Below are 144179 nucleotides of genomic sequence, written 5' to 3'. Positions count from 1 at the left end.
AGATGGAATAGATTATGCTGTTACGTGACAATGCTGATATAATCATTAATGGTAACAGGGTCCGCAGAACATCTTTTAACGAGCAAAGTTGGTGGGTAAAACATATCTTAATTGTGGACACCCACCAACATTCATTTTAGTTTCAGCATACATTTACAGGTCCTTCTCAAAATATTAGCATATTGTGATAAAGTTCATTATTTTCCATAATGTCATGATGAAAATTTAACATTCATATATTTTAGATTCATTGCACACTAACTGAAATATTTCAGGTCTTTTATTGTCTTAATACGGATGATTTTGGCATACAGCTCATGAAAACCCAAAATTCCTATCTCACAAAATTAGCATATTTCATCCGACCAATAAAAGAAAAGTGTTTTTAATACAAAAAACGTCAACCTTCAAATAATCATGTACAGTTATGCACTCAATACTTGGTCGGGAATCCTTTTGCAGAAATGACTGCTTCAATGCGGCGTGGCATGGAGGCAATCAGCCTGTGGCACTGCTGAGGTCTTATGGAGGCCCAGGATGCTTCGATAGCGGCCTTTAGCTCATCCAGAGTGTTGGGTCTTGAGTCTCTCAACGTTCTCTTCACAATATCCCACAGATTCTCTATGGGGTTCAGGTCAGGAGAGTTGGCAGGCCAATTGAGCACAGTGATACCATGGTCAGTAAACCATTTACCAGTGGTTTTGGCACTGTGAGCAGGTGCCAGGTCGTGCTGAAAAATGAAATCTTCATCTCCATAAAGCTTTTCAGCAGATGGAAGCATGAAGTGCTCCAAAATCTCCTGATAGCTAGCTGCATTGACCCTGCCCTTGATAAAACACAGTGGACCAACACCAGCAGCTGACACGGCACCCCAGACCATCACTGACTGTGGGTACTTGACACTGGACTTCTGGCATTTTGGCATTTCCTTCTCCCCAGTCTTCCTCCAGACTCTGGCACCTTGATTTCCGAATGACATGCAGAATTTGCTTTCATCCGAAAAAAGTACTTTGGACCACTGAGCAACAGTCCAGTGCTGCTTCTCTGTAGCCCAGGTCAGGCGCTTCTGCTGCTGTTTCTGGTTCAAAAGTAGCTTGACCTGGGGAATGCGGCACCTGTAGCCCATTTCCTGCACACGCCTGTGCACGGTGGCTCTGGATGTTTCTACTCCAGACTCAGTCCACTGCTTCCGCAGGTCCCCCAAGGTCTGGAATCGGCCCTTCTCCACAATCTTCCTCAGGGTCCGGTCACCTCTTCTCGTTGTGCAGCGTTTTCTGCCACACTTTTTCCTTCCCACAGACTTCCCACTGAGGTGCCTTGATACAGCACTCTGGGAACAGCCTATTTGTTCAGAAATGTCTTTCTGTGTCTTACCCTCTTGCTTGAGGGTGTCAATAGTGGCCTTCTGGACAGCAGTCAGGTCGGCAGTCTTACCCATGATTGGGGTTTTGAGTGATGAACCAGGCTGGGAGTTTTAAAGGCCTCAGGAATCTTTTGCAGGTGTTTAGAGTTAACTCGTTGATTCAGATGATTAGGTTCATAGCTCGTTTAGAGACCCTTTTAATGATATGCTAATTTTGTGAGATAGGAATTTTGGGTTTTCATGAGCTGTATGCCAAAATCATCTGTATTAAGACAATAAAAGACCTGAAATATTTCAGTTAGTGTGCAATGAATCTAAAATATATGAATGTTAAATTTTCATCATGACATTATGGAAAATAATGAACTTTATCACAATATGCTAATATTTTGAGAAGGACCTGTAGTTAATACAGAAATACTACCATGCAGACTAAATAACACACAAACTCACCACTGCTTTCCTACTGTGAAAGGGCCGTAGTCACCTGTGGTGCTGGACTCAATAACTCATCCAATGTCACCAACATCTCTGGTCGCCTGGAGGACTAAAAGTTCACTTTCCACATTTTCTATGAAACAAAACAAAAATCTCTTATTTTTTCAGTTTAAGTAAAAGCTTTACAGGAAACAAAGTCGTCAGCGGTTTGCAGCATGGAAACAGTTGCATGCATTGATTGACATGACTATGAGCCAGTATATTTCAGCAAAGTGACTTGCTGATTTTGACTGGCTGTTTATACAAACTGATGCATTCATTGGCAAAGGGTTGCTATGGACACATCACAGACACACTAACACAACTAATATTTCTGTCTGCATGTTCAGCAATAAATATTCCTGATGATTGTTATTCTGTAGGCTTCTGTCGGTGGTTTTAAGTGATGAACGAACCCAGTTCTGGTTTTTAAAGGCTGTAACAAACTTTTTTGCTTGTGTCGCAGATATTTGGCCTTGGCTACAAAACGTTTCGCTTTTCTGGCTCCGTCGCTGCGATCTGAACAGTGAACATACAACCCTGTCGACTGTGACTTCTTCAAGTTTCCTCTCCATCTACATTAAGCGGTCATTTGTTCTAGTCCAATAATACATGTTTGGCTGTTTCTGATCGACTGATACATAAACACAACTCAGCTGGAAGAAAATGATCGATCTGTAAACAAAACCGGACCATTCAGGCCACCGTACAGGTAACATACCTGTAGGTTCTGATCTGATCTGGGTTTTCCAGCTGATATCCAGCAGTCTGAGCTGATGATCGATCTCTTCCTCCTAATGAACGATGTTTCTGAATATTTCTCCAGCAGCAGCAGTTAGTCGCTCTCTGATCAATTCTCTCAGATGATGAACCGAAGATGTTGTTACTGCAGACTCTGAAATATTCAGCTCACACAGCAAAAACCGACGATAAACAGAAGAAAACCTGGAAGCTAACGATGCTAGCGCCTTGTTGTTTACTTCCGCCGGAAGTCTCACACAAACGTCGCATCAGAAACTGGGATCCACGCTTAAGTTCCGCCTCCAGTAACAAGCATTGAAACATAGTAACACCAAACCTACAGAGTATTTCTATCGTTTAGAGGAGGTTTCTGACAAAGGAACAAATGTTTCTAATATTTTCTAAGCTGATCAAAGGTTTAACTTTTATTATAAGTTTACTGGTTTCACAGCCTGGAGTTATGAGCTTTAACACCTGAGGAAACAGGAGGAAGAATTCAGGAAAGGAAAGAAGGAAATCAATGTTTCTGAACCACCTTTCTGGATGTGGGTGACACCGGCTGGCCCAGTGGTGTGGTTATTCTGGACTATATACCGTGAGGTTTGTTGTGTTCTGAAAAATATTAAAACTCCCAAAAAAAATCTAACTTTGTTTCACCAATATCTGTTGTTTCTCTTACTTCTCGTAGAAATGAGATGTGGACAGGTTCTGATTGTTTTCGCCTGAATAAATCCTGTCACTCATGTAAAAATTGTTGATTCCAAGCTACAGTTGACAAAGAAAATATTAACAGGTTTCAGTTAGGTTGTGAGTTTAATTATTATCTGAATGTAATATTATGCCATGATCATATATGATTTTTGTTACGCTTGGTGTATAGGTGGGTGTGCTTTTGTAAGTAAGTAAAGTTTATTTAAGCCCCTTTCACTGACAAAACTATCAGAGCACTGAACAAAAAAACCTGTAAAATAGCTATTAAAATGAAGTGCTGTAATAGCTCATATAAATATAAAATAACAGAATGAAAATAAACATTTAATAGAAATCCTGTTTAAACAGCAAAGTTTTTATCTGCTGATGGAAGAAAAGATGCAGGACGCGTTTTCATCTACCCTAAATACATTCCTATTGTGCCGATGTATCCATCCATCCATGTTTCAAAGCTCATCAGCTGATTCTACCTGAAGAAAGCAAGGCAGTGGTTCTAAACTCAGATGCATGTTTTTTCTCGATTTAAACAAAGTTCTGTCATTTTCCTTCAGAAAAATTGTTGGCCGGATTTAAAGCAAGCTTCAGAGCGTTGCTATCAGAGGGAACATCAGTACTTACAGGTCCTTCTCAAAATATTAGCATATTGTGATAAAGTTCATTATTTTCCATAATGTCATGATGAAAATTTAACATTCATATATTATAGATTCATTGCACACTAACTGAAATATTTCAGGTCTTTTATTGTCTTAATACGGATGATTTTGACATACAGCTCATGAAAACCCAAAATTCCTATCTCACAAAATTAGCATATTTCATCCGACCAATAAAAGAAAAGTGTTTTTAATACAAAAAACATCAACCTTCAAATAATCATGTACAGTTATGCACTCAATACTTGGTTGGGAATCCTTTGGCAGAAATGACTGCTTCAATGCGGCGTGGCATGGAGGCAATCAGCCTGTGGCACTGCTGAGGTCTTATGGAGGCCCAGGATGCTTCGATAGCGGCCTTTAGCTCATCCAGAGTGTTGGGTCTTGAGTCTCTCAACGTTCTCTTCACAATATCCCACAGATTCTCTATGGGGTTCAGGTCAGGAGAGTTGGCAGGCCAATTGAGCACAGTGATACCATGGTCAGTAAACCATTTACCAGTGGTTTTGGCACTGTGAGCAGGTGCCAGGTCGTGCTGAAAAGTGAAATCTTCATCTCCATAAAGCTTTTCAGCAGATGGAAGCATGAAGTGCTCCAAAATCTCCTGATAGCTAGCTGCATTGACCCTGCCCTTGATAAAACACAGTGGACCAACACCAGCAGCTGACACGGCACCCCAGACCATCACTGACTGTGGGTACTTGACACTGGACTTCTGGCATTTTGGCATTTCCTTCTCCCCAGTCTTCCTCCAGACTCTGGCACCTTGATTTCCGAATGACATGCAGAATTTGCTTTCATCCGAAAAAAGTACTTTGGACCACTGAGCAACAGTCCAGTGCTGCTTCTCTGTAGCCCAGGTCAGGCGCTTCTGCCGCTGTTTCTGGTTCAAAAGTGGCTTGACCTGGGGAATGCGGCACCTGTAGCCCATTTCCTGCACACGCCTGTGCACGGTGGTTCTGGATGTTTCTACTCCAGACTCAGTCCACTGCTTCCGCAGGTCCCCCAAGGTCTGGAATCGGCCCTTCTCCACAATCTTCCTCAGGGTCCGGTCACCTCTTCTCGTTGTGCAGCGTTTTCTGCCACACTTTTTCCTTCCCACAGACTTCCCACTGAGGTGCCTTGATACAGCACTCTGGGAACAGCCTATTCGTTCAGAAATGTCTTTCTGTGTCTTACCCTCTTGCTTGAGGGTGTCAATAGTGGCCTTCTGGACAGCAGTCAGGTCGGCAGTCTTACCCATGATTGGGGTTTTGAGTGATGAACCAGGCTGGGAGTTTTAAAGGCCTCAGGAATCTTTTGCAGGTGTTTAGAGTTAACTCGTTGATTCAGATGATTAGGTTCATAGCTCGTTTAGAGACCCTTTTAATGATATGCTAATTTTGTGAGATAGGAATTTTGGGTTTTCATGAGCTGTATGCCAAAATCATCCGTATTAAGACAATAAAAGACCTGAAATATTTCAGTTAGTGTGCAATGAATCTAAAATATATGAATGTTAAATTTTCATCATGACATTATGGAAAATAATGAACTTTATCACAATATGCTAATATTTTGAGAAGGACCTGTATAATAACAGAACCACCTCTCTTGCCTTATATGAAGGTGAGTTTTGGCAGCAGCAGCAGGTCTTTCTGCTCAAGGTCACACATAAAAAGAAAAGCGGTCCAGGTCTGTCCTGGTACTGGCTTTGGGAATATCTGGAAGCTCCTCAGTTTGGATTTGAAGCAAAGAAAAAACAAAACAAAAAAAACTTTGCAGGATCTTTTTACAACAATTAGAGGAAAGTGACAAAGAACAGAATATAAAACAACCCATAAAAATGCATCCTAAACCGAGTCTGAGAACTTAATCTTCCAGGTTTGGATTGTTCCAGTAGGACAGGTCTGATGGCAATGATGACTATTCATTTTAAAAACATAATTTTACTTTTTGAATTGGTTTTAAGAGCTTATGTAGGATTGTTTTTTATTTATTGAAAAACAAAATCTAAATACATTTATTTTATACTAACGAAAAGGTATTCTGTTTACCTACATTCAATACAAGCATTTTTTATGTAAATATAATACAATTATTTTCCTTAGAGATGTGACCTTTTCAGTTAAATTTAATTGATGTCAGGTGACAAAATGTGATTTAAATTATTCCCATTTTAGTCTAACTACTATAAAATTACATTAAAATCTGCTGTGAACATCAACACTGTTTGGCAGTCAAAATATAGGAAAATGTAAATCATCTTTAACAGGACACTTGTAATGCTGAGGATAAAAATCTCATTAATTCAAACAAAATGCTGAAACACTTTGATCACGTTACATGAATCTATGAAACATTAAAAGATTCAGACATGAAATACAAAAATGCAGGCTCTTTATCTGTGGTTCAAAACATTTCAAACATTTTCCATCCTAACATCCAAAGCTTCTTAATTAAACATGAAAGTCGTCCTGGTTTTTAGCTACTACTGACTGTTTGTTCTGTTCACCATCATCAATGTAATGACACCGTTTTTATTACACAGCTTAACCTATAAATGCTGCACTCCAAATGCAGCCTGAAAAACTGGATGCAACTCCTTCATCTGAGCAGGGGCACAGTTTGGAGGTGTGTACGCACCTAATTAAACATGCACTATTCTACAAACGGGGCACATTAATACCAAAAATAATGGTGCGTCTATGAAGATCGAACCAGAAGTTTATGGACAAAAACGGGAATAAAACAACTTGGTAGATAGAAAGGTAAGACCAGGCCATCTCAGACGCAGTAAGGCACCTAGCGGCCAGACAGGCCAATAGCCAGCTATTCTTAAGACAAAGGGTAATAAAACTCTGAGGTGGGGCCCAGTGGAAAAACGGTGAGACAATGGAGATGAGCACGAGGCTCAGATTGCAGCCTTAGTCTACTTAAGAGTACACTTTAACTCAAACTGAGTCAGCACTCAGTTGACCAAAAACACGGTGAACACACCGACATTCAGACTTTGCTGCGCAGCCGTGCTTCAGAAGTCAACAGTATTCAAACAGTTTAGAATGAACTTCAAATTATATTGCATGCAACGAGTTAATACCTTGGATCAACTGATGGTGATCCTAAATCACCTTAATCTACGTCTCACCTTATGAAACCTATCCGGTTAATAGAATGAAAGAATGAAATAACTTTGATGTCGGCTTCTTTCTCTTCAGCAGCCTGAAGATGGGTTGTAGGTCTGAAGAAAAAAAAGGAGGGAGTCATCACGCCTCCGTGAACAACTCAAAACGGTCAGCTTCTCCTCCGTGGTCCAATCGGGAAAAAAAAAAAAAGGATGAAACCATGGCAGTCGACTGAACAAAAAAAGGAGGAAACTCGTCAATGTGGATTTTTACCTGCCCCTTGGACAGCGGCTGACGGTCTTCCATCGGGATTTGAATGTCCTGATCTACTTATATGAGACAGATTTCCAGCTTTGTCAAGTTCTTCTGGGAATAGTTTATATGGAGACCCGCTTCTATTTCTCCAGAAACTCCTCGAGCAGTATCGACAGGACACTATGGCTGGAAATGGCGCCAAGTATTGGCTTTAGCTGCTATTTATCATTTCTGGCGGTGACGTTTGAGCTGCAGTGCATGCTGGGAATCACGTCAGTTTAGGTGGGATGCTGAAAAATAAATCACTTAAAGCCCTATTCATGTAAACCCTCAGAAAACTTTATATGAACACTTCAGTAAACCTTTAACACAATGAAGGAAGGGTTTTAATACCTAAATTACAAAGTTCTTTACATGAACCACAAGGAACAAAACTACAACCAAGATAAAATATAGCAGGGAACAAGACGACATGCAGGGGAAGTTTAGTTGTATTGCACCACTCATACACAAAGACATCTCAAGTCCTTTAACGACATCAAAATAACAAAAACTTTTAAGCTTGGTTCAAAAAGAGGGATCAAAGTTTTAAATATTAAAGTATGAACGTTGGAGTCATTCATCAGTTGTCAGGCTAACAGTTCATTACTGATAGAAAGCTGAATGCTGCCTTGCCTTGTTTAGTTCTGGTCCTGGAAACACAGAGTAAGCAGAACTATGACGATCTCAGGGGTCTCCATGCTTAACAAAAAACTCAGAAATGTATTTTGACCCAAAACCAATCAGTGCTTTATAGACCAGCAGAAGAATATTAAAATCTGTTCTTTCATAAACAGGTAGTACAGTGATTTAAGAACTGGTTCTGATATGCTCTATTTTCCTGGTGTTGGTCAGAACTCTGGCTGCAGTTGCCTGGTTGATTGTTAAACATAGAAAATAAAATCAAAGAGCGGTAAAGACACCATTACAATAATCTGACCTGCTTAAGATAAAAGCATACACCAGTTTCTTCTGTAGAAACATTCATCCTGGCAATGTTTTTAAGAGGATAGCCAGCTGGTTTAAAAACACTGGTTTTAAATTTAGGTCCAAGTCCAAAAATGACACAAATGCTTCTTGCAAAATAGTAATTCAACAGCATAAAAACCACTAAATCTAACAAACTTTGTCTTCATGTAGGACTTAAAACATTTGAGAGTTTTCTTCATTCTAACATCAAGAATGGTTGACGGACTAAATTTAAATAGTGTTTCTCTAGCCACATTCACCCAGTCGTACTTACAAACATACACACATTCATACACGGATACACAGATCGATAGGCAACTAGGGTTAAGTGCCTTACCCAGGGGAACGCCGACACTCAGGATGGTGCGTTGGGAGTCATTTGTTGTAATTTTGGTCACTGTGTGACCGTGTGCATTTGACCCTTTTGTAGGTAAGGAGAGACATTTATGTTCCGGGGTGTCTTTATATTTTATGAAGGTCATTAGTAATTAAATCAATAATTTCTATTTACCATTACATGCTTCAGTTACCAACCTGTATGGAGTATCCTGGAGGGGGCATCACAGGGGTGGCATTTACAGTGTCCTCCTAAACTCTCCCCGTAATAACTACAAATCTAAGATTTGATCAGATGGCCCAGTGGCTTTAAAAAGACATTCGAATTCTCCTTTAATACTAAAACCGATCTGATTTTTGCTCCTTACTTTGTAAATAAGAATGACCCTTTTGTTAGTCAATTTAAATCAGACTGAGAATGATGGCTTCTTACCCATATGAGTTCTCATGTGCACTGTCAGATTAGACTGCTGGATGAAACCTTTTCCACAGGTCAGACATGAGAAAGGCTTCTCACCTGTGTGGGTTCTAAGGTGGCGAGTCAAACCACTGGGCTGGATGAACGATTTATCACAGAGCTCACAATAATATGGCTTCTCACCTGTATGAGTTCTCATGTGCACCGTCAAGTTTGACTGTTGGGTGAAATCTTTTCCACAAGTCATACATGAGAAAGGCTTCTCACCTGTGTGAGTTCTTAAGTGATGAGCCAAGTGATTGGGTTGTGTGAAACATTTATCACACAGTTCACAAGGATAAGGCTTTACACCTGTGTGGGTTCTGGTGTGTCTGGCTCTAGTACTATGGTCAATAAAAGATTTACCACAAAAAGTACAAGGATATGGCTTCTCGCCTGTGTGAGTTCGCATGTGGACAGTCACGTACTTACGCTTAGCAAAGCCTTTGCCACATACTTCACAGCAAGGCAAATTTGTTTTATGTCTTTTTAATTCTGAATTGTCCATATTGACTCTGTGATTTCTGGTGTCCTGATGTCTCTTCTCTGGCTCAAGGTCTTTATCTCTACTTGATCCTGAGGCTTTCTGGTTGCTTCCTTGCTGATGTTGGTTCTTGTCTTCAAGGCGATTTGTAGAGAGGTTTTGGTTGTTTGTTTCCTGGTCATGGCTGTCTTTTCGATCACAACCAGGAGTCCTCATAAAGATGCCAGCTTCCTGGTTAATGACAAAGTGCTCTCCATCCTCATTGTTACAGAGATCCCCCTCTTCCTCTTTATTTTCTATAAGTTCAGGTTCCTCGTGTTCGTCTTTAATCTCTACAGGTTCTGGTTCGTCCTTTCTCTCGACCATCTGCTGCTGTTCTGGTTCACTGTTGAATATTTCCTCATCAGCAGTCGCCATAGGGCTGTTGGTCTCCTGCTTCACTAAAAGCTGTCCTTCATCCTGAAAGATCAACAGTTCAACCTGCTCTTCTTTAATTGGTTGAGGTTCTGGTTCCTCTTTTATTTTTATACTGTTTTGTATCTTGTGGTCAACAAAGGAGTTCCTCTCTTCAGTTATGAGAAAACGATCATCAAGAACCTTCCAGGTAGTAACAGACATGATGTTGTGGAAGACCTGGTGGAGTTGAGAATAGTGAAGGATTAATGAGAACATTTTGTAAAATACATTTTAGACGATCTTCAAAAATTGTTGACATGGAAATTATTTTAATTTATTTTTACCAGAAAATTAAGTACACTTTAATAATTATTTTAAGTATCAGGGGCTTTTGGGTAGCGCAGATATGGAGCAAAGTTGTTTGCTTGGATCTCCATTTTATTTTTTACAGTATTCGTTACCTTAAGATTTTCCACTTGTTACAAGCTTATAAAGAACAATACAAAGACAAACAGGAGGCAGCAGCGGATCAGAACCTGAACTCCACCAAGATACTAACAGGATAGAAAGACAGGAGGTCCAAGAGAGCAAGACCGGCGTGCATAGCAGGAGTTAACAGAAATGACAGCAAACTTAAACAGCAAATTGCATCATATTTTAGAGCCATAAAAACTACAAATATTCAGAGAATAAAACATAAATAAATCATTACTGGACTATCCAAGCAGATAAATATTGAAACCATTTTTGGCAACGAAACTGTTTATGACCATGACTGTCTTAAAAACAGTGTTTGTATCATTATACATATAATATTAATAATACCTCCCGAAGGAGGCGTCCAGAACAGATCCCCAAGCCACCTCAATTGACTCATCTCATTGTGGAGGAGCAGCGGCTCCACTCGGAGCCCCCCCAGATGGCCAAGCTCCTCACCCTATCTCTAAGGGAGTGCCACCCTGCTAAGGAAGCTCATTTCACCCGCTTGTACTCGGGATCTCGTTCTTTCGGTCACGAGCCAAATTTATTTTCACCACAATGGACCAACTCAGCGTCCTCATTACTGCGGCAGTCGCACTGACCTGTCTTGGTCTATTCTCCCCACACTCGTGAACAAGACCAGACCCCCTTCTGCCCTTGACTGCGCCTAGAAATCCTGTCCATGAAAGTTATTGACTTAATGCTGGAAATGCGGACCAAACTCCTAGTCTGCTTGTACAGAGACTGGATGGCCTCTAATAAGGGGCCCCCGATTTTGTACTCCTGGAGCGTCCCTCACGGGGACACGGTCGAATGCCTTCTCCAGGTTCATAAAAACACACGTGGGCCGGTTGGGCAAACTCCCATGAACCTTAACCTTTCTCTTAAGTTGTTGCTTCCAGGCACTATGTGATAATTTCCCAGTCATTGAAAGACTTTTTGTGTTTTCCTATAATCCACGGTACTCACAGTTAACACTCGTATCCTCACTGCTGTGCGGTAAGAGACCGTATGCTTCGGTCCATTCATCTTTAAATGCATGATTTTCATAGTCCACTTCATGTATTTTTGATGAAGCCATCTTCTTTTACTCATCTGTGCACCAAGTCATTGAACTATCAGCAAGCTGAGCTCCCAAGCTAGTAACTTAGCAATCCGCGTTCATGGACCCGCAGAGCTTCTTCTTCGTCGTTTTCTGTTGGTTGGCAAACAACGATGTGGTGCATTACTGCCACCAGCTGGCTTGGAGTGTGGACCAGAATGTTGCTGACCCACATAGCTGCCTGTTGCGCCTGTTCAAAAGTCAGACGCGGCAGCTGGCAGGAATAAAATGTTTATATCTACATAGTAAATGAGAAAATGCTTCGCGGTTAGGCTAGCAGCAGCAGCCCTGACTGAAGCAGCTCATTGCCTGACTTGCATCACATGCAGCCCAGGGCCGGATGCTCCCCAGGGCTACACCATATTAACACATAAGACACTGTTGGACAACATGCAGTAATACAGGTCCTTCTCAAAATATTAGCATATTGTGATAAAGTTCATTATTTTCCATAATGTCATGATGAAAATTTAACATTCATATATTTTAGATTCATTGCACACTAACTGAAATATTTCAGGTCTTTTATTGTCTTATTACGGATGATTTTGGCAAACAGCTCATGAAAACCCAAAATTCCTATCTCACAAAATTAGCATATCATTAAAAGGGTCTCTAAACGAGCTATGAACCTAATCATCTGAATCAACGAGTTAACTCTAAACACCTGCAAAAGATTCCTGAGGCCTTTAAAACTCCCAGCCTGGTTCATCACTCAAAACCCCAATCATGGGTAAGACTGCCGACCTTACTGCTGTCCAGAAGGCCACTATTGACACCCTCAAGCAAGAGGGTAAGACACAGAAAGACATTTCTGAACGAATAGGCTGTTCCCAGAGTGCTGTATCAAGGCACCTCAGTGGGAAGTCTGTGGGAAGGAAAAAGTGTGGCAGAAAACGCTGCACAACGAGAAGAGGTGACCGGACCCTGAGGAAGATTGTGGAGAAGGGCCGATTCCAGACCTTGGGGGACCTGCGGAAGCAGTGGACTGAGTCTGGAGTAGAAACATCCAGAGCCACCGTGCACAGGCGTGTGCAGGAAATTGGCTACAGGTGCCGCATTCCCCAGACCTGGGCTACAGAGAAGCAGCACTGGACTGTTGCTCAGTGGTCCAAAGTACTTTTTTTGAATGAAAGCAAATTCTGCATGTCATTCGGAAATCAAGGTGCCAGAGTCTGGAGGAAGACTGGGGAGAAGGAAAAGCCAAAATGCCGGAAGTCCAGTGCCAAGTACCCACAGTCAGTGATGGTCTGGGGTGCCGTGTCAGCTGCTGGTGTTGGTCCACTGTGTTTTATCAAGGGCAGGGTCAATGCAGCTAGCTATCAGGAGATTTTGGAGCACTTCATGCTTCCATCTGCTGAAAAGCTTTATGGAGATGAAGATTTCATTTTTCAGCACGACCTGGCACCTGCTCACAGTGCCAAAACCACTGGTAAATGGTTTACTGACCATGGTATCACTGTGCTCAATTGGCCTGCCAACTCTCCTGACCTGAACCCCATAGAGAATCTGTGGGATATTGTGAAGAGAACGTTGAGAGACTCAAGACCCAACACTCTGGATGAGCTAAAGGCTGCTATCGAAGCATCCTGGGCCTCCATAAGACCTCAGCAGTGCCACAGGCTGATTGCCTCCATGCCACGCCGCATTGAAGCAGTCATTTCTGCAAAAGGATTCCCGACCAAGTATTGAGTGCATAACTGTACATGATTATTTGAAGGTTGACGTTTTTTGTATTAAAAACACTTTTCTTTTATTGGTCGGATGAAATATGCTAATTTTGTGAGATAGGAATTTTGGGTTTTCATGAGCTGTATGCCAAAATCATCCGTATTAAGACAATAAAAGACCTGAAATATTTCAGTTAGTGTGCAATGAATCTAAAATATATGAATGTTAAATTTTCATCATGACATTATGGAAAATAATGAACTTTATCACAATATGCTAATATTTTGAGAAGGACCTGTATGTAAATGTTTAAAATCAGGCTGGGTCTGGATCCGAACTCTGGTCCGCTAATCCATGAGCTCTGCTGTAGAGGGTGTAAAGCTGGTCCAGTGTTCCACGGCCGGGACAAAAACCATAACATGACAACTCATTTCATTGATGCTCTCCTGAGGAGCCTACAATCAACATATTTATGGTTTAACCACAGTTATTAGTTGGCTCTAGAGTATAACCAGTAATGAAGAAAAATAAGATGAGAACGAAAATAAAACATTTGCAGAAAGGATCTCATTGTTGAAAGGGCTCATCAAGAGGAAGCTGCTAAATGTTTCCAGTGTAATAAACAGTATATACTGCAGAACAGTGTAGTCATTAAGACGTGGTGAACATATGAAACAACAGTGAGTGCAAATGTACAGGTTAACTCTGCAAATAACAGATGTTATATTTCTTAAACTTAGTTTCTCTATAGCATTTATTCCATATGAGACTCAATAAAGACTTTTAGTTCTACAATCTTGTATTTAAACAAAGCTTAATTAGTCTTTGTTTTAGTCATTGGTTTACTCCAGGGGTCCCCAGACCCTGGACTCCGGTCCAAATCTGGACCCAGTTAGCGTTTTGTCCGGACCGAAAAGTATTTTCTCATTTACTATGTAGATAGATTAGACATTTTATTCCTGCTGGCTGCCTTAGTGTTACTGTTAATAGTTACTGTAAATAATAAAAGTTACTAGCTTGGTATCTCACTCTTGCTCACAGTACAATGACTTGGTGGTGCACAGATGAGTGAGTAAAAGAAGAAGAGTTTGTCAAAAATACGTAAAGTGGACTATGAAAATCACACATTTTAAGATTAATGGAGAGAAGCATACGCTTTCCTTTTACCTTCTTCTCCTCTTCTATTGTTAATTAGCGGTTAACAAAAAACTGAAAGTGTGCTTTACCGCCATCAACTGGTATGGAGTGTGGTTCATCATGGATAATTATATATATTGTATACTCAAATTCTATTCAATCAATTTGTTTTTTAATCGTATATTTGTATGTTTCCTCCATAGCCTCCTTTGCAATGTGTCTAGTATCCTAAAACCTTCCTTTAAGCCTTTAGAATTCTCATATATTTTCGTTCTTGCTGATATTTCCTTTCCCATACCTGTAGGTTCTGATCTGATCTGGGTTTTCCAGCTGATATCCAGCAGTCTGAGCTGATGATCGATCTCTTCCTCCTAATGAACGATGTTTCTGAATATTTCTCCAGCAGCAGCAGTTAGTCGCTCTCTGATCAATTCTCTCAGATGATGAACCGAAGATGTTGTTACTGCAGACTCTGAAATATTCAGCTCACACAGCAAAAACCGACGATAAACAGAAGAAAACCTGGAAGCTAACGATGCTAGCGCCTTGTTGTTTACTTCCGCCGGAAGTCTCTCATGGAAATTTTCAACTGTAACAGTTACGACCCTTTAGGTTCCGCCTTCAGCTGTAAACATTTGTTTTTCTCCAGATATTTTAGTTCCTGTACCACACATAATTTGTGTCTGAATGATCTCAGTAGAATCTAAAATAAGAAATAATAAAACTGTTAGAAAGAGATAAATATGTAAAACAATATAGTCTCAAATTTTTTAAAATGCAGTAGCGGGCTGCTAATAACTGCTGATGATAAAAATCATTGATATGATAATTTTCCAGATTTTTTGATACATGACTATATCTGTAGAAAGAAAAAGAACCATACAAGAAAACAAACAGACAACGCAATAAAGACATTCAAAGCTGAACTTGGATTTGTAAACTGTAATGGAGTGTATAAAGAAAAGGATGTAGACTGAGGTTTTAAAACAAATTACAACACATTTACATCTTTATAAAACAAACTGCCCAATAATTTAGTACAACAACAGAAAACAGTAAGAGAATAAGCCATGGATCACAAATGATTACCAATGCTTCTAAGAAAAAAACATTTTTAGACAAGCAGAACAGAAATATAAAAGACACAAAAATAAATTGACACTGTTATGAGGATATAAAAGAGAAATTATTATACCAGCATTTTAGAAAAGAATAAACACAATATTAAATGTATATGGAAAAAACTCATATAATTAGAAAGAATTCATCCAAAATAGATTATCTTGAATATGTTGTTGATAATGATATAATCCAATTAGGATTTAAAACAACATAAATGATGTGATTAAATAATTTTATGTATTTTTTGAAGGTGTAGGACCAAAAATAGCAGGAACAATTTATAACTTGCAACAAAATGAGAGTGAACAGCTTGATAAGTTTACAATAAGAAACTCTAATTCAATATATTTGAAGCCTGTACAAATTCCATATTAGAAATACAGGGGTTGGACAATGAAACACCTGGTTTTAGACCACAATAATTTATTAGTATGGTGTAGGGCCTCCTTTTGCAGCCAATACAACATCAATTCGTCTTGGGAATGACATATACAAGTCCTGCACAGTGGTCAGAGGGATTTTAAGCCATTCTTCTTGCAGGATAGTGTCCAGGTCACTACGTGATACTGGTGGAGGAAAATGTTTCCTGACTCGATCCTCCAAAACACCCTAAAGTGGCTCAATAATATTTAGATCTGGTGACTGTGCAGGCCATGGGAGATGTTCAACTTCACTTTCATGTTCATCAAACCAATCTTTCACCGGTCTTGCTGTGTGTATTGGTGCATTGTCATCCTGATACACGGCACCACCTTCAGGATACAATGTTTGAACCATTGGATGCACATGGTCCTCAAGAATGGTTCGGTAGTCCTTGGCAGTGACGCGCCCATCTAGCACAAGTATTGTGCCAAGGGAATGCCATGATATGGCAGCCCAAACCATCACTGATCCACCCCCATGCTTCACTCTGGGCATGCAACAGTCTGGGTGGTACGCTTCTTTGGGGCTTCTCCACACCGTAACTCTCCCGGATGTGGGGAAAACAGTAAAGGTGGACTCATCAGAGAACAATACATGTTTCACATTGTCCACAGCCCAAGATCTGCGCTCCTTGCACCATTGAATCCGACGTTTGGCATTGGCATGAGTGACCAAAGGTTTGTCTATAGCAGCCCGGCCGTGTATATTGACCCTGTGGAGCTCCAGACGGACAGTTCTGGTGGAAACAGGAGAGTTGAGGTGCACATTTAATTCTGCCGTGATTTGGGCAGCCGTGGTTTTATGTTTTTTGGATACAATCTGGGTTAGCACCAGAACATCTCTTTCAGACAGCTTCCTCTTGCGTCCACAGTTAATCCTGTTGGATGTGGTTCGTCCTTCTTGGAGGTATGCTGACATTACCATGGATACCGTGGCTCTTGATACATCTCAAAGACTTGTTGTCTTGGTCACAGATGCGCCAGCAAGACGTGCACCAACAATTTGTCCTCTTTTGAACTCTGGTATGTCACCCATAATGTTGTGTTCATTTCAATATTTTGAGCAAAACTGTGCTCTTACCCTGTTAATTGAACCTTCACACTCTGCTCTTACTGGTGCAATGTGCAATCAATGAAGACTGGCTACCAGGCTGGTCCAATTTAGCCATGAAACCATATCAATGATTTTTATCATCAGCAGTTATTAGCAGCCCGCTACTGCATTTTAAAAAATTTGAGACTATATTGTTTTACATATTTATCTCTTTCTAACAGTTTTATTATTTCTTATTTTAGATTCTACTGAGATCATTCAGACACAAATTATGTGTGGTACAGGAACTAAAATATCTGGAGAAAAACAAATGTTTACAGCTGAAGGCGGAACCTAAAGGGTCGTAACTGTTACAGTTGAAAATTTCCATGAGAGACTTCCGGCGGAAGTAAACAACAAGGCGCTAGCATCGTTAGCTTCCAGGTTTTCTTCTGTTTATCGTCGGTTTTTGCTGTGTGAGCTGAATATTTCAGAGTCTGCAGTAACAACATCTTCGGTTCATCATCTGAGAGAATTGATCAGAGAGCGACTAACTGCTGCTGCTGGAGAAATATTCAGAAACATCGTTCATTAGGAGGAAGAGATCGATCATCAGCTCAGACTGCTGGATATCAGCTGGAAAACCCAGATCAGATCAGAACCTACAGGTATGTTACCTGTACGGTGGCCTGAATGAACTAACACTGGAACACAGAGAATATGATCAGGGGACTAGTTGATGCCGCGGAGGAAGCAGGACGTGTCTGTCGATGTTTTTGTGTCTTTTCTTTGTGTTTGTGCGAAACTGCGAACTGTAAACGACCAGATCAAGGAATAGAAAGTCAGACTTTAAAACAGAAACAGTTTATCTAAACGCCTCTAAAGAATATTTTAGTTTAAATGTCTTTGTTAAGAGGGGAGCGCACAGCAGCTTAAGAAGTAGATCCAAATGACTGCGTTGATTTGGTTAAATAATCTTAGAGACCGAAACATTCTCATTAATTTATTTCGTATTTTGTCCCAGTAATGATTTCTGCACAGGGATTGTTTTATGAGAATGAAAATGAACGGTTCTGAACGTCGTGGTGTTTCTTAGTACTTCTGCTTTATCTGTTATCACATTTCTGGAACCACTGACATTGAACGCTCAGAGTATATTTGTGTAATGGCAGTTACATTTTGGATCTGGTTGATTGGGTTTACCGAACTGTAGACTAATAACAGCCTCACCTGAGTTCTCTGACGCACCCAGAACCAATTCATCTTCATCCTTATCATATGTGACCTCTTCCTGTCTGCCTTTTACTTTAATTTATTTCAGTTTTCCTTACTCCTGGTCATATCCTCACATAAACCCTGATCAAAACATTTTAAATGAAATTAGGGTTGAATGTTATATAGACCTACATGCACGCCTGACACAGACCTTGGATAATCTGTACTTACTTATGCTAACATGTCCACGACAAACATGTCAAACAACATTTAGGCTTCAAGGCATACGACCTTTAAGGTGACTGTGTTGCTCTTCATGATAAGGGCGGGCTCCCAATGCAGGGGAACCTGATTCTTTTGAGGAAAACTACCTTTGCACGACACCTGTCTGAACCATCGAACGTTCACCTCAGAGCCGTTGTTTCCTTATGAATAAACAAACACATCAAGTCTCACTCAAAGCTGACGTCATGTTTCCAGAAATAACAGGAGTGGGAGGGAGGCAGGCAGCTTTAGTGCTAACCCTTCTTCCAAAGGGTTTAATGCCTCTGGTTCTGAATAAATATATACATCAAAAATGAAAACAACGTAAGATAGCCTTTTGTTTTCTCTTATTATTTCTAAAAATATGATTAGGTCATTAGTGTGTTTGTGGGGAGGACAAAAAATGTCAAGACTCCATATGTATTTATGTATTTTTAACTTTAATTTTATCAAGTTAGTGGTGGAACAAACAACTCGTACTGAAAAAGATCAGAGTTTCTACTGTTGCTACTGATAGGGAATGTTCAGCATAATAATGCAAGTAACTACACCCTCTTGAAAATCATTAAACTTCAATTTCTAAAGAACATTTAATACTGAAACTGGAAGACATTTTAAATATCTAAAATAAATAACCCAAAACAATAAATAAAATAGATTATGAAATCTAATAAGTAAACAAAATAGCCCTTCAAGGTTAGGTTCAGGCAGGGAAAACAGATAAAGCTGCCAGTTTTATAAACAAAATGTGCAAACTAACAACAAAAGCACTCCCTTTAAATAAGAGCAGATGCCTCAACAGACCATATGGGAATCTGTAGCTACTTTAGTCAGTTAAACGCTCCAGTGATTGTTGAGTGTCGGGAAGACAAAGACAGCCCGGTTGTAGTTTTTTTTTTTCCCAGCTGGTAAAACTGCATTGGATGATTTTGTTTAAGGTGCCGATGCAGGTTAGTTGCGTTGCCGTGTGTAGTTTTGCGACTGTTTTACTACAAATGCGATCCACAGTAATTCAATTTGAATCCAAAGTGCTCCCACACTGCAGCTCTCGCTTTTGGCTTTGAAAGCAATTCCATCTCCTCACGAGACTCTCGTGCTACAGTCTGAGGTACATAACGAGACCATGCGCCTGTCAAGTACCTGACGCAAGAGTTCCCTCCTGCCTACGCTAAGGAAACGAGAAGGAAGGGGTCACCCAGTCTCTTTATTAGAAAGCGAGGGAGACACAAGGACAACAAAAAGGCCTGCAAACAGAAATTATCGAGCTCATTTTAATTTATTATGCGATTCATTTAATTTATGCGATTAATTGAGTTATTGCTTATTGGCCTATCTGTCTTAATAATCCTAGTAATGTTTAAATCAGATCTGAGCTGGGCATTGTTCATATAAATGTTAAAAGCTTACTCCCTGAACTGCGTCTGGTGAAAATCTGGGTTAAGCGTCTTACCCTGTAATTCTTGTGATTTCTGAAACATGACTTAAGAAATCAGTTTCTGAAAAGGAAATTGCCATTAATGGCTACAAGGTTTTCTGCTGTGACCATCCAAAGAAAGTTGACAAATTTAACTCTTTGATATTAGCATCAGTCTCCCAAACTAAGCACTTTAATTTCCTCGCATTGGCTTATTGCTTTAGACCTCTGAATAAAGCAAGATTCCATTACTTTAAATGCCCTTGATAAATATCAACAAATGTCTAAAAAACAAGAAGTATATACAAAATCATTGCACCAACAATGTGCTACATTTACTAACGCATGAGAAGAACAGCACTAAAACTAATATTGTAGCAGTAAGCTATCAAATCCAACAAACAACAGCGATGGTTGATTAACAGGTTTTGCTGAGCTGCAATCATCTAAATCAGGTGCTTTAAAGCAGGGAAATGTCAGAAACCTCGCCGGGACGGACTTTGAACACCCCTGCCCTAGTAGCCTACATGAAAAATGTAAATTCTTAAACAATAGCAAAAAAAGTTTAGGAGCGCACAGTAGTAACAAAAGCTGTAATTCCATTACTACAGTTACTGACAATATTTTTACACAAACTATATGTAAGATACCTTTTAAAATGTTAATGGTACCACAAATTGAGCACAACTTTTAAACAAGACCCAAACATAGTTAACGAGTTAGCTAACGCTAGCATCACGAACATCACTGAATGCATTTGGATCACGTGAAATGTTTGTGTGACTAAACAGCTTTTTTTATGTGTGATCAGCTGTTTTAGGATGTTATTAAATGTAGCGCCACCTACCTACATGTAATCCATAAAGCTGATTTGTCCTTTTTAATTTTCTTTCAACCTTCAAGCATGGTTTATGGTTTGTAAATAATACAATTATATTTCGGTATGACCCGCTCCAGCCATTGTGGTCCTTAATTTTATTGCATTCGCTCTTGAGTTTTATACGGTAATGTTTTATAACAACGTTACCTCTTGGAAAACCTTCTCAATTCTCCTGGTCTCATGGCCAATTAGTAAACAGCAGTATGTTTACGTCACATGTAGTCTCACATATACTCATCCCCATCATACCTGATCAGGAGCAAGGACCAAAAAAGTAGGTTGACAAATGGCAGATATGAGCATAACATCTGATGGCTTTGATAACAACGTTTCATTTGAATTAAAATTTAAAATAAACTCCTCAGGAGAAATAACCAAATTTTACCAGAAGGAAACATTTATTTTAACCGCATGCTACGTGCAAAGGTTCAGTAATGAAATCCTATTTTAGAATATGATTTTTAATACAGAATTAATCTCCCCATTAATGGGGTGTAAGCCATAGTGAGATATTAGCCCCATCCATTCACTACATTAATGTTGTTCTACTGTTCTTCATTCCCCAGGCCTTCCACAGCATCATGTCTGTTACTACTTGGGAGGTTCTTGAGGACCACCTTCTCAAAACTGAAGAGAGGAACTCTGTTCTTGACCACAAGATGCCAAACGTTGCAGAAATAAAAGAGGAACAGGAGGAAGCAGAAACACAGCAGTTGTGTGTGCCAAAAATGGAACCAGAACATCAAGCAGTTCGAGAAGAACATATTGAACTGCGGATCTTTGAGGATGAAGGTCAGCTTTTAGTGAAGCAAGAGGCCAGCACCTCTATGGTGACTCCTGCCTATCAGGAAATATTCAACCATATACCAGAACTGCAGCAGATCACTGAGATAAAGGAGGAACTAGAACCTTTACAAAATAAAGAGAAACAAGAACCAGAACCTTTGGAGATTAAAAAGGAACCAGAGGATCATTGCAGTAATCAGGATGAAGACCAGCTTGCAGTGAAGCAGGAGACTGATAGCTTTATGGTGACTCCTACTAATAAGCAAGAAGACAACAGTGAACCAGAACCAAACAAGAACCTGCTCCTTTCTGCAAACTGCCCTGAAGATGAGAACCTACATCAACAGAGAAGGAACCAGAAAGACTCAGGATCTAGTAGAGATAAGGACCTTCAGCCAGAGAAGAGACACCAGGACACCAGAAATCACAGGGACAATGTGGACAAGTCAAAACCAAAAAGACATAAAAAAAACACGGCTTCTTGTGAAATATGTGGTAAATGTTTCAGAACACGTAACTATTTACCTGTGCACATGAGAATCCACACAGGTGAGAAGCTGTATCCTTGTGAAGTGTGTGGTACATCTTTCAGACACATAGATTATTTGAATAAACACAAAAGAACTCACACAGGTGAGAATCCTTATTCTTGTGAGTTTTGTGATAAACCATTTAAAAATGGCAGTAATTTGGCTCGTCACCTTAGAACTCATACAGGTGAGAAGCCTTATTCTTGTAAGTTTTGTGACAAATCTTTTCGACAAAGTCAACATTTGGCTCGTCACCTTGGAACCCATGAAGAAGAAAAGCCTTTCTCATGTGTGACATGTGGAAAAGGTTTCATCTGGAAATCTGCTTTAACTTCGCACATGAGAACTCACACAGGTGAGAAACCATTTCCTTGTGAAGTGTGTGAAAAATCTTTCAAAGCACATAGCAGTTTGGCTCGTCACCTGACAACACACGAAGAGGAGAAGCCTTTTTCATGTCTGACCTGTGGAAAAGGTTTCATCTGGAAATCCGCTTTAAGTTTGCACATGAGAACTCACACAGGTGAGAAACCATTTCCTTGTGAAGTTTGTGGTAAACATTTTGTACAAAGTCACGATTTGACTCGTCACCTTAGAACTCACACAGGTGACAAGCCTTATTCTTGTGACTTGTGTGATAAATCTTTTCGACAAAGTCACAGTTTGACTCGTCACCTTAGAACTCACACAGGTGAAAAGCCTTATTCTTGTGACTTGTGTGATAAATCTTTTAGAACGAGGGCAATTCTGGTACGTCACTGTAGAACTCACACAGATGAGAAGCCTTATTCTTGTGACTTGTGTGATAAATCTTTTAGAGACCTTCGTAATCTGGCATGTCACAAAAGAACTCACACAGGTGAAAAGCCTTATTCTTGTAGGTTGTGTGATAAATCTTTTCGAGAAAATCACAATTTGACTCGTCACCTTAGAACCCACACAGGTGACGAGCCTTAGTTTTATAAGATGGGTCACAAATCTTTCAAAATGAGGGCTGGTCTGGCACTTCACTATAGAATACACAGCTGAGAAGCCTTATTCTTGTGACTTATGTGAGCAAATCTACCTGATTTATTAAGAAATTTTATAATCAAATCAGTCCTATCAAATTCCCATTTAGTTGCATTAGTTCCAATGTAATCTTAGTTATATTACAGAGCAGCCGAACGTTGTTTATGCCAATTTGTAAAAGGTTTTCAATTGAAGGATTTCCAGCTGATTGCATTGAGTAGGTCACTGACTTTGCAGCAATCCTGCATACTGAGCAATCATGTAACGACAGTGGAAAGTAAATACTTCCTTTTAACAGTTCATCATACCCCGTTAGCAGCCATGACGGTGACTAGGTTAAACACAGAAAGGTGGGTCAAGTGTATCATGTATAAAGGGAGAACAGGAAGGTTTGGCAGCGAGAGCTTAGCTGGTGGCCACAGCAGATCACAGAAAATATTGACCTGGTGAAACTTCTGCAAGTGAATAAACAGAGAGAGCATAAAGTTAATGACACGCAGTTTCTTGTAGCAAATTTGGTTCTGAGGAGAAACTTGGGGTCCAGGAGGGAAGAGATGATTGGGAGGGGAATCCTTGATAGGGGCTAGATGACTTCGTTTAGTGTAATTACTTTGTAATGGCCTTACAGGAGGAACAGGTTTTTAATATTTAGCTTGTCCGAATCACCATTTCATCAGAAGGGTTTTGGAGTGGAGCTTGAAGTTGGTGGCTCTACTAAGGGTCCTCCAGAAATGAGTTTTTCAGTACAGGGATCTGTGTGGATGACTGTTTCTTCTGTCAGTTGTAAAAGAAGCTGGACACTAGGAAGTTGCATTTAAAACTATCCAACGCTATGTCTCTTTATGTCATGTACAGGTCCTTCTCAAAATATTAGCATATTGTGATAAAGTTCATTATTTTCCATAATGTCATGATGAAAATTTAACATTCATATATTTTAGATTCATTGCACACTAACTGAAATATTTCAGGTCTTTTATTGTCTTAATACGGATGATTTTGGCATACAGCTCATGAAAACCCAAAATTCCTATCTCACAAAATTAGCATATCATTAAAAGGGTCTCTAAACGAGCTATGAACCTAATCATCTGAATCAACGAGTTAACTCTAAACACCTGCAAAAGATTCCTGAGGCCTTTAAAACTCCCAGCCTGGTTCATCACTCAAAACCCCAATCATGGGTAAGACTGCCGACCTGACTGTTGTCCAGAAGGCCACTATTGACACCCTCAAGCAAGAGGGTAAGACACAGAAAGAAATTTCTGAACAAATAGGCTGTTCCCAGAGTGCTGTATCAAGGCACCTCAGTGGGAAGTCTGTGGGAAGGAAAAAGTGTGGCAGAAAACGCTGCACAACGAGAAGAGGTGACCGGACCCTGAGGAAGATTGTGGAGAATGGCCGATTCCAGACCTTGGGGGACCTGCGGAAGCAGTGGACTGAGTCTGGAGTAGAAACATCCAGAGCCACCGTGCACAGGCGTGTGCAGGAAATGGGCTACAGGTGCCGCATTCCCCAGATCAAGCCACTTTTGAACCAGAAACAGCGGCAGAAGCGCCTGACCTGGGCTACAGAGAAGCAGCACTGGACTGTTGCTCAGTGGTCCAAAGTACTTTTTTCAGATGAAAGCAAATTCTGCATGTCATTCGGAAATCAAGGTGCCAGAGTCTGGAGGAAGACTGGGGAGAAGGAAATGCCAAAATGCCAGAGGTCCAGTGTCAAGTACCCACAGTCAGTGATGGTCTGGGGTGCCGTGTCAGCTGCTGGTGTTGGTCCACTGTGTTTTATCAAGGGCAGGGTCAATGCAGCTAGCTATCAGGAGATTTTGGAGCACTTCATGCTTCCATCTGCTGAAAAGCTTTATGGAGATGAAGATTTCATTTTTCAGCACGATCTGGCACCTGCTCACAGTGCCAAAACCACTGGTAAATGGTTTACTGACCATGGTATCACTGTGCTCAATTGGCCTGCCAACTCTCCTGACCTGAACCCCATAGAGAATCTGTGGGATATTGTGAAGAGAACGTTGAGAGACTCAAGACCCAACACTCTGGATGAGCTAAAGGCCGCTATCGAAGCATCCTGGGCCTCCATAAGACCTCAGCAGTGCCACAGGCTGATTGCCTCCATGCCACGCCGCATTGAAGCAGTCATTTCTGCAAGAGGATTCCTGACCAAGTATTGAGTGCATAACTGTACATGATTATTTGAAGGTTGACGTTTTTTGTATTAAAAACACTTTTCTTTTATTGGTCGGATGAAATATGCTAATTTTGTGAGATAGGAATTTTGGGTTTTCATGAGCTGTATGCCAAAATCATCCGTATTAAGACAATAAAAGACCTGAAATATTTCAGTTAGTGTGCAATGAATCTAAAATATATGAATGTTAAATTTTCATCATGACATTATAGAAAATAATGAACTTTATCACAATATGCTAATTTTTTGAGAAGGACCTGTATACTCCTTCAGCAGTTTAAGCTCCCAGTATTTTGAACTAGAAAATGCTCACTCTGTTTGCACTGATCAGTTTAATAATTATAACATCTTCCACCTTGTTAAGAAGCGATATGTATCCAGGGTCTCACATCAGTCATTTCCTATGTTTGTACACTCATTTTAGACCACTAATATCCTCTGACCAAGGTCTTCCCAGTGAGCATTTTTCAGTTGAAAGAATCTCTCCCAAATGTCTAAATTGTACGTAGACACCTGGCTTAGGTTATCCTGAGAAATCTCTGCTGCTTTAGGCTCAGACTGCTGGATGACATAAGGCCGCTGCAGCTGCATTTCTGCTCCATTCACACTATAAATTGGTGAATTATCTTCAGTCCGGTGCAGTTGTCAGAGCACAGCCTGAATGTACATCCACACCTTTGATGACAATGTGTTTCCATCTGCCCATACAGTACAGATGTGTAAATATGTCTGAATACTTTCAGAAAAGGTTTATGTGAGATTTCTGTATAAAACATCCTTTTTTTTTTTTAAGTATGGACGTTTTCTGGGAAAATTGAATTATAGGTTTTCATTATGTCTATGCAGTAATTATGAAAATTAACTGATATACAAGTACTTTAAATACATAGGTTTCACTTTTTGAATTTAGTTAAGTAAATAAATTTGTTGACAAGATCTACCTGCAGCCTCAATAGTGACCTTTGACTAAATCAGGTCTCCATCCAGCCTCAACATTGAAGTCAAGTTTGTTGCTCAGTGGGTTGTTGTTGCTCCCACTCTGGAATAACAAGCTGTGGGGATTGTACATCTCAGTGCTGTGAAACAGTCTTCCTCTGGAGCGTAGGATGCAAAACTCTACGGAATGGTTTAAATCACACTTGAAGACTCTGATTTTTTAAACTAATAATATTTTTATTTATTTTGTTTTTACTGTTCAATTCTCCTACTGATGTTGTATTTTGTTCTGAGTTCTATTTTTTTAAAGCATTTTGCCATGTCCTCTATAAATAAAGCATTACTTACACATTAAGTGATCTGTGTTCTTTTGTTTTAAGATGAGGTAACTCTAATGTCAATCACCTTTATAAGATTGAGGTTTGTCTTTGACTTCTTGCAAAATGCACCCATAAAACAACAAAAGATTAAAACCACAGTTGTTAAACAAATATAGAATGTAAAACAATATCTTAATTGATGTGCTCTTTTGCATTCAATATGTCATATTTGAAATGACTTGAGTCTATTAAACTTTTACATTTGTTTCTAAATAAACTCTTCTTTTTGTGGCAGAGGCAAAAACTCTGGCCTGGGAGGTCTTAAGTGAGGCCACGGAGAAGGACTACTGGTCGACCTCAAAGTGATTTTGGCAAACCGTCCGAAACCTCAGGAGAGGGAAGTGGTGCTTTGCCTACACTGTTCATAGTGGGAGTGGGGAGCTGCTGACCTCAACTGGGGACATTATCGTGCGGTGGAAGGAGTACTTTTAGGATCTCCTCAATCCTGCCGTCATGCATTCCCTGGTGGAAGCAGATGCTGGGGACTCGGGGTTGGACTCGTTCATCACCCAGGCTGAAGTCACCGAGGTGGTTAAAAAGCTCCACCCGCTTCAGGGGTGGATGAGATTCGCCCTGAGTACCTCAAGTCTCTGGGTGTTGTGTGGCTGTCATGGTAGACACGCCCCTTCAACATTGCATGGTGGTCGGCGAAGTGAAATTAGAAGGGAGACCAGAGGGTGTGTTCCAATTACAGGGGGGATCACACACCTCAGCCTCCCTAGTAAGGCCTATGTCAGGGTATTGGAGAGGAAAGTTCAGCCAATAATCGAACTTCGGCTTCAGGGAGAACAATGTAGTTTTCACCCCAGCCGTGGAACACTGGACCAGTTCTACACCATCTGCAGGGTGCTGGATGGTTAATGGGAGTCCGCCCAATCGGTCCACATGGGTTTTGTGGACCTGGAAGGAATCTGACCGTTGCCCTAGTGGTGCCCTGTAGGGGGCACTCTAAGAATCTGGGGCCCTTTATCAGGGGCCATTCGATCTCTGTACAAGCGGAACAGGAGTTTGGTCTGCATTGCCGGCACTAAGTCGGACTTGTTCCCGGTGCATGTTGGACTCCGGCAGGGCTGCCCTTTTTCACTGGTCCTGTCCATAACTTTCATGGACAGGACTTCTAGGCGCAGCCAAGGGCAGGAGGGGATCTAGTTTAGGGACCAGTGGATATCATCTCGTCTTTTTGCAGATGATGTGGTCTTGCTGGCCCCTTCTAGGCAAGACCTACAGCATGTAATGGGGCATTTCACAGCTGAGTGTGAAGCGGCTGAGATGAGTATCAGCTCCTTCAATCCTGAGGCCATGGTTCTCGACCGGAAAAGTGTGGCTTGCCTTCTTCAGGTTGAAGGGGAGTTCCTGCCTCAGGTGAAGGAGTTCATGTATCTCGCGGTCTTGGTCACGGGTGAGGGGAGAATGATGTGGGAGGTAGACGGCTCCGTGCAGCCGCCGCAGTAGTGAGGAAGCTGTGCCGGTCCATTGTGGTGAAGGTAGAGCTGAGCCGAAAAGTGTAGCTCTCGATTTACCGGTGGGTATACTTTCTTAACCTCATCTATGTGCATGAACTTTGGGTCATGACCAAAAGAACGAGATCCCAGATACAGATAGCAAAAATGAGCTTCCTCCACAGGGTGGCCAGGCACTCCCTTAAAGATAGGGTGAGGAGCTCGGCCATCCGGGAGGAGCTCGGAGCAGAGCCGCTGTTCCTCCACAGAATGGAGTTGAGGTGGCTCCGGCATCTGTATTGGACATTTCCTGGATGCCTCCCCCGGTGTTCCAGGCACGTCCTACCAGGAAGAGGCCCAGGGAACAGCCCAGGACATGTCTCTTGGCTGGACTAGGAACGCCTTGGGCTTCCCCCAGAGGAGCTAGAGCAGGTGTCTGGGGAGAAGGAAGTCTGGGCGTCTCCACTAAGTCTGTTGCCCCTGCGACCTGGTCCCGGATAAAGTAGAGGACGACAATGAAACGCTTCTTCTTTGTGTTGTCTTATTTTCCCAGATAGGTTTCAAAGTTACTGAAAGACTGAGAAATCTTGCTTTGACTGAAAGCTAATTCTTAATGATTGACTGTCTTTACCGTTTGGAGTCCTTGACAAACTTATGTTATTATTTTTGCATAATTATTGTTTTCCAAAAGTGTTCCAATCACAAGTCACAACGCTGATAGGTGCCTTTGATACATTTTTACATGCAAATGTGTCTTAGGACAAGTCCAGAGTAGGATCATACTGGTTCATATTCACTTTTTCATCTTAAGACTCACTATTTTTTCATTTAATATTTAAAGTAATTATATTTTGGTAACATTTGCTGCACCCAGAAGTCTCTTTGTTTTTTGCATACATTGGGCCACATTGTAACAATTCCAGTAATAATAAATATAAAATGATCACAGATTGGTGGGGTGTGCAATGCAGCTGTGGAGCATGTCTTGTGCCTGCACTGGGGCGGATGGTGGGTTGTGCTCGGCCTGGAGCGGCTGGTGTGCTTTGGGGTGTGCTGGCTCACTCCCGATAGCTGCTTGCCAGGGCCGGGATTCCTGGGCTCTGTCGGGCCTCTGCTTGGGGAGTGATGTGTCTCAGGTCTCTGGGTCCATGGCTGGATCTGCTCAGGTGTAGACAGCTGCCGGCGGGGCCTGTGGGCGCTTGTTGCTGCTCCTTGGGGCTTCTGCACTGTGGCTGCTATGTGGTTCCCCTGGGACTCTCCCCTGCTCTTGTCTGGGGGGGTTGCGGTAGATGGTTCTCCTGGGGTTCCTGTGCTCTGGGGGGCCTTTGGATGTCTATAGATCAGATCTCCTGCCATATGTCGATATGCCCCTGGGCAAGGCACTTGACCTCAAGTTGCCTACCGATCTGCATATCGGTGTATGAATGTGTGAGCGCTAGTGAGTGTGATTGGGTGAATGTGGCTCTAGTGTAAAGCGATCTGAGCGGTGTGTGTGACTGGAAAAGCGCTATATAAGTTCAGTCCATTTACCATTTATTTCCTCCGTATATGTCCCAGGTCCAGCGGGGCAGGTCTGTGTCTCCTCACACTTGCCCTTGGGACTCTCCCCTGCTGTTCTCTGAGGGGGTTGCGGTACTACCGGAGGTGGTTCTCCTGGGGTTCTTGTGCTCTGGGGGGCCTTTTGGATGGCTCGGATGTCCTCCGTATCTGTCCCAGGTCCAGGGGGGCAGGTCTATGGCTCCTCACACTTGCTATTGCATAATTTTATAGAGAAACCTTGTATACATAAACGCGCTCACACTCAGACCCACAGGTGAATAGATTCAGGTGTTAACAGAAACACAAAATAGTCAGTAATCAGTCAGTCATTTTCAACCACTTATGGATACACAAAATATTGAGCCGCATTTACCACTAATTACATACCGTGTACCTTTTGGTAAAAAAGCTGTTATTATGTATGTTTCTGCAGGTGTAGAAGCAAGCAGGGTGTTATCTTGTAACCTTTTCATCCTTCTTTCTCTCCTCCATCTCTCCCTTTTTCCTTTTTGCCCCACCTCTCTCTCTTTCGTGCTTCTTATTTTTTCCTTTTCATTTCTATCTCCATGTCTGTAACAATTGAAATAATCCCAAAGCAGTTTCTAATAAAGTTTCTTTTATAAATATCAGGCAGAGCATTAAAGCGTTTTCTTATATTAGATTATACTAAGTTCATTCACACACTAAAATTATTTGTTGAACAGGAACTCAAACACCGGGAGCAACACAGTAGCTGGAGGCGGAACTTAAGAGGCCATAACAATTTCTGGTGTAAATCTCCATGTGAGACTTCCAGTGGAAGTAAAGTGCTAGCAGTGTTAGCCTTCAGGTTTCTTTTTGTTTATCTTTGTTTAGAAGACTGCTTGGTGAGCTGAAACGTTCAGTGTCTGCAGTAAAAACCTTAACAGTACCACAGAAAACGTCTAAAACCAAATCTAACACAAAGACGGATGATGCCAGTTCACAAGAAACTTAACAAAAAAATGCCATGTTGTTTAGTAGCTCCTTTGTTAGGCTGCCGATCTCTTCTTAAATGTATGTTGGCAGGTTACCTAGTAACAGCAATCCTAGACATGGGGTTGGGGGTAGGTCTTGTAGACCATGCATGGCTAAATAAGTACTTACTTGGGCAAGATTGAAAGACCTATAGTAGGCTTTAATATGACCATGAGTTCATTATAGACAATGGAGGGAACTACAAACGTATTGAGCTTATAGGTTGAGCAAGGTAGATTTACCTTACTGCTGTAAGTGCCTTGTTAGGGTTTATCCAGACACAAAAGCATCCTGTAGATGAGTCAGCTACTGTAAAGTGAGCTTTAAAGGTGTAATGGTCTACCAAGTGTCTTACATTAAGTGCTGGGTCCCTGAGAGTATTAGCTCTACAGGGTCCCTTGTTTTGTTTAAGCACGTGCTAAATAATGTCCACATTGAACGACAGATAGAAAAGACAGACAAGGCCATTAAAATACTTAAAATACTTGTGTCAAACTACTGTGACCATTGCCAAAATAGTTGAGACAGACAATCCTAAAGAGACTTGTGAAACAATAGCAGTCTCCATCCGCACTGTTGACTCTGTGCCCAAGTCCAGTCAGGACCAGGAGCCATTAAACACAGCTAACCTGGTACCCCTCAGTGGACTTTAGTCACCTAATTCCAAAGCAACAAAGTGAAGTAAAACAAATGAGGAATTGAGGAATCAAATGCTTTTGCTCGAGATGATGGTTACATTGGAAATATTCCAACTTTAGCTATGACTATCAATCTTAAAGAGGACATTCCAGTCCAGTGCATTCAGGACTTACTCGCCAAAGGCTGAATAGTAAAGTCAACGACACCCTTTGCTGCACCGTATGTGTGAGGAAATATGATGGCAAGCTAAGACTTTGTATGTGCCAGACCAGCACCCACTGCCACGTAGTCAGGACCTCCTAGGCACACTGGCTGGCCACAGCAGGTTCAGCATTTCCGACCAAGGTAAAGCTTACCATCAGAGGTACAAACGCCCCTGGGTTCTGCCATATGACAACCTTCAACTCAGGCTAGGAACTGTATGAGTGGGTAAAGATTCCCTTTGACCTCAGTAACGCACCTGCTGCTTTCCACCGCAGTATGGAAGAGATGCTTAACTCCCTGCAGGATGATTGTTGTATGCCATACCTGGATGATATCCCTTGTTGATCAAAAAGTTTTGCTAAAAGCTCTGAGTCGTTGCACAAAGTCCTCAGAGCTTGAATTGTTCCAGAGCTGACCTTCCCTCCATCCAGGACTCATACAGGTCTAGGGTCAAGAAAAGAGCTGCCAAAATCTCTGCAGACCCCACACACCCTGCACATAAACTGTTTAGAGTTTTACCTTCAGGTGGCGCTACAGAGCACTGTTCACTAAAACCAGCCGCCACAGAGACAGTTTCTTCCCCCAGGCTGTTTCTCTGATGAACATTTAATAGAGTACAAAACAACAACATACAGATGTTGCAAATGCACCTTTTTTATTAGATATGTGTATATTGTACATTGTAAATTGTAAATTTGTATATTCTGTAATGCAAAAACAGAACAAAAGAGCAAAGTGTACCAGAGGCAAATTCTTTGTTTGTATGTACGAACTTGGCAATAAAGCTAATTCTGATTCTGATTCTGAAAAGAAATTGAAGCTCTCAAGTCACTCAGTCAAAGGAAACCAACAAATGTGAGACAGTTAAGGAAATTGCTTGGATTCCTAAGTTATCATGTCTATATTCCAGATTTTCCCAGGATCACTAAACCTTTGTATGGCCTTCTACAAGTCAAAGGAAGCCCTGAAAACACAGATCAATTCAAAGACAGGGAAAGGTGCTCAGTTGCCCTCATAGACTCCTATCCACTGGACAGGTGAACACAACCACACCCTAAAGCGGCTCATTGACATTCTTTCCGATGCACCTGTGCTCGCATACCCCAACTTTGAACTGCAATTTGTCCTGCACAGTGGTGCCTGCAAGAAAAGGTCAGAGAGAAAGTGAAAAACTGAAGGTCATTGCACACGGCTCAAGAACTCTGACTCCAGCTGAAAAAAAACTATTGTCTGCATTCTGGCAAATTAGAGTTCTTGGTCCTTAAATGGGCCATATGTGAAAAGTTCAGGGATTACAGGTCCTACTCAAAATATTAGCATATTGTGATAAAGTTCATTATTTTCCATAATGTCATGATGAAAATTTAACATTCATATATTTTAGATTCATTGTACACTAACTGAAATATTTCAGGTCTTTTATTGTCTTAATACGGATGATTTTGGCGTACAGCTCATGAAAACCCAAAATTCCTATCTCACAAAATTAGCATATCATTAAAAGGGTCTCTAAACGAGCTATGAACCTAATCATCTGAATCAACGAGTTAACTCTAAACACCTGCAAAAGATTCCTGAGGCCTTTAAAACTCCCAGCCTGGTTCATCACTCAAAACCCCAATCATGGGTAAGACTGCCGACCTGACTGCTGTCCAGAAGGCCACTATTGACACCCTCAAGCAAAAGGGTAAGACACAGAAAGACATTTCTGAACGAATAGGCTGTTCCCAGAGTGCTGTATCAAGGCACCTGAGTGGGAAGTCTGTGGGAAGGAAAAAGTGTGGCAGAAAACGCTGCACAATGAGAAGAGGTGACCGGACCCTGAGGAAGATTGTGGAGAAGGGCCGATTCCAGACCTTAGGGGACCTGCGGAAGCAGTGGACTGAGTCTGGAGTAGAAACCTCCAGAGCCACCGTGCACAGGCGTGTGCAGGAAATGGGCTACAGGTGCCGCATTCCCCAGGTCAAGCCACTTTTGAACCAGAAACAGCGGCAGAAGCGCCTGACCTGGGCTACAGAGAAGCAGCATTGGACTGTTGCTCAGTGGTCCAAAGTACTTTTTTCGGATGAAAGCAAATTCTGCATGTCATTTGGAAATCAAGGTGCCAGAGTCTGGAGGAAGACTGGGGAGAAGAAAATGCCAAAATGCCAGAAGTCCAGTGTCAAGAACCCACAGTCAGTGATGGTCTGGGTTGCCGTGTCAGATGCTGATGTTGGTCCACTGTGTTTTATCAAGGGCAGGGTCAATGCAGCTAGCTATCAGGAGATTTTGGAGCACTTCATGCTTCCATCTGCTGAAAAGCTTTATGGAGATGAAGATTTCATTTTTCAGCACAACCTGGCACCTGCTCACAGTGCCAAAACCACTGGTAAATGGTTTACTGACCATGGTATCACTGTGCTCAATTGGCCTGCCAACTCTCCTGACCTGAACCCCATAGAGAATCTGTGGGATATTGTGAAGAGAACGTTGAGAGACTCAAGACCCAACACTCTGGATGAGCTAAAGGCCGCTATCGAAGCATCCTGGGCCTCCGTAAGACCTCAGCAGTGCCTCAGGCTGATTGCCTCCATGCCACGCCGCATTGAAGCAGTCATTTCTGCCAAAGGATTCCTGACCAAGTATTGAGTGCATAACTGTACATGATTATTTGAAGGTTGACGTTTTTTGTATTAAAAACACTTTTCTTTTATTGGTCGGATGAAATATGCTAATTTTTTTAGATAGGAATTTTGGGTTTTCATGAGCTGTATGTCAAAATCATCCGTATTAAGACAATAAAAGACCTGAAATATTTCAGTTAGTGTGCAATGAATCTAAAATATATGAATGTTAAATTTTCATCATTACATTATGGAAAATAATGAACTTTATCACAATATGCTAATATTTTGAGAAGGACCTGTACTTGTTTTATACCCAGGATTTCACAGTGTATAGTGTCAATAATCCCCTGACACATGTAATGAGCACTGTGAAGTTGAATGCCACGGGGCATAGAGGGGTGGGAGAGCTTGCAGATTTTAAATTTAGCATCAAATACAGGCCTGATGTAGATGCTGACACTGTCAGGAGAGTGTACAGATTAGCTGAGGCATTGTTTGTGCAACATGGAAAGGTAGCGAGGCAGCAAAATGAAGTGGCATTGTCAATGTAGCTGCCTTAAACCTCTCTCAAGACCCTAAAGCAGACAAATCAGCCTTATGTAGCATCAGCCACGAAAAGTTAGTGAGAGCACAAAGACAAGATCCGACAATGAAATAACTACTCAAGCTAAAAGAGGCAAAAACAACACTAACTGGCAGAGACAGGAAAATGCAGATGGGTTGGTAAAAAGACTCATTTGTGAGTTGGGAAGATTGAGAGGGATTTACTGTACAGGGAGGCTGGGGGTAGACAACAGCTAGTACTACCTGCAGAGTACTTGACCCTAGTGCAAAACACACCTGCATAATGACATGGGCCACCTCAGTGACAAATGAGTTATCAGCCTAGCCCGAGAGCAGTTCTATGGGGCTTTCATGAAAGAGGACATTGAGACCTATGTAACTAGAAAGTGTCCCTGTATAAAAAAAGAAACCTACAAATGTGAAGGCACCCATGAGTAGCAATAGTACCAGTACGCACATGGAGCTAGTATTAATTGATTACATGTATTTAGAAAAGGGCTGAGGTGGTTATGAATATATACTTGTCGCAGCTGATCACTTTACATGCTTCACTCAGCATGGCCAAGGAGAAATAAGTCCACATAAACTGCTGCAGGAGACAATACAGTTATTTTTTCCCTCGATTTGGTTACCCTGCCAGGCTACACCATGACTAAGACCGAGAGTTCGAGAATGCACTGTTTAGAGGTCTACAGCAACTGTCAGGTGTCAGCCACTCTCGTGCAATGCCATATCACCTGCAGGGAATACCTGTTGAGCGATTTAATCGCACTCCACTGCAAATGTTGAGAAAACTCAAGGAGAAGGAAAAAACAACTAGAAAGACTTTTTACCCTAAGTTGTTCATGCATTTAAGTGCACAAAACATGATGTCACAGACCTTTGTTTGCATTTCTTAATGTTTGGGCGCCACCCCCGCCTCCCTGTGGATCAGTTGTTCAGACTCGAAACTGAGAAAGTGGGTGAAACACCACACGGATGCAGGTAAAAGTACCTAAGGAGAATGAAAGAGGCTTATCATATTGCCATCAACAACAGCCAGCAATCAAGTGATCATGGAAATAAATATTATGACCAACATGTGAGAGGAGTTTTCTTGGTTCCTGGTGATAGACTGTTGGTCCGTCACTTAGGTGAATATGGAGGACCAAGGAAACTTGGGTTATATTGGGAGCAAACAGTGTACATTGTCTAAGAACAAGTTAATGAGTCCCATTTAGTAGTATACCCCGAGAACATTGCGCAGAAAACCAGGGTGCTCCACAGAAACCCCCTCCTCCAAGTGAATGACTTACCTATAACTATATGTCAGGAAAAAGATCAAATACTTACTGACAACAGAGTCAAAAGGCACAGGGCCTATCAAAGCCAACGTGACAGAGACAGTGACATATAATATTCTGAAAGTTACTCAAGGACACGTTATTGGCTCAGAGTCCCATTAACGACTTGACCACAGAAACAAGTCACTCAAACGTATCCAGCATCAGATCACGTGTTCAGGTCCACAGAACAAGGGAGACATTCACCACCAAACACGACAAATAGAAATGTTTTAACAGAGCATCAATACCCAAATGAAAATGAACTTGTCCAAAACCCTGAAAATGACGAACAGAGAACTTAGAGGAGCTACTGAACAAGTTGAACTTGAAATGGGATCAGAACAGGAAGAACAAGTGGAACAGGCTTTTGAAAGCATGGTTCTATACAAATTTGCCTGAGTAATTGCACTTCACGGGTCTTACTTTCATGGGTATGAGGTCCTGGTCTGGGGGTGGGACTTTCCAAATTTCCCCAGGATTATTAAAGGGATTGTTTGCAGCGAGGCATGGCACCACCAGCTGCAGTAATGGCAGAGGTTAGAGTACAAGTTTATCGTTTTTATACAATAAATTTGTCACAAAAAGTAGTTTTAAGATGTTTTTAAGCGAGAAAGTAAACTTCATTTGTGCAGTTATTTCATCAACAATGAGCCTACTTTAAAATGTTCTTTCAGAGTTTTCAGCGCAGCAGAGTTCCGCATACATGCTGGTCTGGCTGCTAAACTCAGCTTACCGGGCGGTTGGATTGGGACTTCCCACTTACCACTGCCTGATCTCAACCCGGCAGTCTCTGATTTTCCGCTACCTGTTATCTGACAGTGAATGTAAAATGCTTAGTAGGTATGTGGTGAGTAACTGCAGGTACCAGAAAATAAAATTTTATATTTTTAACAAGATGTGTCCTCCTGTGTTCTCTCATCCTGCAGAGAAGGAGAGACCACAGTTCCAGGTTTGGATGCAGTTTCCCAGAAGCTCCCATTGATCCTCTTCACCCTGGTGTCCTGGCATTGTCTACTGCACTGTCTACACATCTTCTACTTTATATAAATATGTGCTTATGATTAGAAAGTCAGGGTATCAATTCCCTGTACTGGACTGATTATTTGTTTTTTTCATTCTAATAAATATAATTTTTACTAGGAACATTTTTCTATTTGTGCTGTAGACATCTGACATGAGTTTACCTGATGATAATAAAAAAGAAATTAACCATAGCCCCTTGTCCAGTGCCTGTACAAAGCCCCAGGCTTTGTAAAGACAAGGTCATGTTACAATACAACCTTCCCCAGCTAATTTCACTTTCCTAGGGCTTTATTTTCAAAGGTAAATGGCCCTGGTCTGGAGTAGCTGGTCTTTTTAGCTTTCCCTGGGATTTGTTGACCTCAACACTTGATCTGTGGAATCAGTTCATCAACCTGAGCCTACTTTTAAATGTTTTTTCAGAATTTTTGGAGCAGCGGAGCTCCGCTTACAGGCTGGTCAGGCTGCTAAGCCAACCAGGCGGCTGGACGAGGTCTTTCCCACTAACCTCTGCCTGATCTCAGCCTGGCACTCTGGGATTTCCCGCTATCTGTTATCTGTTTGTGGTGACTGAAAGTGAATATAAAGCATTTAGTTGGTATGTGGTGAATAACCGCAAGTATCAGAAAATACAACGGAATATTTTTCGCCGGAAATATGTGCATTTTAAGTTATTGCTGGCATTAACTATTAACTGTTTTGTCACAGTTCTGTAAGACAAATGTTTTAATGCAGTGCTGATGATCAGAGCACTAATCCGAAGACTGATTATCAGTTTTTTTATTCTAATACATAAAATGTTTACTAAAAACATGTTATGTAGGTATCTAATATGAGTTTACCTGATGATAATAAAAGAAAAATAAGTTAGTTAATAAGTGTTTAGAAGTTATTGTAAATGAACCATGCAGTTGTAAAGCAACAGTTTTGGCCTGATGCAGGTTGGTAAAAAATTAAATGTAAAATACTGATTTGAAATTTTCCTGCTTATGGACCCAGAGCAACTTAAGAAATATTGAAAGGAATTAATGAACTGCATAACTCTAAAGCTGCTCATCTATTATTTGTCAGTTGCAGAGTTTCCACTTCATGTACAGGTCCTTCTCAAAATATTAGCATATTGTGATAAAGTTCATTATTTTCCATAATGTCATGATGAAAATTTAACATTCATATATTTTAGATTCATTGCACACTAACTGAAATATTTCAGGTCTTTTATTGTCTTAATACGGATGATTTTGGCATACAGCTCATGAAAACCCAAAATTCCTATCTCACAAAATTAGCATATCATTAAAAGGGTCTCTAAACGAGCTATGAACCTAATCATCTGAATCAACGAGTTAACTCTAAACACCTGCAAAAGATTCCTGAGGCCTTTAAAACTCCCAGCCTGGTTCATCACTCAAAACCCCAATCATGGGTAAGACTGCCGACCTGACTGCTGTCCAGAAGGCCACTATTGACACCCTCAAGCAAGAGGGTAAGACACAGAAAGAAATTTCTGAAGGAATAGGCTGTTCCCAGAGTGCTGTATCAAGGCACCTCAGTGGGAAGTCTGTGGGAAGGAAAAAGTGTGGCAGAAAACGCTGCACAACGAGAAGAGGTGACCGGACCCTGAGGAAGATTGTGGAGAAGGGCCGATTCCAGACCTTGAGGGACCTGCGGAAGCAGTGGACTGAGTCTGGAGTAGAAACATCCAGAGCCACCGTGCACAGGCGTGTGCAGGAAATGGGCTACAGGTGCCGCATTCCCCAGGTCAAGCCACTTTTGAACCAGAAACAGCGGCAGAAGCGCCTGACCTGGGCTACAGAGAAGCAGCACTGGACTGTTGCTCAGTGGTCCAAAGTACTTTTTTCGGATGAAAGCAAATTCTGCATGTCATTCAGAAATCAAGGTGCCAGAGTCTGGAGGAAGACTGGGGAGAAGGAAATGCCAAAATGCCAGAAGTCCAGTGTCAAGTACCCACAGTCAGTGATGGTCTGGGGTGCCGTGTCAGCTGCTGGTGTTGGTCCACTGTGTTTTATCAAGGGCAGGGTCAATGCAGCTAGCTATCAGGAGATTTTGGAGCACTTCATGCTTCCATCTGCTGAAAAGCTTTATGGAGATGAAGATTTCATTTTTCAGCACGACCTGGCACCTGCTCACAGTGCCAAAACCACTGGTAAATGGTTTACTGACCATGGTATCACTGTGCTCAATTGGCCTGCCAACTCTCCTGACCTGAACCCCATAGAGAATCTGTGGGATATTGTGAAGAGAACGTTGAGAGACTCTAGACCCAACACTCTGGATGAGCTAAAGGCCGCTATTGAAGCATCCTGGGTCTCCGTAAGACCTCAGCAGTGCCACAGGCTGATTGCCTCCATGCCACGCCGCATTGAAGCAGTCATTTCTGCCAAAGGATTCCCGACCAAGTATTGAGTGCATAACTGTACATGATTATTTGAAGGTTGACGTTTTTTGTATTAAAAACACTTTTCTTTTATTGGTCGGATGAAATATGCTAATTTTGTGAGATAGGAATTTTGGGTTTTCATGAGCTGTATGCCAAAATCATCCGTATTAAGACAATAAAAGACCTGAAATATTTCAGTTAGTGTGCAATGAATCTAAAATATATGAATGTTAAATTTTCATCATGACATTATGGAAAATAATGAACTTTATCACAATATGCTAATTTTTTGAGAAGGACCTGTAATTGATCCGGCACAGCCAAGCAAACTATAACAGCAGAGTTCCCATGATGCCTGTATAAGAGCACCCCCTTTCCAATGGGGGGATCTCTTCCACCCGGGACTCCGCTGATATATACTATATATATATATATATATATATATACTATATATATATATATACTATATATATATAGTATATATATATAGTATATATATATATATAGTCAGTCAGTCAGTCAGTCAGTGACTGATTATATATATACAGGGGTTGGACAATGAAACTGAAACACCTGGTTTTAGACCACAATAATTCATTAGTATGGTGTAGGGCCTCCTTTTTCGGCCAATACAGCATCAATTCGTCTTGGGAATGACATATACAAGTCCTGCACAGTGGTCAGAGGGATTTTAAGCCATTCTTCTTGCAGGATAGTGGCCAGGTCACTACGTGATACTGGTGGAGGAAAACGTTTCCTGACTCGCTCCTCCAAAACACCCCAAAGTGGCTCAATAATATTTAGATATGGTGACTGTGCAGGCCATGGGAGATGTTCAACTTCACTTTCATGTTCATCAAACCAATCTTTCACCAGTCTTGCTGTGTGTATTGGTGCATTGTCATCCTGATACACGGCACCGCCTTCAGGATACAATGTTTGAACCATTGGATGCACATGGTCCTCAAGAATGGTTCGGTAGTCCTTGGCAGTGATGCGCCCATCTAGCACAAGTATTGGGCCAAGGGAATGCCATGATATGGCAGCCCAAACCATCACTGATCCACCCCCATGCTTCACTCTGGGCATGCAACAGTCTGGGTGGTACGCTTCTTTGGGGCTTCTCCACACCGTAACTCTCCTGGATGTGGGGAAAACAGTAAAGGTGGACTCATCAGAGAACAATACATGTTTCACATTGTCCACAGCCCAAGATTTGCGCTCCTTGCACCATTGAAACCAACGTTTGGCATTGGCATGAGTGACCAAAGGTTTGGCTATAGCAGCCCGGCCGTGTATATTGACCCTGTGGAGCTCCCAACGGACAGTTCTGGTGGAAACAGGAGAGTTGAGGTGCACATTTAATTCTGCTGTGATTTGGGCAGCCGTGGTTTTATGTTTTTTGGATACAATCCGGGTTAGCACCCGAACTTCCCTTTCAGACAGCTTCCTCTTGCATCCACAGTTAATCCTGTTGGATGTGGTTCGTCCTTCTTGGAGGTATGCTGACATTACCCTGGATACCGTGGCTCTTGATACATCACAAAGACTTGCTGTCTTGGTCACAGATGCGCCAGCAAGACGTGCACCAACAATTTGTCCTCTTTTGAACTCTGGTATGTCAGCATCTTGCAGCATGCTGCTGCAAGATGCTGTGGTAGCCATGCTGGTTCAGTATGCCTTCAATTTTGAATAAATCCCCAACAGTGTCACCAGCAAAGCAACCCCAAACCATCACACCTCCTCCTCCATGCTTCACGGTGGGAACGAGGCATGTAGAGTCCATCCGTTCACCTCTTCTGCGCCGCACAAAGACACGGTGGTTGGAACCAAAGATCTCAAACTTGGACTCATCAGACCAAAGCACAGATTTCCACTGGTCTAATGTCCATTCCTTGTGTTCTTTAGTCCAAACATGTCTCTTCTGCTTGTTGCCTGTCCTCAGCAGTGGTTTCCTAGCAGCTATTTTACCATGAAGGCCTGATTCACACAGTCTCCTCTTAACAGTTGTTCTAGAGATGTGTCTGCTGCTAGAACTCTGTGTGGCATTGACCTGTTCTCTAATCTGAGCTGCTGTTAACCTGCGATTTCTAAGGCTGGTGACTCGGATGAACTTATCGTCCGCAGCAGAGGTGACTCTTGGGGCGGTCCTCGTGTGAGCCAGTTTCTTTGTAGCGCTTGATGGTTTTTGCGACTGCACTTGGGGACACTTTCAAAGTTTTCCCAATTGTTCGGACTGACTGACCTTCATTTCTTAAAGTAATGATGCCACTCGTTTTTCTTTACTTAGCTGCTTTTTTCTTGCCATAATACAAATTATAACAGTCTATTCAGTAGGACTATCAGCTGTGTACTGTATCCACCTCCTGCACAACACAACTGATGGTTCCAACCCCATTTATAAGGCTTGAAATCCCACTTATTAAACCTGACAGGGCACACCTGTGAAGTGAAAACCATTTCAGGTGACTACCTCTTGAAGCTCATCAACAGAATGCCAAGAGTGTGTGGAGCAGTAATTAAAGCAAAAGGTGGCTACTTTGAAGAACCTAGAATATAAGACATATTTTCAGTTGATTCACACTTTTTTGTTCAGTATATAATTCCACATGTGTTCATTCATAGTTTTGATGCTTTCAGTGTGAAGCTACAATATTCATTGTCATGAAAATAAAGACAACTCTTTGAATGAGAAGGTGTGTCCAACCTTTTGGTCTGTACTGTGTATATATATATATATATATATATATATATGTATACATATACATACAGATGGAGGAAGAGGGAGGCAAAAGAATTGAGGGCATAGTCCCTCTAGCGTGTCCTGGGCCGTCCCCTGGGCCTCCTGCCGGTGGGATGTGCCTGGAACACCTCCCGAGGAAGGCGTCCAGGAGGCATCCGGTATAGATGCCCGAGCCACCTCAACTGGCTCCTCTCGATGTGGAGGAGCAGCGGCTCTACTCCGAGCCCCTCCTGGATGGCCGAACTCCTCACCCTATCTCTAAGGGAGTGCTCGGCCACCCTACGGAGGAAGCTCATTTCAGCCGCTTGTATCCGGGATCTCGTCTATTATGTCTTTTTTTTAAATTTTGGAACTACAAGTATTCAGACATATTTACACATATATACTGGCAGATGGAAACACATTTTTATCATCAAAGGTGGGGATGTATATTCAGGCTGTGCTCTGACAACTGCACTGGATAGATGATAATTGACCAATTTATCATTTGAAAAGAGCTGAATGAAGAGCCTATATGTCTTTAACTTTGTGTGCTTTTCTTTCCCTTTATTGAAACACTGGGCCCAGTCTTTCTGTGATTTAGTGCAGCCATCAACTAGGCTCTTGCTGCCAAACCTCTCTGTTCTCCCTTTATACATGGCATACTTGCCTCCACCCCTTTCTTTGTTTAACCTTGTGTCGAAGTAGGAAAACTTCACTGGCCGTCCATAAAGTCTTACATTACTCCTCACCTCTCATCGACTCTTTTTATTTGGCACCCCAAAGGACAATCCTCAGTCAGAGATCAGTTGTAGTTTCCACAAGTTTATTAAAACCAGTCTGAATTCAGAGAGGGTGACACACACTTACACTGCTACCTGGAAACGTCTGTGTGTTGTCTGACTGGGGGCTGCTCTCCACTCCGTCATATACCCCAAGTTGCTGTCCAGCACCTTTTTTTCAGTTACATACACAATCATTCTATCTGTGGATGTCTCCCCTGCAACAGTATCAAAGAAACAGAGATACATTTCATTATTTAATTAAATAATTGTTTCTCACGTCTTCGGAAAGCTTCAGGGTAGAATAGTTATCAGACGTTCCGACCCACACAGAGAGGAGTACCATGCCTCCCCAATACACTGCTGGCTCCTCACGATACAGACAGAAAACACCTGCAAGTTTTAACCTTGAATATTGAATACTCATTGTGTTATAATACTAGAGGCTACTGTTAAGGTTTTTTCCTAACTATCAAAAGCATAACTAAAACTCCTAATAAAAATCAAACTATAAGCAGCAGAGTCCCAAATATATCTTAGTCGTAGCTACTAATAATAAGGCATTTATATTTCCACACTTGTCAGCATCATTGCTGCTAACAGGGACCTAATTAACTGTTAAAAGAAAGTATGAGGGATTGCTTCAAAATCAATGACCTACAATCAGGTGGACTTCCTTTAATAGAATACTTTGTACAAACTGGCATACACTAAATTTGACTGCTCTGCATTATAACTAAGACTGAATTGGAACAAATGCAACTGAATGGGAATCTATTTGATAGGACTGGTTTGATTATTGATTTCCATATAAAATCAGAAAGATGTAGTTTGTATAGCACCTTAAGGTAAGGTAAGGTAAGTTTATTTATATAGCGCTTTACAGTAACAAGACATTCAAAGCGCTGTACATGAGAAAGAACAATTACAATAAAATCACAAAGAAAATAAACACAGAAGGTAGATAACATTAATAATCCTTTGAGTTTTACTGGTAAGAGCTGGTTCTAAACCAGTCTTTCTAAAGAGGTTATTATATCATTAAGTCCTCTATGTAAGGGAAAGCATCTTGTGCTAAGAGACAATAATCCTTGGGTTAGCTGGTATAATGCAGTTGTAGTCCCATAATCATTTGCATCAATTGAAATTTAACTAAGCAATCACTTAATTCTGACTAAGGAAGCTGAGTCACTGGTATAAAAACAGCTTTTTGTTCAATTTCTTTTAAAACTAGTAATATTTTCTTTTCACTGGTAATCTTCCTGAAAAATCTAAAAATCTATTAAAATTAGAAGAAATTAAATCCACATTTAGGTAAAAGATGAGGGGAAAAAAATCATATTTCACATTTTATCTCTAGCAGGATACAGTTTGAGACATTGAGAAAAAAGAAAAACATTGAGAAAAAAAAACCTCAGCATGGGAAAGCAACACACATAAGCAAAGATTTTGCAGGGGCATGGTTGAGTTGTGAGGGTGCAAATATTTAAGTATGAGCGTGTGTGCAAAGAATTAGACTGTCAACATTGATGATGGTGCCATTGTCTCTTGAAAAAAAAAAAAAAGAGATGGAAGTTTTATCAAACGGCCATACAGTTCAGTTCACAGAGGAGGGGGATTGCTGGGGCAGAGTGTCGTATTTAGAGAACATCCAGGAGAAATGTTTTGATAAGAAGCCTGTGAAGGCCATATCGGGGCGCCTGAATTAGACAAACAATAAATGTTTTGGTTCAGGCCGGCTGTGATTTTCCGCCTGCCTTCAAAGTCTTACTGGCATTCTCAATTTCAAATCCAAACAGCCAAATTTCTGGTACTTTCAGTAGATCTTGAGCATACAATTTTCTCCAAGATTAAATCATATCACCTTTGAGTCTGGGAAACGTAGCCAGCCTGCGATTCTGTTCAAGGATCACGTCCAGCTTGCGATTCTGCTCTCTTAACATTTCAGTCTGAGTGTTGAGAGCTCTAAAGATCCCTTCAAACATCCCAGGCAGCTTTGGAGTGCTTTGAAGATTACATCTGCAAGGAATTGCTGCCTTATAAACTAAATTCAACTACATTACGGTTTCTCGTGCATGTGAGTTTTTCTGTGACGAGCCAAATTACAGCTGTCTCTAAAAAAGCTGTCACACATCTCACAAGAATAAGGCTTCTCACCTGTGTGAATTCTGAGGTGACGAGTCAAATAAGTTCTTCGTACGAAAGATTTATCGCACAACTTGCAAGGATATGGCCACTTATCTTGGTGAGTTATTTTGTGACATGCCAAAGTACTGCTGTCTCCAAAAGATTTCTCACACAAGTCACAAGAATAAGGCTTCTCACCTGTGTGAGTTCTATAGTGACAAGCCAGAATAGCCCTAGTTCTAAAAGATTTCTCACACATGTCACAAGAATAAGGCTTCTCACCTGTGTGAATTCTGAGGTGACGAGTCAAATCGGTATTTCGTACGAAAGATTTCTCGCAAAATTTACAAGGATATGGCCACTTATCTTTGTGAGTTATTTTGTGACATGCCAAAGTACTGCTGTCTCCAAAGGATTTCTCACACAAGTCACAGGAATAAGGCTTCTCACCTGTGTGAGTTCTATAGTGACAAGCCAGATTAGCCCTCCTTCCAAAAGATTTGCCACACATGTCACAAGAATAAGGCTTTTCACCTGTGTGAGTTCTAAGGTGAGAAGTCAAATGTTGGCTTTGTCTAAAAGATTTAGCACACAATTTGCAGGAATAAGGCTTCTCACCCGTGTGAGTTCTCATGTGATCAGGCAAGTAGTTCCGTGTACTGAAACCTTTACCACATATTTCACAAAAAGCTGAATCTGTTTTATGTCTTTTTGGTATTAACTTGTCCACTTTGTCCTTATGATTTTTGTTGTCCTGATGTCTCTTGTCTGGCTGAAGGTCTTTATCACTACTTGATTCTGAGTGGTTCTGTTTGCTTCCTTGCTGATGTTTGTTCTCATCTTCAGTGAGGAGCTGGGTCTTCTTTGGTTCTGATTCACTGTTGTCTTCTTGTTCATTAGTAGGAGTCACCATAAAACTGTAAGTCTCCTGCTTCACTGCAAGCTGGTCTTCATCCTGATTACAACAAAGGGCGTCCTGTTCCTCTTTAATCTTTACAGGTTCTGGCTCATTTTTAATCTCGACAGTTTCTGTATCTTCTTGTTCCTCTTTATTTTGAGCTGGTTCTGGTTCCCCCTTTATCTCTATGATCTGATGCAGCTCTGGTACATTGTGGAACATTCCCTCATAACCAGGAGTCACTGTAGAGGTGTTTATTTCCTGCTTCACTAAAACCAGCTCTTCATCCTGAAAGATCCACTGTTTGATATGTTCTTTCCTAATGGGTTGAGGTTCTGGTTCCTCTTTTGGTTCACTCATCTGCTGTGATTCTGGTTCTTCCTGTTCCTCTTTTATTTCAGTAGCGTTTGGCATCTTGTGGTCCAGAATGGAGTTCCTCTCTTCTGTTACGAGAAGGTGGTCCACGAGAACGTCCCAAGTAGCTGTGCAAGGGCTGGAGGAATGAAAAACAGTAGAACATCATTAATGGTATAAAAGGATGGGGTTAATATCTCCCTAAGGCCTAAACTCCATTAATAGGGAGATTCAGTTTGTATTAAAAATCATATTGTAAAACAAGATTTCATAACTTAACCTTTGCCCGTAGCATGGGGTTAAAATCAATGTGACACCTCAGGAGGTTACCTTAAATTTAAATTTAAATTAAATGTAGTCATGATTATCTTTTTTTTAATTATGTTTAAAGAATAGCTTTTAAAAAGGGGACATATCATGTTTTCAAATCCTTCCTTTTCATATCTAAATCATTCAGTTGTGGTCTATATAAAGTGAGACTTCAATGCTTTGGTCTGAACTGCAAGTTATTGTAGCTCCACAGGCCCCTCTTTTACCCTGTTATGTGGTGCGTCTGAGAGGAACTTGTTTTGGTGTTGTCTATTTAAATACTACTGAGCCACTTCATGCCCCGCCCCCCTTTCGGATCAAATAGTGATCCACTTGATGACCCATTTGGTCATTTTTGTAGTTTGATGATAGAGATACAATTATCTAGCAGCGTAGAACCCTTGTATTACCAAACTGATTAAAAGATGTCAATGGAAGACTTGTCCATCTAGTCTTACATATTCGAGCCTAGACCCAAAGAGAGAGCAAAAGGCAGAATACTACTGCTGTCAAATGAATGGAAGGTCCTGGTCGGAAGAAGACGGCTCTTTGTGGAATTAACCGGAGACAAAGATAGGGAAAACGCACAGGCACACTCGTCAAGCTACACCAGCGGGGACTGTGGAACAGTCTGTAACCAGGCGGAAACACCGAATTGTCCGAACTACCGCACCCTGTTGGCGGTTAGACCCTTCGGAGTCCCCAGGCCCTTTTTCCCCAGAAGTGACACCACTATTTACAACACTTTCTCTTAAAGGAATGACTCTCATACGTTTAACAATTTTAATATAAATAAGGCAGAGGAATAACAGAGACCCGTTCAGTGATCAAAGCAACAAAGCAGCCCCCAAAGAAGATCACACGTAGTTTAATATCTGGCACTTCCAATGCAAAGGATGTACACTCACTCAGTGTTTATCAGTAGACCATGTGTCACCATACTGGTGTCTGTATGATAGGGTGTGTAATAGCAGGTGTCCAACCATCAATCTAAGTGTTGCTGCAGCATTCTAATAAACCCGGTTACAAATCGTTCCACAATCAAACCCAATGTACTAAACCTTATGTATAAACTGTAGGTCATTTGTCCTTGTAATGTACGTCAATGAGGATTCTTATGCATATCCTAACAAAAGTGAAAACATTAGAATTTATACTTTATAATTATGGTGTGTGTGAAAACTCATCTATAAGTAATAATAAGAAAGGTTATTCTATGGAACTAAATTGGGGCCATAAAGTTTGTTCAAACAAAAAAAACATTTAGACCTGAAAGTTTTTCAAAAGAAAACAATTTGAACCTAAAAAATCAAAGTTTGTTCAAAGAAAAACATTTGAACCTGAAAAATTATTTTGAACCTCCAAAAAAATTTGAAAAGTGGAAAAAAAGTTTTGCAACTGAAAAAAAAACCAGATGTGAAACTGGAAAAAAAAAAGTTCAAAACTGCTTTTCAGATTCAAGTTTTTTTTGTCCCTGGTGGACCGCTGGCTTAGGCATTTCTTATTTTGTGAATGTTTAGTTTTTAATAACCGCCTTTCACAGACGCAGGGCGCTGGGCCGGTGTTTCACTTCAGCCCATGAATCACCGGCCCACCACCCTGCACAGACGCAGGGCGAGCACGACATCAAGTACGCAAGAGGCAACAGTTTGTGGGGCGCTGATATTTTTCTGGACCATTGTGCCCTAAACTATGCCATATCAACCTGTTAAGGATAACCTTTATTTATATGACTCATAGCAGCTTTTCCCATTTATACCATAATGATATAAAGTATAAGTTCTAATGTTTCCCTTTTGTTAGAATAGGACACGAATGCTCATCGACACACATTGCAAGGATAGATGGCCAAAGGTTTATCATGAATGACCTGTGGCTGGGGCAATGGGTTTGATGGTGGAGCAGGCTGTAACTGGTTTGATTAGAAACTTACAGCACACTTAGATTAAGTATGGACACCCGCTACTACACAATCTACCAGATAGACACCACAATGGTGACACATAGTCTACTGATAATCACTGAGGGAGGAAACATCCATTGCATTGGAGTCCCAGATATAAAACTATATGTGACCTTCTATCGGGGCTGTTCGTCATCCATTCACAGACGCAAAGGTCCGAGACGAGCCTCGGCGCTGATCTCTAATCATTCCTCTGCCTAATTTATATTAAAGGAGTTGAAAGTTAGAAACTGTTTGAGAGTCGTTCCTTTAAGAGTCTTTAGATAGAGTCTGATCGCTTCTGGGGACCAAGGATCAGAGAAACTCCGAGAGGTCTGACTGCCAACAGGGTGCGGTAGCTCGGACAAACCTCTCCTCTGGTCCAATCAGGCAGATCAGCTCTGCTGTGCGCTGGCAGTCCATGTGAAAACAAGTCCAGGCTTAATTATGCAAAGATATTCGGAAAATACCGGCTCATTTTACATCTGGTTTCATACCTGCCGCTTAGTCTGGCGGTTCTTTTGCTTGATGTTGAGAGGATGGGAAATCTTCAACACGGACTTAAAATGCTGTGCAAATCTGTCAAGATCATATTTTCTCCTCTGAGATGCGCGTCGTGTTTTCACATAAGCTGCTTCTATCGGTGAAGCACGTTATCTTTCAAAACCAATCACATATATATAGAATATCGATGATGTATTACAGATATTTCCAGTTCCCACGGTCCCTGAACGTAACAGCTGGGAATATGTTGTTCAGCCGCTGTGTTGAGCTGTCAGTCATGTGATCTGAGGCCCCGCCCCGCAAGCCTAAACAGGGCCAAAGTTTGAAGCCGGAAAAAAAAATCTGCAAGTTCGGAAAAAAAAACTTGAATCTGAAAAGTAGTTTTGAACTTTTTTTTTCCAGTTTCAGATCTGTTTTTTTTTTTCAGTTGCAAAACTTTTGTTTTTCAGTTTTCACATTTTTTTGGGGGGGAGGTTCAAAAGAATTTTTCAGGTTCAAATGGTTTTTTTTTTTGAACAAACTTTTAATTTCAGGTTCAATTTTTTTTTGTTTGAACAAACTTTATGGCCCCAATTTACCTCCATATTATTCCTAACATCTTGTTTAGTATCTGTTTTACTATGTGTGTCCTAGTGTTTACCCAAGAGAAGATACTGCTCTTCTCACCGGGGCTTCACATCATGTTGACCTCCATTTAGATATCCGATGTTCAAGCACTGTTTTATCTCCTTGTCTCCTTTGTATGTGAATTATATTCTCAGCATAGAACTATAAAAGGTCTGTGTGCTTCTGTCTGCAGCGGGGCGGGCAGACTGAGACACTGGGTTGATTGTATCCTCTGTCCGTTCTCAATTCTTGCAAGAATTAATAAAAGTGCCACTTTGATTCTCACTGTTCTCCTTAAGTGGATTTATGAAGGTGCTTTTTGCTTTTTCCATTAACACACCTCATTACACAAAATAAGGTCAGGTTTAATGCCATTCTCAACAGACATTGTGCCCACACCAAGTAGACGTCTCGCCCTTCACACACGGTTGCCTTTAAATCGCACACGCATCATCGTTTTCCCCCCACATTGCACACATATGACCTTTGCCAACCTACAAACAGCTCTATTGGGTTAGGCTGCTGCTTCTACCGACCGCTTAGGCCAACGTGCAGCACGCCCTACGGTCGCCATACTGCAAGGGCCTACAGTGCTGCTAGCAGCTTTAATTTATTATTGTTTCTATTGTTTATTTATCCTTCACAATATTATTTTACAAGAGGTTGACCTTTAACCTGTCCTGCCACTGAAACTATTTAATTTCCAACTAGGGAGATGATAAAGTTTATCTTATCTCAATATTAATAATTCTTTGATTGTTATAGATGTTTATTTGCTCATTTACTCAACTATTAGGGGCTGAATCCCTGCACCATGGAGCTGTCAGAATTTTATTAGTTTGCTGTACGGAGAATATCTCTCCTTTCTCTCTGACTTTCTGCCATCTTGCCTGCTTAACCCTTTATGACCTACCATATAACAAGTTCGCCAGAGCATATTTTTACATTTGTACATCCTGTAGAGCCATTTTTTGGAGCATTTTAATTTGCTATACATCAATACAACCCTTACATCCTAAATTTTAATAGTTTGTATATAATAATTCCATATTATGTAAGTAAATTGCAAAAAAGTGCAATGAACCACCAGAAAAATTAAGAGTTTTTTTTTTTTGCACATATTTTTCTAAATACAGAAATATCATAGCTGTATCCCTAAAATATTTCAATATAAAAAAGTTGCACAAAACCCTTTCAAACCCCTGGAAATTTATTTGGAGTGTTTTCATAACTTCATTTTTGAAATACACTCATTTCAGAGACAAAAACGAACATAAAATATACATTGTGAACAGTTTGAGAAAAGATAATATGTACATCAAAATAAACTATTTACAGAGGTGCAATTAAATATCTAAGTGTGCCAGATACCTATGAGCACACATATATGTTCATAAGACCATCTTCAAACAATAAAAATGCAAAAAACAACAAAAATGAAAGTGAAAGTGCGAGCGAAGTTTACCACGAAAAAACTACAACTACTGGGAAAAAAAAGACCGCTCCCGGGAAAATTCGCCAAAGAAATGACATCACTTCTGGTTGTTGCGGGCATTGGTGTGAAAGAAAACCATGTGATAGTTCATCCACCAATGTCATCACGCATATTCCGATGTAGGAAGTACACTTTGGTCTGGATTTTAATGTTTGTTTTTTGCGATTTTTTACTGGATTTCTGCATCCGTTTCTGGAAAATAAAAACTGTGCTCTGGGACATGTGGTTAGTAGAATATTTAAGTTGAACTCTTCGGTTTCATTTGCAAAAAAAAAGTATTGTTCTAGCTTATTTGGTCACAATTCTACAGGCGTTTAAAAATAGATATGCAAATGGAAGCGCCGGCACTCCTGCCGGTCATAAAGAGTTAATACACTCGTATGGTGCGTTCACACTGAACGCAGAGCGGCCGATTTACATGTTATCCCTATGTAGAGGCGCGTTCAGGAGCGGAGAGGCGCGAGGCGGTGTGAAGGAGACGCGGTACGGAAGGCGCACCGAGCGAAGTGTAAGTGGAGCGAGAGCGATGGACGAGTTGAAAAATCTGAAATATTTTCTAAATTCGCGTCGCGTCAACCAATCAGGGACTGGATGTGGCTGTGACGTAGGGTGAAGAACCGCAGCGGAGAAGAAGCAGTTGTCAGTGAAGATGGAGGACCAGATCATAGTGGCGGTGTGCGGCAAACCAGAGTCGTATGACTCAACTAATTACTTTTACCGAGACAAGTACAGAAAGGACCTGGCCTGGTAATCTTTAGGCACCAATATCTTATATTTAGGGGATGTGGACATTAAAAATCGGCTGTTTTTTTATTGAGCTGATATTTATTTACTCATCGAAGACAGATGGACAGGCGTTCAGCAGCGGGGATACAGTGCCGGTAGTTGGTGTCCCGGAGGCCGATTCGTCTCCCAACGCGGGACAGCAGATCTTCGAACTGGGTCCTGGATAGACGGAAGTACCGCTGAAATCGACCGTCATCCAGACGCAGCTCCTGGAGTAGGTGGTGGTAATCTTCGAACTGTTCCCGTCCCCTGAAGAATCTGGTGAACCCAGCGTAAAATACCGTAATTAGGTCCGTGAAATCCATTTCTGTCATGTTCAGTTGAAACCAGCAAGCAGCAGGTGGAAGCTCCTCCTATTTGATGATGCGGCGAAGCGTTGCCGTTTGTTGTCATTTGGCAACGCGGAGTTCATGCAGAATGTGAAGCGAGCAACAGCACACAAATGATGCGAAATATTCGCAGAATCCCGGTTCGGTGTGAATGCACCATTAGACTCACTAAGAGTCCACCTCACTACTCTTAGCATCTCCTCATGTTAGGCGCTCTCTGAAGGCTTCAGATGCTTCGTGAATAACTTTCATCTTACCAAGGGCCAATTCTGACAAAAATCTCAGAATTCGAGAAATTCTAAGACTTTCGTCACTAGGAGCTACTGTTAGTCTTAGGATTCTTTGTGAATACGGGACATGGAGTGCATATCCAGTCTGATACGTTATTTTTATAGCTTTTAAAAACAGATGTAAATCACACATTTATCAAGTCTGACACTCCAAGAGCAGGAAGCCACTTTCAGTCTGAAAATTCAATATTGTTCTTTGGGCAAATCTTAATATTCCACATATTTTAATATTATGTCTTCAGTGCAGATAATTGTTTTAAATGTGCCTTCCATTTTTTCCAATATTTTCCACTTTTGTTGGTAGCATATTTCAGACAGAAAGTCATAATCAGTTGGAGATTCATCTTGTAACCATATTTAGTGTTGACCATTCTACAAACTGTAAGAAGTATTTGTAACAAAAGTGTCCTGCCTTTTCAGCCCCGCTGGTAAGTTTCCTAAATACCCAATACTGAAAAGTGAACTTCTAGACTGACAGCTAGACTTTCTTAAAATAACCAATTCATTTTGGAACATTCCCAAAATATATGAAAATGATCTGATGATACTCCACCACATTTTCTCCAACATTGCCCATGTTTAAGGTCATTACTTTGTGATTCTTTAATCTTTTTAGGTTATAAAAAACCCAATCATATTTTATCAGGTGAGAGGTTTAAACTTCAGGAGGGCGACTGTACTTTACAGATGTTTAACCAGTTAGTTTTATATTAGCATAATCTCCCCCCCCCCCCATCTCAATTTTACATTCATCGTGGAAAGGTTCCTTTTTAGCTGCCAGAAGGAAAACATTAGAGAATTTGTCGATTAACATTACCTTTAAGTGCCTCTTGAAAAATGTTACTTAGATGCATTTGTTCCCTACCTATTTGTTTAATGTTTTTACTGAAAATAACTCTTACGTAAAGATATCTGCAAAAATATTGATGTATCAAGTGATAAGTCTCTTTGAGCTGTTAAAAGCTCTTTAAACATTTACCAAAGGATATTACATAGAATGTAGAAATAACTATTTATCCATTGTTTAAATCTATTATTTAGTTTGGCTGGTGGAAAGTTTATGTCAAATATCACCCACCATAACATATTTACATTACTTGAAAATGTGTGATTTTTAAATTCCTTTGTCTTTAAATGTCAAAACAGTCAACCTAGCTTTAAGGATTTTGAGACATCCTAAACTTATATCTTACAAGCACAATTGTAATCAGGGATATAGTAATATATAATTTCTACTAGTAATAATGTCATTGGTAATATCTTTAATATAAATCTTGACTAGTAAGAAGACTATTTTGATAAATTAGATAACAGTTATCTAAAATAGGAACTACAGATAGGTGAGGTTGATGAATAAATGTTAAACGGGTGGCCATAGGGCGTTTATTTAGCTTCTGCTTTAAAAGATGATGATCTATTCGATGTTCTGATAATTTATGTTCCATTTTCTCCTAGTTAAATATGTTTTAAATAAAACACAAACACCGACAAACAAAGCAAAACATTACGCTGTGAACTAAACACGTCCTGCTTCCTCCGCGGCATCAACTAGTCCCCTGATCATATTCTCTGTGTTCCAGTGTTAGTTCATTCAGGCCACCGTACAGGTAACATACCTGTAGGTTCTGATCTGATCTGGGTTTTCCAGCTGATATCCAGCAGTCTGAGCTGATGATCGATCTCTTCCTCCTAATGAACGATGTTTCTGAATATTTCTCCAGCAGCAGCAGTTAGTCGCTCTCTGATCAATTCTCTCAGATGATGAACCGAAGATGTTGTTACTGCAGACTCTGAAATATTCAGCTCACACAGCAAAAACCGACGATAAACAGAAGAAAACCTGGAAGCTAACGATGCTAGCGCCTTGTTGTTTACTTCCGCCGGAAGTTTCTCATGGAAACAGTGACCGCCCCTTTAAGTTCCGCCACAGCTACAAACATTTTTGTTCAGGTGTTTTAGCTCCTGTTCCACATATGATTTTACTGTCTAGATAAACTCAGTATAAGATAAAATGAGAAATTTTAGAATCGTGGTGACAAACAGATAAATGTGAAACATCTCAATGTTAGAGTATCTATAGAGTTATATAGAAAACTAATGTTTGTGTAATAAATTATATTTATTATATTAGAGATAGATTTTCATTATTAAAATCGTTACAATATGGCTTAATGTGTACCACAAACAAGAGGAGACAACAGGGGGCTTTAAATGCTTTCAAAATATAATTACTTGAAATGATAAAAGAAATTACATAACCAATCAGCCTTAAGAAAATAAAGAATTTAATATGATCCAGTATGATCTGCACTTAGCTCATCAAACCTATCAGCATTGTGACTTGTGATTGGATGTTTTTTGGAAAACAATAATCTTTCAAGAGTAATGATTTAGATTTTCTAAAGGACTCCATACAGTAAACAAGCTGCATCATTAAGAATTAGCCTTCAGTCAAGGCAAGATTTCTTAATCTTTCAGTAACTTTGAGACATATTTGGGAAAATAACACAGAGGTTTATTTATACGTTTTTTTTATTTTTTAACAATGTAATTAAAATTTTTTAATAGACTCAAGTCATCTTAAACATGACACATCGAATGCAAGAGGGCATCAATTAAAAAAAATATTTAAAACAAAAGATTAACAAGTTACTACATGTGAACAAAGTAAAGCTTTATTTAGAACACTGAAAATTGCCGATGCCTTATAGAAATATATGAAACAAATAACTCAGAAAAAAATACAACATCAGTAGGAGAATCCAACATTAAAAACTAAATTATACAAAATAAAAGTAGTTAAAAAAAAGTCTTCAGGTGTTATTTTAACTATTCAGGAGTTTTACATCCCAACATCCTGAGGAAGACTGGTTCACAGACTGGGATCCAGCACTGAGATGTACAATCCCCACAGCTTTTTATTCAGGAGTGGGAACAACAACAACCCGCTGAGCAACAAACTTGACTTCAATGTTGAAGCTGGATGTAGACCTGATTTAGTCATAAGTCAATTAAGACTACAGGTAGATCTTAGTTAAAAGAAACATTATCAAACAGTACATTTATTTCATTAACACAATTCAAAAAGTGAAACTCGATATGCATTTCAATAATTTATTTCAGTTAATTTTTTATCATTACAGCATGAACATAAAGAAAACCCAAAATTCAATTTCCCTGAAAACTTTCATTTCTATTTGATAGGACTGATTTCATTATAGATTTCTTTATAAATCATAGATTTGCAGGGCATTGGTGCTTTATAAACTAAACTAAATTATGCTAAGGCTTTTTAACTGAAACATTATTTTTAGTCTGTAGTCCAACTTTTCTTTACTTACGTTTTGTTGTGCATGAGCCATGGATGAAACAAGAACTTGAACAGTACACAGAGAACTACAGACTAGTAAAAAAAAAATCCTCTGAAACCAATACTGCACAGCATTAACCTATTTTTTAGGCCAGCCTCAAGAAGGAGGAGTCACAGTGGGAATCTCTGTGATGTCATGGGGATCCCTGAACAAAACACACTGCCAGTCACACCTCTTTCTCCATCATCCTGTCCAGCAGCATAAGGAGAGGCAACATGCATTGTCTGAATGACTTTGAAACTTGCTGGCGAGTAAGACTCCACTACTTCAAAGAATCCTTGGATCCAAAGTTGATGTTAGTGTATCCATCAATCGAAGGACAATCAAAAGTTAAGTAATGATCTGCCATTAGTGAATCCAGCTTTCATGCTAAGGGGTAATTAAGACAAGCTGTCTTAAAGGGGACATATAATGCATTTAAACTCTTCCTTTTCACACTTAAATCATTCAGTTGTTGTCTATATAAAGTGGAACTGCAATGCTTTGGACAGAGTTCCTTGTTATTGTAGCTCCACAGGCTTCTCTCTTACCCGTTCTGAGGTGCATCTGAAAGCAACACGTTTTGGTGCTGTCTCTTTAAATGCTGTCGAGTCACTTCACACCTCGCCCCTGTCTAGGTCAAGGAGCGCTCCACCTTAAACCGTTCAGCCATTTTTGTAGATTGATAACAATTATCTAGCGGCGCAGAATCATGACAAAAACTGCAAAAACAATGTAAAACTGTTTATGTAATAATACTATTAAAAACAAGCAGTGTGGTTCTGTCCTCAAGGAGCTAAAGCCAGCACACAGTGCTAACATAAGCAGAAGGCACGATGCTATCATATCAACACATAATGAATTCATGTCTAAAATAAAGTCTGTTGTCAAAATAGGAATTTCCCCACTGATGTGGGAACGTTTCCATGAATAATAAAATTGAACCAGGCACTTCGAAGATGTTCTGACAATGGGGGATGGTGTAATGAATTATGAGGGTTTACACACCCAACAACCGAACCATCTGTATTCGGAAGTCGGAATTTCCAACCTCTGAGTAGGAAATTTCAACTGGAATGCCTGCAAAAGTCGAATTTACAAGTCGGAAAGTCAGGGCAACATGACCATACCCGACTTCTGCATTAAAGATGAAGAAGAAAGAAAAGAATAAATAATCATCTTTATTGGTCATTGCACATGTACATTACAATGAAATGTGTCCTCTGCATTTAACCCATTCCTTATAGGGAGCAGTGGGCTGCCATTGTGCGGCGCCTGGGGAGCATTCTGGGGCTAAGGGTCAGGGACCCAGAGTGGCAATCAGTGGGATACAAACCTGGCCCCTTGTGTCCCCTCTGGAACACAAACCTCCTGTTCTAACCACTAGGCCACCACTCCCCCAGATAGTTGCTACTCGCATCAATAGTAGTAAAATGTTCTTACTTTGACTGTCTTTTAGCAGTTATTTATAAAATATTTAGTTCGTCATACACTTACTACTTTTCAGTGTTTATAAGACGTCATGTTTTAACGCTGTTTATATGAATGAAATGCTGCGTAGCGTTTACTGTAAACAGTGTTTATTGCCATTGTTATAAGACTGCTGTTACAGTTTATGGCAACACGAACAAAAACTGGAATGCTACAACTTGGAGTTGACGTAAACTCCGAGGTTAATGAAACGCTGCATTATCCTCTTGAAGAATAGACATACTTGAGATTGGACTACAAAATCGCGGCAACAAATCAAAATGGCGGATACGCGAGATCGATCAGTCGGAGGTTCATGACCTTATTTAGCTGTTCTGCAGCAAATACTGTGATGTAAATGTAATAGATGATTGAGAAAACTGAACGCACTGAAAAATATAACTCAAACGGAATATAAAGATATCTCTGCAACACCTGGAAAAACTAAATTCACCACTTCTACAGACTCCAAGTACACAACAAAAAGTATTTAAGGGCTAAAAAAGTGGATTTTTTATTTTTAAACATGTCCTGTCCGGCAGAGTAGCGCTTAGAATTGTTGTCTGAGTGCCAAGAAAAAGCCCAACAGATTTACTTTCACAAGTGGAGCATTACAGCTAATGCTTTAAAGCTCCGCTTAACATTTATAAAAGATACTTAATTAGAAACTGCTTTGGGATTAATTCAATTGTTACGGACACGGAGACAGAAACTAAAAGGAAAAAAATAAGAAGCACATAAGAGAAAGGAGGGCAAAAAGGAAAAGGGGAGAGAATGAGAAAAAAATGGAGAGAAAAAAGGATGAAGACAATACAAGATAGCACCCTGTTTGCTTCTACACCTGCAGAAACATTCATATTAACTGCTTTTTTACCCAAAGGTGCACGGCACTTATGAATGAAAGATGTATTTAGTGGTAACTTCGGATCAATAAATAACATTTGTGTATCTGTTAACGCCTGAATCTAAACACCTGAGGGTCTGAGTGTGACCGCGCTTGTGTATACAAGGTTTCTCCATAAAAATATGCAATAGCAAGTGTGAGGAGACACAGACCTGCCACGCTGGACCTGGGACAGATACAGAGGAGATCGGAGCTATAGACATCCAAATACCCCCCAGAGCACAGGAACCCCAGGAGAACCATCTAACGCAACCCCCCCAGACAAGAGCAGGGGAGAGTCCCAGGGGAACCACATAGCAGCCACAGTGCAGAAGCCCCAGGGAGCTGCAGCGACGAGCCCACAGGCCTCGTCGGCAGCAGTCTACACCTGAGCAGATCCAGCCATGGACCCAGAGACCCGAGACCTCAGGACAAATCGCTCCCCAAGCAGAGGTCTGACAGAGCACAGGGGTCCAGGCCTCGGCAAGCAGCCACCGGGAGTGAGCCAACACACATCAAAGCACCCAGCCCCGGATACCGAGAACCACAAGTACACCAGCGGGCAGAGACGCCAACCACCGGCATCCTGATCCTGGAGAGGGAGCTGTCCAAGACCCAACCTGAGACAAAAAACAGGCTCACACTCACAATCACACATTCCCACCCTCATGCGTACACATAAAACACTCACACCCACGCACCCAATGTAAAGACGAACAACAATGGAATTGTATACTCACTCACACTCTCCATACATACTCTACACTCCCAGGTCCAGATGCCAATACCCCATAGGAGCAACATGCCCCTGGACACGGGAGGTGGTCCCCTTCCCTGCAACGGTGGAGACAGGCAGACTGCCCAGCACCTGAACCTGGGCTAGCCTGTGCTGATGCCTGAACCTGGGTGACCCCGTCCCGGACACCGACCCCAGTCCCCAACTGCTTGCCGGGGCCTGGACCCCTGGGCTCTGTCATGTACAAAAAAGGGGTCTACATGGTCCAAACTAGCCTGCCAACCAGAGTCGCCATAGGATGAAACAGTCCCAACCCCCCAATTAATCCTAACCCCATGAGCTCCCCACCCCCAATGAACCCCAACATGAATTTTCCCACAGGGCCACCCCTAACCAGGACACAGATATCGAACACATGTTCCCAAACCCAAATGCCATGAATCCTCTTCCCACAGCACAGGGGCACACCCCCACAGGTGAGCTTCATCTCTGAAAAGCCGACGAAGCCACAACCACACAGCACAAGCTCCACACATTTTTTTTCTTTTTACACACTGAGCGCAACGTGTTTGTCTTGACTATATCCTTCTGTATTTTTACATTTTTTTTTGGCCATCATTACTTTAAGAAATGAAGGTCAGTCAGTCCAAACAATTGGGAAAACTTTGAAAGTGTCCCCAAGTGCAGTCACAAAAACCATCAAGCGCTACAAAGAAACTGGCTCACATGAAGACCGCCCCAGGAAAGGAAGACCAAGAGTCACCTCTGCTGCGGACGATAAGTTCATCCGAGTCACCAGCCTCAGAAATCGCAGGTTAACAGTAGCTCAGATTAGAGAACAGGTCAATGCCACACAGAGTTCTAGCAGCAGACACATCTCTAGAACAACTGTTAAGAGGAGACTGTGTGAATCAGGCCTTCATGGTAAAATAGCTGCTAGGAAACCACTGCTGAGGACAGGCAACAAGCAGAAGAGACTTGTTTGGGCTAAAGAACACAAGGAATGGACATTAGACCAGTGGAAATCTGTGCTTTGGTCTGATGAGCCCAAGTTTGAGATCTTTGGTTCCAACCACCGTGTCTTTGTGCGGCGCAGAAGAGGTGAATGGATGGACTCTACATGCCTGGTTCCCACCGTGAAGCATGGAGGAGGAGGTGTGATGGTGTGGGGTTGCTTTGCTGGTGACACTGTTGAGGATTTATTCAAAATTGAAGGCATACTGAACCAGTATGGCTACCACAGCATCTTGCAGCAGCTTGCTATTCCATCCGGTTTGCGTTTAGTTGAACCATCATTTATTTTTCAACAGGACAATGACCCCAAACACACCTCCAGGCTGTGTAAGGGCTATTTGACCAAGAAGGAGAGTGATGGGGTGCTGCGCCAGATGACCTGGCCTCCACAGTCACCGGACCTGAACCCAATCGAGATGGTTTGGGGTGAGCTGGACCGCAAAGTGAAGGCAAAAGGGCCAACAAGTGCTAAGCATCTCTGGGAACTCCTTCAAGACTGTTGGAAAACAATTTCAGGTGACTCCCTCTTGAAGCTCATCAACAGAATGCCAAGAGTGTGTGGAGCAGTAATCAAAGCAAAAGGTGGCTACTTTGAAGAACCTAGAATATAAGACATATTTTCAGCTGTTTCACACTTTTTTGTTCAGTATATAATTCCACATGTGTTCATTCATAGTTTTGATGCCTTCAGTGTGAAGCTACAATATTCATAGTCATGAAAATAAAGAAAACTCTTTGAATGAGAAGGTGTGTCCAAACTTTTCGTCTGTACTGTATATACAGGGGTTGGACAATGAAACTGAAACACCTGTCATTTTAGTGTGGGAGGTTTCATGGCTAAATTGGACCAGCCTGGTAACCAGTCTTCATTGATTGCACATTGCACCAGTAAGAGCAGAGTGTGAAGGTTCAATTAGCAGGGTAAGAGCACAGTTTTGCTCAAAATATTGAAATGTACACAACATTATGGGTGACATACCAGAGTTCAAAAGAGGACAAATTGTTGGTGCACGTCTTACTGGCGCATCTGTGACCAAGACAGCAAGTCTTTGTGATGTATCAAGAGCAACGGTATCCAGGGTAATGTCAGCATACCTCCAAGAAGGACGAACCACATCCAACAGGATTAACTGTGGACGCAAGAGGAAGCTGTCTGAAAGGGATGTTCTGGTGCTAACCCGGATTGTATCCAAAAAACATAAAACCACGGCTGCCCAAATAACGGCAGAATTAAACGTGCACCTCAACTCTCCTGTTTCCACCAGAACTGTCCGTCAGGAGCTCCACAGGGTCAATATACACGGCCGGGCTGCTATAGCCAAAGCTTTGGTCACTCATGCCAATGCCAAACGTAGGTTTCAATGGTGCAAGGAGCTCAAATCTTGGGCTGTGGACAATGTGAAACATGTATTGTTCTCTGATGAGTCCACCTTTACTGTTTTCTCCACATCCAGGAGTTACTGTGTGGAGAAGCCCCAAAGAAGCGTACCACCCAGACTGTTGCATGCCCAGAGTGAAGCATGGGGGTGGATCAGTGATGGTTTGGGCTGCCATATCATGGCATTCCCTTGGCCCAATACTTGTGCTAGATGGGCGCGTCACTGCCAAGGACTACCGAACCATTCTTGAGGACCATGTGCATCCAATGGTTCAAACATTATATCCTGAAGGCGGTGCCGTGTATCAGGATGACAATGCACCAATACACACAGCAAGACTGGTGAAAGATTGGTTTGATGAACATGAAAGTGAAGTTGAACATCTCCCATGGCCTGCACAGTCACCAGATCTAAATATTATTGAGCCACTTTGGGGTGTTTTGGAGGAGCGAGTCAGGAAACGTTTTCCTCCACCAGTATCACGTAGTGACCTGGCCACTATCCTGCAAGAAGAATGGCTTAAAATCCCTCTGACCACTGTGCAGGACTTGTATATGTCATTCCCAAGACGAATTGACGCTTTATTGGCCTCAAAAGGAGGCCCTACACCATACTAATAAATTATTGTGGTCTAAAACTTCACTTTCATTGTCCAACTCCTGTATATATATATATGTATATATATATATGTATATATATGTGTATATGTATATATATATGTATGTATGTATGTATGTATGTATGTATATATATATGTGTGTGTATGTGTATGTATATATGTATGTATGTATGTATGTGTATATGTGTATGTATATATATATGTATATATGTATGTATGTATGTATATGTATGTATGTATGTGTATATGTGTTTGTATATATATATGTAGAGCAGAAGTTCAGAGGTGGGGGAGATCAGAGTCTGCGGCGTTAGTCAGCGCTAACCAATAGGGAAACGTCTTACAGCGTTCGTCTTTAGGCTCCGCCCAGGATGTTCATGTTTCCAGCACTCAAAATTATTTGAGTTCAACCAAAAACAGAAACCAAAAGAGCGAGAGTCGTAACCAAAGATTTTTGACATGCGCAAATAAAAATGTATGTTTTGCAAACAAAAAAATGAGTCATTTTAATAAAAAAACTTTTTATCAAACAATTTTATTTCTCCCCAAAATAAAATATTCCATAAAAAATAAAAAAAATCGTTACAACTGTGAAAGTTTTGACCACAATTTATATTTTTGATTGGGATTAGTTTTTTTGTTTGATTGAATAATACTGAGACAAATTTACCTCCATACAAATCGAAATATTCCCACACGCTTCCTAGATGGTTGCTCAATGACAGAATAATCCACCAACGAAAGCTTTTTGAAACATATAAAACGTGTAGAACAGGGACGTGAACCGGGGCTTGAGAGCATCTTAAATACACTGAATCACACCAGATGTTTGAAACTCCACCAGTCAACTCGAAGCAGTCAGCTGACTCGGTCTGAATGAAGCAGTGAAGTAGGACTACCCTGTCATGTTTGAAGCCTGCTTTGAAGCTTCGGTGTTAGAGGTAACATCGCTATCATATATCATATATTTAATTTCCCCTTGGGATTAATAAAGTATTTTTGAATTGAATTGAATCAAAATCACTCCAAATCATTTTTTTAATCAGCAAATGTCTGCAGTCTTTTTCTTTTTTTTTTTATCTGAAAACAAGCACCATTTTCAAGTGGTTTTATTGTAGAATTATTTTATTTATCAACACAATTAAGCAAACCCACATACAGTTATACGGTCATATTCAGTAAATCAGAATCTGCGTTCTGATGAGGTCAGATTAAAAGCACCTTTTGAAAATGAGCTCTAAGCAGGAGTTTCACATACAATTCATTAAGTCCACATTTCTGGATTAAGAACAGTTTTTATTGGTGTTAGGTTAAATATCAGAAAACCACAATTAATAGAAATATAAGGCTTGAAAACATCAATCTGTATGTAATTAATCTATATAATTACACTTAGTGAATTAAGTTACTAAAATAAAAGTTTTTGTTAATATTTTAATCTATTGAGTGGGTCTGTATATCAGCCACTTTTTGAAATGCTAGAACATAAATAAAATTAAATATTGTCAGAAAATGTAAACTCTTTATTCAGTGTTGTACAGAATAAAAATATTTACACATTTCAATTTGTTTCTGTTGATTAAAACATTTTTTTGAAAAATCTGAGGCTCTGAGGAGCAAAAATAAAAAGAGGGGCTTTAATCTGACAAATTTGGGAAGAAAAATAATCTTCTCCAAAGAATCACAAATAGATTTCCAAATCTCTCCCTCTATAGAGCAGAATATCATTAAATGATTCAACAGCACATTTCATTAAACAGGTCAGGAGAACTTTTTTCCTAAAAGGACAGTTTGTTTACAGCCACCCAGTTCAGTCTAAGGGACAGAAAGACATAGATAAAATACACATACAATAATTAGAAATATAAGAATAAGGTGCCAGCATAGTTACAACCAAACATGCAGCATTGTAGTATACAAAACACATTTATGATTTAAAAAAAGCAATAAAACAGGAGTAAATACAATAAAATAAAGGAGCTGCTGCAGGGTTATGTAGGACCAGCTTTCAAAGGCCTTAGCACAGATGTGCTAAAAGATTTAGAATAACTATTTGTTTTTGTTTGGGAATTAAGATACCACCAATCTGAAGGCATCAGAATTAAGCACAAGGATAAAACATGTCGTGGCTTTTGATTAAAAATGCTCTCAGCCTTCCTCCTGACTCGTCTCTGCGATAATGAGGACACGTCCCTCTGTTTGGTACCAATAACTTTAGCTATGTGGTTGAGACTGATTGTTTAGCGAGCAATCAAAGGTCAATACGATTCTGTCTTTTGACATCAAGACTTTAACCTCCACAATATTTTATTCTGTCTTGACTTTTTCTGAAAATTGCTTCTGTGTTTTTATCTAATTTTAGGTGGTCATCAAAGGCTGTTCTCAAATATTTGTATTGGTCGACTATACTTCCTCACCATGTCTGATACTGGGTTTTGGCTTGGTTTTGGACCAGGACTAACCTCCTCACCATGAAGGAGAGAGAGAACAGCAGTGTCCTCTCTTTGTAGGACTTCTGCAGGTGTTTGTGTGAAAAATAAAAAGCAGTGAAGACGGGACACAGCCCTGAGGGGTTCCTGTGCTTGACACCACAGCATCACACATGTTCACCAGGACACAGTGCTTCCTGTTAGTGAGGACGTCTAAAATAATAGAGCTGATCAGAGAGGCTAAAATGCGATGAAAGTCTGCTGATTAAGCAAACATCCAGCTGAGTTATGTTCATATTGCTGAACAATACATTCATTATTGGAGAAATATTAGATACAACATGGAAATTATACATTTAAAAAGACTGAAGATGAAAAAAATGGATGGTTCTTTAAATAATTAGATAAGACACTTTATAGATAACAAATGAAGTCCATGTCACACAGAACTTCAACATTTTACATCTAGGCATGTACCATGATAGTAAGATTTATTTTTAATATTTTATCAAGTTAAAAAATGTGAAGGCCAGGCAGGCTGTTGCAGAAAATTGGCAAAAGAAAGTAATGATGGCAAAGTCTCCAAACTCAATGTGAGCCCATACCATAGAACCCATACCACAGTAGAAAGTAGCAGAAGATAATGATGAAAATTATGGAACAAATGGCCAAACCTGATGGAAGTACTGACAGCAGTTTCCAGCTCAAATATGAGTTCATAACTCACAATGTTTCCAGTTAGAACAAGGAAAAGAGTTAGAGGCAGGCAGCTTGGAGATCTAACAAACCAGTGCCCTGCCCAGGGAACTGAGAGTGCTCAGTGTCAAGTCTAGCCTTCTTGTTTTGGCTGTAATGTTGAATGGCCGCCCATGATAAGAACTGTACTGACATGACGAGAACCATCAAATACTTCAAATTGTGCGAGTCTGTCTTCAGTTTGTTTTCTCATCAGATGTCCTTAAAAAGTCACTTTGGACCAGTGGTGATTGCTCTAAGACTGCAAGGGAAGCTCAGCTTCCCCTAAAATGTCAAAAAATAAGTGATCAAATATAAACTGTTGTGTGTTCATGTCATTGAATAAATATGCGCTACAACGCGCTATACTTTTGTTCAGAATCGGCTTCTTATCACTGGTAACGACGCGGCTTTCTTCTCAGCTTTAAACAGTGAGTTCAATAGTGAAGCAAAAATACTGGGTTTCGTCCCGCCCATCGGACGCTCAGCGTCTCTGGGGGTCTATGGGGCAGTGGGCTGGTCTCGGCTGGCCCGGAAGCTCAGCTTCTGCATGATGATTGGATGATCTGTCTGAGGCTGAATCCCTTTTTGATTGACAGCGAAATGAGCAAATCAGCGATCTTGAAATGTAGCTTCCCCTCCTTGAAAGACCAGCACCACCACTGCTTTGGGCTAATGTTAAAACAACACATAATTAAAACTTCTCTGCTTTAAATAAAAGGAGGAAAGGCCCGGTTGTGATACATTTATGTTTTCAGGATCTGCAAGTTTTGCTGTGACAACAAACAATAATAGAAAGCACACTTTTAACAATGTTCACACACGCATTTTTTTATGGGTTAATTTTTTAGCATATGACAGACATTGATTATACACATGTTGAAAAGAAGGATTTACTATGGAATTCCCAGGATATGCCTTCTCACCTGTGGGAGTTCTCACCTGTGTGAGTTCTCATGTGAATACTCAAGTTACCTTTCTGGGTAAAGCTTTTACCACAGATTGGACATGAAAAAGGTTTCTCACCAGTGTGGGTTCTCATATGACAAGCCAAATGATTACTGTTTCTAAAGGATTTACCACATACTTCACAAGTATACGGTTTCTCACCTGTGTGGGTTCTCATATGTTGAGCTATACTACTGCAGTCTGTAAAAGATTTACCACACAGCTTGCAATCGTACGGCTTCTCACCTGTGTGAGTTCTCAGGTGATTGGTCAAATGGCTTTTGTTGACAAAAGATTTGCCACACACTTCACAAGGATACGGCTTCTCACCTGTGTGACTTCTTATGTGATCAGTCAAGTTACCTTGTTTGGTGAAACTCTTTCCACAGGTCAGGCACGAAAAAGGCTTCTCACATGTGTGAGTTCTCATATGATTTGTCAAATGACTTTTGTTGATAAAAGATTTGCCACACACTTCACAAGGATACGGCTTCTCACCTGTGTGACATCTTATGTGAACGGTCAAGTTACACTGCTTGGTAAAACTTTTTCCACAAGTCTGACAGCAAAAAGGCTTCTCACCTGTGTGGATTTTCATGTGGACAGTCAAATAATTTTGCTTGGAGAAACGTTTTCCACACGCCACACACAGGAAAGGCTTCTCACCTGTGTGACTTCTCATATGAGTAGCCAACTGACAACCAAAGCTGAAAGATTTGCTGCACAGCTCACAAGGAAACAGTTTCTCGCCCGTGTGGGTTTTCATGTGAATGTGCAGGTTACTTTTCTGAGCAAAATCTTTTCCACAAGTTGGGCAAGAGAAAGGCTTCTCACCTGTGTGGGTCGCCATGTGAACGCTCAAGTTACCTTTCTGGGTAAAACCTTTTCCACAAGTGGGACATGAGAAAGGCTTCTCGCCTGTGTGCGTTCTAATGTGGACAGCCAGGTTATTTTGTTTGGTAAAAGCTTTTCCACAAGACAGACACTGGAAAGATTTTTCACTTGAGTGACTTCTTGTGTGATCAGCCAAACAACTGCGGTTTTCAAAGGATTTCCTGCAAATTTTGCAAGTAAACAGCTGCTCACTTTGGTTGCTTTCTTGCTGATGGTGATTCTCATCTTCAGATGAATTTGTAGAGAGAAGTTGAATCTGCATTGCTTTTTTATTGTCTTTGTTATTTGTCTTGTTAACGTCTTTTCCTTTAATTTCCTGCGTCAGAAGCTGCTCTTCATCATGATTACTCCAAAGATCCACCTGTTCCTCTTTAATCTCTACAGGTTCCAGTTCCTCCTTCGCCTGTATCATCTGCTGAAGTTCTGGTTTTCTGTGAAGTAGTACCTCATAAGTGGGTGCCATTAAGGTGTCAGCTTCCTGCTTTACTACAAGCTGCTTTTCATTGTGAGATATGCTCAGTTCAACCTGCTCTTCCTTGACTTGTTGAGGTTCCTTAACTGTCCATGAATCCAGTTCAGTGTTGTCATTTTCCTGATGAGAAGAAGTCACCGTAAAGGTGTCCACCTCCTGTTTCACCACAATCTGCTCTGCATCACGAAACAGTTCTACCTGTTTGTCTCCTTCCTCTTTTATCTCTAACATCATCCGCGGTTCTGGTAACCCTTCTTCTTTTCTCTCTCTGTCATCTGGTACCTTCTGGTTAGGAAGGAAGTTTCCCTCTTTGTTAATGAGAAAGTGATCATCAACAACCTCCCAAGTAAATGTTGACATGATGCTGTGGAAGGAATGAAGAACAAGAAAACTTTAATAAGGTTAAAAACACATTTTCTTCATCACTGTTAACCAAACATAACTAAGTTCATGTTACAATAATTAGTAAATTAATTGAAAGATTGTAAGTAGCTGGGCCTTTTAGGTAAAATAGATATGAAGTAAAATTGTTTGAGAAAAATCCCTCCCTTCCTTCCTTCATTCCTTGATCAGGTTGAGGAGGGAACAGGTCCAGGAGGAAATCCCAAACATCTCTCTCCCAGGCAACGTTCTTCAGCCTGTCCTGGGGGATCCTAAGGTGTTCCCAGGCCAGATGGGATATAGTCCCTCCAGCAAGTTCTTGGCTCTTCTCCATGCTGGAAAACCTCTAAAGGGAGGCACCCAGAAGGGATCCTGATAAGATGTCTGAACCATCTCAACTGACTCCTTTCGATGCAGAGAAGCAGGGCTCTACTTCTAGCTACCCCCAGATGACTGAGCTCCTCACCCTATATATAAGGCTGAGTCCAGCCACCCTCTGAAGGAAGCTCATTTTAACTGTCTGCATCTGGGTTATTGTTCTTTCAGTGTTAATCCATATCTCATGACCGTGGGTAAGGTTTAAAATGTAAACCTTACAGGCAAAATGAGAGCTTTGCTTTTTGGGTCACCTCTTTGTTGACCACAGCAGGCAGGAGCAGCACCAGTATTACTGCAAACGAAGTCCCATTGTGTCCGTCCATCTCCAGTTCACTCATAAACAAGACACCAAGATATTTCAACTCCTTGTTGGGAGCAGTCCGCCTCTTTCTGGTTGAGAACCATGGGCTTGGACTTAGAGAAGCTGACTCCCATCCTGGCTGCTTCACATTCAGCAGCTAATTGAGAAAATATTTATCTCATATACAGTTGTTTACCTTACGAGTCCCTACTTGTGAAAAGATTTAATAAATGACCAAAATATGAATATGTGCGCACACCCTTAAACAAATACCTCAGAACAAGAGCCTTTTGAATCATTTTCAGCATTTTCTTGAGTTCACATCTGCTATCATGTTTAGTAAATCTGATTAACTGGCCAGCTCAGCTGTCTTAGATGGATTTCCCTGACATTTCTCCAGTAAATCAGAAAGATCTCATTGTAGAAAAAGCATCAGTCATAAATGGAGTACATCAGTTTTCACTGCATTACTTACACTATGGGACAACGGGGACAGTGATCAGTAAATGGGGAAAATGTGAGACAACAATGAAATTACAAAAAGATTTTTGAGGAAAAACCTGTCAGGAAGGCTGCCAATATGCCAACAGCAACACTGAGGGAGCTGCAGGTACATCCAACAAGGCTTGTTTCTGTTCAAGATGTGAAAACAATCTCCTGTACTCTCCATATGTCTGGGCAAAGAAGAAGAGTTGAAAAACTGATTTATTTCTTAACAAAAACATCCAGGCCAGGCTAAAATCAACCAACCCCCTTTGTGGGAGAATGTCTTATAGCCTGATGGAACTAAACTTAAAATTTCAAAATACTAAAATTATTCTTCCCCCTGGTGAATTTAAGTAATCTTTTGGCAGTGACCTGGCAGTAATTTCATTTTTTAAAGTGTTACAGGCTGACTTGAATCTGATATTTGGGTGATGACAACGAGGCCTTTCAACCACAAAGACCTGGAGCTCATCACCATAGAAAAATCTATTATTTTGCGTTTTATTGTTCTAAGTCCCAAGTTTTAACCACAGTACGTCGGAGAGGGTACGAAATAGATTTAGCTCACGCAAATAAACTATTACATTTAAGAAATATAAATAAGCTGTAGGGACATTTAAAGCTTAAACTACTTTTAATGCGGTTAAGATATCTAAAACGACTGTTTATTTGTTCATTGTAAGGAGGTAGTGGCCGCTGTTTCCTCTCCCAATATGGCGGAAGCGCTGACGCGTCGCTACATCTAATGCAGAAAGCTAGCTTGTAATTGTTGGCACAGTTGGTCAAGAATGGTTCTCTTACCGGACTATCTTGAACTTCTTGGTAATAGAATGTGCTGGAAACGGTGCAGCACTCAATAAATGTCCAGTATTCTCCGAGTAAACTCCTGCTGTCCTTTTCTCCAAAAGCAAACAGGTTGCATGTTGTATTCGGGAGTTAGCTTCCCAGTTAGCTCGGATGCTAACAGGTCGCTCTCCGGCTGTTGTTGCATCTAAAACAGAGAAATTGCTTGGCTGCAAATTCTATAAGTGCTTACAAGGACATACGACGTTAGGGAATATCCAATAAAGACCAAAAGAGCACAAACTTTTTACTTGTTCTTCTTCCTTTTTTCTCTTCTTCTTGGCAAGGTTCCTGCAGGTGCACGCATTGCCGCCACCTGTTGGACTAGAATGTAGAACGGCTGAGAGCTTTCTTTTTTCTTTTTTACCAAAAAACCAAGAACCCAGGGTCAGGTCAGACCTAGCAGGTCAGAGGAAGACCAGGAACAGGTCACATGGTCAGAGAGTGACCAGCAACAGCAGACTCAGAGCAGCACAGACCAGGACTCATCAGGGCACACTGATTAGTGCCCTAACAATTCCTTGAAGATGATACATACTGCACTATGTGGCTTTATTGACAGGCAGGGAGAGCCTGGAAGCAAGCAGATGGGATATTCTTTCAAAGCAAGTTAAACTGTTTAGAAATGCTAGTGTTCACATTTATGCTCTGCAGATAACACTAGCTTTTTACACATTTCCTGTTTGGAGAGAATAATTCATTTTCTGTGGCTGTGTTTAACCACAAGTTACTTAGACTGTTTTAATAAGAAAGTTGCAGTGTGTAAGTTATATTATTTCAGTTACAACAGGGTGTGCATAGGCTTGTGCTTTTATACCATGTAATTAGAATTGTAAACCAAAATAAAGGAGTTGGTGAAATGTAAATGTGGCTGAAAGTAATTAAATATTGTCCTGTGTTTTTAGATAAAGCCAATGAAACTGAAGGCGAATGTGTTAAAGACAGCGAGCCTCGGCCATCTGACCCAACCAGTACCCTTCCTGCTGGACCCAATGTATGTTCCGAGTTCCATTAGAGTACAGAATAATATTTTGTTAACCTATATTTTCAGACTCTGTTACTGGCAATGCCCATAACTCGAGTAACTATTCATTCATTCATTCATTCATTCATTCATTCATTCATTTATTCTCTGCTGATGCAAATAATGTGGTCATTAGCAGTTCATAGTGAATTGGATCCTCTTTTTTTATTAGTTTTTTAGAGTGGTCATGTGATTTTTAAAATTTTGTTTCTTTTTAGAGACATCTCACAGTCCAAAGCAGACAGCCCCGTCCAGCCAAGACTGTATGCCACACATCTCCTCAGACACTACAAGGAGCAAGGATGAGATCATTTAGTGACACTTGGTCACTCATGCAAATCAGTCATGCAAATGGTTGGAATATTCAGCGAGCCAAGATTCATGTTTTTGTTATGCGTCTCAAATGTCTCTCAATCTGTCTTTACCTCCATGTCTGGTTTCCACAGTTGGAAAAAAGCCTTTTTCAAAGATGCAGGCTTAAAGCTTCATTGAAAGTCCAAGGAACATACCTGTGCTATGTATGCATGGATGGAACATACACGTGTTATGGAAATCATTTCATTCATGTTGCATACAATGAATAAAGATAGATAAAAGAAAATATAGGAGAACCGGAAATGCATTAAAACTATTGCAGATGTACTGTTGCTAAATGTCACTCAAAATATTGCACAGATGGACCACAGCAATGGGCCAAGTGCAGTTTCAGCAGTGTTTTCGGCAATATACCAGGAAATACTAAAACATGATCCACAAATATAGAAATGCATGAATGCAAGAGGTAGGTGGTGGAGGTGGAGGTAGACGTCACTTCCTGTTTTTGCTGTTGCACTCGGTGAATTGTTTGGTGTGTGAAGCTCTCTCGTTTGATCTGATTTTTCTCTACTGTGATACCTCTTACTTGTTCTAATACATAAGCACATTAAAACACTTACTTTCTGTTGCTGTATTTAACATTTGGGGACTCTCCGTGTTTTACACGGTTTTTTCTTGTAGTGGTAAAGGGTCGCTAGCTTAGCTTTAGCTTTAGTTCCACCATGGCTACCCGTTCTGCTGTTTCTCTCTCTGAGTCTCCTCCTCTCTCCTGCTCTCTGTGTCAGATGTTCAATTACTCCTCTGCCTCCTTTAGTGATAATGGGACGTGTAATAAATGTAGCATTTTTGTAGCTTTGGAGGCGAGGGTGTTGGAATTGGAGGCCCGGCTCCGCGCTGTTGAAAAACCAGCAGATAGTCAAGGCCCCTTAGCCAGCATGGAGCCACCGAGGGTAGCTCCCCATAGCAGTCCTTCAGCAGAGCCCACGCAGCCGGGGCCTCAGGCCGGCTGGGTGACGGTACGTAGAAAGCATAGTCCTAGATCCCAGCCCACAGGTCACCACAGGTCTGCATTTCTAACAGATTTTCCCCACTCAGCGACACACCCGCTGAGAAGCCAACCCTGGTAATTGGCAGCTCCATAGTCAGAAACGTGGCACTAGAGACACCAGCGACCATAGTCAAATGTCTGCCAGGGGCCATAACGGGCGACATCAAATCATACCTGAAACTGCTGGCTAAGGATCAGCATAAATACAGTAAGATTGTTATTCACGCTGGCGGTAATGACTCCTGGTTACTTCAATCGGAGGTCACCAAAGTTAGTGTTGCTTCGGTGTGTAAGTTTGCCAAAACAATGTCGGACTCTGTCATTTTCTCTGGTCCCCTGCCCGATCTGACCAGTGACGACATGTTTAGCCGCATGCTGTCATTCAACCGCTGGCTGTCTAGGTGGTGTCCAGAAAACGATGTGGGCTACATTGATAATTGGCGAACATTTTGGGGAAAACCTCGTCTGATCCGGAGAGACGGCATCCATCCCACTTTGGATGGAGCAGCTCTTCTTTCTAGGAATCTGGCCGAATTTATTAGTTCTCCAGAACTCTGACAACCCAGGGTTCAGACCAGGAAGCAGGGTCATAGTTTAACACTCCTCTCTGCAGCTTCTGTACTGCTACCCACCCATTACCCTATTAAGACAGTGTCTCGCCCACGGCCAAAATTGAATAGATTAAAAAATAATCTTGTTGGACCACTTGTTGCTGAATATTGGACTACTTGCACAGACACCAGGCCTCCTGCTGCTTTCGGCCATTTTGTATCCAGGACATGGCGGCTGATATGACACGCCCCAAGTCTGACGTCACAAGACGCTATATAGGAAGGCGGACATTTTTAAAACTCGCTTTCAGCTGGCAATCTTGACGGGGTTGCCACGCAACTGGAGCGTCCTTGGAAGTAAAAGAGATCCCACGTGGAGTCTTCAGTTATTTCTCTCTCTCGTTGGCCAACGAACAATTCATATCTGAGGTTTCTAGACTAGGAAGGCCATAAATTTCACTTTGCCGATCGAAGACGTGAGTTTAACACATAACTAAAAACACGGAGTTCGAGGAACGAACCGCCATCGTGTTTCACCCCTAGTCGACTGCTGAGGGTCAGATCCTATTTTTCCTTTTCGTCAAGAAGACAAAAGGACGGGACTGACTGTTCTCTTGGAGTGTAACTGCGGACGCGCACAACGCTTCAAACCCCCCTTTTTCCTCTCACTCGCTGCCCCAGAAGGAAACTTCACCAAGTAAAACCCATCTTTTATTTAATCTTTTATTTCTTTATTAGAAGGCCTGGGCAGGGTCAGAGGTTGTAGAAGCGATCAGAATCGCTGGTTAGAATCTCATGTGTTCTGAATAATATGTGCATGTAACCTTGCTTATTGAAACTTTGATGTGTTATTTTGATATAGGGATCCGTCGCGGTCCTAGAGCTGCTTGTGTTTCACCATCTGAGAGTCAACGCGGGTGCGTTGTAAGACTGGACTGTTAAAACGACCTCATGGTAAAATTCTCCATTTCCCTTTTGTCTTCAACCTCACTGTGCTAGCTTGCCGCCAAAAGTTAGAATCCTTTGTGCTCAGGAGTTGGGGGGAAGTTTTATGATCAGGAGATCACTGAGTACAGTCGGAGCTGCTAAGGTTAACATTCCACACGTTTCGACAGAAACGGTCGATTAAACAGTGGCATCTCCGGCAATAGTTATTAATTATTACGGAGTATTTAACGGTTGTAATTGTCAAAGGCGTTGAGCCACAATTACAACACCAGAAACATCTCTGGTCTCGATTCATAAATGAGGATTTTGGTTAAGAAGTTGATTTTGTCAGATTATGATTTGTAATTATAATTATTGATCAAGATTGATCAATCAATAATCATAAACCCAACAATCTAAAAGGAGGAAATCATGAAAATCTCATTAAAATAAACCCAACTCAGACTAAAAAGAAAAATAAAACAATTAAATGTGGCTTACTGAACATAAGATCTCTCTCTTCAAAGACTTTGCTAGTTAATGACCTGATTTGTGACAATCAGATTGATTTATTTTGCCTCACAGAAACCTGGCTGCAGCAAGAGGATTATGTTACTATAAATGAGTCAACTCCTACTAATTATTTAAATTTTCTCATTTCTCGAAATACTGGGTGAGGAGGAGGAGTAGCAACCATCTTTCAGTCTGATTTATTGATTAGTCCCAGACCAATCAATAGCTACAACTCTTTTGAATATTTAATCCTTAGTTTTTCTCATCCAAATTGCAAAGCACTAAAACCACTTCTGTTTGTTGTTTTGTACCGTCCACCAGGCCCTTACTCTCAATTTTTAGATCAGTTTTCAGACCTTTTATCTGATTTAGTGTTAAATACAGATAAAGTTATTATAGTGGGGGATTTTAACATTCATGTAGACGCTGAAAGTGATAGCCTAAAGAGTTTAATGCTATCTTAGACTCAAGTGGCTTTGCACAAAACATTAACAAACCTACCCACCTTTGTCTTCATTCTCTGGACCTTGTGCTGACATATGGCATTGAGTGTAAAGACATAACAATATTTTCTCATAACCCTGTCCTGTCTGACCATTTCTTAATAACCTTTGAGTTTAATTTAACCTAGTACTCCACACCTGAAAGAAAATTTCATTATAGTAGATCATTATCAGACAATGCTGTAACAACCTTTAAAGAATCTGTTCCACTTTTAATTTCCTCATTATCACTGAAAAACACAGTGGAGGGCAATAATTCTGTTTCTGCCCCTTCACAAATTGATTCTCTTGTTCATAGTGTTTCTTCATCATTGCGTGATGCATTAGACAATGCAGCCCCCTTGAAAAAGAAGGTAATTATTCATAGGAGGCTAGCTCCTTGGTTTAATTCAGAGCTGGGTACTTTAAAGCACAATGTTAGAAAATTGGAGAGAAAATGGCGCTCTACACACCTAGAGGATTCTTACTTAATCTGGAAAAATAGCCTACTGTTGTATAAAAAGACACTTTGCCAAGCTAGAACAGCTTATTTCTCATCATTAATAGAAGAGAACAAGAATAATCCTAGGTTTCTCTTTAGTATAGTTGCTAAACTTACACAGAGTCATAGCTCTGTTGAGCCATCCATTCCCTTAGCTCTTAGCAGCCATGACTTTATGGGATTCTTCTTAAATAAAATTGATTATATTAAAAATAAAATCTTTGACATACTCCTGAAGATGATTACTTAATCCTCAGCAAGTGAGACAACATTGGAAATAACTGTAGAACCTGATTTGTGTTTGGACTGTTCTGATCCTGTGGAGCTTCCTGAGTTATCAGAAATATTAGCTTCATCTAAACCTTCAACTTGTATGTTAGACCCAATCCCAACCAAATTATTTAAGGAAGTGTTCCCTCTGATTACCAGCCCCATTTTAGATATGATTAATCTATCCTTAGTAAATGGATCAGAACCACAGGTTTTTAAGTTAGCTGTAATTAAACCTTTACTTAAGAAACCTTCACGTGATCAAAATGACTTGATAAATTATAGACCTATATCCAATCTTCCATTCTTTTCTAAAATTCTTGAGAAAATAGTTTCTAATCAAATGTGTGAACATTTATACAGCAATGACCTGTTTGAAGAGTTTCAGTCAGGTTTCAGAGCTCATCATAGCACTGAAACAGCTCTGCTGAAAGTCATTAATGATATTCTTATGGCCTCAGATAATGGACTTGTGTCTGTTCTGGTTCTGTTAGATCTCAGTGCTGCATTTGATCCAGTCGACCATAATATTCTCTTAAAAAGGCTGGAATATGTTGTAGGGATCAGGGGAACAGTGCTAGGCTGGTTTAAATCTTATCTGTCTGACAGATTCCAGTTTGTTCATGTAAATGATAAATCATCTTTAAACTCCAGGGTTAATTGTGGAGTACCACAGGGTTCAGTACTTGGGCCAATTCTCTTTACTATATATATGCTTCCAATAGGTCAAATTATCAGGCAGCATGGGATAAATTTTCACTGTTACGCTGATGATACTCAGCTTTACTTATCCATAAATCCTGATGAACCCAACCAGTTAGATAGACTACAAGCATGTCTTGAAGATATAAAACTTGGATGACTTTAAATTTTTTGCTTCTAAATTCAGACAAGACAGAAGTTGTCGTCTTTGGACCGGAATCTTTAAAAAAGAAACTGCTTAGTCAATCACTTAACCTGGATGGCATTAAATTGACCTCCGGTAATAAAGTTATTTTTGACCAGGACATGTCATTTAAATCCCATATTAAACAGGTTTCTAGGATTTCCTTCTTTCATCTCCGGAACATTGCCAAAATTAGAAATATCCTGTCCAGGAGTGACGCTGAAAAACTAGTTCATGCATTTGTTACTTCAAGGCTGGACTATTGTAATTCTTTACTATCAGGATGTCCACAAAATGCAGTTAAAAGCCTTCAGCTGATTCAAAATGCTGCAGCAAGAGTTCTGATGAAAATTAAAAAGAGAGATCATATTTCTCCTATTTTAGCTTCCCTTCATTGGCTCCCTGTTAAATCCAGAATAGAATTTAAAATTCTCCTCCTCACATATAAAGCCATTAATGATCTAGCTCCATCATACATCAGAGATCTGATTGTTCCATATGTTCCTAACAGAGCACTTTGTTCTCAGACTGCAGGTTTACTGGTGGTTCCTAGAGTCTCTAGAAGTAGAATGGGAGGCAGATCCTTTAGTTATCAGGCTCCTCTCCTGTGGAACCAGCTCCCAGTTTTAGTCCATGAGGCAGACACCCTGTCTACTTTTAAGGCTAGGCTTAAAACTTTCCTTTTTCATAAAGCTTATAGTTAGAGTGGCTTAGTTTATCCTGAGCTATCTCTGTAGTTATGCTGCTATAGGCTCAGGCTGCTGAAGGACATAATGACCACTTTCACCCTCTTCGCTACATTCTCACACTACTCTCCAATTTAGCATTATTTGCTGTTATTTCAGCTTTTAACTTTGTTCTCTCTCTTTTCTCTTCCTAGAAGCTACACCTGGCCTGGCTCTGTGTCTACCGGTGACACCTTTCTGGAGTGGGGTGCCTTGAAACGACCTTGTCGTAAATAAGCGCTATATAAATAAATAAACAAACTGAAACTATCTCTGTACTTATGCTGCTACAGGCTTAGTTGCTGGAGGACATAATGACCACTTTCACTCTCTTCGCTACATTCTCACACTATTCTCCAATTTTGCATTATTTGCTGTTATTTCAGTTTTTAACTTTATGTTCTCCTTCTTTTCTCTTCCTAGAAGCTACACCTGGCCTGACTGTGTCTACCTGTGACACCTTTCTGGAGAGGGGCATCGTCCGAGCTTCTGCTGGCAACAACTTAATGTTCACCTTCTACAGATGATCCACATGGCCCTGTCTTTCAGTGTTTAACCCTTTCTCTCTCCTAGACATGGCTACTGACTGAGCTTCTACTGTAACTAACTCTATGTGCTCTCTTTCAGACACTAACCTTGAAAACTGGCTCAGAGTTTATCTGTTCTTTCTTTCTAGATGAAACGACTAAAGGAGCTACATCCATTAACATTTACTTTTCCTTCCCATAGAAAGTACTCCTGGATCAGTGCTTCTTTTTTCTCTTTGTGTCTCTGCTCTGTTCTCTCAAACCTCCAGTCGGTCGTGGCAGATGGCCACTCACACTGAGCCTGGTTCTGGTTCTGCTGGAGGTTTCTTCCTGTTAAAAGGGAGTTTTTCCTCTCCACTGTCGCTACATGCATGCTCAGTATGAGGGATTGCTGCAAAGTCAACGCCAGTGACTGTCCACTGTCTCTACATGCTCATCCAGGAGGAGTGAATGCTGCAAGTCACTGACTGGATGCAATCTGCTGGGTTTCCTTAGATAGAAAAACTTTTTATCCAATTTGAATAAATAACTGAATCTGACTGAACTGTTCAATGATTAGGATTAATTAGAATCTATGTACCTGACTTTTGTGAAGAACCTTGAGACGACATGTGTTGTGAATTGGCGCTATATAAATAAACTGAACTGAATTGAATTGCAATGCCAAATACACGAGCAAGAACATTCAGAATGAAGTTCTTGATTGTTTGGCAGACATGATATGCAGTGACATCATCAAAGAAGTGAGAGAAAGGCAGGTCTTCAGGTTACTTGCTGATTAAACCAAAGATCTTAGCAAAAAGGAACAGCTGTCCTTTGTTTTAAAATATTATTACGATGGAGCTGCCCACAGGAAATTTTATTTTTCCAGAAAGCTGATAAATTAGATGGAGCAAGCCTGACCACCATTATCATCTCTAGCTTTGAGAAGTATGGTCTGGAATACAGATCCCATCTAGTGGGGCAAGGCTATGACGAGGGGCATCCATCATGAGTGGCAAGCACTCGGGTGTCTCTGCCAGACTTAAAGAGGAAGCAAAGTATGCCTTTTTTGTGCACTGCAGTGCACATGGTTTAAATCCAGTCCTTGCAGACACGATGAAATCTGTGCCAGAGGCTGAAAATGTTTTTGCTGTTTTTCAGCGGCTGTATGTCTTCATTTCTGGCTCATATGTAGACCATAGGTGGACAGAAGTTCAGAAGCCAATGTGTGAGGGCCAGCCTAGAGAACTTTGTCTCAGTGACACACGGTGGGCATGTAGTCAGTCTGCTTGCCGAAACTTGATTGACACACTTCCTGCTGTTATTCGTCTTCTTGAGGATATCATAAATAAGAGCTGTGGGGACAGGGCAATTGACGCACAATGTCTTCTTGCACAAATTGATGTGTCATTCATAGCACTTTTGGTAATATTTCACAAGATACTTATGAGATATAAGATATTTTAAACAGTGAAGCAAAACTGGCAAGAGTGCTCAATATAGATGACTGTTAAACAGTTTGCCAGTCAACATGCAAATCGTCGAATTATGCTGTTTTAAGATAGGAATGTTGCTCTACATGAGTAACAGACTTACAATGTCATTATTTGGCAGACTTCAAACTGCAACAGACATGGACATTAAAAGATCAAGTCCCTTCAAAAACTTGTTTACAGGATAGAGTAAGCTGTCTGGCAGAGCCCTTGGCCAGGGATGTATTCACCTTTCACCCCAGGGAGAGCTTTAACCAGATTCTGGGAGGGGTTGGAGACATAGAATCCAAGTGGACCATGTTCTCCGCCTCTATTGTCGATGCTGCTGCCCGGAGCTGTGGCTGTAAGGTCTGTGGTGCCTGCTGCGGCGGCAATCCCTGAACTCTATTGCGGACTCCGGGGGTAAGGGATGCCGTCAAGCTAAAGAAAGAGTCCTATCGGCTGTGGTTGGCTTGTGGGACTCCTGAGTTGGCTGACGGGTACCATAAGACCAAGCTCTTTTGTTTTTTTGAGTGTAGTTCAAGTCTTTTTTTTTTTGGATTGTTGGATGGACCCAACAACCCCATTAGCAACAAACAAGCGGCGTTTGTCCTTTAACCTGTGGATTGACGGTTCAAACGCTGCTCTGTTCGTCTCACTCGTGTCCTTGTCCCCTGGCCATGGCAGTTGTGGCTACAATGTAGTCTACCACTGTCAGTGACTGTAGTATAAAGTGCTTTTAGCAGGCCGCTTCATTTCATAGCCAAAAAAGTAATTAATGAATCCACCAAAAACTAGAGTAGCACAAAGTGGCAAGGGGTGAAATGATTTGCACACTGATGACACTTCCTCAAAGGTTTGAAAAACAGAATCCACTTTGTTCCTGTCTCTACAGGATTTGTTTTCGGACTAGACTGCAAGATGGAAGCAAACTGCTGCTGCCAGTAAACGAACCAACTGGTCTTCTGCTGCTGGTTTTATCCACTCCACCATGTTGTACCGCTGTAGCTTTTGGTCATGATGTACCTGACCTTTTGGGTTTATAACAGGCACCTTCTATTAATCATTTATTAGTTACTAGTTATCGCCAGGGGATCGTTTTGTACCTGCTTTGACAACCAACAATTTTTTTTCAACAATATTTTTATTGCTTTTTTTTCACATACACATACACACTTCAGAGATATTTACTGAATTAGTAACACATATGGGTGAGAAAAGAATGAACAAAGAAAAAAGCCAGACCATAATTCCTGGTGGTATTGGCAATCTATTTTACATTTAATTGTGCTTTGGAAACAGCAACATGTCATACTTACGAAATAGGAATATAGAAGTTAACTATAGATCTCTTTTAATATCTAATAAGGCCAATTGTTAAGAGTAATTAAACAAGGGTCCAGAACCTTTATTTATTTTACACTGCCAGACACAGTGAAACAACGTGCCTTTGCATTCCATACATTTTGTACATATATCCAGAATATTACTTTCATCTGTTCAGTCCCACTGGCGTCACATCTACCCTCAAAAACAATTTGTATTGTATTCATTTTAATCGTATGTTTATGGTCTTAAGAATGAGCATCGACACAAGCCCTTTCCCAGTTGTAGTCGTATATTTTACTCTGTAGATCCTATTTCCAAGTCGGTTATTTAAATGATGAGCTGTCATATGATTTAGATATCAAAAAACTATAAAGCTCAGCAATCATCCCGTCACCATATCTTCCAGTAAAGATTTTGGTGGTTTTCTGACTACGTTACTTTGGTTCCTTTGAATAAAACTTCTAAGTTTGAGATACTTAAAACATTTATTTTGTGAAGAATAAATTTTACTTTTAATTCTTCAAAGGACATCAATGTATCAGAACCACGTGAGATCTTGGATCTTTTTTAGTCCCTTATAATAACCATAACCCAAGATCTGCTCTTCCTCATTCAAAATTCTGATTGCCCCATATTGGCTGTACTGAGATAATGAATCTGTCTTAAGTATTTTTTATTTCATATCATATTTTTATAATTTGCTTTACTATGGGAGATTTTTTCAAAGCTGAATATAAGTTTAGAGGAAGAGGTAATTCTAATTCATCGGTTTCCATTTCGGTCCAATGACGAAGATTTGCATTTGAAAAATAAAACGTGATGGTCCTCAGCTGAGCAGCCCAGTAATACAGCTTTAAATCAGAACATTTTAAACCTCTCGGGAAAATTTTGAAACAAATAGAGAAGTTTGGGTAAAATATTAATTTTCAAGATATTTATTCTCCCTATTGTTATTTGTTGTGGCATCTAACAATTAGTTAACACCATTATTTCAGTAATTACAGATTCATAACTGCAGTAGCAATGTGCTCTTACTTGGGCAAGATCCATATCCCCAAATATTTAAATTGATCTACTAAATTATACTGACTTGTATCAGAGATTTGGTTTGGTCTTTCATTTGCACTGAATGACCAAACCAGCATTTAATCTTTCCATTAAATGCTGCAGACCAGGGGTTGATTCTTTTAATTTTGACATCATTAGAATCACATCGTCAGCATACAAAGCTATTCTGTGTTCTGTTGGGCCCACCTTTATTTCCCTGAACTAAGGATGTAGATGCGTTGCTATTGTGATCACCAAAGGCGGCAAAGGGCACCCTTGTCTACAAACTTTACTGATTCATTACACATTTCTGTTGGTTATATTTCTGGTGACAAATTCCTACATATCACACACTTTCTGCCATGTCGTCATCGAATGGGGAGGCAGAGCTAATTTGCCGTGTAGTTTGGAAAAACAAAAAGAAAAGAAGGTGGTGTTAAAGCCCATTAAACCACACTAAGGACAAAGAACAGGAATTCACCTGGCAGTGCGAGAGGCCATGACACTGCGTGTACTCACGACCGGCTGCTCGTAGCAGTGTGTCACATATAAAACAGTTTGATGTGGAAACGTTTTCTCACCGAGGAATTTATTGTGTGACACCACATACATGTACGCAGTCGTAAAAATTGAGATTTGTGCAGACATGCCTGGAGAATGTCCGGTTGTGTCATCGCTGAGTTTGAAGTGTCAAGTATGTTCTATGGTAAAGAAATGTAGCTAGATTACTTTGATACATTTTATCAGGGGTCATAGTTTGTCAAAAGGCCTAAACAGTTTAGAAATCAAATGGGAAAAAATAAAGTAAACAGGTTTCAGATGAAATCTTACCATCTAATTAATTCATTTATGAGATATGAGCATCTGTGATGGACTGGCAAGCTGTCCAAGATGTAACCACCCCCCTACCCATCCTAATGACCATTTATTGGTCTTTAGTCACCACCAGGGGATTGTTATGTGCCTGTGTTGACATTTGACACTTTAAAGTAAGTTTCTTTTTTACTTTTTACGCCCATTTATCTCCATATTTGATGAAAAACCCATGAGCGCAATTAAAACAACAATCTGCCCCAGTTCCAGCACAAGAGCAAATGACTTGTTCACAGGTAAAGTAACAAAAAAACAAAACAAGTAGAAAAGGACGAAATATTGTTACTTAAATAAACGTAACAATATAATCGTAACATTCCCTCTGGTTGTCAAACAAAGAAAGATCTTTCTGTAAAGTTTTTGAACATCCTAAGGTTTTTTACTACACACATGTGTAGTCAGTTTACATCTGGTGGTGAATGACTTACCACACAGTTCACAGGAATATAACTTGTCGCCTGTATGAATTCGAATGTGCATTGTCAAATTATATGGTTTGGAGAATTTCTTTCCACAGGTCAGACATGAGAAAGGCTTCTCGCCTGTGTGAGTTCTAATGTGACTAATCAAACTACTGCTGTTAATGAAAGATTTATCACACATTTTACAAGCAAAAGGCTTCTCACCTGTATGAGTTCTCATGTGACAAATTAAGTAACTACGGTCTCGATAAGATTTTTCACAGAACTCACAACAATACGGCTTCTCACCTGTGTGACTTCTTATGTGTGCAGTCAGGTCCGGTTTTCTAAGGTAACTTTTTCCACAGGTTAAACATGAGAAAGGCTTCTCACCTGTGTGAGTTCTCATGTGACAATTCAAATTACTACTGTTAATGTAAGATTTACCACACACTTTACAAAAATAGGGCTTTTCACCTGTATGAGTTCTCAAGTGACAAGACAAATGACTAAGTTCTCTATAAGATTTATCACACAATTCACAAGAATACGGCTTTTCACCTGTGTGAGTTCTCATATGAGCAGTCAGCGAAGGTTTCACAGTGAAACCTTTTCCACAGGTCACACATGAGAAAGGCTTCTCACCCGTATGAGTTCTCATGTGACAAATCAAATGACTACGATTTCGATATGATTTTTCACACAACTCACAAGAATACGGCTTCTCTCCTGTGTGAGTTCTCATATGTGCCGTCAGGGAAGATTTCCTTGTGAAACCCTTTCCACAGGTCTCACATGAGAAAGGCTTCTCACCTGTATGAGTACTCATGTGTACGGCTAAGATATGTCGAGTAGTGAAACATTTGCCACATACTTTACATAAGGGTAATTTCTTTTTATGCCCTATTAGTTTTGAGTTGTCCACATTATCACTTTGTTTTCTGGGTTTTTTGCGTCTTCTCTCTGGCTTTAGATCTTTCACTGTATTTGATCCAGAGTCTTGCTGAGTGTTTCCTTGTTGATGTTGGTTTTTATCTTCAGGGCGGGTTGAACAAAGCAGATGATTCTTGATAGTTTCTGGTTCACTGGAGTCTTTTTGATCAGTAGGAGTCAGAATAAAGGAATCAGTCTCCTGCTTCACTAAAAGTTGCTCTTCATCCTGAAAGATGCAGAGTTGAACTTGTTCTTCTTTAATTGGCCAAGGTTCTGGTTCCTCTTTTGTCTCAATCATCTGCTGTGGTTCAGGTTCCTTCTGTTCCTCTTTAATAGGTACAGGATTTGGTTCCTCCTTTGTCTCAATCATCTGCTGCAGTTCTGGTCCATTGTAGAATATTTCCTCATAATCAATGGTCACCATAGAGGTGTTGGTTTCCTGCTTCACTAAAAGCTGCCTGTCGTCCTCAAAGATGCACAGTTCAACCCGTTTCTCATTAATTGGTTGAGGTTCTGGTTCCTCTTTTGTCTCAATCATCGGCTGTGGTTCTGGTTCCTCCTGTTCCTCTTTTAATTCCCCAATGTCTGATATATTTTGATCCAGAACAGAGTTCCTCTCTTTGGTTATGAGATATTGACCAGCAGCAACCTCCCATGTAGTAACAGACATGATGCTGTAGAAGACCTGAGGGAATGAAGAACAGTAGAACAATGTTAACAGTTTTGTAAAAACTATTTTTAGAGATAACGAGACTCTAGGAACCACCAGTAAACCTGCAGTCTGAGAACAAAGTGCTCTGTTAGGAACATATGGACCAATCAGATCTCTGATGTATGATGGAGCTAGATCATTAAGGGCTTTATATGTGAGGAGGAGAATTTTAAATTATATTCTGGATTTAACAGGGAGCCAATGAAGGGAAGCTAAAATAGGAGAAATATGATCTCTCTTTTTAATTTTCATCAGAACTCTTGCTGCAGCATTTTGAATCAGCTTAAGGCTTTTAACCTTTTTTAATATATCTATATATTTATATATAAATTTATCTACACACGTGGACAACATTGTTGGTACCCCTCGGTTCATGAAAGAAAAACCCACAATGGTCACAGAAATAACTTGAATCTGACAAAGGTAATAATGCATAAAACATCTATGAAAATGAACAAATGAAAGTCAGACATTGTTTTTCAAACATGTTTCAACAGAATTATTATAAAAAATAAATTCATGAAACAGGCCTGGACAAAAATGATGGTACCCTGAAAATAATGTGACCAAAGGGTTAAATGTTAAATTAAGGTGTGTCCATTAATTAGCATCACAGGTGTCTACATTCTTGTAATCAGTCAGTGGGCCTATACAATGTCTGACTTTCATTTGTTCATTTTCATAGAATTTTTATTCATTATTACCTTTGTCAGATTCAAGTTATTTCTGTGACCATTGTGGGTTTTTCTTTCATGAACCGAGGGGTACCAACAATTTTGTCCACGTGTGTGTGTGTCATTTTGCAGGGCTCTGGCAGTGCTCCTCCTGTTCCTCCTTGCACAAAGGTGGAGGTAGTGGTCCTGCTGCTGGGTTGTTGCCCTCCTACGGCCTCCTCCACGTCTCCTGGTGTACTGGCCTGTCTCCTGGTAGCGTCTCCAGGTTCTGGACACTACGCTGACAGACACAGCAAACCTTCTTGTCACAGCTCGCATTGATGTGCCATCCTGGATGAGCTGCACTACCTGAGCCACTTGTGTGGGTTGTAGAGTCCGTCTCATGCTACCACGAGTGTGAAAGCACCACCAATATTCAAAAGTGACCAAAACATCAGCCAGAAAGCATCGGTACTGAGAAGTGGTCTGTGGTCCCCACCTGCAGAACCACTCCTTTATCGAGTGTCTTGATAATCACCAAAGATTTCCTCCTGTTGTCTTTTCCATATATATAATATATATATATATATATACAGGGGTTGGACAATGAAACTGAAACACCTGTCATTTTAGTGTGGGAGGTTTCATGGCTAAATTGGACCAGCCTGGTAGCCAGTCTTCATTGATTGCACATTGCACCAGTAAGAGCAGAGTGTGAAGGTTCAATTATCAGGGTAAGAGCACAGTTTTGCTCAAAATATTGAAATGCACACAACATTATGGGTGACATACCAGAGTTCAAAAGAGGACAAATTGTTGGTGCACGTCTTGCTGGCGCATCTGTGACCAAGACAGCAAGTCTTTGTTATGTATCAAGAGCCACGGTATCCAGGGTAATGTCAGCATACCACCAAGAAGGACGAACCACATCCAACAGGATTAACTGGACGCAAGAGGAAGCTGTCTGAAAGGGATGTTCTGGTGCTAACCCGGATTGTATCCAAAAAACATAAAACCACAGCTGCCCAAATCACGGCAGAATTAAATGTGCACCTCAACTCTCCTGTTTCCACCAGAACTGTCCGTCAGGAGCTCCACAGGGTCAATATACACGGCCGGGCTGCTATAGCCAAACCTTTGGTCACTCATGCCAATGCCAAACGTCGGTTTCAATGGTGCAAGGAGCGCAAATCTTGGGCTGTGGACAATGTGAAACATGTATTGTTCTCTGATGAGTCCACCTTTACTGTTTTCCCCACATCCAGGAGAGTTACGGTGTAGAGAAGCCCCAAAGAAGCATACCACCCAGACTGTTGCATGCCCAGAGTGAAGCATGGGGGTGGATCAGTGATGGTTTGGGCTGCCATATCATGGCATTCCCTTGGCCCAATACTTGTGCTAGATGGGCGCGTCACTGCCAAGGACTACCGAACCATTCTAGAGGACCATGTGTATCCAATGGTTCAAACATTGTATCCTGAAGGCGGTGCCGTGTATCAGGATGACAATGCACCAATACACACAGCAAGACTGGTGAAAGATTGGTTTGATGAACATGAAAGTGAAGTTGAACATCTCCCATGGCCTGCACAGTCACCAGATCTAAATATTATTGAGCCACTTTGGGGTGTTTTGGAGGAGCAAGTCAGGAAACGTTTTCCTCCACCAGTATCACGTAGTGACCTGGCCACTATCCTGCAAGAAGAATGGCTTAAAATCCCTCTGACCACTGTGCAGGACTTGTATATGTCATTCCCAAGATGAATTGACGTATATATATATATACACGCACACACACAGACACAATGCTCAAAAAAAAATTAAGGGAACACTCAAACAACACAATATAACTCCAAGTAAATCAACTTCTGTGAAATCAAACATTCACTTAGGATGCGACACTGATTGACAATCAATTTCACATGCTGTTGTGCAAATGGATGCAGCACTGAGATCTAACAGAACCAGAACAGACACAAGTCCGTTATCTGAGGCTAGGAAAATATCAATAGGTACTTTCAGCAGAGCTGTTTCAGTGCTATGATGAGGTCTGAAACTGAAACTCTGCAAACTGATCATTATTGTATAAATGTTCACACACTTGATTAGCAACTATTTTCTTAAGAATTATAGATACGAACGAAAGATTGGATATAGGTCTGTAATTTATTACATCATCTTTGATCAAGCAAAGGTTTCTTAAGTAAAGGTTTAATTACAACTAACTTAATCGCTTTGGGTCTAACATACAAGTTGAAGGTTTAGATGAAGCTAATATTTTTGATAATCGGGAGCTCCAATCGATCAAAACAGTCCAAACACAGATCAGGTTCTACAGTTACTTCCAATGTTATCTCACTTAAAGCACAACAAAATGTAGGTTTTGAAGTAGCCTAGTCAAAGCCCAGATTTAAATCTAGCTGGGATGCTGAAGTCTGACCTTAAACAGGCCTTTCATGCTCAAAGACCCTCCAATATGGTCAAAAAGGATTCTTCAAAGATTCCTTGTCTGTGATGGAAAGACTCAATTACACCTATAATTAAGATTTAATAATAGTTGTTTCTGTCAAGGATGGCACAAACAGTTATTAGGTTTTGGGCAGGGATATTATTTTTACTACTTTTTCTCTTAATACAATAAATCAGCTGAAAATTATTTTTATTTATTCGGGTTATCTCTGTGTGTAACTCTGTGAAAGAAAATCTGTAAGGAAGTAAATACTTCACCTTCATACTAGCTAAAATCCCTCCCAGGTTTTAGCATGCACATAATTAGCTAAAAACACAAAACTAGCAATTATTTAGAAAATAGTGTTAGGGTGAACGCATAGTAGAACGTAGAGCGTACAGTAGACATACTGTTTCAGTTTTATATATAGACGAATTGAGCGCATAAATCGCGACAAACTGCTCACCCGGCTTAAAAACAGGACAGACTGTCATCAACAGTTAAAAGTTTCAACATCAGTAATATTGACGCTTCTGTTTTGTGAAACAATATTTATAAAATCTGTAGGATCATCCACCCCAACAAAATAATCGAGCTGTGAACAAAACACGGACACGTCCTCTTTCCTCCGCGGCATCAACTAGTCCCCTGATCATATTCTCTGTGTTCCAGTGTTAGTTCATTCAGGCCACCGTACAGGTAACATACCTGTAGGTTCTGATCTGATCTGGGTTTTCCAGCTGATATCCAGCAGTCTGAGCTGATGATCGATCTCTTCCTCCTAATGAACGATGTTTCTGAATATTTCTCCAGCAGCAGCAGTTAGTCGCTCTCTGATCAATTCTCTCAGATGATGAACCGAAGATGTTGTTACTGCAGACTCTGAAATATTCAGCTCACACAGCAAAAACCGACGATAAACAGAAGAAAACCTGGAAGCTAACGATGCTAGCGCCTTGTTGTTTACTTCCGCCGGAAGTCTCACACGGTAATTTACACCAGAAACATGACCGACCCTTACGTTCCGCTCCCAGGTCCAAGCATTTGTTTTTCTTCAGATTGCTTTTATGTAGTTTTGAGTCCTGCTGTACGTATATATTTTCTGTATCTGATAAAACATAAAAGAAAAGATCTAAACAGTAAATGTATTATATCATGCAGCATAAAACTAGTAAAAAACCTGTCTGAGTAAATTGGTCTTCAAGTGCTTCTTAAATAATACAACAGAATGAAGACAGTGCAAAGATGGAGGCCAATCTAGCAGCCTTGGCTCTTCTTGGTCTTAAAATGTGTTCATGAGACCATTAACAGCCTTTGACTGGAAGATATTGGACTGCAAGAAGTGGTATTGGGCTTCAGCAGGTCAGTGGTATAAGCTCGGGTCTTTACCACATAGGGTTCTAAAAGTAGGGACCAACATTTCAAAATGGATCCTAAAATGCCAATGTAGCCAATGTATAGATTGAAACTGAAGAAATGTGTTCTCTCTATTCTTTGTTGGTTGAAAGCCTTGCAGCAGCATTGTGAACTGACTGGAGGCTGTAAAAAACATTTAATTTAATCCAACATTTTTATGTTTGCATTGCATGAATCTGAAAAACTAAACCTAGCAGCTTTTATTTTATATTCCACAAAACTGTGAAGCATAAGAAATATAAAAATGTATTATAACCAGATCAATAAATTAAAACATTTTGAAAATAGCATAATAATAATAATAGTTGGAAAGGCAATGCAGGTTTATGTGCTACAACAACATTTCTTTTCCCTTAGGGTTGAACATAGTATTTCTGAATTATTATTATTGAATTAATATTTTTGAAAGTTTATTGTGCAGTAAATTTTAGGAGCAAGGCAATTCAAAGTGCTTTACATGATTAAAAAAAAGGACACAGCAGTGGCTTGATACAGGAAAGTAAAGGAAAGTTATACTGCAGGCTAAAATTAAGTTTAAATACAACAGTCAAAAGCATCAAGAGTTTTAACATTGATTCAAAGGAACTCAGGGTTTCAGCATTTCTGCAGGTTAATGGAAGTTTGTTCCAGATTAGTGGATCATAAGAAATTAATACTGCTTCTCTATGTTTGGTTCTGATTCAGGGGATGCAGAGTAGACTTAAACCCTCAGACCCGATTGGTCTGGAAGGTTGATACAACGGCAATAAATCTTTATATATTTTGGTGCTAGGCCATTCAGTGACTTATAAACTAACATATGTATTTTGAACTCTGTTCTCTGAGATAGAGGGAGTCAGTGGAAGGACTTTAGAACTGGGGTGATGTTCTCTACTTTGTTAGTTTTAGTGTGGATGCAGGCAGCAGCTTTCTGGATCCGTTGCGGCTGTTATGATTGACTTTTTAGGCAGACCTGTGAAGACACTGTTGCAGTAATTAATTTGACTGAAGGTCATAGAAGGCCAACGTGATGATTATCTTTATGTCTCTCTATAGGTTCAAGTCTGAATCCATGACTACACCCAGATTGTTGGCCTGATCACTGTTTTTTTTAGTTGCAGCAACTGAAGCTGTGTGCTGACTCTTGATCGTTCTTCCTTTGCTCCCAAAATAATGACATCAGTTTTGTTTTTATTCAGCTGATGAAAATTATGGCGCATCCACACATTGATTTGTCCTATGCATCTAGCCAATGCTGAGTAGATTCATGGTCACCTGGTGACATTGTAATGTAGAGCTGCTTATCATCTGCATAGTTATGGTATGCATGTGATTTTTGCCAACTCTGATGTAGGGTTACCTGCTGACATAAAGAAGTCCCTGTCCTCCAAGCAAGACTTAAACCAGTCAAGTGTTGTACCAGAAAGACCGACCCAGTTCTCCAGTTGTTCCAGTAATATACTGTGATCAACAAGGTTAAATGCTGCACAGAGATCCAATAATACTAAGACTGTGGTTCTTCCACAGTCTGCGTCAAAGCACCTGGTCATTGTTTAGAAGGTATTTAACAGTTGACACACTCAATAACCTTACTGATGAATGGAACATTTGAGGAGGACCAGTAATTTTGCAATATCAATATGTCCAGATTTTACTTTTTCAACATATTTCCAAGAACCAAATTCAATTCAATTCAATTCACAACACATGTCGTCTCAAGGTTCTTCACAAAGTCAGGTTCATTCATTCCAATTAATCCCAACCATTGAACAGTTCAGTCAGATTCAGTTATTTATTCAAATTGGATAAAAAGTTTTTCTATCTAAGGAAACCCAGCAGATTGCATCCAGTCAGTGACTTGCAGCATTCACTCCTCCTGGATGAGCATGTAGAGACAGTGGACAGTCACTGGTGTTGACTTTGCAGCAATCCCTCATACTGAGCATGCATGTAGCGACAGTGGAGAGGAAAAACTCCCTTTTAACAGGAAGAAACCTCCAGCAGAACCAGAACCAGGCTCAGTGTGAGCGGCCATCTGCCACGACCGACTGGAGGTTTGAGATAACAGGGCAGAAACACAAAAGGAACACAGAAGGATTGATCGGAATACTTTCTATGGGAAGGAAAAGTAAATGTTAGTGGATGTAGCTCCTTTAGTCGTTTCATAAACGTCATATTCACTACACAGTATTAAATAATTAAGTATACAGCCGCTAAGTATAATAAATCAGGGTCTCTATGCTTGTAAATATTTATTGATCCATGTTGTTTAATACAGCCTAAAAAGCTGTAGAAGGTACATAGGTGGTCAACTCACTAGGAAACTATAACTAAACTGTTTCACTGCCAATCAGCAGAGATGAGCCAGAAGTAACTTTTTCAATTAAATCCTGTTGTTGTGGTTTTGATTGGATAGCATTTTACCTCCTCTGTGACTTTTTATATCTGCATGGAGAGGAATCCAGAGGAAAGTCATAATCAAACTATTAATTTGAAGAGCAAGGTTTTTCCTTTTCTTGTAAAATATTTTACCAACAGTATGGTGGCTCAGGTGCTAGGGGTTCATCCTGTCACCGGCGAGTTGCCAGTTTCAACCCCGCTCTGTCCATCTCAGTCATTGTGTTCCAAGGCAAGACACTTCATCTGCCTTGCCTCCTGATGGTGGTCAAAGGGCTCATTGACACAGATTGTATGGCAGCCCTACTTTAGTCAGTCTGCCCAGGGCAGCTGTGGCTACAATGTAAGTCTACCACTATCATGGTGCATTCAGACCGACTGTGATTCTAGCAAATTTTTCACCTCATTCGCGTGCGGTTGCTTGCCTGACATTTCGCTCACCTGACATTTCGCTCACCTGACATTTCGCTCACCTGACATTTCGCTAGCAATTCGCATGGCCAACGTGCAACAAAGCTCCACTCGCTTCACCGCGTCATCAAATAGGAGGAGATTCTATCTGCTGCTTACCAGGTTCAACTCAACATGGAGCGAGTGACAGTGCTTTATTTATGGAATGCCGAACAATGCTGCCGGTGTCAACATCCTTGGGTTCACCAGATTCTCCAGAGACTGAACCAGTTTAGAAAGTACTACCACCTACTCCCGGAGCTGTGCATGTATGACAGTTGCTTTCAGCAATAGGCGGGGGACGTCCGGGGGGGACGGATGGGAGGTGTACCCCCCAATAATCATTGGAAATACAAAAACATTTTTTAAATGATAATATAGTAATATTTAATAAAAGCACAGCTAAAGTGATCCAAGTTAGATAGTACGTAAAAAAGTTTCCTAATTATTAAAAGATCACGACACCCCTATCCCACAAAGTGGTTTGGTCCACATGCTGTTTCCAACTGGAGGGGCTACCGGCTGCTGCACTTGGCAGCTTGGTTTTCAGTTGATGAGGAAACTGCACCAATGTGTAAAAGCCAGTTAGTCATTTATCACATCACTCGTTCAAAGAGTGCAAGGTTATAACATAAAAAGTGATATTTCTCCCGCTTTGTCCAAAACCAGCCTCTACCGTCAGCTGCTAGCTAAGCTAATAGCCTAGCGTATGATGGTTAACAAGCTGAATGTTAGTAGCAGCACTGATGGGACACATGAGAAGAGAGCGAGGAGGGAAAAGAGATCACTTAGGACAGAGGACAGATTTTTCAAAAACCTCTGTCAGGATGTTATTGTCAGATATAAATCTAATTCACTAAAGTGTAAATTAGAGCAGAATGCAAATAAATTCTGTTAGATGTAATCATAAAGATGGACCATTGCTACCTTTCACCTATTACCATTGTTGACATTGCTGGTTGAACATAAAAAACGTGTATAGGGGTAAAATATGGACTAATAAAGAGCAATGCTATAACTACAAATATTTTTCAATAACATAATTTTAACATGCTGAAAATTTTCCAAGGAGCAGGAAAGAGAGAGGGAGGGAGCTTTTTTTTCCATGTCCCCCCAAGAATTACTCTCTGAAATTTTTCTGTTTAGTGTCCCCCCAAAAATATAATGGGATTTTCGCCCCTGCTTTCAGCGGTACTTCCATCTGTCCAGGATCCAGTTTGAGGACCTGCTGTCCCTCGTGGGGATGAATCAGCCTTCAGGACACCAACTACAGGCGCTGTCTCCCCGCTGCAGAACACCTTTTCATCTGTCTTTGGTGAGTAAATAAATCTCAGCTCAACAGATAAACAGTCAAATTGTACTGTCCACATCTTCTAAATATAATAAACATTTTTGTGCCTAAACATATGGACGAGGAACGCCAAAATACACCAGGCAAGAGCTGATAGGACTACAGAATGTACCATGGTAGCCAAGTATTGAATAATTACGTAGTTTAAATAACGGCTGATCGGCGACCAAGAAATCAGGCTTGCTGACATATGCATCTGAAAATGAAATACTTATGAATAAAATATAATTTCCTACGTGAACATAGATATACCCTGAGCAACTGCTGGAAGTTTCATACCTGTATGACAGCTGTTGTGCTGAACAGAGGGCTATAGACACCATGTGAATTGACAGAAAAGTTCAGATTTTTTAACTCCAGTGAAATTCCCTTCGCTCTCACTACGCTCTCGTACTCGTACTCGTTGTCTTCCACTTTATCCAGGACCGGGTCGAGGGGGCAGCAGACTCAGCAGAGACGCCCAGACGTCCCTCTCCCCAGACACCTCCTCCAGCTCCTCCAGGGGGAGCCCAAGGCGTTCCCAGGCCAGCCGAGAGACATAGTCCCTCCAGCGTGTCCTGGGCCGTCCCCTGGACCTCCTCCCGGTGGGACGTGCCTGGAACACCTCCCGAGGAAGGCGTCCAGGAGGCATCCGGTATAGATGCCCAAGCCACCTCAACTGGCTCCTCTCGATGTGGAGGACCAGCGGCTCTACTCCGAGCCCCTCCCGGATGGCCGAGCTCCTCACCCTATCTCTAAGGGAGTGCCCGGCCACCCTACGGAGGAAGCTCATTTCAGCCGCTTGTATCCGGGATCTCGTTCTTTCGGTCATGACCCAAAGTTCATGGCCATAGGTGAGGGTAGGAACGTAGACCGAACGGTAAATCGAGAGCTTCGCTTTTTGGCTCAGCTCTCTCTTCACCACAACGGACCGGCACAGCGCCCCCTTTACTGTGGCAGCCGCACCAATCCGTCTGTTGATCTCCCGCTCCATTCTTCCCTCACTCGTGAACAAGACCCCGAGATACTTAAACTCCTCCACTTGAGGCAGGAACTCCCCTCCAACCTGAAGAGGACAAGCCACCCTTTTCCGGTCGAGAACCATGGCCTCGGACTTGGAGGAGCTGATCTTCATCCCAGCCGCTTCACACTCGGCTGCGAACCGCCACAGTGCATGCTGTAGGTCTTGGCTAGAGGGGGCCAGCAGGACCACGTCATCTGAAAAAAGAACAGACGAAATCCTCTGGTCCCCAAACCAGACCCCCTCCGGCCCTTGGCTGCGCCTAGAAATCCTGTCCATGAAAGTTATGAACAGGACCGGTGACAAAGGGCAGTCCTGCCGGAGTCCAACATGCACCGGGAACAGTGCCGGCAATGCGAACCAAACTCCTGCTCTGCTTGTACAGAGACCGGATGGCCCCAAGTAAAGAGCCACCGATTCCATACTCCAGGAGCACCCCCCACAGGGGATCACGAGGGACACAGTCGAATGCTTTCTCCAGGTCCACAAAACACATGTGGACCGGTTGGGCAAACTCCCATGAACCCTCGAGTACCCTGTAGAGGGTATAGAGCTGGTCCAGTGTCCCACGGCCGGGAAGAAAACCACACTGTTCCTCCTGAAGCCGGGGTTCGACTATCGTCTGGACTCTCCTCTCCAATACCCTGGCGTAGGCCTTATCAGGGAGGCTGAGGAGTGTGATCCCCCAATTGACACTGTGGAATCTTTCCGCTTCCTGGGAACCATCATCTCCCAGGATCTCAAGTGGGAGCCAAACATCAGCTCCCTCATCAAGCTCCTGCGGCAGCTGAAGAAATTCAACCTGCCAAAGACTATGATGGTGCACTTCTACACAGCCATCATTGAGTCCATCCTCACCTCCTCCATCACCATCTGGTATGCCGCTGCTACAGCCAAGGATAAGGGCAGGCTGCAGCGTGTCATTCGGTCTGCTGAGAAGGTGATTGGCTGCAGTCTACTGTCGCTCCAGGAACTGTACACCTCCAGGACCCTGAAGCGGGCAGGGAAGATTCTGGCTGATGCCTCCCACCCCGGTCACAGACTCTTTGAGACTCTCCCCTCTGGCAGGAGGCTGCGGTCCATCCGGAACAAAACCTCACGCCACAAGAACAGTTTTTTCCCATCTGCCACCAGCCTTGTTAACAAAGCCCACACCCCCCCTTTTTTTTGCTGACAGGACACTTGTAACCTGTAACTCTATGCGTTACATTAACGTTCAGCATGGACTCCTGCTTTACTTGCACAATGATCACCTGCACTGTTGTATTGCTCTTGCATCTTATACTGCTCTATATTTACTCTCACTCACTTAAAACTGTGCACATATATTTATATTATATTGTAGATATGTTTATACTGTTTAATTTGTACTGTATTGCACCGACTACGCCAAAACAAATTCCTTGTATGTCCAAAAACGTACTTGGCAATAAAGCTTTTCTGATTTCTTCTTTCTTCTGTAGTTGGAACACACCCTCCGGTCACCCTTCTTATGAAGGGGGACCACCACCCCAGTCTGCCAATCCAAAGGCACTGTCCCCGTCCGCCATGCAATGTTGAAGAAGCGTGTTAACCATGACAGGCCCACAACATCCAAAGACTTGAGGTACTCAGGGCGGATCTCATCCAACCCCAAAGCCTTGCCACCGCGGAGCTTTTTAACCACCTCGGTGACTTCAGCCTGGGTGATGAAAGAGTCCAAACCCGAGTCCCCAGCCTCTGTTTCCACCAGGGAATGCGTGATGGCAGGATTGAGGAGATCCTCGAAGTACTCCTTCCACCGGCCGATAATGTCCCCAGTCGAGGTCAGCAGCTCCCCACCCCCACTGTAAACAGTGTTGGCGAAGCACTGCTTCCCCATCCTGAGGCGCCGGACGGTTTGCCAGAATCGCTTCGGGGCCAACTGGTAGTCCTTCTCCATGGCCTCACCGAACTCCTCCCAGGTCCAAGTTTTTGCCTCTGCCACTGCCCGGGCCGCAACACGCTTGGCCCCATGGTACCCGTCAGCCGCCTCAGGAGTCCCACAAGCCAACCACAGCCGATAGGACTCCCCCTTCAGCCTGACAGCGTCCCCCACTGCCGGTGTCCACTACCGGGTTCGGGGACCGCCGCTGCGACAGGCACCGCAGACCCTACGGCCGCAGCCACGGGCAGCAGCATCGACAATAGATGTGGAGAACATGGTCCATTCGGACTCTATAGAAATATACACATATATAAATAAAAAGATGCATTTGCAACATCTGTATGCTGTTGTTTTGTACTCTATTGAATGTTCATCAGAGAAACAGCCTGGGGGAAGAAACTGTCTCTGTGGCGGCTGGTTTTAGCGAACAGTGCTCTGTAGCAGCAGCATGAAGGTAAAGCTCTGAACAGTTTATGTGCAGGGTGTGTGGGGTCTGCAGAGATTTTTGCAGCTCTTTTTCTGACCCTAGACCAGTATAAGTCCTGGATGGAGGGAAGGTCAGCCCTGATTATTCCACTGCTTGTAGAAAGCCCCATTTTTTGGAATGCCCGATACAAATTTACCAGAGCAATTTCACTTTCCTGGGGCTTTACTTTCACAGGTAATTGGTCCTGGTCCGGAGGTAGGATTTTTCAGATTTCCCCAGCATTGGTAAAGGGACAGGGTTGTGTGCACAGAGGCATGGCACCACCAGCTGTAGTAATAGAGGAGGTTATGGCACACGTTTGTCATTTTTAAAGTAGTAATTTGCCACAAAAGTAGTTTTAAGATGTTTTCAAACAAGAAAGTAGACCTCAAAACTTCATCAGTCAGTTCATCAAGAATGAGAATGTGCTTTATGAGTTTTTGGAGCTCTGCTTGCAGGCTGATCTGGCTGCTAAGCAAAGTACACTGGGCGGTTGGACTGGGACTACCCCACTAACCGCTGTCTGATTTGCCCGGCACTCTGAGATTTGCTTTTATTTGTTTTCTGTTTATGGTGACTGAAAGTGAATATAGGGCATTTAGTAGTTATGTGGTGAATTACTGCAAGTACCGGAATATAACTGATTTAGCTCCATCATACATCAAAGATCTGATTGGTCCATATGTTCCTAACAGAGCACTTCGTTCTCAGACTGCAGGTTTACTGGTGGTTCCTAGTCTCTAGAAGTAGAATGGGAGGCAGATCCTTTATCAAGCTCCTCTCCTGTGGAACCAGCTCCCAGTTTTAGTCCGTGAGGCAGACATCCTGTCTACTTTTAAGGCTAGGCTTAAAACTTTCCTTTTTGATAAAGCTATAGTTAGAGTGGCTTAGGTTATCCTGAGCTATCTGTGTAGTTATGCTGCTATAGGCTTAGACTGCTGGAGGACATACTGACCACTTTCACCCTCTCTGTTACATTCTCATACTACTCTCCAATTTTGCATTATTTGCTGTTATTTCAGTTTTTAACTTTGTTCTCTCTTTTCTCTTCCTAGAAGCTACACCTGGCCTGACTCTGTGTCTACCTGTGACACCTTTCTGGAGAGGGGCATCGTCTGAGCTTCTGCTGGCAACAACTTAATGCTCACCTTCTACAGATGATCCACATGGCCCTGTCTTTCAGTGTTTAACCCTTTCTCTCTCCTAGACATAGCTACTGACTGAGCTTCTACTGTGACTAACTCTATGTGCTCTCTTTCAGACTCTAACCTTGAAAACTGGCTCAGAGTTTATCTGTTCTTTCTTTCTAGATGAAACAACTAAAGGAGCTACATCCATTAACATTTACTTTTCCTTCCCATAGAAAGTACTCCTGGATCAGTGCTTCTTTGTTCTCTTTGTGTCTCTGCTCTGTTCTCTCTAACCCCCAGTCAGTCGTGGCAGATGGCCGCTCACACTGAGCCTGGTTCTGGTTCTGCTGGAGGTTTCTTCCTGTTAAAAGGGAGTTTTTCCTCTCCACTGTCGCTACATGCATGCTCAGTATGAGGGATTGCTGCAAAGTCAACACCAGTGACTGTCCACTGTCTCTACATGCTCATCCAGGAGGAGTGAATGCTGCAAGTCACTGACTGGATGCAATCTGCTGGGTTTCCTTAGATAGAAAAACTTTTTATCCAATTTGAATAAAAAACTGAATCTGACTGAACTGTTCAATGGTTACGATTAATTGGAATGTATGAACCTGACTGTTGTGAAGAACCTTGAGACGACATGTGTTGTGAATTGGCGCTATATAAATAAACTGAATTGAATTGAATTGACTTGGAAGAGTCAACACCAGGACCAAGCCAAACCAAAATAAAAGTGGAGTCCGAAAAAAGTAGTTGTTATCGATGCACTGATACAATTCAGTTGCTTACATGAGTAAAAATGTAACTTACTGCAAATACTGTAAATTGTAATGGTAATATTTTGGTTGTGCAGGACATGGAATGCGCTAGAAAGCTACTCCATTGACGCCAAACCTTGCGGAGTATCAGCATCAGGATGAAACTGATCGAGACAGACATGGCTGGACCCCATTAGACTATTTTGAACAGTACATAGATAGAGATATGACAACACTGATTTCAGAATGCTCTGTTATGTCACTGTCTAAGAGTGGGGACCCACTCAACATGACAGTAGATGAATGGTTTGAATGTTTTGTATTTTGATACATGCATACAATGCCATCCTGGAACGGTTTGCTGGTTGCTTTTAGTTTCAAAAATATGCATGTTTGTGTTGTTAATACATGCAAAACAGTCAGGAAAAAGTGCTGTGTTCAAGGTTGAAATAAAGAGTTTTTCACTCTATTTCACACAGGGGACTGTATTGTGTTTTGTGGAAATTTGGAACCGGAATCCATATGTGGATTGTGTTTTTCTCCAAAAGTACGTAATATCAAAAGATGATGCTTAGTTTTTATTCTACTTAGGTTCTAATAAGCCCAGAATAGCAAAGATAAATAAAAAATGCACGTCAAAAAACACCTTGGGCCTTAGAAGTTTAAACACCTGACCCTCATGCATAAATTCTCTCAGAAGATCAGAGGAAAGGTTCAAGAGTTTATTGTGAAATAATGATATTGATTGTGCAGGAGATCTCGGTCCAGGAACTTCCTGGGGGGAAAACAGCTCAGCAGAGTCACTAGGGGAGAGAGGTAGAGGTAAGCGGGACAAATAATGCAGGGAGGAATGTTGATGGAAATGGAGGAGGCTTACTGGTATGAGTGAAAAATGAATGCCAATGCTTTTTGATAAAGCTTATAGTTAGAGTGGCTTAGATTAGGGTTAGGGTTAGTTATCTCTGTAATTATGCTGCTATAGGCTTAGGCTGCTGGAGGACATAATTACCACTTTCACCCTCTTCGCTACATTCTCACACTACTGTCCAATTTTGCATTATTTGCTGTTATTTCAGTTTTTAACTTTATGTTCTCTCTTTTCTCTTCCTAGAAGCTACACCTGGCCTGACTCTGCCCCAGTCAGTCATGGCAGATGGCTGCTCACACTGAGCCTGGTTCTGCTGGAGGTTTCTTCCTGTTAAAAGGGAGTTTTTCCTCTCCACTGTCGCTACATGCATGCTCAGTATGAGGGATTGCTGCAAAGTCAACGCCAGTGACTGTCCACTGTCTCTACATGCTCATCCAGGAGGAGTGAATGCTGCAAGTCACTGACTGGATGCAATCTGCTGGGTTTCCTTAGATAGAAAAACTTTTTATCCAATTTGAATAAATAACTGAATCTGACTGAACTGTTCAATGGTTACGATTAATTGGAATGTATGTACCTGACTTTTGTGAAGTACCTTGAGACAACATGTATTGTGAATTGGCGCTATATAAATAAACTGAATTGAGAGTGAGAGTGAGTAGGAATCCAGGGAGAGAGGTCCGTGTGGTGTTTTGTATCAGAAGGTTGGAGGGCAATGGTGTAAAGAGCAGTGGTGGAGAAGATGAGAGCAACAGAGGGTGGACAGGTTGTACTGGGGAGTTATTTGATGAGGTTCCTTGGGTCGCCCACTGTGCAATAAAGATCAAAAGTTTATACTTAGTTGCAGGCATCGTGGTGTATTCAGATCCAAGAACATACAGAGAGGAAGAACTTGGTCTGAACTTGAAGGTTGCCTTGGAAAGGGGAAACTCACGGGAGCTTTAGCGTAGGAAACAACACAGAGAATAACATGAGAGCTCAGAGGGCTTGTATGCAGACAGTGGAGAACAAAGATTCCAGAAACACAAATCCAACCATACAGACACAAACACCCCAGATTCCTTACATCAGTTACCACCTTGTTCCCGAATTACCTTGGCAACCTCACGAATGACACCTTGTCCCGGGAAACTCCTTCGTCTATGGCCATCCACTACAGCTACTTATTTTCACTCCAGCCTTTGCCTGCCCGCTCTCCTACTCTCAAGAGGATATACCAGCCCAGACTCCCATTCTCCACCCTGATTCAGAGCACTCCTTCCAACCCAGAACAGTAAGCTACATTTTCATCTCAACTCATTCAACTTAAGACCTGTATCATTCAAAACCCCCACTAACTGCTCCTCTACCTTTTAGAAGCCTCAAGCCTCATGAGCCCAGAATCCAGTCCATTCCAGTACTGAGTGCTTTTGTGGTTTTTCGTGTGGGTCAGGAAGTTACCTCAGAATATGATGCGGGGGTTCTCTTAAGCAGGGGGCAAATCTTTGATTTGTTCAATGGTTCAGTTAATGCAGTGGTAGTGTTGGACCAGATCTTCTTGCATCAACGGATGTGGTGTTGGACAGAGGCAACAGAGATTTCCTTTTCATTGGCAGGGAACAATGGAGAGGTAGCCTAGGGAGACTTCAAAGGGAGAAACACCAGTAGCAGAAGAAACATTGGAATTGTGTTGTGAGCATATTCATTTTAAGGTCAGAACTAAGACCAATCAGATGGGTTGGTGGAAGTCACATATCTGAGGGAGGTTTCGAGTTCTTCATTCATTCGTTCAGTTTGGCCATTGAATTGTAGATCAAAACCAGAAGTAAGACTGACCTTAGCAGCCAGGGCGGTGCAAAACTATTTCCATACACAAGAAATGAACTGGTGACCACAGTCAGTGAGGATCTTCTAGGGAATACCTTGAAGATGGTAAATGTATTTGATGAGGAGTTGAGCAGTTTGAAAGGATGTCGCAAGTTTTCTGCGGGGGCAAACTATCATTAACAGTGAGAATCGTGGTCAAACCTTTGGAAATGGGCAATTTGTGACAAAATCAATGGCGATATGTGACCAAGGTCTAGTGGGTATGGTGAGTGGTTGGAGCAGTCCAGGGAGGTTTATTTCCAGTCTTGTTTCTTTGTGTAGGTTAGGCCACCAGAATCTTCTATTAATGAGTGCTATGGTTTGACTGTTTCCGGGGTGGCAGGAGAATTTAGTGGTGTGGATCCAGTAAATAAGACGTGGTTTGACTAATGATGGTACATAGATGCAGTTAACTGGACCTGTCCTATGGTCGGGTTCAGACTGTTGGGCCTGTTTGATGATCTCCTCGATCTCCCAGGATAGGGATCCGATAACACAACGGAAACAAAGAAGAGGAACCGGGGATTTGTCTTTTTTAGATGTTGGGTGGTAAGAGACAAATAATTTTTATGGTTAGGAGCTCGTGGTTCCCCACATTTAGGGATGGGTACCGAATTTGGTACTTTTATAGGTACGCACCGAATTCTGTCGGTACTACCAAGTACCAATTCACATAAAATCAAATGGTACCATGTTTCAGTGGTGCGCAGAGGTATTTACGTTGCAGAGAGATGAAAATAAGTGAGTCTGTGAGTTTCTTCAGCCTCTATCAGGCATATTTATTGAAGAACTTTAACAAAGTTACATGTAAGCCCTTTTGCTTACAGCGCCATCCTCTTCAGCAAAGGTAAAACGTAAAATCATGACATAATGACGTCGCACATGCGCACACCAGGAGTAACATACATGACAACAACAACAGGTGGCAGTATTGAAACATGTTGAGTAAGAGCGTTTACAATAGTAAAGTTTAACACCCCCACTCGCTCATAACTCACTGAGCTATCTTGAAAACATATCCCTGCACATTTATGTGCCAAATATCTCCTGGGAAAACTTTTTCAGTTTTAATTTAGTAGCAGGTTTTGTCATTAAATCTGCAAGCATTTGATCAGTAGGACAATATTGCAGCACTACCTGTCCAGTGTTTACTACTTCCCTAATAAAATGGTACTTAATATCAATATGTTTACATCTCTGTCGGTTCACTGGGTTCTTAGCCAGTGCAATAGTGCCTTGGTTGTCTTCATAAACTTTTGTTTGTGAATACTGGTAACTATCTATGCCCTTCAGAAGTTGTTCCAGAAAAGACATTCTTGTATTGCAGATGCTAATGATATGTACTCTGCCTCGCAGGTAGACAGTGCCACTGTTGGTTGCTTCTTCGTCTTCCAAGAGATCAAAGAACTTTCATCATTTAACCTAGCACAATACCCAGTTATGCTCCTCCTATTAGTTGTATCTGATGCCCAATCAGCATCACAGAAAATGTTTAGTCCGAGGTTTTGTGAGTTAATTGTTTTAAAACTTAACTCTTTTTCTGCTGTACCTTTTAGATGTCGGAGAACGTGTTTCACTGTATTCCAGTGCTCTACTGTTGGTTCAGTGAGGTGTTGCGCCAGTTTACTGACCACAAAACTTATGTCTGGTCGTGTACATGTGGACAAATATATTAAACTCCCCACTGCTTCTCTGTACTTTCTTGGATTTTCCATTCTGTCTGCATTATCTGAATACTCTAGCTTTGGTTCACATGGAGTCTCTCTTGGTTTGCAATCCTCCATTCCAAATCTCTTTAATATTTTGGTGACATATTTCTTCTGTGACATTTTAACTTGTTCTTCTGTTTGATCAAAATCTATTCCTAGAAAATGTTTCAGTCTTCCTAGGTCTTTCATTTTGAACTTTTCATTTAGCATCTTCTTAGCTTCTTTCAAAACCTCCTCACTGTTGGCTGCAATGATAAGGTCATCCACCCATACCAGTAAGATGATCTTTTCACCATTTTTCTCTCTACTATACAAACATTGGTCACTAGGGTTTTGTTTGTAACCATTTTCACTCAAGTAAACATGCAGTAAATCATTCTAATTTCTGCCTGATTGTTTTAGACCATAGAGAGACTTTTGTAGCTTGCAAACAAGTTTTTCTCCTGTTTTAGACTTTTTCTCAAAACCTTCTGGTTGGTCTATGTAAATTACGTGGTCAATAGGTGCATGCAAATATGCGGATTTAACATCCATCTGATGTAATATTAGATGTTCTTGTGCTGCTTTTTGCATAACCACTCTTACACTTGTCATGTCAGCTGTTGGTGAAAATGTCTCTTCATAGTCGATGCCTTGTTTTTGATTGTAACCTTTCGCCACATACCTTGCCTTAAATCTTTCAGTTCCATCAACCTCATTTTTTAGTGCAAAAACCCATTTTCCCCCCACTGTCTTTTTGCCGTGTGGTAGCTGGGTGAGTATGAAAGTCTCATTTTCTTTCAGAGACTGTATTTCCTCTCTCATAGCTTCTTTCCATTGCCTTGAATTAGGCGATGCAATAGCTTCCATATAAGTTTGAGGAATATTGCAAACTGCTCTGTAACAAGAGTCTACACTCATTTGTAGTTTATCTACTGCATCCTCAGTCTCAAAATCCTGTAGGTGCTCTGGTTTCTTTCTGTTTCTTGGTGGGTTCCTTCTAGTTACAGTCTGTTCTGGTGCAACCTCAGAAATATATCTTTTATCAGGTTCATTTTCAACACTTCCATCATCTTTTTCAAGAGTTCTTGTGTACAGATCCTCTTGAACATATTCTATGGTAGGCTCAGTTTGTGACTCTTCTTCTCTTGTTGTTTTAGTTGTGAATCTTACCAGTCTATGTTTCTGTATCTTTTCAGTGTTAGGATAATACACTAGATACGCCGGGCTGTTTTTGTCATAACCGATAGATACCTTGCTCACTTCTTGAGTCAAACTTGCTCTTCTCCTGCTTGTAAGCATAACACTGTGACCCATATTTCTGCAACTTTGACACATTTGGTTGTTTTCCCGAGATCATTTCATAAGGTGTCTTATCTGTTCGTCTGTTGTAGCATCTGTTTCTCACATATGCTGCGGCTTGTATAGCATAGTTCCAAAACTTATCTGGTAACTTACTTTCTAGTAACAGACATCTGGACATGTCATTGAGGGTTCTCCAAGCTCTCTCTGCTGTTCCATTGTGGTGTGGTGAATAAGGTGCCGAAGTCTCATGCCTGATCTTATTCTTGGTTAACATAGCTCTATACTCTTTGTTTGTAAACTTGGTACCATTATCTGAGCGGATACACTTCACTTCCCCATAAGGTGCCATGTCTGCCAAATATTTCTCAGTGGCTTGAAGAGTATCAGTCTTGGACTTCAAAAAATAAACTATGATAATGCCAGAAAAATCGTTTGTAAATGACTGTGCATATCTGTAACCTTCTATGCTGGGTGTTGACATGGGGCCTGTTAGATCAGTGTGAACTAGTTGTAAAGGTCTGTCAGCCTTTTTGTCTGGCTCTCTGTTTCTAGTCTGGGTGAATTTCCCTTTTGTACACACCTCACATAACTGCCCTGGTTTAGTTTTGCTTCCTTTTATCTCCATACCTTTAACTACAGGTCCTTCTCAAAATATTAGCATATTGTGATAAAGTTCATTATTTTCCATAATGTAATGATGAAAATTTAACATTCATATATTTTAGATTCATTGCACACTAACTGAAATATTTCAGGTCTTTTATTGTCTTAATACGGATGATTTTGGCATACAGCTCATGAAAACCCAAAATTCCTATCTCACAAAATTAGCATATTTTATCCGACCAATAAAAGAAAAGTGTTTTTAATACAAAAAACGTCAACCTTCAAATAATCATGTACAGTTATGCACTCAATACTTGGTCGGGAATCCTTTTGCAGAAATGACTGCTTCAATGCGGCGTGGCATGGAGGCAATCAGCCTGTGGCACTGCTGAGGTCTTATGGAGGCCCAGGATGCTTCGATAGCGGCCTTTAGTTCATCCAGAGTGTTGGGTCTTGAGTCTCTCAACGTTCTCTTCACAATATCCCACAGATTCTCTATGGGGTTCAGGTCAGGAGAGTTGGCAGGCCAATTGAGCACAGTGATACCATGGTCAGTAAACCATTTACCAGTGGTTTTGGCACTGTGAGCAGGTGCCAGGTCGTGCTGAAAAATGAAATCTTCATCTCCATAAAGCTTTTCAGCAGATGGAAGCATGAAGTGCTCCAAAATCTCCTGATAGCTAGCTGCATTGACCCTGCCCTTGATAAAACACAGTGGACCAACACCAGCAGCTGACACGGCACCCCAGACCATCACTGACTGTGGGTACTTGACACTGGACTTCTGGCATTTCGGCATTTCCTTCTCCCCAGTCTTCCTCCAGACTCTGGCACCTTGATTTCTAAATGACATGCAGAATTTGCTTTCATCCGAAAAAAGTACTTTGGGCCACTGAGCAACAGTCCAGTGCTGCTTCTCTGTAGCCCAGGTCAGGCGCTTCTGCCGCTGTTTCTGGTTCAAAAGTGGCTTGACCTGGGGAATGCGGCACCTGTAGCCCATTTCCTGCACACGCCTGTGCACGGTGGCTCTGGATGTTTCTACTCCAGACTCAGTCCACTGCTTCCGCAGGTCCCCCAAGGTCTGGAATCGGCCCTTCTCCACAATCTTCCTCAGGGTCCGGTCACCTCTTCTCGTTGTGCAGCGTTTTCTGCCACACTTTTTCCTTCCCACAGACTTCCCACTGAGGTGCCTTGATACAGCACTCTGGGAACAGCCTATTCGTTCAGAAATGTCTTTCTGTGTCTTACCCTCTTGCTTGAGGGTGTCAATAGTGGCCTTCTGGACAGCAGTCAGGTCGGCAGTCTTACCCATGATTGGGGTTTTGAGTGATGAACCAGGCTGGGAATTTTAAAGGCCTCAGGAATCTTTTGCAGGTGTTTAGAGTTAACTCGTTGATTCAGATGATTAGGTTCATAGCTCGTTTAGAGACCCTTTTAATGATATGCTAATTTTGTGAGATAGGAATTTTGGGTTTTCATGAGCTGTTTGCCAAAATCATCCGTATTAAGACAATAAAAGACCTGAAATATTTCAGTTAGTGTGCAATGAATCTAAAATATATGAATGTTACATTTTCATAATGACATTATGGAAAATAATAAACTTTATCACAATATGCTAATATTTTGAGAAGGACCTGTATGTGTATATTGTAAATTGTAAATTTATATATTCTGTAATACAAAAACAAAACCAAAGAGCAAAGTGTACCGGAGTCAAATTCCTGGTTTGTATGTACGAACTTGGCAATAAAGCTGATTCTGATTAATTAAAATGGTTGTTTCTCCTTGTCTAATTTGCCATGCTAGTACTATACCTGATTTTACCTTCATTGACAACAGACAATTTAAAGTAAGTTTTCTTTTAATGGTCATTTATCTCCATAATTCATGAAAGACCAACAGAACCAAGACAGGTAAAATTTTCTCAGGTTACAGCACAAGAGTATGTAATGGCTTGTTCACAGGTAAAAAAGCAGAAAATTAGGAAATACTCTTAGGTAGATAAATCATAATGGTTATGGTTCACATTCCCCCTGCTTGTCAAACAAAAATAGATCTTTCGGTTAAAGTTTGTTGATTATCCTAAGGACTTTTACTACAAACATTTGTAGTCAGTTTACATCTGGTGGTGATTGATTTACCACACAGCTCACAGGAATATAGCTTGTCGCCTGTATGGATTCTGATGCACATGGTCAAATTATATGGTTTGGAGAATTTCTTCCACAGGTCTGACATGAGAAAGGCTTCTCATGTGTCTACTATAAGTACTACGATCTCTGAAAGATTTTTCACACAAATCACAAGGATACGGCTTCTCACCTGTGTGAGTTGTCATGTGTGAAGTCAGGGAAGATTTCCTAGTGAAACCCTTTCCACAGGTCAGACATGAGAAAGGCTTCTCACCTGTATGTGTTCTCATGTGACTAATCAAACTACTACTGTTAATGAAAGATTTATCACACATTTTGCAACCAAATGGCTTTTCTCCTGTGTGAGTTCTCATGTGTACAGTCAGCGAGGGTTTCACAGTGAAGCTTTTTCCACAAATCAAACATGAAAAAGGCTTCTCACCTGTGTGAGTTCTTATGTGACAAATCAATTCACTACTAGTAATGTAAGATTTATCACACATTTCACAAAAATAGGGCTTCTCACCTGTGTGAGTTCTCATGTGATATTTCAAATAACTTGGATGTCGATAAGATTTTTCACATAACCCACACGAATATGGCTTTTCACCTGTGTGAGTTCTCATGTGTGCAGTCAAGGCAGGTCTCATAGGGAAACCTTTTCCACAGGTCAGACATGAGAAAGGCTTCTCACCTGTGTGAATTCTAATGTGTGCAGTCAGGGCAGATTTCCTATAGAAACCTTTTCCACAGGTCACACATGAGAAAGGCTTCTCATCTCTATGAGTTCTAATGTGATAACTCAAATTAGTACTATTAACAAAAGACTTATCACACATCTTGCAAGCAAAGGGCTTCTCTCCTGTGTGAGTTCTCATGTGCCAAATCAAATTATTACGGTCTCGATACGATTTTTCACACAACTCACAAGAATACGGCTTCTCACCTGTGTGACTTCTCATGTGTGCAGTCAGGTCATGTTTCCTAAGGTAACTTTTTCCACAGGTCAGACATGAAAAAGGTTTCTCACCTGTGTGAGTTCTCATGTGACAAATCAAATTACTACTGTTAATGTAAGATTTAGCACACACTTTACAAAAATAGGGCTTTTCACCTGTATGAGTTCTCATGTGATAACGCAAATTACTACGGTTGAAGAAAGATTTATCACATATTTTGCAAACAAAGGGCTTCTCTCCTGTGTGCGTTCTCATGTGACAAATCAATTGACTACGATCTCGATAAGTTTTTTCACACATCCCACAAGAAAACGGCTTCTCTCCTGTGTGAGTTCTCATGTGTTCAGTCAGGGAAGATTTCCTACTGAAACCTTTTCCACAGGTCACACATGAGAAAGGCTTCTCACCTGTATGAGTTCTTATGTGCAAGGTTAACATTTGTCGAGTAGAGAAACATTTGCCACATACTTCACATAAGGGTAAATTCTTTTTATGTCCTATTAGTTTTGAGTTGCCAACATTATCACTTTGTTTTCTGGGTTTTTTGCGTCTTCTCTGTGGCTTTAGATCTTTCACTGTATTTGATCCAGAGTCTTGCTGAGTGTTTCCTTGTTGATGTTGGTTTTTATCTTCAGGGCAGGTTGAACAAAGCAGATGATTCTTGATAGTTTCTGGTTCACTGGAGTCTTTTTGATCAGTAGGAGTCAGAATAAAGGAATCAGTCTCCTGCTTCACTAAAAGTTGCTCTTCATCCTGAGAGAAGCAGGGATTAACTTGTTCTTCTTTAATTGGCCAAGGTTCTGGTTCTTCTTTTATCTCAGTCACTTGCTTTGGTTCACTTTCCTTCTGTTCTTTAATCTGTACAGGTTCTGGTTCCTCCTTTGTCTCAGTCATCTGCTGCACATCTGGTCCATTGTGGAATATTTCATTATTAGCAGGAGTCATCATAGAGGTGTTGGTCTCCTGCTTCACTAAAAGCTGCCCGTAGTCCTGAAACATGCACAGTTCCACCGATTTTTCATTAATTGATTGAGGTTCTGGTTCCTCTTTTGTCTCAGTCATCTGCTGTGGTTCTGGTTCCTCCTGTTCCTCTTTTAATTCTCCAATGTTTGATATATTCTGATCAAGAACGGTTATGAGAGAGTGACCAGCAGCAACCTCCCAGGTAATAACAGACATGATGTTGTTGAAGACCTGAGGGAATAAGGAACAGTAAGACGATGTTAACAATTTTGTAAAAACCATTTTGAGAGATATGGAAAAACAGAACATAAACATTATTTACATTTAGTTTTTTACAGGAATGTATACAAGTTGCCTTTCTAATCAATCATGAGTTTAACGAAAATTGTAGGTATCAAGAGCCCCTGGATAGTGCGGAAAGATAAATATTCCACACACTGAATAGTTTTGGGTCATCAAATTGTCAAAACTTAAAACGGATTACATTCAAAGTCTTCAACATCAATGAATCTGAAAGGGTTACAAAACTTTTACGAAAGTTTTGGGACTCCAGAGAATCACAGTAAGAACCTTTATCCAGAAACTGAGATTTTTTTTTAATTCATGAAGAAAAGGAGGAACAATGCATATTAATGAACATTTACACAAATGTAAATATGCCAGATTATGGCCTTAGGCTAATTTCCATCTGCAGTTCCCCATGGCAGGTTGATGTTACACAAGGAATAAGAAGGAAAATAAAAACAAATGCTACACAGAATATACATACTATATAAAATTAGACATAAGTCAACAAATACATGTACATATACACAGACAATAAACGTGTACCAAAAATAAACAGTGAAGAGGATACCCTACTCCACCCGTTTCTATTGCATTCTTCCAACAACGTCATCATAACTGCGTGAGCATTGTACAATAAGGGGTGTAACACATAAACCTCTTATAGACACTGGTATAGGTCACAAATACTCACATGTTTGCGAGTCTCGCAGCCAATTTTAAATGTTTCTTAAATGTAGGGAGACTTATGTGTTCTCTCACTGACAGGGGAATACTATTCCAGATCTTTGCGCCCTGAACAGACAGGACGTTTTGGGCAAACGTTTTTCACCTGAGTGTAAGTTCCCAATCTCCTCTGAAAGAGACTATAATTTACAGTTTTTACTACTTTTTGAGCATGTTTTTGGAAAGACATTTTTGAAACTAGTAGCACCTTGAGACATTTAGTAGTGCTTCTCCTAGATAAACTTTTGCTGGGGCCAGGGTTGTCATTGGTTTCATGAAAAACATAGATACTGTTTTTTATATTAAGACAAAGACCTGAATCAATTAACCATTTTTGTCAGTCATGTAGGGCTGTAGAAAGTTGAAGGGCTGCCTCCTCCGCACTATTTGCCTTTGTAAAAATTACTGTCATCAGCATACATGATAGTATTTACATTCTTATGCACACTTGGTAAATTCTAAATATAAAGCAAGAAGAGAAGGGGGCCTAAATTAAATCCTTGAGGGACCTCTACTGTATAATGAAGATAATGCGACTTACTGTCTCCTAAGAGAACAGTGGAGAACCTTCCTAGGAGAGGGCAGCCTACCAAAATTAATCCAAGTGTGTATTGAAGATTCACCTAGGAGGTCATAAAAGAACCCACAACAACATCTAAAGCTCTGCAGACCTCAGTTAGGGACAGTGTTCATGATGTAATAATAAGAAAGAGACTGGGCACAAATTGCATGGAAGAGTTCTGAGGTCAGAACCACTGGAGACCAAAAAGAATGCAAAGGTCCCTCTCACATTTGCTAAAAAACATCTTGCATGTAAAGAAATACCATGAAATGACCTACCAATGACCTATCATTGTTGTTCTGATGTTATCCAGCTCAACCTCAACTTCGTAATTTAAATTGAGAACAAAACCGAAATATTAATATTTTGATCTCCTGATGATGCAACTCATGTAGGCCTCAGCTTAGGGCCCCAGCAAACTACATAAAACCACAGGTGCAAAATGGTTGCTTTCTAGTTCTTCTATATTTGAAATTTGAGGATTAAATAAACACAGCAATTAAATCCAATTTTCATCACATTAGAATCTTTTGCACTGATGAAACACATGTTGCCTCTTAAAGAGTCACATTTAAATTCAAACTGCTTGCACATTCAGCACTGCAAAGAGGAAGGTTGTACTATACTGTACTGAGAATGAAAAAAGAAATTGTATTTCTCCTATTTTAGATTGCCTTCATTGGCTACTTCCTAAATCCAAAATAGAATTTAAAATTTTCCTCCTCACATATAAAGCCCTTAATGATCTAGCTCCATCATACATCAGAGATCTGATTGGTCCATATGTTCCTAACAGAGCACTTTGTTCTCAGACTGCAGGTTTACTGGTGGTTCCTAGAGTCTCTAGAAGTAGAATGGGAGGCAGATCCTTTAGTTATCAGGCTCCTCTCCTGTGGAACCAGCTCCCAGTTTTAGTCCGTGAGGCAGACACCCTGTCTACTTTTAAGGCTAGGCTTAAAACTTTCCTTTTTGATAAAGCTTATAGTTAGAGTGGCTTATTTTATCCTGAACTATCTCTTTAGTGATGTTGTTATAGGTTTAGGCTGCTGGAGGACATAATGACCACTTTTCTCTCACTCTGCTAGTTTCTCCTACTACTCTCCAATTTTGTATTATCTGCCACCATTAACTTTTCTCTCCTTGTTTTTCTCTTCATATAAGTTACACCAGGCCCTGTGATTCTGTTCAGCTTTGACACTTTCCTGGAGGGGCTGAGCTATTGTTTCCAAAAACTTCATGTTCTCTCTCAATAGAGGATACACTTGGCCCTGTCTGTGTTTAATTTTCTTTCTCTTAAAAAAAACAAAACAACAAAAAACATTGAAGAAGCTACTGCTGCCACTAATTATATCTACTCTGTTTAGTCCCATAGATTCTATTAAATCTATGGGATTTCAGAGTTGATCTTTTTAGCAGTGTTTGTTTTCTAGATGAAGCCACTAACAGATCTGCTGCTAATATTAACTTTGTTTTTCTTATCTTTTACATAGCAAGTACTCTCGGACCAATGCATGTGTGTTCTGTTTGTGTATCTGCTCCGTCTTCTTAAATCCCCAGTTGGGTGCAACAGATGGCTGTTCAGATTGAGCCATGATTTGCTGGAGGTTTCATCCTGTTAAAAGGGAGCTGTTCCTTTCCACCTTCACCACATGCTTGCTAAGGAAGAGAGACTGCTGAAAAGTCATGGACTGAATATCATAGGGCTTCCTTAAATATAAAACATTTTAACTACTGGGGTAATAAACTAAACTTGGCTGCATTGCATTATTTCTGGTATTGAATTGGAATGTATATGTACCTTAATTAGAATCTGTCTTTATGACAGAATTGATTTGTTTACATTCATGTTTAAAAATCTGATCAGGTTGTCCTGTAAAGTGCCCTGAGATGACATTTGTTGTGGACTGGCAATATAAACATAACTAAATTAACCTGAACTGAATATAACTTAAATCGTTTTATTATAGGGTGAGCAAGTGACCAGTGTCTCGTTTGTACCTGGTGCAGCATGTAGTCACAAGCCTGCTTTTACTAGTAATAACTAGACTTTGACTATCCAGAATGGCAATTTAACATTTAACAATTTGCATTATAAAAAAGAACAATTCAAGATATCTTCAATCACATTTTGAAGAACATTCCACATATCTCAAATGAAATCACCAGATTAAAGATTCATAACTATAATTCAAGATATATGAAACTTAATTATGATTAGTCAAAATTACATTTTTAGATATCTGAATTAAAGAAATTGCGCATTAGGCCCCCTAGGACTGCCACAGAGCTGCTTAAACTGTTGCCTGTGGAATTATGGGTGGTTGAAATAGCCCTTCATATGCTTGAAGACTGCTTAGGAAATCTGCAAATGTTTACGGATTCACTCTCTCCCAACACAGACAATTTGCTTAAAAATATTTTGACTTGACAGAATAATTATTCAAGATATCTGACTAGCCAGAATGATAACTGAAGATATCTCAAATACAAAGGACATCTAGATGAAAAAACAAAATGCTCAAGATATCTCTAATTTATTTGTAGATGTCTTAAAAGGAATTTTGACTAGTCAAAATTACAGTTCCAGAAAATCTTTGACTTTGGTTTTGTCAAGTTATTATTTGCTTTCATGATATCTGCAATTTAACTTGCTGGTCGAATCTTAGTTTCAGATATCTAAAAATACATTTAAGATATCTTGAATAGTCAGGCCATCTAAGATAACTTTGATATTGATTATGACTAGTCAGAACAAAAAGCAAGATTTGTTAATTTTGCTCAGTAGTCATAATTTAATCACACTCCTGACCCTCCCTGGTAAGGCCTATGCCAGGGTGTTAGACAGGAGAGCCGATAGTTGAACCTCGGCTTCAGGAGGAGCAGTGTGGTTTTCGTCCCGGCCGTAGAACACTGGACCAGCTCTATACCCTCTACAGGGTACTCGAGGGTTCATAGGAGTTTGCCCAACCGGTCCACATGTGTTGTGTGGACCTGGAGAAAGCATTTGACTGTGTCCCTCGTGATGCCCTGTGGGGGGTACTCCAGGAGTATGGAATCGGGGGCCCTTTATTAGGGGCCATCCGGTCCCTGTACGAGCGGAGCAGGAGTTTGGTCCGCATTGCCGGCACTAAGTTGGACCTGTTCCCGGTGCATGTTGGACTCCGGCAGGGCTGCCCTTTGTCACCGGTCCTGTTTATAACTTTTATGGACAGGATTTCTAGGCGCAGCCAAGGGCCGTAGGGGGTCTGGTTTGGGGACCAGTGGATTTCGTCTCTTCTTTTTGCGGATGACGTGGTTCTGCTGGCCCCCTCTAGCCAAGACCTACAGCATGCGCTGGGGCGGTTCACAGCCGAGTGTGAAGTGGCTGAGATGAAGATCAGCTCCTCCAAGTCCGAGGCCATGGTACTCGACCGGAAAAGGGTGGCTTGTCCTCTTCAGGTTGGAGGAGAGTTCCTGCCTCAAGTGGAGGAGTTTAAGTATCTCGGGGTCTTGTTCACGAGTGAAGGAAGAATGGAGCGGGAGATCGACAGACGGATCGGTGCAGCTGCCACAGTAATGGGGGCGCTGTGCCGGTTCGTTGTGCTGAAGAGAGAGCTGAGCCGAAAAGCGAAGCTCTCGATTTACCGGTCGGTCTACGTTCCTACCCTCACTTATGGCCGGATACAAACGGCTGAAATGAGCTTCCTCCGTAGGGTGGCCGGGCACTCCCTTAGAGATAGGGTGAGGACCTCGGCCATCCGGGAGGAGCTCGGAGTAGAGCCGCTGCTCCTCCACATCAAGAGGAGCCAGTTGAGGTGGCTCGGGCATCTATACCGGATGCCTCCTGGACGCCTTCCTCGGGAGGTGTTCTAGGCACGTCCCACCGGGAGGAGGCCCAGGGGACGGCCCGGGACACGCTGGAGGGACTATGTCTCTCGGCTGGCCTGGGAACGCCTTGGGCTCCCTCCGGAGGAGCTGGAGGAGGTGTCTGGAGAGAGGGACGTCTGGGTGTCTCTGCTGAGTCTGCTGCCCCCGCGACCCGGTCCTGGATAAGCGGAAGACGACGAGTACGAGTACGAGAATTTAAATATTTGGGGATACATACCTTGCCCAAGTTACAGTACATTCCTACTGCACTTTTGAACCTGTAATTACTGAAATAATGGAGTTAGTTGATCGTTTGATGAAACGACCAATATCAACCACAGGCAGAATAAAATCTTGAAAATTAATATTTTCCAAAACCTGTATAATTTGTTCAAAAAAATACTCTTGGCATCTCCTTCAGACCACTTTTCCATTGCAGTTATCTTGAATTGAAGCATCCATACAACTTAATGGTACGTCTGATGTTATTTATACAATTCAGAATGTAATTAGAGATAGATATCTTGATCAACTAATACAGGTCCTTCCTTCTCAAAATATTAGCATATTGTGATAAAGTTCATTATTTTCCATAATGTAATGATGAAAATTTAACATACATATATTTTAGATTCATTGCGCACTAACTGAAATATTTCAGGTCTTTCATTGTCTTAATACGGATGATTTTGGCATACAGCTCATGAAAACCCAAAATTCCTATCTCACAAAATTAGCATATCATTAAAAGGGTCTCTAAACGAGCTATGAACCTAATCATCTGAATCAACGAGTTTCCACTGTGTTTTATCAAGGGCAGGGTCAATGCAGTTAGCTATCAGGAGATTTTGGAGCACTTCATGCTTCCATCTGCTGAAAAGCTTTATGGAGATGAAGATTTCATTTTTCAGCACGACCTGGCACCTGCTCACAGTGCCAAAACCACTGGTAAATGGTTTACTGACCATGGTATCACTGTGCTCAATTGGCCTGCCAACTCTCCTGACCTGAACCCCATAGAGAATCTGTGGGATATTGTGAAGAGAACGTTGAGAGACTCAAGACCCAACACTCTGGATGAGCTAAAGGCCGCTATCGAAGCATCCTGGGCCTCCATAAGACCTCAGCAGTGCCACAGACTGATTGCCTCCATGCCACGCCGCATTGAAGCAGTCATTTCTGCAAAAGGATTCCCGACCAAGTATTGAGTGCATAACTGTACATGATTATTTGAAGGTTGACGTTTTTTGTATTAAAAACACTTTTCTTTTATTGGTCGGATGAAATATGCTAATTTTGTGAGATAGGAGTTTTGGGTTTTCATGAGCTGTATGCCAAAATCATCCGTATTAAGACAATAAAAGACCTGAAATATTTCAGTTAGTGTGCAATGAATCTAAAATATATGAATGTTACATTTTCATCATGACATTATAGAAAATAATGAACTTTATCACAATATGCTAATATTTTGAGAAGGACCTGTATGTCTACTCATAAATCAATTTCAGATATCTGGAATGTCAGTGTGGTGAAGACGATTTTTATGTTAAAACGGCTTGCCATATATCCTAAGCAGTTAAAAGTTCCAACATCAGAAATATTGACGCTTGTGTTTTATGAAATCATATTTATAAAATCTGTAGTATAACACACTTCATCCCGATAATCGATCTGTGAACAACACACGGACACGTCCTGCTTCCTCCGCGGCATCAACTAGTCCCCTGATCATATTCTCTGTGTTCCAGTGTTAGTTCATTCAGGCCACCGTACAGGTAACATACCTGTAGGTTCTGATCTGATCTGGGTTTTCCAGCTGATATCCAGCAGTCTGAGCTGATGATCGATCTCTTCCTCCTAATGAACGATGTTTCTGAATATTTCTCCAGCAGCAGCAGTTAGTCGCTCTCTGATCAATTCTCTCAGATGATGAACCGAAGATGTTGTTACTGCAGACTCTGAAATATTCAGCTCACACAGCAAAAACCGACGATAAACAGAAGAAAACCTGGAAGCTAACGATGCTAGCGCCTTGTTGTTTACTTCCGCCGGATGTTTCACACGGACACCAGAAACAGTGACTCGCCCTTACATTCCGCCCCCACCTATAAGCATGTGTTTTTCTCCAGGTGATTTTTAGTTTAGAGTCATATTGCTTACATTAAAAATATATAGTTACAGTAGTTAATAAAAATAAAAGAAAGAATCAAAATAGCATACATTTAACATCAGGCAGCTTAAAACTAGTTAAAAGCCTGTCGACAACAGAATGAAGACAGTGCAAAGATGGAGGCCAATCTGGGGGCCCGGCTCTGAGGGATTTAGCCCCTCTGGTCTTAAACTGTGATCATGACACCATTAACAGCCTTTGACTGGATCTCACTGGGAGAAGAAGTATGGGGCACCAGAAGGTTAAAGACATAGGCTGGGGTCTTTGCAACATAGGGTTCTAAAAGTAAGGACTAACATTTAGAAATTAATCCTAAAACGCCAATGTAGCCAATGTAAAGACAAATGATTCAATTCAGTATTTCAGATTTATGCAATGCAGATATACAAATGTTGGATTAAATATAATTTGATGTTTCACATAACGTTAAAGCATGAGAAATATAAAAAAATAATTCTAACTAGATCAATAAATTAAATAATTTTGAAATTAGCATATTTTAATGGAGAACAATAAAAATCGAGAGGAGCCAGTTGAGGTGGCTCAGGCATCTATACCGGATGCCTCCTGGACGCCTTCTTCGGGAGGTGTTCCAGGCACGTCCCACCGGGAGGAGGCCCAGGGGACGGCCCAGGACACGCTGGAGGGACTATGTCTCTCGGCTGGCCTAGGAACGCCTTGAGCTCCCCCCGGAGGAGCTGGAGGAGGTGTCTGGAGAGAGGGACGTCTGGGCGTCTCTGCTGAGTCTGCGGAAGACGACGAGTACGAGTACAATAAAAATAATAACAATAGGCAAGGCAAGTTTATTTGCATAGCACGTCAAGACAATTCAACGTGCTTTAAATGATGAAAAAAGTACATTGCAGTGACAAAAAACAAAACGTACATAGCATTGGCATGATAAAGGCGCATAAAGAAACAGACTACAGGCTATAATAATGATGTTTTAGTTAATAGTTTAAATATAATACTATAATAATAATAATAATATACTCATTATGCAGCTGCATAATGAGTATATTAACCGCGGTTTGACACAGTTCATTTCGGTTTTCGGTATTCCAAAAATTATTCAGACGAATAAATTAAAGAAAGTCTCGGAGGAACGGTTTTCCTGGTTGATGATGGCAGCCCGAGAAGTGAAACAAGAGACCACTGGGTTCAGTCTAAATGATTTGGTCTTTAGACATAGAGTGCACAGTCCACTCGCATTGTAGGCTTATCAGTGGAGAGAATCAGAACCTCCTAAAATGTAATTAACAATGTTATATGTTTTCATAATAGATTATATGCAGCAGGGGAGCTGATCAAAAGAAATCTAATTTCTGCACAAGACAAATTGAAAACATTCTTTGACAGGCGTGCAGAGCACCGTGAATTTGAGATTGGAGATCAGGTTTTGGCATTGTTGCCCATTGTTGGTTCACCTTCTAAGACTGTTTAAGTGATCTCATCATTTGATAATTTTCCTCTTTAAAGGTGATAATTTTTTCCACAACAATCTTGCTGTTGGTTGGCAGGATCCCTCGACTGGTCATCAGGATTATTGGCATGCCAGGGCGTGATCAGCTTGGATCTGATCCCAGCCTCTTACCTCGCTTAGAAACTTAAAGAGAAGTGATGACTGACAGTCAAATCCACCAGACTCCAGTGCTTGGATCCAAGGGACAAACAACTTTTTCTTAATGGGTGATACCCTCATTCAGTTATTTAGATAGGTATATATGTATTTTCACCTGGGGAAAAGTAAGAGCTGAGTTTTTTCCTTTGGAAGAGGTCAAATAAGTCAGAGGAAATTCACTGAAGGAAATGACCCTTTTAGGCATTAAAGGACCCTCTATAAGGATAATTTAGAGGGATAGTGTGTTGGGGGTCTAGTGTGAAATGGCCAAAAATAAAACGCCAATGCCGTAGTTCAACTTTAGGTGGTAATTGTGGGATTCTTTGGAGAACAATGACAGAAAACAAAGAAACATTGATTTCTGGCAAGGCAAGTTTTTCTGTATGGCACATTTCAGCAACAAGACAATTGAACGTGCTTTACATCATGACAACATAAAAAAATACATGGCATCATAAAGGACGGTAAAGAAAAGTTGGACTGAGACTGAAAATTAATGATGGTTCACTTAAGTTTAAACATAACAATCAAAAACCAAGTCTACAGAAATTGGGTTTTAAACTTGATTTAAAACTCAATTCAATTTGTTTATATAATGCCAATTCACAACACGTCGTCTCAAGACACTTTACAAAGTCAGTTAAATCAAATCATACAGATTTCAAGTCAAAAGAACTCAGGTAGTCCGCATTTTTATTGTTGTCTAGGTTTGTTCCAGATAAGTAGATCATAAAAACTGAATGCTGCTTCTCCATGTTTGGTTCTGATTCTGAGGATGCAGAGTAAACTCGAACCAGGAGACCTGACTGATCTGGAAGGTTGATACAACAGAAAAAGATCTTTAATGTATTTTGGTGCTAAGCCATTTAGTGACTTATAAACTAACATAAGTATTTTAAAGTCTGTTCTCTGAGGTACAGGAAAGTGTAAGAACTTTACAACTGGGGTGATGTGCTCTACTTTCTTAGTTTTGGTGAGGATGCAGGCAGCAGCTTTTTGGATCAGCTGCAGCTGTCTAATGGATTTTTGAGGCAGACACTGTTGCAGTAATCAGTTTAACTAAAGATAAACACATGAATGAGTTTTTCAAGATCCTGCTGCGACAGACTAAAACAGTTTGATGTGAAGACTTTGCTGAGTAAAATAATGCGCATACATATACATACATACAAAAGTGGGGCGTGCAATATTATTTGGCCCCTTTACTTTCAGTGCAGCAAACTCACTCCAGAAGTTCAGTGAGGATCTCTGAATGATCCAATGTTGTCCCAAATGACTGATGATGATAAATAGAATCCACCTGTGTGTAATCAAGTCTCCGTATAAATGCACCTGCTCTGTGATAGTCTCAGGGTTCTGTTCAAAGCACAGAGAGCATCATGAAGACCAAGCAACACACCAGGCAGGTCTGAGATACTGTTGTGGAGAAGTTTAAAGCCAGATTTGGATACAAAAAGATTTCCCAAGCTTTAAACATCCCAAGGAGCACTGTGCAAGCAATCATATTGAAATGGAAGGAGTATCAGACCACTGCAAATCTACCAAGACCCGGCCGTCCCTCTAAACTTTCATCTAGAACAAGGAGAAGACTGATCAGAGACGCAGCCAAGAGGTCCATGATCACTCTGGATGAACTGCAGAGATCTACAGCTGAGGTGGGAGAGTCTGTCCATAGGACAACAATCAGTCGTATACTGCACAAATCTGGCCTTTATGGAAGAGTGACAAGAAGAAAGCCATTTCTCAAAGATATCCATAAAAAGTCTCGTTTAAAGTTTGCCACAAGCCACCTGGGAGACACACCAAACATGTGGAAGAAGGTGCTCTGGTCAGATGAAACCAAAATCAAACTGTTTGGTCACAATACAAAACAATATGTTTGGTGTAAAAGCAACACAGCTCATCACCCTGAACACATCATCCCCACTGTCAAACATGGTGGTGGCAGCATCATGGTTTGGGCCTGCTTTTCGTCGGCAGGGACAGAGAAGATGGTCAAAATTGATGGGAAGATGGATGGGGCCAAATACAGGACCATTCTGGAAGAAAACCTGTTGGAGTCTGCAAGAGACCTGAGACTGGGATGGAGATTTATCTTCCAACAAGACAATGATCCAAAACATGAAGCCAAATCTACAATGGAAATGGTTCACCAATAAACGTATCCAGGTGTTGGAATGGCCTAGTCAAAGTCTAGACCTGAATCCAATGGAGAATCTGTGGAAAGAGCTGAAGACTGATATTCATGAACGCTCTCCATCCAACCTCACTGAGCTCCAGCTGTTTTACAAGGAAGAATGGGCAAGAATTTCAGTCTCTCGATGTGAAAACTGATAGAAACAAACACCAAGACTTGCAGCTGTAATTGGAGCAAAGGGTGGCGCTACAAAGTATTAATGCAAGGGGGCTGAATAATATTACATGCTCCACTTTTCAGTTTTTTATTTGTTAAAAAAGTTTGACACATCCAATAAATTTCATTCCACTTCATGATTGTGTCCCACTTGTTGTTGATTATCACAAAAAATTTGAATTTTATATCTTTATGTTTGAAGCCTGAAATGTGGCAAGAGGTTGAAAAGTTCAAGGGGGGCGAATACTTTCGCAAGGCACTGTAGATACATACATATACAGTACAGACCAAAAGCTTGGACACACCTTCTCATTCAAAGAGTTTTCTTTATTTTCATGACTATGAATATTGTAGCTTCACACTGAAGGCATCAAAACTATGAATTAACACATGTGGAATTATATACTGAACAAAAAAGTGTGAAACAACTGAAAATATGTCTTATATTCTAGGTTCTTCAAAGTAGCCACCTTTTGCTTTGATTACTGCTCCACACTCTTGGTATTCTGTTGATGAGCTTCAAGAGGGAGTCACCTGAAATGGTTTTCCAACAGTCTTGAAGGAGTTCCCAGAGATGCTTAGGACTTGTTGGCCCTTTTGCCTTCACTCTGCGGTCCAGCTCACCCCAAACCATCTCGATTGTGTTCAGGTCCGGTGACTGTGGAGGCCAGGTCATCTGGCGCAGCACAACATCACTACTGTACTGTATCCACCTCCTGCACAACACAACTGATGGTCCCAACCCCATTTATAAGCCTTGAAATCCCACTTATTAAACCTGACAGGATACACCTGTGAAGTGAAAACCATTTCAGGTGACGACCTCTTGAAGCTCATCAACAGAATACCAAGAGTGTTTGGAGCAGTAATCAAAGCAAAAGGTCCTGGCTGCCCCATCTGTCTCTCTTTTAAGTATTTTTAAATTTCTTATCATATCTTTATGTTTGTTGTTTTTTATTTTCAAATCTGAATATTAGTATAGAGAAAAGGGTAATTCTAATTCATCAGTTTCCCTTTTGGTCCAAATAGTAAGATTTGCTTTGAAAAATAAAATGTGATGGTCCTCAGCTGAGCAGTCCAGCAATACAGCTGTAAACCAGGACATTATAAACCCATCGATTAAACAATAAATAAGATAAGGACAAACAAAGTCATGCCCACCTGTTCTTTTATATGAACCTGACCAATATTTTTTTGAGTTTTGAAAAGTGGTCTGAAGGAGTTGGCAAGGGTATCTTTTGAAACAGAGAAGTTTGGGTAAAATATAAATTTCAGATATTTATTCTACCTATTGTTAAAATTGGTTGTGGAATCTAACGATCAACTAATGTGCTATAACTCGGACAAGATCTGTATCTCCAAATATTTAAATTGATCGACTCAATTAAACTGACTTGTATCAGAGATGTGGTTTGTTCTTTCATTTGCACTTTGTAAGATTAAAGCAGATTTAGTACTGTTTATTTTATAACCTTAAATTTGACTAAATCTTTCTACTGAACGTAGCAGAGCAGGGGTTGATTCTTTAAAATGTGACATCATTAGAATCACATCGTCAGCATACAAAGCTATTCTGTGTTCTGTTGGGCCCACCTTTATTCCCCTGAACTAAGGCTGCAGAAGGATTCCATGGCAAGGGTGACAGAGGGCACCCCCGTCTACAAACTTTACTGATTTTTATTGGTTTGGACACATTTGTGTTGGTAATGACTTTGGCTGTAGTGTTTTTATATATTATTTAAACCCATTTCATAAATTTACTTTCACATCCAATGTTCTCCAAGAACGGTGAATAGGACCATTTGACTTTTTCAAAAGCTTTGTCAGCATCTAATGATAGAAGTACTGTGTCAAATCCTCCATTATTTATATAAATGATGTTTATTATGCTCTTTACAGTATGAAACCTGTCTACCCCATTATACATCGGTTTTAATTTTTATCTATAATATTTGATGACAGTTTTTCAAAGCATTTTTGCCAAAAGTTTACATATTATTTTCAGGTCTGAATTTAACAGGCTTATGGGCCTCATGTTTTCGCATTTCTTAGTTTTTTCTAGCTAAGGGAGCTTTATTGATTAAAGGTAGTAGAGTCCCTTCTCAAAATATTTCTAGATCATATCAAAAATAAGTGTTAAGAATATGTAATAACCACCAGGGGATTATGTACATGTTGCGACATCAGACACTTTAAAGTAAGTTTATCTCTGTTACTTTTTACGGCCATTTATCTCCATATTTGAGGAAAACCCATAAGCACAATAAAAACACAATGACTTGCCTTTGTTCTAGAACAAGGGTAGGAAATGGTTTGTTCACAGGTAACAAAAAATAAAAAAAACAGGATATTTTTTGTAGAAAAATCATAATAGTAATGGGTCACATTTCCTCTGTTTGTCAAACAAAGACAATTCTTTCTATAAAAGTTTGTTAAATATTCTAAGTTTTTTTACTAAACTTGTCTGATCTCTTTATTTATGGCAGTGAATGATTTACCACATAACGGCCCTGGTATAAAAAGAGCAACGCTCATTTCTCATTGTCTCTAAAACTACATCAAACGCCACCAGGTTTTTTTTTTCCTTAAATCCCTTGCAAGAGGAAGCTTTAATGTTCACAAAACAACCCCCCAAATGAGTTTGGCACAAATACTTTTAGTTTTACAACAATTTAAACACATGAAAATACATTTAAAGGTCCCTTAGACATGGCTGACTCTGTGAACAAAACAGTACAAAAAGCACCTTCCTTTTGCAGCACCCCACCTGTCTTATATCATTACAAAACTACAGACACTCACCTTTCAAACAAGGCCTAACTCGTCTAGCACCTTCTCTGGTGATGTCATTTGTGTGTAAAGCTCAAGCATTGTGGGTGCATTCTGGTGTGCAGAGTGGTCTGTTAGCTGTTAGCTCCAAGTGTTGTGTTATTTCTGGATAAATAAGAAGTTTTGTACAACATTTAGTGAACCAGTGATATGAAAATGGAATATTCTTCATCGATCAAGATGATGATGAAGGTTATGATGATGGTTAGCTTCGGAGGGGAGGGGGCTATTTCATGAGTAAGTTATGCTGTTTCTTCTTATTTCTGGCTGATTCATATTACATGTCTGTTATTTCAAAAACTTTGTATTTACTGTTGTGTAGGACATATGTTGTTGTAGTAAATCTGTAAACAACAATCTCCCCTCTGCTCCAAAACAACGAGGCTACATGGCTGTTTCTATGAGACTGTTTCCAAACAAGGAATCCGACTTAGGTTTCCACAACCACAACATGTAAAAACACTATAGAGGGATAAAGTTAAGGACAATGAGCAGTATGGAGGTGTGTAAAACGATGCATGCAACCCATCAACATATAGACAGTTTTTCATTGATAATTCACATTTGTATACATAGTTTTCCATATAATATCATTTCTGCACATTTGTTTACAGTATGTCATTGATTATTCTTTTTTTATCTACAATAAAACTCCACCAGTTGGAGACAAAAGGATACAATTTAGTTAGATTTCTTTTCGTTATATTGATTTTATGCTGTGCACAATGGTATATTTTGATGATAAACAGGGCAAATGTCATGACCAAAACTATATCATATGCAGGAGTACTAGAATGGAAATCAGCACTTTTATTTGACCAGATTCCCTTTTATGAAATGAAAGACACATTTGGCACATCTTTGGCACATTTGGCAAAATTGTGCCAAAATACCAGCTCTGCCTGGCACATTGCCCACTAAAACGTAACAAATATGCTTCAACTGATTCAGTCCAAATTCCACTGGAAAAATGTTATTTTACGTTTGTACCAAACGTTTGCAATCAGATTTATAACTATGGAGCTAAACCTCATTTATTACAGATATGTAATTTCAGGCAGAAATTGCTCTAAAACCCCACAGGACTTAACGGGTTAAATATTCTAAAGTTTTTTACTACACACATGTGTGGTAAGTTTATATCTGGTGGTGAATGATTTACCACACTGTTCACAAATATGTGGCTTTTCGCCTGTATGAGTTCTGATGTGAATAGTCAAATTATATGGTGTGGATAATCTTTTTCCACAGGTCACACATGAGAAACGCTTCTCACCTGTATGAGTTCTAATGTGACTATTTAAACTACTACTGTTAATGAAAGATTTTTCACACATTTTGCAAGTGTAGGGCCTCTCTCCTGAGTGAGTTCTCATGTGTGCAGTTAGGTCAGGTTTTCTAAGGTAACCTTTTCCACAGGTCAAACATGAGAAAGGCTTCTCACCTGTGTGACCTTTCATGTGTGCAGTCAGGGAATGTTTCATAGTGAAACCTTTTCCACAGGTCAAACACGAGAAAGGCTTTTCACCTGTGTGAGTTCTCATGTGACAAGTCAAATTACTGTTGTTAATGTAAGATTTACCACACACTTTACAAAAATAAGGCTTCTCCCCTGTGTGAGTTCTCATGTGACAAATCAAATTAGTATTGTTAATGTAAGATTTACCACACACTTTACAAAAATAAGGCTTCTCCCCTGTGTGTGTTCTCATGTGTGCAGTCAGGAAAGATTTCATAGTGAAACCTCTTCCACAGATCACACATGAGAAAGGCTTCTCACCTGTGTGAGTTCTCATGTGACAAATTAAACGACTACGATTTCGAAAAGATTTTTCACACAACTCACAAGAATAAGGCTTCTCTCCTGTGTGAGTTGTCATGTGTTCGGTAAGGGAAGATTTCCTAGTGAAACCCTTTCCACAGGTCACACATGAGTAAGGCTTCTCACCTGTATGAGTCCTCATGTGGCTATTTAAATTACTACTGTAAACAAAAGACTTGTCACACATTTTGCAAGCAAAGGGCTTCTCACCGGTGTGAGTTCTCATGTGACAAGTCAAATCATAATGGTCTCTATAAGATTTTTCACATACCTGACAAGAAAACGGCTTCTCACCTGTGTGAGTTCTCATGTGTGCAGTGAGGTCAGGTTTCTTATGGTAGCTTTTTCCACAGGTCAAACATGAATAAGGCTTCTCAACTGTGTGAATTCTCATGTGACAAATCAAATGGCTATGACGTCGGAAAGATTTTTCACAGAACTCACAAGAATGAGGCTTCTCACCTGTGTGAGTTCTCATGTGTTCAGTCAGGGAAGATTTCCTAGAGAATCCTTTTCCACAGTTGACACATGAGAAAGGCTTCTCTCCTGAGTGAGCTCTCCTGTGAAAAACCAACTGACTACGATCTCGAAATGGTTTTGCACACAACTCACAAGAATACGGTTTCTCACCTGTGTGAGTTCTCATGTGTTCAGTTAGGGAAGATTTCCTAGTAAAACCTTTTCCACAGGTCACACATGAGAAAGGCTTCTCTCCTGTATGAGTTTTTATGTGCAAGGTTAACATTTGTCGAGTAGTGAAACATTTGCCACATACTTTACATAAGGGTAATTTCTTTTTATGCCCTATTAGTTTTGAGTTGTCCACATTATCACTTTGTTTTCTGGGTTTTTTGCGTCTTCTCTCTGGCTTTAGATCTTTCACTGTATTTGATCCAGAGTCTTGCTGAGTGTTTCCTTGTTGATGTTGGTTTTTATCTTCAGGGCAGGTTGAACAAAGCAGATGATTCTTGATAGTTTCTGGTTCACTGGAGTCTTTTTGATCAGTAGGAGTCAGAATAAAGGAATCAGTCTCCTGCTTCACTAAAAGTTGCTCTTCATCCTGAAAGATGCAGAGTTGAACTTGTTCTTCTTTAATTGGCCAAGGTTCTGGTTCCTCTTTTGTCTCAATCATCTGCTGTGGTTCAGGTTCCTTCTGTTCCTCTTTAATAGGTACAGGATTTGGTTCCTCCTTTGTCTCAATCATCTGCTGCAGTTCTGGTCCATTGTAGAATATTTCCTCATAATCAATGGTCACCATAGAGGTGTTGGTTTCCTGCTTCAATAAAAGCTGCCTGTCGTCCTCAAAGATGCACAGTTCAACCCGTTTCTCATTAATTGGTTGAGGTTCTGGTTCCTCTTTTGTCCCAATCATTGGCTGTGGTTCTGGTTCCTCCTGTTCCTCTTTTAATTCCCCAATGTCTGATATATTTTGATCCAGAACAGAGTTCCTCTCTTTGGTTATGAGATATTGACCAGCAGCAACCTCCCATGTAGTAACAGACATGATGCTGTAGAAGACCTGAGGGAATGAAGAACAGTAGAACAATGTTAACAGTTTTTACAAAAGTGTTTTTAGAGATATAGAGAAAACACTGGACATTGACATTATTTTCATTTTATTTTTTACAGAAATGTATACAAGTTGCCTTTATAATCAGTCATGCGTTTAACTAAAAACTGATGGTATGAGGTGCCCTGGGATAGGGCAGAAAGATAAATATTCCACACTGAAATATTTTGGGTCATCGAATTTTTAAACAGAGGAAATAAAAAGTCTTTAATATCTACTGTATGTGCCTGGAAAGAGTAACAAAACCTTTACACAGGCTTTTGGACAACAGAGAACCACAGTGAGAACTTTTATTAACAAATTTTGTAAAGCAGCGTAGAACCTTCCTAGGAGCGGCCAGCCTACCAAAATTAATCCAAGAGTGTATTGAGAATTCACCTGGGAGGTCATAAAAGAACCCAGATCAACATCTAAAAGTCTGCAGACCTCAGTTAAGGTCAGTGTTCATGATTTATTAATAAGAAAGAGACTAGGCAAAAATTGCATGGGAGAGTTTCAAGGTCAGAACCACTGGAGACCAAAAATAACACAAAGGTCTGTCTCATTTTTGCTTAAAAACATCTTGAGATAAAATGGATGTCCTGATGCTAGAAGTCATGTAGGCCTCAGCTTAGGGCCCCGGCAAACTACATAAAACCATAGGTACAAAATGGTTACTTTCAAGTTCTTCTAGATTTGAAATTTGAGGATCAAATAAATGCAGCACTTAAATCCAGTTTTCATCACCTTAGAATCCTTTGCAAGGTGAGTAATTTTATTTCACAATTATTGCACATTCAGTACTCCAAAGAGGAAGGTTGTACTATACTCTACTGAGCACTAAAACAGGGATCATGTTTCTTCTATTTTAGCTTCCCTTCATTCTTCCCTGTTGAATCCATCATTTGATTTAAAATTGTTCTTCTCACATATAACCTCCTAATAATCAAGCTCCATCATACATTTGAGATCAGGGCCCGTATTCTCAAAGATTTCCCGAGTCCTCTCAGAAAGCTCCTAATTCCTGCCAAGGACTCGTAGCTTAAGAGTGATTCAGTTCGCTGCCGAGAGCGACTCTGAGTGAGGAGATGGGAGAAAATCCAATCTTAGTGAGGAGGTGTGGCTGACCCCGATGCTAGATATGATGTTGTCTTCAAAAAGCTGCGATTGGTTGTTACAAGACAAAAAAAAAAAAGAAAAAGAAATATACTCCTAGTAATCAATGGATCATAGAATTTGAATGGATTAAGAAATTGTAAATAATGATGATGAATCTTAGCAAAATTAAATTAATTTTCACACAGCATTACCTCATCTGGCACTATAGGAGGCGGTTGCCTCTCTAGTAGCTCTGTAGCTTTTTTGCTCTTTTTATCTGTTAGACCTTTTTCAATTTATCACCTTTTCACTACTCCTCATTGAACCTTAACGTGGTGGAGGGGTTTGAGTACTCGAAGGATCCTAGAGGCTATGTTGTCTGGGGCTTAAAGGCCCCTGGTAGGGTCTCCCATGACAAAGAGCGATACAAGACGCCTTCATAAGGACCACAAAATCGAGGCACGTGACGTTGCCCGGTACGGCGAACCATGAGGGACCGGTGCAAACAGGATCGGGCAGCGGACGAAGGTGGAGACCTTGATGACCTGATTCCTGGATGCTTAGGCTGGCTCTAGGGACGTGGAATGTCACCTCCTTGGGGGGGAAGGAGCCTGAGCTTGAGCGGGAGGTCAAGAGATATTGACTAGAAATAGTCGGGCTCGCCTCCACACACAGCTTGGGCTTTGGAACCAACTCCTTGAGAGGTTGGATGCTCTTCTACTCTGGAGTGGCCGCGGGGAGAGGCAGCGAGGTGGGGTGGGTTTGCTTGTTGCGCCCCTGCTCAGCCGTCTCGTGTTGGGGTTTACCCCGGTGGATGAGAGGGTCGCATCTCTGCGCCCTGACTGTCGTTTCGGTCTACGGGCAGACCCTACGCAGGAGGTCGATAAGTGACCTCATTATGCTCCCTAGCAAATTGAAGCCTTTATTTCCGGTTAGCCTCACTGATGAATGGTTTTCTTAAGGCTACACAGCTGTTCAGTGCCAATCCCTTGAGTTCCCTTCGCATTGTGTGTGTGGAAATGCTCTTACTTTTACTATTAAACATAACCCGGAGTTCTACTGTTGGTTTTCTTCGATTTGATTTCACTAAACGTTTAAGTGACCACCAATCACAATCATTCAGGATTTTTTTCCAACCACATTTCTTCCTCGAAGACGATAGGTCCCCACTATCCTTCCAGGTTTAATAATATGTTGGACAGTTCTTAACCCAGTTTTGGTAGTTTGTGCAATCTTCTTAGATGTTTTCTCTGCTTGATGCCAATGATATGACCCTTCTGAAACAGACTGACATCTTTTCCACGACCATGGGATGTGTCTTTAGACATGGTTGTTTAAGAAATGAGAAGCAACTCATTGGTCCTGTTGGAGTTAAATAACTTGTTGGCAGCTGAAACATAATCCCCCATGCAGTAATTATCCAATGGGAGGCTCGTACTTATTTGCTTAGTTAAATCCAGGTGGCAGTGTATTTTGGCTGATCACTATATTGCATAAAGATATTAACAGTTGGGTTTCACTCCCAGAAGGAACCAATCCCTGATTCAATATTAGACGAGGAATAAGGCAAGGCTGCAGTCCCTCTCTTCTTCTGTTTAATTTACTCACTTTTCAGCTGAAATCCTCTCCGGTTCAAGAATTATATATCAATGAAATCAATATTAATCAGTCAATTAGCAGATGACACAACATTATTTTTAAAAAATAAAGCCCAAATTCCAATTGCTTTGAAAGCGATCAAACCGTTCTCTGAGGCTTCAGGTCTACACATGAATATTGATAAATGTGAGTTCATAAGATCCACGGCACAGTGGATCTTAAACACTGTTTAATATTCCAGTCAAAAAAAGTCTGTTATTTAGGAATCTGCATTAAAAATTCATCAATTTCCAGAAACAATACATTTTCAAAATGTCGTCAACAAAAACAAAAAATTTTAAACTATTGGCTACAAAGAGATAAGACCATATATGTTTTTGGAAGAACGATGCTAAAGAAAATAGCTAGAATAATATATCTGGTGCAATATGTAATTCTTTCTTCTAAAATTATAAAAGAATTAAATAAATTAACTTTTGATTTTATTTGGAAACATTTCAATCACTATGTTAGAAAAAATAATCAACTCAACAGTTACAAAGAAGGGGGTGTTGTGGCCATTTATGTTGAATTTTGTAAATCATAAGTTTTATTTAGGTTTAGGTGGTTAGAATATATTTCAGTTTGTTTGGAACTATGATATGAAATTAATTGTTGGGAATTATTATGATTTCTTTGGTAACTTTTAAGCCCCTCCCATTAATTTAAGAGATTCAAAAAACATTGGGGCGTGTGGCTCGGGTTCTTTGTTTGCCAAATGTCCGGTGTGATGACGGGAGGTTTTTTACAATGATTTTTTGACCACTTTTTGACCTTGCAAGTTGAGTTTAAGCCAAATTCACATCAAAGAAGATCTAAACAATAAGTACAACACCAATTTCCCAGTCCAAGAATTTAGGAATGTTGTAAATAATATTCCAAGAGCATTATTCTATTTAAGCAAAGGCTGTTTTAAAAAGATCCAAATTCCCAAACTCAAAAATCTTATTACTGATAGAGTGAATATGCTAAAGGATAAATGTAATAATATCATTTTGAGAAAAAAGTTAATAAATATTCAATATCCTAATCCAATTAAAAGATCCTATTTCTTAAAAGAAGATTATACAAAAAGTGAGATTTATGTTATCAGAACTGCATATCTCAAATTTCCTATTCCACTTAAATATAAAGAGGCCACTTTAAAACAAAAATGATATTTATCCATCCGATCAATTCATTAGATCTAGATTCAAATTTGATGTAGACAATCGTCATCTGTGTGAGCACGAAGAAGAATCAACTGAACATTTATTCTGTCATTGTAATATAATTCAAAATCTATGGAAATCATGGTTGGTTTTGTTCCAGATCCATAAATGTAGGTGTCTTCTCTACCTCTGATGTAAAATTTGGAATGATAATTTAATTATAATTTAAATGTATTATTATTATTAAACATTATTATTATTATTGCAAAAGTCTTTAAAAATGTCGTCTTACCACCCCTTCTCTTTGGTTGCATTTAAAAATGAATTAAATTTGCTTACTCTATCTTTAAAAAAATATCAATCATGAAGGCAAAACATTTTTGTAACTTTCTCTTGGGGTGTGATTCTTAACAACCCCTTAAAGCATTTACTATGTACTTATAAAAATTCTGCTGTTGTGAATATTGTTATACTCTCTCTATTGTTTGGTTCCCTGACCGTTCCTATAGTTATTTCGATTTTCAATATAGGTATTTATTATATAAAATATATAAATTTAACTTGTTTCATCACATTCTATACACTTTTATACCTCAATAGAATGCCAAGATCCAATATCATATTCATGTACATATATTTTCTTACATTTGGACTCAGATATTTTTGACACATTGATTGTGAAAGTATTCTTTTATGTTATTTTACCATTTCTTTTCTATAACTCCCCCGTTTTTGGTGGAGATGGGCATGTTTTATTCATTATGAAATCATATTTATAAAATCTGTAGGATCATCCACCCCATCCAAACAATCGAGCTGTGAACAAAACACGAACACGTCCTCTTTCCTCCGCGGCATCAACTAGTCCCCTGATCATATTCTCTGTGTTCCAGTGTTAGTTCATTCAGGCCACCGTACAGGTAACATACCTGTAGGTTCTGATCTGATCTGGGTTTTCCAGCTGATATCCAGCAGTCTGAGCTGATGATCGATCTCTTCCTCCTAATGAACGATGTTTCTGAATATTTCTCCAGCAGCAGCAGTTAGTCGCTCTCTGATCAATTCTCTCAGATGATGAACCGAAGATGTTGTTACTGCAGACTCTGAAATATTCAGCTCACACAGCAAAAACCGACGATAAACAGAAGAAAACCTGGAAGCTAACGATGCTAGCGCCTTGTTGTTTACTTCCGCCGGATGTTTCACACGGACACCAGAAACAGTGACTCACCCTTACATTCTGCCCCCACCTATAAGCATGTGTTTTTCTCCTGTTAGGAATAACCTTTATTAATATGAGTCATAGCTGTTTTTCCCTTTTATACTATAGTGAAATAAAATATAAGTTCTAATGTTTCCCTTCTGTTACAACAGGATAAGAAGCTCATAGACACACAGTACAAGAATAAATGGCCCAAGGTTTGTCATAAATGACCTGAGGCACTGGGTTTGATGGTGGAGCAACCGGTATAACTGGTTTGATTAGAAACCTACAGCACACTGAGATTAAGTATGTACACCCGCTACTACACAATCTAACAGTTAGACACCACAATGGTGACACATAGTCTACTGATAATCACTGAAGGAGGAAACATCCATTGCATCAGAGTACCAGATATAAAACTACATGTGACCTTCTATCGAGGCTCTTCGTCATCCTCTAACAGACGGAGACGGTCCGAGACGGAGCCTCAGAGCTGATCTCTGTAATCATTCCTCTGCCTTAATTTAGATTAAAAGAGCTAAAAGTTAGAAACTGTTTGAGAGTCGTTCCTTTAAGAGTCTTTAGATAGAGTGGTGACTGTTACTGTATGGAGTTAAATTTGTCTCAATATTATTCAATCAAACAAAAAACTAATCTCAATCAAAAAATATTAAGTTGTGATCAAAACTTTCAGAGTTTTTTCTCACAAAGAGAAAAAAGTTATTTGCAAAACATAAACTTTTATTTGCAAAACATAAACTTTTATTTGCGCATGTCAAAAATCTTTGGTTACGAGTCTCGCTTTTTTGGTTTTGACGCTCTCTGTTTTTGGTTGAACTCAACGAATTTTGAGTTCTGGAAACATGAACATCCTGGGCGGGGCCTAAAGACGAACGATGTAAGACGTTTCCCTATTGGTTAGCGCTGACTAAAGCCGCAGACTCTGATCCCCCGCATCTCTGAACTTCTGCTCCAACTGCAGAGCTTGCAGCGTCGCTTCAGTGAGGAGACATCAACTCTACAGAAGAAAACTGCGGTCAAGTGAGCCGACAGTCAGAAATACGCGGTGACGTCAGCCGACACTAGCTCTCTCTTAAAGATTAGCGTCACGCATACAAGGTTCATTACGGTAAAGGAGCAGAAAGGACCCGATCCTGGCAACGGTTGAGAAAATAAGTGGAAAACAGAAAAGTAACCTACAGAACATTTATATTAATTACATTTTTACAACTTTCACATTCATGTTTTATGTAAAAGAATAAATATTTAATATTTTACTGTACAGTTTTGGAGAAATATCTTGTCAAAATACCTCAAAATGCTCAACCATTATATGCATTGGTCCCACTTTCAGGAATTTATTTCTCCAAAACCATGAGAGGTGACAACACAATCTCTTCAGATTATATTAGAGGATTATCTATATTATAACCAGAATTAGTATTTCATAATTTCACTGTAGGTTTCTGGAGAAATACACAACTACCCCAAGTGTAATTAATATAAATGTTCTGTAGGTTACGTTTCTGTTTTCCTCTTATTTGCTCAACCGTTGCCAGGATCGGGTCCTTTCTGCTCCATTACCGTAATGCACCTTGTATGCGCGACACTAATCTTTAAGAGAGAGCTGGTGTCTGCTGACGTCACCGCGTATTTCTGACTGTCGGCTCACTTGACCGCAGTTTTCTTCTGACCGCGACCCGGTCCCGGATAAAGAGGAAGACGACAAGTATGAGTACGAGAGTAGATCATTCAGAGCCGTTATAATCTTGCTGACGAATACCACAAACATTGTTATGGAACCAGATGATTACGAGGGAGCAGCTTTATCAGGGCCAAACAGAAACATTTGTAGGGAAGATCCAATGTCCTTCAACCTGATTTTGACTTTATTTAACCCTATCATGGCACATATTATGTATGGAAAGAAATAAAAGGTATAATTGGCAGCACTGACACCGGATTATTTTAAGGGTAACCCCTTGAAATGTACCATCTACATTTTGAGAGGGTCCTTGCAGAACAGGAGATGTTCTGTAAAACGAATCAAACAAATATGAAAAAAAAATCACACAGGAATACCCACAACATTCTCAGGAATACACACGCACACAAACACACACTCTCACAACCACATAGTCACACACAACCACAATCACAACCACCAGCATAGCAACTGCATGACACACATCACAAGACACAAAATAAGACAACATACAGATGCAGAGTTCAGGCGCACATCTCTGTGAGGATTAAGTCCAGAATAAATGAACCTTTGTTCTTACTGAAAGCAAGAGAAAGACGTTTTACAATAAAGTAAATATGAATAACAGTGATACAGTAAGTGAGGCAAAGTATTCAAGCTGATGAAGCTTTAAACTGAAATGCAAAACGTCTCATTTTCCTAATTCTTGGTGTAAAACACAAAAAGATAACTGATCACTATTTCTCAGGCCATATTGTGAATTAAATTGGATTAAGTATTTCTAAATACAGAGTATTTCAAAGTTTGAGGGGATGAAGATTAGTTTCTGTGGCACGGTCATAAATAACATCAGCGTGTTCTAGGATCAGCAGCACCAGTTGTGTGAAAACTCTTTTACGAGCTGGAAGGGAAAAACATTCTCAGAACGATAATGTGACAATTTTAAGGCAACAGGCTTTCAAACAATTTTAAATTTAGGATTTTAACTTGACCAGTTAGACTCAGATTTGATCTGACACCAAAGGATGATTTGTTAAAAACTTTACAACAAATAATTGCAGTAATTAAACATGGAAAAACTTTCACTCATTTAAGACTTTCAGCAGGAGGAAAAATGCTGTTAACTTTATATAATTTGAACAGAATAAATCTACCATTGCCTTCTGACAAGATTAAAATTAATGTCCTATGTTTAAAACTTGGTTTTCACCAAAAGTGGTAGATGCATTAATTGATAGAGTTGATTTAATTGATGGAATTAAAAGCAATAAAATGCCAGGCGAATTGTACATACCGATTTATGTCACGTCAAATTTATTTATATAACACTTTCCAGCAACAAGGCACTCAGGACGCTGTGCATAACGAGGAACATTGCAGTGATGCAAAATCAAATAACAGAGGTAAGAATAGAATGATGGATAAGAAAATGAAAGGAAAGTTGGACTGAAAACTTAACTAATAATGTTTAGATGTCAGAATCATTATTTATGCATAAATAGGTTTATTGAGGTAGACAGAAGTACAAATTAATTTTTCAACTTTCACTACTTGATGCTGCAAAAAGGGTAACAAGAGGTCAAGTATCCATAGTTTTTGTGTCAGACCACCAGGTGCTACAAAGGTAGGCTATACTTTCCTTTTTCTGAATTAAATGATTCTGTTTATAACTAATCTATTTGCTTTTTATCTTCTTTTACTCCTTAATAAGCTGGTACACAGCAAGACTGCAATGTCATTTATCTGTGTCTTCTTTGTATATAATAATAATGTAAATAACAATGTACAAATATGATTATGTGTTGTGAAATCAAGATGCCAAAGAAAGAAAAATGCTGATTTCACTACCCAAGTTTGTGATTTCTTGTTCATGTTAATTTGTTGTACTGGGATGACTGTATGATCTAACCTGTTATTTTCAGGCATTGTCCGTCACAATACTCATGATTTCTCTGGAAAGGTTGATGAACAGTCGTCCCACTATATTGCCTGATGATGTGAGCGATAACCCTAAACATTTATTTTTCTCCTGGGTGAAGAAGGCCTGAAAAGGTGGCTGGGACCAGCCTGACTAATGGGTCCATTGATACATTATTACTTAGAACATGAGATCTCTGGGGTTCAGGAACAATAGGAATCCAAAGATTGTGTTTGAGGGTTGAAAACGTGTGGTTGAGAAGAGTGTGACAGGAATGAATGAAGGTCCAAGGTATGAATGATGAATGATGTGGGCCGTATGAGTGAAAGGTTCATGGAGCGAATGTTTTAGTTTCTGTGAGCTCATTATTTTTTCTGGGTTTTGATTCATAGTTGTGTTCAGACAACTAATGAACATTTTGGAGCGCACCAAGTTTAGATTTTCATGAAACCAGGTACTGGAACATTTCCTGTTCCCAACAAGCCCTAAAGGAAACTGTTAGTAATTTTATGGATTCTGACAACAGAGTGAAAGGATGTAGAGATGCTTGACACTTTCACCACGTCAGCTGAGAGAGATAATCACACAATCAAAAAACGATTGGCAAAGTAATACAAAAATGAAGTGCGCTGAAGATGCACTGCCCTTGGTGATGTTTTACATCAGATCATCACCCACTGAGCTCATGGGTTTAACTCTCTATCAGCTGCTGACAGGAAGAACCATACCCTGACCTTTCACCTCCTCTCTTCAGTCAGGGTGTGAACCCAGTCTGGATTCACAGAGAAAACAACTGACATGTTCAAAGATTTAAATCTGTTGTAAAGTTTTTGTCTCATAAAACACAGGAGGCTCTAACCAAAGAACCAACAGGAGAAACAAACTCTGGATGAGGACAAAACTAAGGTCAGCAGGTCATAAAGCAGGAAAGGAGAGACGTCCTCCGAAGGAAACCTCAGAGAAAACAGAAAGCACCTGAAGAAGAACATATGAATAGGTTCGATTGGATATCTTTTGACTTAACATTTCATTTCCAGCTAACACATCAAAAAATGTGCTTGTTGAATTAAATTAATTTATTCCAGTAACCATAACGTCAAAAGGTGAGATTAACTCATCTTTTTGATTTCAACTAACAAAATACAATTATGTGGAACCTGTTTCATAAATGCTGAGTGGTCTGGGTTACTTTAACAGAGGGAACGTGATAAAGATATAAACAATAAAAATTACATTTGTTGGGTTAAAGTTTGAAGGAGGATGTCCTGGTAAATTTGAAATAAGGTCACAAAAATCACAGAGAGGAGAAGGATTTCTAAAGTAAAACTGTGTGAATAATGAAAAAAAAAAAAGTTTATTTCTGTGAATGTGGAAAATTGTGGAATAAACTGCATGAATTGTTAAAGGAGTGTTCAACTATTTAATCAATTCAAATAACTTCATGAATAGAAATTATAACTTCCCATGTGCTTCTGGGTTATTTATTTATAGATGATGATGTTTTTAACTTAGATTGTAAATTAACTTGATACAAGGCCATGAACATTTACTTGTGCTGAACAGAACTGATTTATGGGTAATAATTGCTTTAATAATTAATAATAATTGCTATTGACAGGGCATCCTGGATGGAGAGAGAGACCAGGGCACATCTTTCCTGTCCAAACACCGATTGGCCTACTTCGTCAGGGGGAACCTTTCAGAAGATGTGTTTTTAAATTTGATATGTCTGCTAGAATACAAACTGCTTCCTGTTAGAACCGATTCTAATCTTTTAAATGACACCAAGGTAAAAGAGGAGAGACAGCTGAAGGCTGTGTAAACGGGATGTTGAAATAATTTCTTGTCAAATTACAATAGCTATGGATATGATCCTAGCAAAAAGGAAAAAATAAGGGTTGTGTGATGTTTTTGGAGAGGCTTGTTGTTCTTTTATTCCCGAAAATTACAGCACCTGATGGATCTCTAACGAAGGCCCTAAATGACTTGCAATCACTATCCGTTGAATTAAAATCGCATTCAGGAATCAATGAACAATTCACAAACATTTTTGAGACGTGGTTTTGAAAATGGGGAAACCTACTGGTGAGTATATTCACTTCATTGAATGTTGTGCTGATCGCAGGTTCTGTTTGCTGTTGTGCAACGTGTATTCGAGCTCTCATCCTCAGGTGTATTGATCGTGTGATTGGTTCCAGTGATACCAGAGGTTTGAGATTACCAGAATATCAAATGGATGTGGTGCCAGAGCCCACACTGATGTTGTCCACTGAATATTTAAGCACAAGTGATGATGTGGATCTCATGGAACCAAACCAAAGTGTTGGAGAAATGATGATACTGTCCTGGGAGGAGGAAGACCAGACGACTGCAATAGATAATTGAACAGGGTTTACGATTCAGGGTCTACAGTATACTAATACACATTGTGCTGCTTATTTCCGCTGTGCTTCTAGCTTTTTATTATTTTTGTTGTTTTAAATTTTCCAACAGGGTATTATCATCTATTTGTGATGTTTTCATCATTTAAATTTCAGACACACATGACAGGTCTGTTCTATGGGAAACAGAGGGGGTCCACACACTGAGGGCTGCAGGCAGTTACCAGAGAGATGGTACTCCGTTTGGGGGACGGAGTTACGGGACGGACGGAAGGAACTGCCTCCCGTATTCTAGCTTAGGTCCATATGCACCAGACACATTGATTGATGTGAGGTGGGTTTTTCCCACCTCAACAGGTGGATTGTTATGGATGTATGATTCTGTGGCCTTTTCTAATCATCTCTTTGCTGCCTTAATTAAATATATCTGCCCTTGTTGCTTAACTGCCACACCGCTCACTGCTACAGCTTACACAACATAACTTGATTTCACATAAGATGCAACACATAGTCAAAGATAAACTGATACAAGAGGATGACGCCCTTTAGGCTCTCATCCTTATAGGGAAATAACTACAACCATGAACTCAGGGGGACAGAGAGTGCCAACTGCCTGTCAGATGCAAACACTTAGGGCGGGCCCCTCAAATCAAGGATGTAAGAAAGAGGGGGCCGTGATCAGGCTCACTGGATTGACAGAGGATAACCCATAAGTGAAAAGGGGGCCCGCCGTCTGACCCGATATCCTTTACAGTGATTTCTGTGACTTAATAAATAATGTTGATATTAAAGGAATCAGAATATTTGATTTAATGGTATGAATGATGTACCAGATAAGTTAATGACAGATTGATTAAATGAAATTAGTTAAGCACATGTCATGAATGAAAGTATTAATAGAACCTCGCAGGTTATTTTTAGTTATGTTCACCTCCAAAGGTTGATTTTTAGGACGTTAAGTAATAAATGGAGGCTGCTTTAAAGTAAAATGTTTTCTAATTGTGCTAAACAGGTACAATGTTTTTGATAATGATGAAATATTTTTGACTAAGATCCATTTGATTATGCCACTATGTGGCCTGTTTTAATGATAATAATAGTAGTTGATGATTACCTACGATTGGGCGTAATCTGCCCGGTATGAACATATGATTTTATATTCCATTTTAAGAGTCACCTTTTCAGGTAGCTGAACCTGCCAAAAGACGCTTGGGGATGGATGTCGCTTAGAGAACAGAGAAGATGGACGAAGACAATCAACACTTAGGGTCTACATTAACTGATTCACATGATGTTAGACAGGATTTTCTGCTGTGCTTCAGGCTGTTGTCCTTTCTCTCTTTTCTCTAAATCAACACATACAGGTTTGATGGGGTTAGACTTGTCTCCACTAGGTGTATCAACTGTTGCTTAGACACAACCAGGGGGTCTACCGGAGAGATGGCGTTCCTCCTTGGGGGGGGAGGAACCATGTGACAGCTGGAAGGAGATTAATTGGTCATATATAGGTTTAACACACATACAGGGTTGAATGATTGTTTCGGGGGGGTGGGTACCCAGTTGCAGGTGGTCCGCTACCCAGTGCCTAGGGGGTTAACTGATCTAAATTAATGAAGTGCCTTTAAATGACACCTCATCAGGGGGGTTGTTAGGAATAACCTTTATTAATTTGCTCATAGCTGTTTTTCCCATTTATACTATAGTGAAATAAAATATAAGTTCCAATGTTTCCCTTTTGTTAGAATAGGATAAGAAGCTCATAGACACACAGTGCAAGGATAAATGGCCCAAGGTTTGTCATAAATGACCTGAGGCACTGGGGCTGATAGTGGAGCAGCCGGTATAACTGGTTTGATTAGAAACCTACAGCACACTTAGATTAAGTATGTACACCCGCTACTACACAATCTAACAGTTAGACACCACAATGGTGACACATAGTCTACTGATAATCACTGAAGGAGGGAACATCCATTGCATCAGAGTACCAGATATAAAACTATATGTGACCTTCTATCGAGGCTCTTCGTCATCCTCTAACAGACGGAGACGGTCCGAGACGGAGCCTCAGAGCTGATCTCTGTAATCATTCCTCTGCCTTAATTTAGATTAAAAGAGCTAAAAGTTAGAAACTGTTTGAGAGTCGTTCCTTTAAGAGTCTTTAGATAGAGTGGTGACTGTTACCGGAGTCCAAGGACTGGTGGAGCTCCGAGGCGTCTGACCGCCAACAGGGTGCGGTAGCTTTGGACACTCTAGATGATTTTAGTTTTAAATCCTGTTGCACACATTCATATTTTTTAAGTATATGCTGCTAATCGTCCATTATTTATCAGTTGTAACAACAAATTATTTTTTAGCTAATAATCTAAAACAGAGTAAAGGAGTATTGCCATCTGCTGGACTGAAGGTGTAGTGGAGTTTTCTTCACAACCTTCCCATACGACTTTAGCCTGATTTAGGCTGATAAACGGTCCGTGGACTCTCTGAGGAATGGAAAAAGAAAGTACAGAATTTCTTGGGATTCCTATTAGCTGTGTAAAACAAATCCTGGGGCCCTTAATCCTGGGGCTTTCGGCGGAAAAGGGGATAATAGCATTGATTTGAACTTTTGCTGTCTTTTCTTTTCCTTTGGCAGACTCCTTCGTGCCTTTTCATAGTGACTGGTCCTCTTATTGCAGCTCCATTTGTTTCCAGAGAGGTCTCAAAATTGAACAGACAGATTTCCTAGGGACAGAAATTCTCATTCAGCCCATTTGAACATTAGAAGTAAAAATTATGTAATGTCGGAGTTGTCCTCCTAAACTCCTGCGCGTTCGTTTATTTGGTCAAAGCATCTTAATTCTGTGTGAGAAAAACTAAACTTAAATGTCTAAGAAAACAAAACACGGACTAGAGGTTGAAGCTGATTCACCCGGCCGGGAAGAGATGCTGCATCTGTGTAGTCAGGAACACTTCTGCTTTTTTTTCTCCCCTGCACCGTTCTTTTATTGAACACACACATACTGCAGGAAATATACATTTTACATTTGTTGTGCAGCGCCTTATCAGTTTCTCACACATTCTTTTGCTGAAGGTCAGTTCTGAGGCATCTTCTATTGATGAAACTGACACATGCACTCACACCCTTTAGTGCCTGTTTTTTCAAGTTCACAAATAATACATGTTGTTCTGCACAGTTAACTTTCTAAGCGCTACAGGTTCAGACTAATTCCACACTGTTATGAACATAAGAACACATTACAATTTTTTATATATAACAGTAACTTATACATTTATATAATATATACAATAGTTAATTTAAGTTAAATTGACTTTACATAGTTTTTACCTTTAACAAGAAATTGTGGAGACATCTGTTTTATTTTTTGTCTGGAATAAACATCCACATCATTTGAAAATGTTCCCTTTTCAATGGCATCTTTAATGTCTTTTGGAATTTTGTAGTAATGCCAAGAAAGAGAAAAAGTAAAAACGCATCTCCTCTTATGCCTGCCAAATTCACCAACACCAAAAAAGGCAAAATGGATCAAGAAATGGCAGACAACATAAAGCTAGCTTTAAACAAGCAATGAACTGTCCTCAAAAAGTGTTGCGATGTGCTTAAAAGGTCAGTTGAATTACACTCAGCTGATTTGCAAGACATCAAAGGACCAATACAGAATACTGTGACTCTTCACAGTATTCTGTATTGGTCATGTATTGGTCATGCTCATGCAGAAGAGAAAATCCAAATGCTAAAAAATAAAGACGCAGAATTGGTGCACTACAAACGCCGGTGGAACCTGCACTTACTGGGGTTTGGAAGATGTCAAAAAAGGAGGACTACCTGACAGAGGAGCCTGCGTTTCATGCAGGACCTCATTCTTTGCTATCGTTAATCAACTCCAACAGGAGTAAGTCACTGTTCTGACTTTTTCTTCTGTTCTTGTTTGGCATTTCTTCTTTAAAATTTCTATCAGTTAATGCATGAGGCTTAAGAGACATTGCTAAACGCTGGGCAATTTTTCTTTATACAAAAAACTTTGATTCGGACTTTTGCTTGGTTCAGGAATCACTACTTCAAATTTGAACAACTGTTCAAATTTAACATGAAAAGTCTGTGCATGTAAAACTTCAATATTGTCCCCACTAAAGTTTAAAATGAAATAACAAGTGAAAAGAAACTAAATAAGGTTTTTAAACATTTTCTGTGAACCAAATGTGAAGTATGATGTTCATTTGTATTTAGACCCTTGCAGCTGTATCTGTAGTGAAAGGTTATTCTACAAAGTATTGACTCAGGGGAGCTCAATCCAAAGCCCACCTTAAAAACCAAAGGTTTTTTTTTCACTGCACATATATGCACCATTTTGTTTTGCTTGCGATGTTATAGGGATGTAAATACTTTTTATCACTGATCTAATCTACTTGATTTTATTTTTAGGTACTATGAAGGGTTCATTTCTCACACTTTTAATTACTCATCGATGTATTACCAATTATTACCTGATTCTTAGAGGTTAAATGTCTAATTTGAGGATTTCTCTTGAAAAAGTTATAAACCTTCTGTTGCCTTTTTCTTTTCTGCATCTTAATTGTACTAAGTGGCAAAAAGACAATTAAAAGCTTCACAGTGTCATGAATCTGACTGGCATGACAGAGATGCTTTTTCATATGCTAGCAAATAAGTGACTTCTGTGTTGTTACATACCTGTGTATCCTTAACAAGAACTGAATGTAAGAAAGGTGGCATTTCAGAAGGGTTAGCCAATCAGCAACAGGGGAGGGAGGGGGCAAATACAGCGAGCAAAATACAGAGGAAACAGACTGGAAGTGTTATGGGAAAAATGAAGGTGTTAAAACACCCACATCCCTTTGAGTGCGATGCCCATGGGATTGATACATTATTCATGTGTCTGCAGGCTCACTGCAGCACATCGAGCTTAATAAAAACTGTGAAATTTATACCAAGTTGTAAAACTATGATTGACTATTAAAAAGTACCAAAGGATATTATTAACGCCCTGCAGTCCATCTACAGGGCCTGGGACGCCAGGGAGGCATCCCCTATCCCACTGGGAGCTAGAGCAGGCCCCGACCCACTTGGGAACCCAGCCCTGAACCCACCTACAGCCAGAAGTGTCAGAATGCCAGACAAGAGGGCACAGTGGTCCATGGCCTCTGTTCCAGGCAGCACCATCTTACTCCACCTCCATGCCAGGCCCACCACCACCTAGGGACAGCAGAGCTGCGGTGCCAGCATCCCCATGCTGAGGCGGCAAAACCCATAACTCCTACACCATTAAGTGATGTATTTAATTATTGTAGACAAAACAAATTCAAATTTATTCTGCTAGTTTTTCAAATAAGCACATTCTCTCCATAGAATCAAAACCAAAATATGAAAACAAATTTTTATAATAAATTATATTTAAACTTTGTTTATTCTTCTGGTTTTTAAAACAATTTTTGGCACTGCTTAAAATTTCAAAAAGGGTGTGGCATTTATTCGCTTCCACTCTATGTGCGCTCTATGCATGTTGATTTTTTTACATGAATTTAGCCAAAAGGCATAGACAGGCAGACATTGCCAGAAAGCAGGTAATTATCACGTAAATTTCCCATGCAGTTTGAACATATGTTAGTAAAATATTTGGTATATCCTTTGTTCTGAGTAATGCATTTTATGAAAGATTTTGTGTAGTATAAACTGAAAGTTGGGATTTTGGGTCATTCTGAACAATTTATTTTTAATGTGTTGACTAGCTATAACTGTGGCTGATATACTGGAGCAATAAACTACCAAGATGACGCCGAAAAACGGATGTAGACTCACAATTTAGTTGATGGAACGGAGATGTGATGTCAAATCAGTTTAACAACAAAGAAAACACTTCAGCTCAATCCTTTTTTTCCTCTCTTGGCTGGATACTAACAACGCCAAAAGTATTTTCCTCCAAAGTCAAAAATTTACACAGAGCAGAGCAACAAACACACTAACAACATGACAGGGATAACTGCAGTTTTGGATGAATTTGAGTTAATTTGCTTCTTCGGCAATTCGTATCCATTGTAAGAACTAACCCATGGTTGGCACAAGATGTCCTTTAGCAGGCCGCTTCATTTCATAGCCAAAAAAGTAATTAATGAATCCACCAAAAACTAGAGTTGCACAAAGTGGCAAGGGGTGAAATTCAATTCAATTCAATTCAAAAATTCTTTATTAATCCCAAAGGGAAATTAAATGTTGTTATAGCTCATATTATGAAGGTTTCTTCAAAGAGCCGTTTTAGATGCTGATGGCTGTGAGCAGGAAGGATCTCCTGTAGGTCCGTCTTACAGCAGATCTGAAGAAGCCTCTGACTGAAGACACTCTGTTGTTGTAGGACAGTCTGATGAAGAGGATGCTCAGGGTTCTCCATAATGTTCTTCATCTTATGAAGAATCTGTCTTTCCACAATGATCTCCAGAGGTTCTAGAGGAGTTCCCAGAACAGAACCAGCCTTTTTTATCAGCTTGTTGAGCTTTTTTAAGTTCCTGGTTCTGATGCTGCTTCCCCAGCAGATGATGGTAGAAGAGATCAGACTTTCCACAACAGACTTATAGAAGATATGCAGCATCTTGCTGCAAACACCAAAGGACCTAAGCTTCCTCAAGAAGTACAGTCTGCTCTGTCCCTTCTTGTAGATGGCTTCACAGTTACATCTCCACTCTAGTCTGTTGTC

The 144179-nt window shown here is 40.5% G+C and overlaps 6 protein-coding genes, 3 long non-coding RNA genes and 1 pseudogene across 15 annotated transcripts in view; 3 read left to right on the top strand and 7 right to left on the bottom strand.

The window, feature by feature from the left end:
* The window catches only part of LOC124873773 (zinc finger and SCAN domain-containing protein 2-like), a 5402-nt gene extending 2528 nt beyond the window's left edge, over positions 1-2874 (bottom strand). The window contains exons 1-2 of the mRNA XM_047374728.1: positions 2562-2874; positions 1817-1934 (exon numbers count right to left, since the gene is read on the bottom strand). The gene's annotated coding sequence lies outside the window, so the exon portion shown is untranslated. The remainder of the gene's footprint in view (positions 1-1816; positions 1935-2561) is intronic.
* A 4750-nt stretch (positions 2875-7624) lies between these two features.
* On the bottom strand, positions 7625-14945 carry LOC124873777 (zinc finger protein 239-like). Its single transcript, XM_047374736.1, has 2 exons — positions 14677-14945; positions 7625-10225 (listed from the first exon to the last, which is right to left on the bottom strand). Exon 2 carries the CDS (start codon positions 10208-10210, stop codon positions 9059-9061), a length of 1152 nt encoding a protein of 383 aa, XP_047230692.1. The 5' UTR covers positions 10211-10225; positions 14677-14945; the 3' UTR covers positions 7625-9058.
* Positions 14946-17354: 2409 nt separating this feature from the next.
* Positions 17355-29181, top strand: LOC124873749 (zinc finger protein OZF-like). 2 transcript variants are annotated; one of them, XM_047374679.1, is made up of 3 exons: positions 17355-17623; positions 21295-22567; positions 26809-29181. In XM_047374679.1, the coding sequence occupies exons 2-3, from the start codon at positions 21310-21312 to the stop codon at positions 26877-26879; spliced, it is 1329 nt and encodes a 442-aa protein (XP_047230635.1). In that variant the 5' UTR covers positions 17355-17623; positions 21295-21309; the 3' UTR covers positions 26880-29181. The 2 variants fall into 2 exon arrangements, with proteins under 2 accessions (XP_047230635.1, XP_047230633.1); XM_047374677.1 differs by lacking the exon at positions 26809-29181 and having other exon boundaries at positions 21295-24016.
* A 15182-nt stretch (positions 29182-44363) lies between these two features.
* LOC124873745 (gastrula zinc finger protein XlCGF57.1-like) lies at positions 44364-70367 on the bottom strand. Of its 4 annotated transcripts, none has more exons than XM_047374671.1 (3): positions 54067-54335; positions 45396-46328; positions 44364-45227 (listed from the first exon to the last, which is right to left on the bottom strand). In XM_047374671.1, exons 2-3 carry the CDS (start codon positions 46247-46249, stop codon positions 44870-44872), a joined length of 1212 nt encoding a protein of 403 aa, XP_047230627.1. In that variant the 5' UTR covers positions 46250-46328; positions 54067-54335; the 3' UTR covers positions 44364-44869. The 4 variants fall into 4 exon arrangements, with proteins under 4 accessions (XP_047230627.1, XP_047230626.1, XP_047230625.1 ...); XM_047374669.1 differs by lacking the exons at positions 44364-45227; positions 45396-46328; positions 54067-54335 and adding exons at positions 65797-67743; positions 69727-69916; positions 70013-70367; XM_047374670.1 differs by having other exon boundaries at positions 44364-46328.
* Positions 69645-71291, top strand: LOC124873799. The gene is made up of 3 exons (XR_007039631.1): positions 69645-69747; positions 70674-70762; positions 71011-71291. It is a non-coding gene; the product is annotated as an uncharacterized LOC124873799 (long non-coding RNA).
* Positions 71292-80117: 8826 nt separating this feature from the next.
* LOC124873751 lies at positions 80118-88233 on the bottom strand (annotated as a pseudogene).
* A 22-nt stretch (positions 88234-88255) lies between these two features.
* LOC124873800 lies at positions 88256-95671 on the top strand. Of its 2 annotated transcripts, none has more exons than XR_007039632.1 (3): positions 88256-88377; positions 92821-92946; positions 95446-95671. It is a non-coding gene; the product is annotated as an uncharacterized LOC124873800 (long non-coding RNA). The 2 variants fall into 2 exon arrangements; XR_007039633.1 differs by lacking the exon at positions 88256-88377 and adding an exon at positions 88648-88751.
* Positions 91592-91962, bottom strand: LOC124873801. Its single transcript, XR_007039634.1, has 2 exons — positions 91655-91962; positions 91592-91622 (listed from the first exon to the last, which is right to left on the bottom strand). It is a non-coding gene; the product is annotated as an uncharacterized LOC124873801 (long non-coding RNA).
* Positions 95672-106400: 10729 nt separating the features above from the next.
* LOC124873734 (oocyte zinc finger protein XlCOF22-like) lies at positions 106401-116080 on the bottom strand. The gene is made up of 2 exons (XM_047374639.1): positions 115818-116080; positions 106401-108842 (listed from the first exon to the last, which is right to left on the bottom strand). The coding sequence occupies exon 2, from the start codon at positions 108825-108827 to the stop codon at positions 106758-106760; it is 2070 nt and encodes a 689-aa protein (XP_047230595.1). The 5' UTR covers positions 108828-108842; positions 115818-116080; the 3' UTR covers positions 106401-106757.
* A 6733-nt stretch (positions 116081-122813) lies between these two features.
* Positions 122814-131489, bottom strand: LOC124873731 (zinc finger protein 345-like). Of its 2 annotated transcripts, none has more exons than XM_047374630.1 (2): positions 131194-131489; positions 122814-126347 (listed from the first exon to the last, which is right to left on the bottom strand). In XM_047374630.1, the coding sequence occupies exon 2, from the start codon at positions 126330-126332 to the stop codon at positions 124110-124112; it is 2223 nt and encodes a 740-aa protein (XP_047230586.1). In that variant the 5' UTR covers positions 126333-126347; positions 131194-131489; the 3' UTR covers positions 122814-124109. The 2 variants fall into 2 exon arrangements, with proteins under 2 accessions (XP_047230586.1, XP_047230587.1); XM_047374631.1 differs by having other exon boundaries at positions 122814-126336.
* Positions 131490-144179: the final 12690 nt, after the last annotated feature.

This window comes from Girardinichthys multiradiatus, chromosome 9, assembly GCF_021462225.1.
Source record: "Girardinichthys multiradiatus isolate DD_20200921_A chromosome 9, DD_fGirMul_XY1, whole genome shotgun sequence".
NCBI lineage: Eukaryota > Metazoa > Chordata > Actinopteri > Cyprinodontiformes > Goodeidae > Girardinichthys > Girardinichthys multiradiatus.
This window is presented reverse-complemented; position numbering and strand designations above follow the sequence as displayed.

Excerpts from the sequence above, each read along its gene's own strand:
- LOC124873777 (XM_047374736.1), bottom strand. The coding sequence starts at position 10,210 with ATGTCTGTTACTACCTGGAAGGTTCTTGATGATCGTTTTCTCATAACT.
- LOC124873749 (XM_047374677.1), top strand. The coding sequence starts at position 21,310 with ATGTCTGTTACTACTTGGGAGGTTCTTGAGGACCACCTTCTCAAAACT.
- LOC124873745 (XM_047374668.1), bottom strand. The coding sequence starts at position 67,739 with ATGTCAACATTTACTTGGGAGGTTGTTGATGATCACTTTCTCATTAAC.
- LOC124873734 (XM_047374639.1), bottom strand. The coding sequence starts at position 108,827 with ATGTCTGTTATTACCTGGGAGGTTGCTGCTGGTCACTCTCTCATAACC.
- LOC124873731 (XM_047374630.1), bottom strand. The coding sequence starts at position 126,332 with ATGTCTGTTACTACATGGGAGGTTGCTGCTGGTCAATATCTCATAACC.